General features: G+C 40.7%; 5 protein-coding genes and 1 long non-coding RNA gene across 9 annotated transcripts; 1 reads left to right on the top strand and 5 right to left on the bottom strand.

Moving 5' to 3' along the window:
• Nucleotides 1-50548: 50548 nt before the first annotated feature.
• On the top strand, nt 50549-51241 carry LOC110629234. The gene has a single exon (XM_021776147.1). It carries the CDS (start codon nt 50549-50551, stop codon nt 51239-51241), a length of 693 nt encoding a protein of 230 aa, XP_021631839.1.
• A 25359-nt stretch (nt 51242-76600) lies between these two features.
• LOC110629719 (importin-5-like) lies at nt 76601-90406 on the bottom strand. 3 transcript variants are annotated; one of them, XM_021776812.2, is made up of 20 exons: nt 89684-90405; nt 89205-89408; nt 87647-87751; nt 87460-87525; nt 87206-87379; nt 86573-86647; nt 86333-86475; nt 85633-85753; nt 85469-85538; nt 85247-85374; nt 83725-83781; nt 82688-82819; nt 82498-82590; nt 82250-82335; nt 82114-82180; nt 81957-82023; nt 81747-81877; nt 81442-81533; nt 81290-81356; nt 76601-76887 (listed from the first exon to the last, which is right to left on the bottom strand). In XM_021776812.2, exons 1-20 carry the CDS (start codon nt 90281-90283, stop codon nt 76723-76725), a joined length of 2643 nt encoding a protein of 880 aa, XP_021632504.1. In that variant the 5' UTR covers nt 90284-90405; the 3' UTR covers nt 76601-76722. The 3 variants fall into 3 exon arrangements, with proteins under 3 accessions (XP_021632504.1, XP_021632505.1, XP_043805584.1); XM_021776813.2 differs by having other exon boundaries at nt 87206-87370; XM_043949649.1 differs by lacking the exon at nt 86573-86647 and having other exon boundaries at nt 89684-90406.
• A 3014-nt stretch (nt 90407-93420) lies between these two features.
• LOC110630549 (probable galacturonosyltransferase-like 4) lies at nt 93421-94473 on the bottom strand. The gene has a single exon (XM_021778085.1). The coding sequence runs from the start codon at nt 94471-94473 to the stop codon at nt 93421-93423; it is 1053 nt and encodes a 350-aa protein (XP_021633777.1).
• A 6711-nt stretch (nt 94474-101184) lies between these two features.
• LOC110629394 (pentatricopeptide repeat-containing protein At4g19191, mitochondrial) lies at nt 101185-104154 on the bottom strand. The gene has a single exon (XM_021776345.2). It carries the CDS (start codon nt 103828-103830, stop codon nt 101854-101856), a length of 1977 nt encoding a protein of 658 aa, XP_021632037.1. The 5' UTR covers nt 103831-104154; the 3' UTR covers nt 101185-101853.
• A 5740-nt stretch (nt 104155-109894) lies between these two features.
• Nucleotides 109895-134932, bottom strand: LOC110629235. Its single transcript, XM_043949348.1, has 8 exons — nt 134892-134932; nt 133506-133618; nt 111956-112310; nt 111697-111823; nt 111494-111608; nt 111353-111451; nt 111019-111038; nt 109895-110320 (listed from the first exon to the last, which is right to left on the bottom strand). The coding sequence occupies exons 3-8, from the start codon at nt 112306-112308 to the stop codon at nt 109895-109897; spliced, it is 1140 nt and encodes a 379-aa protein (XP_043805283.1). The 5' UTR covers nt 112309-112310; nt 133506-133618; nt 134892-134932.
• On the bottom strand, nt 127289-128428 carry LOC110629338. Of its 2 annotated transcripts, XR_002490192.2 has the most exons (3): nt 128344-128428; nt 127740-128260; nt 127289-127656 (listed from the first exon to the last, which is right to left on the bottom strand). It is a non-coding gene; the product is annotated as an uncharacterized LOC110629338 (long non-coding RNA). The 2 variants fall into 2 exon arrangements; XR_006348254.1 differs by having other exon boundaries at nt 127740-128418.
• Nucleotides 134933-144179: the final 9247 nt, after the last annotated feature.

Here is a 144179-nt window from a genome sequence, read left to right as displayed (position 1 = left end):
CTTACCCGAAACAAAGGCTTCAGAATCAAAGAATTCAATTTCTTCCAGAACCTATCTTTTATAAAATTAAAAATCAATTTCCAATCATGCCCAAAATGCGACAACAAACCCAAATAAGAACCAAGAGAATTTTTCTGGACCACACCTAAAAAAGAACAAGTTGATACTCGAAAATCAGCAGAAGTATTCTTACTGGAGGAAATAGAGGACTTTGGAAAGCTAATCATTTGACCACTCGCCTTTTTATAAGTGATAAGAATATTTTTTAACAAACTAGATTGAGCCACAATTGGATTAAAGAAAATCAAACTATCATTCCCAAAGAAAAGGTGGAAAAGAGAAGGACCTCTTTTAGAAATCTTACACCCCTGAAGCATACTAGAACTGACAGCCTCCTGACTAAAATAAGAAAGATCATCAGCATATAAAATAAATAGATAGGGGGAAAGAGGATCTCCCTGAAGAAGACCTCGAGTAGGCATGATTGGACCATACTCTTTACCATTCTAGAGAATCCAATACTCAACTATAGTAATACAATGCATAACAAGAGAAACCCAATCTTGATGAAACCCCAATCTGAGTAACACAACCTGCACAAAGCCCCACTACATTCGATTATATGCCTTGCCAATATTAATTTTTAAAGCTGCCAAAAAATCCTTACCCTGAGTCCTATGAAAAGCATGTGTAGCTTCGAAAGCTAAGATACAATTATCTTAAATATGACGACCAAGCACAAAGGCACTCCGATGCTCAGTGACAATGGAAGGCAACAAAATTCGCAGCCGGTTGGCAATCATCTTAGTAACAATTTTGAAGACTACATTGTAAAGAGTAATAGGATGAAGATCACTTATAGATTCAGGCTCAGATTTTATGGGAATCAAAACAAGAGCTATATCATTTAAAGAAGCAGCAAACATACCATAATGAAGCATATCAGTACAAGCATAGGAAATTGAATCACCAACAAGATCCCAATAAGCTTGGTAGAACCTCGGATTGAATCCATCCATACCAGGCGACTTGCCGGCTTTCATGGAAAAAACAGTATGCTTAACTTCATCAAACGAATAAGGTCTCATTAAATCAACATTCATCTCTGCAAAGACAAGATGAGGAAAATTGGAAATTACAAGATCGAGATCACAAACCCCAGCAAAAAAAAGATTTTGGAAGACATCATCACACTATCCAAACCCGAATCCCAAGATTGCCATACTCCATCGTCGTCTTTTAAAGCTTCAATTTTATTCCTCTTATGCTGAATAGTTGTTGCTCGATGAAAGAAGCGAGTATTGCGATCTGCATTAACCAATTAGAACTCCTTAGCACGTTGCTTCCAATAAAGCTCACGAAGCGACAAGAGCTCATGAAAATGGTTTTTTGCAACCAGAAAAGCATCAATATCAGTAGGCACATGATACCCACAAAGAGCAACCATAGTAGCTTGACAACCATCTAACTCAAGCTTATGAAGGTGATGAAGATCCTTCCCCCAAGCAGATAAAATATCACCATAACCAGTCAATCCAGAAACAATATCCAAATCAAAAGAATTAGAACAAAAATCAATGAGAAAATCCCGACAACTAGGCTCCCGAATCCAGACATTTTCAAAACAAAAACGGCGAGCTTGAGCACAAGAACAAGATAACATACTTCACGATAAAGCCAAAGGTGGTCAAATGAAGAAAAATCAAGAACCGATCCACAAGCAAAAGGGAAAAGCATCTGCCAAGAGTTAGAAACAAGGACACGGTCCAATTTTTCTACAATCAGATTACCACAATCCCTACCATGCTCTCAAGTAAACCCATAAATTTCCATCTGAAAATCAAATAGACCCGCATTTACAATGGCATTCTGGAAACCATGTAGAAGATAACTAGGTTGAGGCCAACCCCCACGCTTCTCAAAGAAAGCCAAAATATCATTGAAATCACCAAAAACAAACCCATTGGAGATCACTATGAGAAGAGTTTTTAATAATTGCTAGGAAAAAGCCCGATGAGACCGATTCGACTCACCATAAAACCCAGTAAGTCTCGAAATACCAACAGAATCAACCTTAACTTCAGTATCAATATAGCAGGCCGAAGAACTGATTAAATCAACCCTCTTAGCAGATTTCCATAACGAAGCAAGACCACCTAGGTGGCCCACACAATCAACAGAATAAAATCCATCATAATGCAACAGATTCATTATTTCTTCCATTTTATTTGATAAACAAAAGGTTTCAACTACAAAGACAAATAAAGGCCTCTTAACTCTAACCATTTTCTGGAGGGTCTGAGCTGAATTGGGGTTGCAAAACCCATGACAGTTCCAACTTAAACAACTCATTGTTCTCGGCAGATCTGCTATACCATTTTTTAAAAGTAAAGCAATTGAATTATCATCAATCATAGAAGAAGACTAGAACCAGAACCTCATCATCCATTGACTTACCATCTAGGAGAGAATCAGTTACCATAGGCGCTAGGATACTAATTCCTTGATTCATGCCAACTCCAACTCGACTATTAGTGGGATTAGGCAAATCCACATTCAAATTTGAATTTGCAACGTTCCCTGACGGGCTCAAATTGCTAGCATCCACTAGACCACCATCATTCACCACCGGACCAGCTGGCAACCACTACGCCCCTAACGTCATCTACCCTACGATTTGAAGCCTTTACCTCAAGTCCAAACTTGCGAACAAAATTTTTAGATAATATGTTATTGTTTTAATTATTAATAATATATTTAAATTTCAAAGTGAAAAAATATAAATTATTAAAGTGATAAATCATAATATCAAAAACCAACTTAATTTTAAATGCTAACAATTTTAGCTAAGTACTAATAAAATTGTAATTAAAGTATAATAAAACCCATTTTGTACTCTTATAAAAAATTACTAAAATTCACTATATTAATATTAAAATTTAATTTTTATAATATTACAAAATAAAATAATATAATGTGTATTAGAGATAATTAACAATATATCATTTGATTTATTAAAAGATAATTGATGTAGTTTAATATTAAAATATATTAAATTTGAGTCTTAAATATTCAAATCACGTTAACTATTTAAATATCTTATAACTCTGAATAAGGTGGTAGAATTCTAATTACAATAAAAAATTATTCATATCAAAATATTACTCTTATCTGGTAGGATTTCATATTCTATCTTATTTAGTACTCTGTATCCTATCTTATTTAGGATTGCATATCATATCCAAATTTTATCTTACACACTATACAGGAAGCTCATAACCTCCATAATAAGGTATGTTATTCTCTTCAATAGTCAATTATATAATTTACTTATTACATATACTGACTTAAGTATCAGAAATGATGCCAAAGCAAACCATCTGATATTTTCTTTTATCTTGTAGGTTTATACCCGAAGAATTATGATGTGAACAATATCATTGGCGTCGTCTGTAGGAATCGATATAAAAATTATGCATCTCACACTTTTTTATTATTTAAAGAAGATTGTAATCAAACATGTAGAAATTTGAGCTTCTACGATGGAAATATTTTTGTCGCAAAAGGATTTTATTCCGTCACAAAATCTATCCCTCACACCTTTTTAGAAATTTGAGCTTCTATGATGAAAATATTTTCGTTATTAAAGGAATTTATATCGTCTCAAAATTTGTTACGATAAAATTTGTATATCACTCATAATTTATTATAAATTTGTGTGTCTACGACGAAAGAATTATCGTCGCTAAAGTATTTTATTCTATTCCAAAAGGTTTATACAACAGATTTGCGACGGACTTAATCCTATGTTTGCTACCGTCGTTGCAAACTTTTTGCGACCGACATTTGCAGGTTGCTACTATAGCGATAGACTTTGTGACGATATCTCTGAATCAGCGACAGAATTTTTTCATCGCTAAATAACTTGCATAAATATTTTATTACTTTTATGTATCACTCAAACTCTTATTAAGCATGAAAGTCCATCAGTATTAGTCCTTTATTAAATTTATTTTATAAGATCTACCATTATATTAATAGTTTAAAAAAAGCCCTTTATTGTATATAAAAAAAAGTTACAAATTATTTTATTGCAAGATGGTGATATTTATACACATCAACCAAGTAATAATTACGTTTCACTTTTGTATTTATTTTTCTATTTAGACTATGCATTAACTTTACGATCACATATCACTATGGATCTTCTCATATATATTCAATTTTATACTTTTACATCTTGTATAAGAATTAATTTCGCATATGAGTTTTAATAGGTTATATCACATATAAAAGAGGCACAACTCTAAAGTGATATTACGCTCCACATATTGAAATGCTCTTCCCCAAATTCAAGGGACCTATTGCCCCTTTATGCGACGTAAGATTGCCATTTCAGCACTTAGGCAATATAAGAGCGCTCTTAACTGGCATAAGAGCACCCCCTAGGCAACGTAAGAGTGCCTTTTCAATACTAAAGTGATGTAAGAGTACCCTTAGGCAACATAAGAGCACCCTCAGGTGACGTAAGAGTGTCCTTTCAAGCAATCAATTGCCCACTTAAGGGATGTAAGAGTGGCTCCAAGTGACGTAAAAGTGCCCTTTTAGGCAACCAATTGCCCACTTAGGCAATGTAAGAGCGCCCTTAAGCAACATAAGAGCGTCTTTTTCAGGCAACCAATTGCCTACTTAGGCGATGTAAGATCGCCCTTAGATGACGTAAGAGTGCCCCTAGGCGACGGAAGAGTGCTCCTAGGTGATAGAAGAGCGTGATACAGATCCAATAGGGTAAATTTCTAACAATAGTGAGGAGCAAACTTATATCCTTTAAATTGATCTAAAAGGAGTTCAAAATCATATTCATATGATCCATATACATTTGAGGCGTGTTTCAACTCATATGGAGCAGATTTAGGGCAATACTTGCAATCATAGGCTTAGGGAGCCTAATCAAACCTATGAGCCAAAACTACACAAAGGGAAGCCTAAAGTGAATATCAAGAAAGGCTTTTGTGAAGATTCAGTTTTGTCATAATGGGCTTGCTATATTTTATTATTTAAACACTTGCTTTATTTTGACTTTATTTGGGCTTGTATTCTGGCCATATTTTATCTTTTAAGTTTTAAAGTGTTGGGTCATATCTTGGGTTTATGTTTTAATACTTATGAGTTTGATGTGTTATTTTAGTATATGATTGGGCTTGGGCCTTATGTGTGGTACGGCCAGACCTAAGAAGAGTGTCTTAGGGTTTTATTTGTTTTCTCCTTACTATGTAACGATCCGAAAATCGGACCGCTACCGGCGCTAGAATCCAGATCGACTTAAGGTCGCCGGGACCCGTGGCAAGTCTAACATATATCCTGTATACCTGTTAAATCCCATACATGATCATACATATACATAAACCTGTAAACTTTTTTTTCTTTTCTTTTCTTTCATTTACCAAGCTTAACCTGTGCATATACATACTCATAAATATAAACCTCACTCTGGAGCCCTCATCAAATGCTCCAATGGGGTAACATATCATACATTAAGCTTGGTTCACATAATCATCATAAAAATATTACTTAGATCATGTATAAAGGGGATTAACTAAAAACATTAGGGCCAAGCACAACACTAAACCTCAATATACATCATTTCATATCTTACAATACCATTCATTACATCACATTCTTTTTCATGTCCACTACTAACTATTACATACATAGAACCTCTCTACTCTAGCTGACCTCCCGGACTGTCTCTGGCTTGCAAACCTGGGGGTTAAGGGAAAGGGGGTGAGCTAAACAGCCCAGTGAGCAGAACAAATAAACACATATAAAAATCATGCTTTCATGGAATGCATCACAACACATACAATTCACATCACGGATGAACTTGTCACCAATAACCCTCTACATTTCCAATGTGCCCGGCCCTCGACGGAGCTCCGCAGAACTTCCTCTTAATCATAACATACAATGTCAAGACGCGTGGACATGGGCAGCCCTGGACTTTCATTAATCATCATACATATAAAATGCCAGGACGCGTGGACATGGGCAGCCTTGGACTTTCATAAATCATCATACATATTGAGGGCTAATGGATCATCCAACATTCATCCACATCAACAACATAGAATGCAATGCATCATATTCGTGAGATTCTAATGCAACATCCTAAAATACATCATGGTATTCGTGATGCATGAACATGCTCAAAACTTTGTCATTTTAATACATAGTTCAGTTCTACTCACCTCTAGCTGACTCTAAACAGACTCTAAAGCAGCTATCTCACTGTTGGGGTCCTCGGTTCCTCGGGTCCGATCCTACACAGGTGGACTCATATGAGGTACCAAACATAGACTAACATGACTCTAAACAACTCCACAAAAACCTCCTAAAACTCCTCAAAACATTCATGCAAAACAGGCAAAGGAAGGCTGGACAGGCACCTTCGGCGGCACCTTCGGCGGCCGAACCCTCCTCCAGATCCGAAAGTCATGCACCTTCGGTGACACCTTCGGCGGCCGAAAGTTCTCTCCAAATCCAAAACTCATACATGTTCGGCGGCAGGTTCGACGGTCGAAACTGCCCTCCAAAGCCAAAAGTCCAACTTTCGGGGGCAGGGTTCGGCAGCCAAAACATGCTACCATAGGCAGATTCGGCGGCCAAAAGTGCCTTCGGCTGCCGAACCTGAGTTCTTCCATAATGGCAGAACTCGGGCCTCATGCACATTTTTGCCTCCCATAACCCTCAAATCATGCATTTAGCTATTCTATAACATGCATAAACACATTTTCCAGCATATAGGGGCTTACAACTAACCTATACCCTAACAACACATCATAGCAACACATTATAACATACATTATCCATAAACTCAATAATGACCCTAACCTTTGACAACTACCCTAATCATGCATAAAACCCTTTCAAACTTCTCAAAACTTACTCAAAACATGAAAAGAGGTGAGGATCTACTCTTACCTCTTGAAGATCGAGAGGAGAGGCGATCCAACTCGGAGATGGGAGAGATCGAGCTCCTGGAGTCTCCAAGTTTCCAACTTCACTCTTTTTGCTCAAATATCTTCAGACCAAGATAAAACTTGTTAAAAATCATAAGAGACTTGTAGGAAGAAGACAAGATCGACAAGGGAGGTCGGAGACTCACCTTGGCTGGAAATGGGGAGAGAAAACTAACCCATTTCGGACAGGGGACCCCTTTATAGGTGGCTGGCCAGGCCACTTTCGGGGGCCTAACGTGCCTCAGCATGCATGCCATGTTCGGCGGCCGAACATGAGGTTCGGCGGCCGAACCTGGGCTCTTCCTTCATTCTCTTTCTTTTCTTTTCTTTAAAACTTTCACTCAAAATTAATCATTAAAAACATGAAAAATATTTGTAAAAACATCTTTTCCCTACTAGAGAGTTCCGACATCCGAGATTCCACCGGACGGTAGGAAATTCGATATCGGAGTCTAGCCGAGTATTACATTCTCCCCCCCTTAAGAACATTTGTCCCCGAATGTTCACCAAACAAACACATGCATAGCATAGAACATCAAGAAACACATAAACCTATAACACATACCTTAAAAGAGATGGGGGTATTGCTGGAGCATGGACTCCCGTGTCTCCCAGGTACACTCTTTGATGTTGTGGTGATTCCAAAGGACTTTCACCATTGGGATTTTCTTGTTCCTCAACTTTCTGATCTGTGTGTCTAGGATCTGCACTGGTTGCTCAACATAGGTGAGATCTTCTTGGATCTCCACATCAGGCTCGCTAAGAACCTTGCCCGGATCTGACACGAACTTCCTTAACATGGAAACATGGAAAAGGTAAATCCAGCTTATACGATACATTCCCGATATTTTGCAAGATTTCAAAGGGTCCGATGTACTGCAGAGCTAGCTTACCTTTCTTCCCAAACCGAATCACCCCTTTCATAGGAGACACCTTGAGCAATACCAAATCCCCCTCCTGAGACTCCACCTGCCTCCTGCGGACATCTGCATAACTTTTCTATCGACTGATAGCAGTTCTGATCCTCTCTCTGATAATGGGTACCACTCTGCTGGTGATCTCTACTAACTCTGGGCCTGCCAAGGCCCTCTCTCCTACTTCTTCCCAGCAAACAGGTGACCTGCACTTCCTCCCATACAAAGTGTAACGACCCGAATATCGGACCGCTACCGGCGCTAGGATCCGGGTCGACTTAAGGCCGCCGGGACCCGTAGCAAGCCAAACATACATTCTGTAAACCTGTATAATCCCATACATGATCAACAATATGCATAAAAATTTAAACTTTTCTTTTAACATCCAACTCAACCTGAACATACATGTACATAGTCCTGATCATAGTCATGATCCCTCTGTGGGATCTCATCAATGCCCCAACGGGCGATACTACATGAGATGAGTTGGCTTAAACATAAACATTATAAAACATTTCTATAGATCATGTATCAAAAGGGATTACAATACTCATAGGGTCAAGCACATCTATAACCTCAAAATATATATATATCTCAATACACAACATACTGTAATCTCTTACATTACATCATAATACATTTGTCATGTCCACAATCTAACTATTACATCAACATACTTCCATAAACTCTGGCTAACCTTCTGGTCTACCCGGTACCTGCACATCTGGGGTTAGGGGAGAGGGGTGAGCTACAAAGCCCAGTGAGCAGAATAGTAGAAAATAATATATTAAAATTTCATGCTTTCATGGAATGCAACACAACACAACAAATCACATCACGGATGGTATTGTCACCTATAGTCCTCTACATAGGTCCAACTGTGCCGGGACGTAGAATGGGTCAACCGGTCTTTCCCTTATCATAACATATCATATGGACCAACTGTGCCAGGGACGTAGAATGGGTACAACCTGGACTTTCTCTTACATCGTGCCAGGGACGTAGAATGGGTACAACCTGGACTTCCATACCATATCATGCCATAACATCATCATATCATATGAGGACTAAAGGGTCATCCAATAACCAATCCACATCAACATCAAAATCATAAATGCAATGCAACATATTCGTGAATACTAATGCATCAACCTATTATATCTCATGGCATTCATGATGCATGGATCATGCTCAAAATTCATATTTCATCTAATTTAAAAACTTAAGGTTTATTCCACTCACCTCTGGCTAGCTCTGACAAACTCTGTAGCAGCTGGCTCACTGCTGGGGTCCTCGGTTCCTCGGGTCCGAACCTACACAGGTGGACTCCAATGAGGGACCAAACATACATAAACATAACTCTAATATACTCCCCAAAAACCCCCTAAAACATCATACACAATCACATAAAAACATGCAAGAAAATGGCTGGACGGGGCACTTTCGGCGGCAGGTTCGGCGGCCGAAAGTCCCTCCAGAGCCGAAAGTCAGGCAGGTTCGGCGGCACCTTCGGCGGCCGAAACTCCCAGACAGAGGCAAAACTCATGCATGTTCGGCGGCACCTTCGGCGGCCGAAAGTCCCAGACAGAGACGAAAGTCTCCTTTCGGGGGCAACTTCGGCAGCCGAAAGGCCTGCCTCACCAGCCATGTTCGGCGGCCGAAAGTGCCTTCGGCTGCCGAACCTGGTTTCTGCCAAAGGGCAGAAACTTGGCTCCTTTGTGCATTTTTGCCTCCAAACTCACCAATCATGCATAAACTTGTTCTAAAACATGCATACATATTCCTAGGGGCCTCAACAAGCATATACCCCAACTACAACATTTCAAATACACCCAAACAACACACATTGTTCAAAACATCAAGATTAACCCATAACTCCACATATAACCTAACATGCATTTCTACCCATAGATCTTGCATAAAACTTAATGAAAACACATAAGGAGCTTAAGATCGGCTCTTACCTCTTGAAGATCGAGAGGGAGACGACCTAAACTTGGAGATTTACGGAAATGAGCTCCTGAGTTCCCAAAGCTCCAAAACTTGGTTTAAAAGCTCAAAACTTACAATGTGAGTTTAAAACTCAAGAAAAATGGAAGAGATTTGGAAGAAGAACACAAGAGTTGCAAAGGGAAGGTCGGAAGCTTGCTGTGGCCGAAAATGGGAGAAAGCTCGCCCATTTCGGCTAAGTGACCCTTTTATAGGTGGCTGGCCAGGCCACGTTCGGGGGCCGAATGTGCCTCCGCATCCATGCAATCTTCGGCGGCCGAACTTGACTTTCGGCGGCCGAACCTGGACTGCCCTCACTCATGCTTTTGGGGGCCTAACGTGCCTCCAGAACGCATGCATGTTCGGCGGCCGAACTTGACTTTCGGCGGCCGAACCTGGGTTTTCCTCCAAAGACTTTTCATGCAAAAACTCATTTAATTTTCATATTTAAAACCATGAAATACTTTAAAACATTTTATGAAAACATGTTTCTACCCTACTAGAGGCTTCCGACATCCGATTTTCCACCGGACGGTAGGAATTCCGATACCGGAGTCTAGCCGGGTATTACATTCTCCCCCCCTTAAGAACATTCGCCCCCGAATGTACCTCAACTAGCACACATAGCATGGCATGGAACATAACACATATGCAAAACACATAAACACATAGGGATCTAACCTTAAAAGAGATGAGGGTACTGCTGGAGCATAGACTCCCGTGTCTCCCAAGTGCATTCCTCTAAATTGTGGTGGTTCCATAGGACTTTCACCATCGGGATTTCCTTGTTTCTTAACTTTCTGATCTGGGTATCTATGATCCGCACTGGCTGTTCAACATAGGTGAGATCCTCTTGGACCTCCACATCAGGCTCACTAAGAACCTTGCTCGGATCTGACACAAACTTCCTCAACATTGAAACATGGAAAACCGGATGGATTCTTTCCATCGAAGCAGGTAAATCCAGCTTGTACGACACATTCCCAATCTTTTGCAAGATTTCAAAGGGTCCGATGTATCGTGGGGCTAGTTTACCTTTTTTCCCGAAGCGAACCACTCCCTTCATTGGAGACACCTTGAGTAATACCAAATCCCCCTCCTGAAACTCTAACTGTCTCCTGCGGACGTCTGCATAGCTCTTCTGTCTGCTGGCAGCAGTCTTGATTCTCTCTCTGATTATGGGTACCACCCTGCTGGTGATCTCTACTAGCTCTGGCCCTGCCAAGGCCTTTTCTCCAACTTCCTCCCAGCAAACAGGTGATCTACACTTCCTTCCGTACAAAGCTTCATATGGAGCCATCCCGATGCTAGCATGATGGCTGTTGTTGTAGGCAAACTCCACCGAAGGTAGATGCTGCCTCCAAGAACCGCCAAAGTCCAGCACACACATTCTGAGCATATCCTCGATAGTCTGGATGGTCCTTTCTGACTGTCCATCAGTCTGGGGGTGGAAGGCAGTACTGAAATCCAACCTAGTACCCATGGCGTTCTGCAGACTCCGCCAAAACCTGGAGGTGAACTGGGGCCCTCTATCTGACACTATCGAAACAGGAACCCCGTGCAGCCTGACGATCTCATCAACGTACACCTGCGCCAACTTGTCCACAGAATAGCCACTCCTGACAGGGATGAAGTGAGCAGATTTGGTGAGTCTGTCCACAATCACCCATATGGAGTCCAATCTGTTGGACGTCGCCGGTAACCCCACTACAAAGTCCATAGCTATATTCTCCCATTTCCATTCTGGAATAGGTAGCGGGTTAAGCATTCCAGCCGGCTTCTGATGTTCCAGCTTCACCCTCTGACACACTTCGCAGGCTGACACGAACTGTGCCACTTCTTTCTTCATAGCTGGCCACCAATAAACCTTCTTTAGATCTTGATACATCTTGGTGGCTCCGGGGTGAACGCTGTATTTCGCATTATGAGCCTCCCTCATAATGTCTCCTTTTAGCCCTATGTCATCTGGTACACATAGTCGGCTCCCATAGCGGAGGATCCCCTTGCTGTCGAATCTGAACTCACTATCATTGCCTGACTGAACAGTCCTGGCAATCTTTACTAACTCCGGGTCCTCATGCTGTTTCTGAGCCACCTGCTCCAGAAACACGGGTGCCACTCTCATCTGGGCCACCAAGGCACCTGTACTAGATAACTCCATCTGTAGACCTTCCTCAATAAGCTTGTAGAACTCCTTCACCACTGGCCTCCTCTCTGCCGATATGTGGGATAAACTGCCTAGTGACTTCCGGCTTAGGGCGTCTGCCACGACATTCGCCTTACCCGGATGATACTGAATCTTGCAATCATAGTCACTCAGCGGCTCTACCCATCTCCTCTGTCTCAAATTCAAATCTCTTTGACTCAGGATGTACTGCAGGCTTTTATGATCTGTGAAGATCTCACATTTTACCCCATAGAGGTAGTGCCTCCACATCTTGAGTGCAAAGATTACTGCTGCCATCTCAAGGTCATGTGTGGGGTAATTCAACTCATGCTTCTTCAGCTGCCTAGAAGCATAAGCAATCACCTTCTCATTCTGCATCAGTACACAACCCAGTCCCACACGGGACGCATCACAAAAGACTGTAAAGTCCTCATCACTAGATGGCAGAGCTAAAACTGGTGCTGAAGTCAACCTCTTCTTAAGCTCTTCAAAACTCTCTTCGCACTGGTCGGTCCACACAAACTTCTGATTCTTCCTGGTTAGTCTGGTTAGAGGAGCTGCAATCTTAGAGAAGTCCTGAACGAACCTCCTGTAGTAACCTGCCAAACCCAAGAAACTCCTGATCTCCGTCACTGAAGTGGGTCTAGGCCAATTAGCTACAGTTTCTGTCTTCTTGGGGTCTACCTCAATACCATTTTCTGACACTACATGCCCCAAGAACGAAATGCTCCTCAGCCAGAACTCACATTTAGAGAACTTGGCATACAAGCCATGTTCCCTCAAAGTCTGCAAGACCAACCGCAGATGATGGGCATGCTCCTCTGCATTCCTGGAATACACTAAGATATCATCTATGAAGACAATAACAAAGTGATCCAGGTATTGGCTAAACACTCTGTTCATGAGATCCATGAATGCTGCAGGGGCGTTGGTTAACCCGAACGGCATTACAAGGAACTCAAAATGCCCATATCTGGTCCTGAAGGCTGTCTTCGGCACATCCTCCTCCCTTATCCTTAACTGATGGTACCCCGATCTCAGATCTATTTTGGAGAAACAACCTGCTCCTGCTAGCTGGTCAAATAGATCATCGATCCTTGGCAGAGGGTACCTATTCTTGGTAGTGACTTTGTTCAACTGTCTGTAGTCGATACAAAGTCTAAGGGATCCATCCTTCTTCCTCACAAACAAGACCGGAGCACCCCAAGGTGAGGTACTCTGTCGGATGAAACCCTTTTCTACCAACTCTTGCAACTGTTCTTTCAACTCCTTCAATTCGGCTGGGGCCATCCTGTAGGGAGGGATAGAGATCGGTCTAGCTCCAGGTACCAACTCTATCTCGAACTCTAACTCCCTAGCAGGTGGTAAACCTGGAAGCTCATCAGGAAAGACATCCTGAAACTCTCTGACAACTGGCGCCGAGGCCGGCTCCCTGACCTGACTGTCTAGCTCTCTCACATGAGCTAAGTACCCCTGACATTCCTTCCTAAGCAACCTACGAGCCTGAAGAGCTGATATCAGACCTCTAGGTGTGCCCCTCATGTCTCCTCTGAAGACGACCTCTGACCCGTTCTGATCTCTGAACCTGACTACCTTGTCCCTGCAGTCCAAGGTAGCACCATGGGTAGATAGCCAATCCATCCCTAGAATGACGTCAAAGTCTATCAAATCTAGAACCACAAGGTCGGCGGAGAGGCATCTTCCCTCAACAAAAACTGGACTGTACTGGCAGACTGACACTGCCACTGACGGGTCACACTTGGGTCCACTGACCCATAGGGGACACTCTAACCCAGAGACTATCAGACCCAACCTCTCAACGGCTCTCGGAGCAATAAATGAATGAGATGCACCCGGGTCCATTAATGCATACACATCAGAACACCCAATGACGAGATTACCTGACACCACGGTGTTGGATGTGTTAGCCTCCTGCTGTGTCATGGTGAAGATCCTGGCTGGAGCTGATGGACCTTCACCTCGGGAACCAGAAGAAGAGGCTGCCCCTCTCCCTCTACCTCTGCCACTGCCCTGAGTTGTGGCTGGAACTGCTGGCTGTGCCACACTACCAGAAGCTGTCTGCTGGGGCTGGCCCATAAAAGGCGCTCTAGGACAATCCCGAGCTATGTGTCCTTCCTGTCCACATCTGAAACATGTATTAGTCCCAGCTCGACACACTCCCCGGTGCGGTCTTCCACATCTCTGGCATTCTGTACCATCTGAGCCTGAGCTCGAGCCACCGCCAAATCCCAGACCGGATTTCAACTTGTTCCAAAACTTATTCTTCTTCGACTTCCTGGTGGTGTTATCCCACCTCTTCTTTCCTGAGCTCTGAGAAGAGAAACCTGGTCCTCCTCTGCCTGGGGTCTTAACCCCTGAAGACTGGGTCACTGACTGCTTCACTGACCCCTCAACTATAGCACTTGCTTCCATTCTTCGAGCCATATCCACCACAGTGTGGAAACTTTCTCTCTCAGCTGACTGAACCAACGAGGAGTACCTGGAATGCAGCTTCATAACATATTTCTTGGCTTTCTTCGTATCTGTATCTAGAGCTTGTCCTGAAAAAGGCAATAGCTCCAAGAATTTATCCGTGAACTCCTCTACACCCATGTGCTCTGACTGCCTCAGTTGCTCAAACTCAATCATCTTCAGTTCTCTAGAACTGTCTGGAAAAGCCCATCCAGCGAACTCATTCGCAAATTCTTCCCATGTCATGCCGTCTAGTCTCGGGTCCACATAACACTTGAACCATTCCCGTGCCTTCTTGCACTTTAAAGTGAACCCTGCCATCTGAATGGCCCTGCTGTCACTTGCCCCTAGCTCATCAGTTATTGTCTTCACCACTCTCAGATACTCAAAGGGGTCATCCCCTGACTTGTATTTGGGAGCATCTAGCTTGAGGTAATCTGTCATCTTTACCTTGCTCCCATCAGCTGAGCTAGGTCTAGGAGGTTGAGTAGCTGGGGCTGCTAGTTCTGTAGGTGGTGGAGGTAGAGGTGCAGCATTCCCCGAGGTGGGGTTTGCCGGGTTTGGATAGAAGGGTGAGGGTGGATAAGCTGGGTACTGTGTGTAGGGTGGATAGAAAGGTGGATAAGGCATGTAGGTAGGGTAGGGGTTAAAGCTGGAGTAATCCGATGTACCTCCCATCGGATACCCTGAACCCTGTGGGAAAGGTGGATAATGGGGTGGAAAACCATACCCCGAGGCCTGAACGCCTCCCTGAGATTCCCCTGTCCCTTCTTCCTCCATGCTCACATCCAAGTTTCCATTCCTCCTCTGATCCTCTTCTGTAACCTCCCTCACTCCTGAAGAACTTCCTCCTCTATCTGTCCCCCTTCTGCTAACATCAAAAGACCTTCTAGGGTCCCTTGACACTCTTTCTCTGTTGGCTCTACAAGACATTGCCCTAGGCAATGTAGGAGGACGGGCGCTCGTGCCCTCATCCTCAGGTGGCACTCCAGTCAATCGTGCAGATCGACGAGTTCCTCTCATCCTGTTTTCTGAAAAATAGTACACATCAAGCAAGCATTAGCATCATATGGTTCATGTGGGCACACATGAACCCTCATCACATACATCACATAGCATAGCATATCATTAATGCACATGCACAAAGTCATGGCATTTCACATCGTCATACAAGACAGGACTCAACATCCTATCCTAGTGGACATAACCTTTCCTATTGTGCTTGACCTTCTATAACATCTATGAGCCCGACACTCTAGGTCCGATCCTATGAACCTAGGGCTCTGATACCATTCTGTAACGACCCGAATATCGGACCGCTACCGGCGCTAGGATCCGGGTCGACTTAAGGCCGCCGGGACCCATAGCAAGCCAAACATACATTCTGTAAACCTGTATAATCCCATACATGATCAACAATATGCATAAAAATTTAAACTTTTCTTTTAACATCCAACTCAACCTGAACATACATGTACATAGTCCTGATCATAGTCATGATCCCTCTGTGGGATCTCATCAATGCCCCAACGGGCGATACTACATGAGATGAGTTGGCTTAAACATAAACATTATAAAACATTTCTATAGATCATGTATCAAAAGGGATTACAATACTCATAGGGTCAAGCACATCTATAACCTCAAAATATATATATATCTCAATACACAACATACTGTAATCTCTTACATTACATCATAATACATTTGTCATGTCCACAATCTAACTATTACATCAACATACTTCCATAAACTCTGGCTAACCTTCTGGTCTACCCGGTACCTGCACATCTGGGGTTAGGGGAGAGGGGTGAGCTACAAAGCCCAGTGAGCAGAATAGTAGAAAACAATATATTAAAATTTCATGCTTTCATGGAATGCAACACAACACAACAAATCACATCACGGATGGTATTGTCACCTATAGTCCTCTACATAGGTCCAACTGTGCCGGGACGTAGAATGGGTCAACCGGTCTTTCCCTTATCATAACATATCATATGGACCAACTGTGCCAGGGACGTAGAATGGGTACAACCTGGACTTTCTCTTACATCGTGCCAGGGACGTAGAATGGGTACAACCTGGACTTCCATACCATATCATGCCATAACATCATCATATCATATGAGGACTAAAGGGTCATCCAATAACCAATCCACATCAACATCAAAATCATAAATGCAATGCAACATATTCGTGAATACTAATGCATCAACCTATTATATCTCATGGCATTCATGATGCATGGATCATGCTCAAAATTCATATTTCATCTAATTTAAAAACTTAAGGTTTATTCCACTCACCTCTGGCTAGCTCTGACAAACTCTGTAGCAGCTGGCTCACTGCTGGGGTCCTCGGTTCCTCGGGTCCGAACCTACACAGGTGGACTCCAATGAGGGACCAAACATACATAAACATAACTCTAATATACTCCCCAAAAACCCCCTAAAACATCATACACAATCACATAAAAACATGCAAGAAAATGGCTGGACGGGGCACTTTCGGCGGCAGGTTCGGCGGCCGAAAGTCCCTCCAGAGCCGAAAGTCAGGCAGGTTCGGCGGCACCTTCGGCGGCCGAAACTCCCAGACAGAGGCAAAACTCATGCATGTTCGGCGGCACCTTCGGCGGCCGAAAGTCCCAGACAGAGACGAAAGTCTCCTTTCGGGGGCAACTTCGGCAGCCGAAAGGCCTGCCTCACCAGCCATGTTCGGCGGCCGAAAGTGCCTTCGGCTGCCGAACCTGGTTTCTGCCAAAGGGTAGAAACTTGGCTCCTTTGTGCATTTTTGCCTCCAAACTCACCAATCATGCATAAACTTGTTCTAAAACATGCATACATATTCCTAGGGGCCTCAACAAGCATATACCCCAACTACAACATTTCAAATACACCCAAACAACACACATTGTTCAAAACATCAAGATTAACCCATAACTCCACATATAACCTAACATGCATTTCTACCCATAGATCTTGCATAAAACTTAATGAAAACACATAAGGAGCTTAAGATCGGCTCTTACCTCTTGAAGATCGAGAGGGAGACGACCTAAACTTGGAGATTCACGGAAATGAGCTCCTGAGTTCCCAAAGCTCCAAAACTTGGTTTAAAAGCTCAAAACTTACAATGTGAGTTTAAAACTCAAGAAAAATGGAAGAGATTTGGAAGAAGAACACAAGAGTTGCAAAGGGAAGGTCGGAAGCTTGCTGTGGCCGAAAATGGGAGAAAGCTCGCCCATTTCGGCTAAGTGACCCTTTTATAGGTGGCTGGCCAGGCCACGTTCGGGGGCCGAATGTGCCTCCGCATCCATGCAATGTTCGGCGGCCGAACTTGACTTTCGGCGGCTGAACCTGGACTGCCCTCACTCATGCTTTCGGGGGCCTAACGTGCCTCCAGAACGCATGCATGTTCGGCGCCTGAACTTGACTTTCGGCGGCCGAACCTGGGTTTTCCTCCAAAGACTTTTCATGCAAAAACTCATTTAATTTTCATATTTAAAACCATGAAATACTTTAAAACATTTTATGAAAACATGTTTCTACCCTACTAGAGGCTTCCGACATCCGAGTTTCCACCGGACGGTAGGAATTCCGATACCGGAGTCTAGCCGGGTATTACACAAAGCTTCATAGGGAGCCATCCCTATGCTAGCATGATAGCTGTTATTGTAGGCAAACTCCACCAAAGGTAGATGCTGCCTCCAATAACCGCCAAAATCTAGCACACACATTCTGAGCATATCTTCAATTGTCTGGATGGTCCTCTTCGACTGTCCATCAGTCTGAGGATGGAAACTAGTGCTAAAATCCAACCTGGTACCTATAGCATTCTGCAGACTCCGCCAAAACCTGGAGGTGAACTGGGGTCCTCTATCAGACACTATTGAAACAGGAGCCCCATGCAACCTGACTACTTCATCAACAAATACCTGCGCCAATTTATCCACAGAGTAGCCACTCTTAACAGGGATGAAGTGAGCAGATTTGGTCAGTCTGTCCATGATCACCCATATGGAGTCTAATCTGTTGGGAGTCTAATCTGTTGGATGTTGCCGGTAACCCCACTAGGAAATCCATAGCGATATTCTCCCATTTCCACTCTGGAATCGGCAGTGGGTTAAGCATTCCAGCCGGCTTCTGATGTTCCAGCTTCACCCTCGGACAAACCTCGCAGGCTGACACGAACTGTGCCACTTCTCTTTTCATAGCTGGCCACCAATAAACTCCTTTCAGATCTTGGTACATTTTGGTGGCCCCAGGGTGAACGCTGTATCTAGCATTATGAGCTTCCCTCATAATGTCTCCCTTCAGACTTATGTCATCTGGTACACATAACCTGTTTCCATAGCGGAGGATCCCTTTGTTGTCTGACAGGAGCGGTTGTCGAAGCCGGTCAAAAATAACCTTCTTAGTTACCTACAATTTACAACTGCAGATAGTGGTGAAGGATCGTATCCACAGAGAATTGATTACCTATTTATTTTTCTCAATCAAGACCAAGAGAACTAATTGAAAACACAATTGAAAGCAAGTAATTGAAAGCAAGTAATTGAAAGCAAGTAATTGAAAGTAGAACAAAGGTAAAGTGCAAGAAAGTAAAAAGGGGGGTTTTGAGATGATTTGATTAACAACTATTGGAAACAATTGAAACAGCAAGTAATTAAAATAAAAGAGGGAAATCAATATGAGAAAAGTCTAGTTGAAGATATGGATCCACTTCGGTTGTTTGGGTTGATCATTGAAACATGGTTATCTTGATTGATTCAATAGGTTGGTTATGGGGGTGGAAGACGCTTCTCACCACCATGTCTTTCCTTATGAACAAATTGATTAGGGAACGTCCTCTAACCAATTACTAATCAATAAATTGCCAAGGAACGTCCTTGGGCCTTAGGCATCAAAACAATTGCCAATTGCATAAAGAACAAGAAAGATCCAAACCCTAACTACTCAAACGCATGAGATGATGTTAGATCATACAATTCCTTGGGTTTTTACTCCAAGTGTTCTTAGATCAGAATATTTCCAGCAATTACGGACTAATAAATACCCTAATCCAACAATCAATTAACTTTGCAATCAAGAATCAAGTGGCCAATTTGATCAAAACAACAAAGCAATCTTAGAATTAAGCATCAATTGCATGAATATTGAATAAAATCAAAGACAATAGTTTCTGTTCATATCTCACAACCCATTGAACAACCTTAGTTTCAACCAAACTTCAACTAGAGAAAGGGTTTCAGCCACTCATGGTTGAACCAAAACAGAAAATAAAAGAAAAGAAAGAAAAAGATGAAGAACTAAAATGTGGAGAGAGGCCTTGGAGAGGCTGCCGAATTCTTGGAGAAGTGGTGGATCAAAATCCATCTTCTTGTATTCTTGAAGCCTTTAAATAGATCTTGAGAGGCTCCTTAGGGTTTGGTGGCAGTCCATGAGTCTTTTAGATGCTGTCCAAAGTGCCCTTGGTCCCATATGTGCCTTCTTTGTGCATGGGTGAAGGCAAAAACGAGATGCATGTGATGGGGGGCAAGTGGGGGCTCTTTGGTCTTTTTAATTGCTGCCCAAGGTCTTCAAGATGTTGCCTAAAGAGTTAAGAGGCTGCCCATGCACTAATAAGGAAGGTGAAGCCTCCTTTTGAATTTTAAATGTGCATGATACTAAGTGGAAAACATGTGATCTTCAAGATTTGGCTTCCTTAATAAGCTTGATCTTGAAATCCAATATTTGAATGTGAATCTTGAAGATTTGGATCTCAAAATACTTCCCTTGTTTGGCTCCTCTAATATGGCAACTTGAGATATGGCTTCTTGAATAAGGAAAGTATGTATTGGAGTGCATTTTCGGCTGCCTAAAGTGAGTTTCGGAGGCTGGACTTTCGGCTCTGGACACAAGTTCAGCGGCCGAAGGTGCCGCCGAAGGTGGTCGACTTTCGTCTCTGGAGTCCTCTTTCGGCCGCCGAAGGTGACTGATTTTTGGCTTCCGAAAGTTGCCTCCGAAGGTTGCTTCTCTAGTTTTGGCTTCTTTTGGCATTTTTAAGAACATTTTCTCCAAATTGTTTCTTCACACCTAATACTTGCAAAACATGATTAAAATCACAATATTAGGTAGAATAGGTGCAAATAAACATCAATAAGCTCATGAAAATATGGGCTAAAATATGCTCTATCAAATACCCCCACACTTAAACTTTTGCTTGTCCTCAAGCAAACAAACATATTCAAATAAGTTTTCTTCCTCTAGATCCTTATTACCACTTAAGCTCATACTCTAGACACTTATTTTGAAGCATTGTAGTGAAGAATATATGCATGAAGATTACTCACCTCCTTTCCTTGTTTCCCTTTGTTTACCATGGCTAGGATTTGTTTTCCTCAAGAGAGACATGCACATTAATTTGTTAAGACTTTTTCTAGCTTTTGGATTGACTCGCCCTTACCTTGAAGTACTTTATTCAGGCTTTTGCACTTTAGATCTTGCTTGGAAAGGTCACCAACCTATTTTTGATGTCATGGTTTATATTTTTCAGTTGGTCACCTATCCAAGTGGCTAGTAGCTCTTATTTTTGTGCTTTTGAGGTCTATGCCTTTGCTGAATTTTCTTTCTCTCAATGATTTGGGCAAATCAACACCAATTGCTAAATCAAGTCATGTTAAGTTCATTCACACAACTTTAATTTATTCTCAATCAATTGAGGGTCATCAATACATTTTTCACCATGGCAAACTCAAAGATTCAATTCAAGAGGCAATTTTCAAACATGAATATAACTCACTGCAATTGATTCAACATAAGTTTAAAGAGTTTTCACATCAATGGGGTCATGGAAGAAAAACTCATCTAACATAGTTCATCAGTTTGAGTAGAGCAAAACAAAAAGAAGAAGAAGAAGGTTGTGGTTGTGGTTGTGTGTGTATTATTGAAAGCATAAACAGATTAAAATTCAACTGTGGCTAATTAACTTTGAAAGGAATTTAAAACTGGAAGGAAAAAGAAAAAAATTTTGCAATCTGAAAGCATGAGAAATCGCAGAAGAGAAGAGAAGAGGGAGAAGAAGAAGGGAGGAAGAAGAGGAGAGATATACACCCCCACACTTAAATTATGCATTGTCCTCAATGTAAAAGAAGAGAGAAGAGGAGAAGAGAAGAGAGAAGAGAACAAAAGAAACTGAGTACTTCCCTGGGGTGTGGTGTGCATGTCATGATCCTCTAGGCAGAATGAGTGACGAATAGATGTTCGTCTGGGAACTCTTCTTTGACTGGGCATGGTGCAGAGCTGGAGGGAAGTCGGCTGAGGTGGTCTGCCACAAGGTTTTCTTTGCCCTTCTTGTCTCTTATCTCAAGATCAAATTCTTGTAGAAGTAGAATCCACCTAATGAGCCTTGGTTTTGCTTCTTTTTTCTTGATCAAATATCGCAAGGCTGCATGGTCAGAATAGACAATGACTTTGGTTCCCAAAAGATATGGTCTGAACTTTTCCAAAGCAAATACAACTACCAAGAGTTCTTTTTCAGTTGTTGTGTAGTTGCTTTGTGTAGAATCCAATGTGCGAGAGGCATAGTGAATGACATGGGGGGAGTTTCCCACACGTTGCCCCAAGACTGCTCCTACTGCATAATTGCTTGCATCACACATGATTTCAAATGGCAGGTTCCAATCAGGCCCTTGAATAATTGGGGCAGTCACAAGCAATTCTTTAATTAAATTGAATGCCTTAATGTCACATCCTGTTGGAGCAATTTGCATAATGGCAAAGTGATTTTTGAGAAGTCTTTGATAAATCTTCTATAGAATCCTGCATGGCCAAAGAAGGAGCAGATGTCTCTAATATTTGTGGGGTAAGGCAGATTTTTGATGGTATCCACCTTAGCTTTGTCCACTTCAATACCCTTAGCTGAAACAACATGACCTAAGACCATACCTTGATTAACCATAAAATGACATTTTTCATAATTAAGCACAAGGTTAGTCTCAATGCATCTTTGCAAGATCTTTTCTAAATTGGTAAGGCATTCATCAAAAGAATTTCCATGAACTGTGAAGTCATCCATAAATACCTCAATTGTCTTACCCACATAGTCAGAAAATATGCTCATCATGCACCGTTGAAAAGTGGCAGGTGCATTGCATAGTCCAAACGACATTCTTCTAAAGGCAAAAGTGCCAAAAGGACAAGTGAAGGTAGTCTTTTCTTGATCTTCTGGAGCAACTGGAATTTGGTAAAAGCCTGAATAACCAACAAGACAACAATAGTGAGATTTACCTGCGAGCCTTTCTAGCATCTGATCAATGAAAGGCAGTGGGAAGTGGTCCTTTCTTGTTGCAGCATTGAGCTTTCTATAGTCCATGCATACTCTCCATCCATTTTGAACTCTTATGGGAACAAGTTCTCCTTCAGCATTTGGAACAATGGTGATTCCAGTTTTCTTTGGTACTACATGTACAGGGCTCACCCATTTGCTGTCAGAGATTGGGTATATGATGCCTGCATCAAGGAGTTTGACTATCTCCTTTTTTACTACCTCCATCATAGGTGGGTTCAGTCTTCTTTGAGCATCTCTGACTGGCTTGCACTCATCCTCCATGTGAATTCTATGCATGCAGGTGGAGGGAGAGATACCTTTGATGTCATCAATAGTCCATCCTATGGCTCCTTTGTGTTTCTGTAGTACTTTCAAGAGGCTTGCTTCTTCTTGTTGGCTCAATTCATTGGACACTATTACTGGTAGTGTCTTGTTTGCTCCCAAGTACATGTACTTCAGATGGTCTGGAAGAGGCTTCAGATCAGAAGGTTGTTGCAAAGATGGATTAGAAGAGCTTGCGATGGGGGCTGCTGGGAGAGGTTCGGCGGCCGAAAAGTGTCTGAGTTCGGCGGCCGAATTTCTTCAGTTTGTGGAATGAGCTTTGGCGATGGATTCGGCTTCCGCAAGTCAGTGGGGTTTGGCGGCCGAAAGATGTTTGGTGGCCGAAGGATGTCTTCTTTCTGTGCAATGTTTCCCTGAAGTGGTGCGACAGAATCTGGTTCCTGCAGGGTAGTAGGGTTCGGCGGCCGAAAGTGGGCTATGTTCGGCGGCCGAATGTCTTCTGTCTGTGCTACCTCAACTTGCTGAATGCTGCAGATTGTTTCTTTTAGTTTCAGGTTTTCAATCCTGCAAAGATCATCATCTAAAACAGAATCTTGATTTTCATTAAACACATCTTGGCTTAAACAATCAATAATATCAAGACCATAAACAGGGGACATATCATGAGGATATTTCATGGCATCATAGACATTGTACTTAATTACTTCCCCTTCAAATTCCATGGTAAGAGTACCATCATGTACATCAATTTTAGTTCTAGCAGTACTCAAGAAAGGACGTCCAAGAAGAATGTCAGAACTAGTATTGCAACTATCTTCCTTAGTATCAATCACATAAAAATCAGCAGGAAAGACAAGTTCATCTACTTGGACTAAGACATCTTCAAGAACACCTATGGGGTGTACCACAGATCTATCAGCCAATTGTATCACAACTCTTGTTTCTTTTAGTGCACATGCATTGAGAGATTTATAGATGGAGAGAGGCATGACATTAATAGATGCACCAAGATCACACATGGCTTTCTTGATACCAACATTCCCAATTTTACAAGAGATAGCAAACATACCTTTGTCCTTGCATTTGGTAGGGAGTTCTCTTTTAATAACAGCGATAACTACCTCACCTACACTTAGTTTTTCTCTTTCAGCAAGCTTCCGTCTATTGGTGCAAAGCTCCTTCAGAAATTTGGCATACCTAGGAATCTGCTTGATAGCATCTAGCAGTGGTATGTTGATCTCCACTTTTCTGAAAGTCTCAAGAATCTCCTTTTCCTCTTTTTCTTTTTGCGTTCTTTCAAATCTTTTTGGAAAAGGAGGTGGGATGTGAAAGCTTACCTTTGGATCAATCTTGTGCGCATGAGGTGGCTCAGATTGAGATGGAGAGGCTTCAGGTGGCCTTGGTTCTTGCGCAGGGGGTGTCCTTGGTTCAACTTCCTTCTCTTGCTCATGATTAGCATCTTGAAGCTCTTTGCCACTTCTCAAAGTAATAGCACTAACATTCTGTCTGGGATTGGTTTCAGTTTGAGAAGGGAGCTTACCTTGGGATTCAGCTTTGCCGATGGATGCAGCCAGTTGGCCTATCTCTTGTCGCACGCCTTGCATGGTATTGACCATTGTTTCCATCATTGTTTGCATGATCTTTTCAAGGTTCTGATTTGGATTTGAAGGTGCTGGTTGGACTTGATTTCTTTGGTAATTTTGGTAATTTTGATCATTGTTGCTCTTTCTATAGCTAAAATTGGGGTGGTCTCTCCAACCTGGATTGTATGTATTGGAATATGGATCATATCTGGGTTGGTTGTTGTACCTCACAATTGCATTGACTTGCTGATTGTTTTCTTGAAGGGTAGGACATTGATCAGTGGGGTGTCCTACATATGAGCAGATCCCACATGGCCTAGGAGGCTGGGGTGCTTGAATCTGTTGCATAACTTCTATAGCAATATTTTTCATAACAGATGTTAGTTCAGACATGGTGGGAAAACTTACCTCATTGGCCCTTTGCAGTTGCCTTTCTTCTCCATACTGCCTAGATGAGGCTGCAAGAGTAGATATCAACTCTTTCATCTCTCTTGGTGACTTGTCTAGGATAGATCCTCCACAGGCTATATTTATGAGTTTCCTTTCTGATGGAATCAATCCTCCATAGAAGAACTGAATGAGGGCTTTGTCTGACATATCATGTTGTGGACAACCTGTACATAGTCTTTCAAACCTTTCCCAATAATCATATAAGTCCTCAGTTGGTCTTTGCCTTATGCTAGTGATTTCTCTTATTATGCCAATTGATTTAGATGGTGAAAAGTATTTGTCCAAAAAGGCTTGGACCATATCATTCCAAGAAGTTATAGATCCAAGTGGCAAATAAAATAACCAATCCTTAGCATGGTCATCTAATGAAAAAGGGAAAGCTCTTAGTTTAACATGATCTTCAGAGATCCCTTGAGGTCTCATGGATGAGCAAATAATTTTAAATTCTTTTAAGTGCTTATGTGGATTTTCATTCTCTCTACCTCTAAACTTAGGAAGAATATTTATTAAACCTGTCTTGAGTTCAAAGGGAACTGTAAGAGGTGGATAGGTGATGCAAAGTGGAGCATAATCACCTATAGGAGTTGCTAACTCCCTCATGGTTCTTTCCCTTTGTGCTTGTGGCCTATTTGCTGGATTTTCTTGAACTATTTGGCCTTGGACAGCATGTCCATTATGGGCAGCAGCTGGTGCTTGAGGTTCTGCCATTGGTGCAAGATTTGGTTGCTGGAGTTCAGGACTTTCGGCGGCCGAATGTTGAGATGGTTCGGCGGCCGAAGGTTGGGCAGAATGTCCTTCAGGCGCAGAAACTTGCTTTCCAAGCCTTCTGAGAGTGCGTTCAATTTCTGGATCAAAGGGCAGAGTGTCCCTATGTTCAGACCTGGTCATGAAAGAAAATTAAACAAACAAGTGAAATCAATTCCCCAGCAACGGCGCCAATTTTTGACAGGAGCGGTTGTCGAAGCCGGTCAAAAATAACCTTCTTGGTTACCTACAATTTACAACTGCAGATAGTGGTGAAGGATCGTATCCACAGAGAATTGATTACCTATTTATTTTTCTCAATCAAGACCAAGAGAACTAATTGAAAACACAATTGAAAGCAAGTAATTGAAAGCAAGTAATTGAAAGTAGAACAAAGGTAAAGTGCAAGAAAGTAAAAAGGGGGGTTTTGAGATGATTTGATTAACAACTATTGAAAACAATTGAAACAGCAAGTAATTAAAATAAAAGAGGGAAATCAATATGAGAAAAGTCTAGTTGAAGATATGGATCCACTTCGGTTGTTTGGGTTGATCATTGAAACATGGTTATCTTGATTGATTCAATAGGTTGGTTATGGGGGTGGAAGACGCTTCTCACCACCATGTTTTTCCTTATGAACAAATTGATTAGGGAACGTCCTCTAACCAATTACTAATCAACAAATTGCCAAGGAACGTCCTTGGGCCTTAGGCATCAAAACAATTGCCAATTGCATGAAGAACAAGAAAGATCCAAACCCTAACTACTCAAACGCATGAGATGATGTTAGATCATACAATTCCTTGGGTTTTTACTCCAAGTGTTCTTAGATCAGAATATTTGCAGCAATTACGGACTAACAAATACCCTAATCCAACAATCAATTAACTTTGCAATCAAGAATCAAGTGGCCAATTTGATCAAAACAACAAAACAATCTTAGAATTAAGCATCAATTGCATGAATATTGAATAAAATCAAAGACAATAGTTTTTGTTCATATCTCACAACCCATTGAACAACCTTAGTTTCAACCAAACTTCAACTAGAGAGAGGGTTTCAGCCACTCATGGCTGAACAAAAACAGAAAATAAAAGAAAAGAAAGAAAAAGATGAAGAACTAAAGTGTGGAGGGAGGCCTTGGAGAGGCTGCCGAATTCTTGGAGAAGTGGTGGATCAAAATCCACCTTCTTGTCTTCTTGAAGCCTTTAAATAGATCTTGAGAGGCTCCTTAGGGTTTGGTGGCAGTCCATGAGTCTTTTAGAGGCTGTCCAAAGTGCCCTTGGTCCCATATGTGCCTTCTTTGTGTATGGGTGAAGGCAAAAACGAGATGCATGTGATGGGGGGCAAGTGGCGGCTCTTTGGTCTTTTTAATCGCTGCCCAAGGTCTTCAAGATGTTGCCTAAAGAGTTAAGAGGCTGCCCATGCACTAATAAGGAAGGTGAAGCCTCCTTTTGAATTTTGAATGTGCATGATACTAAGTGGAAAACATGTGATCTTCAAGATTTGGCTTCCTTAATAAGCTTGATCTTGAAATCCAATATTTGAATGTGAATCTTGAAGATTTGGATCTCAAAATACTTCCCTTGTTTGGCTCCTCTAATATGGCAACTTGAGATATGGCTTCTTGAATAAGGAAAGTGTGCATTGGAGTGCATTTTCGGCTGCCTAAAGTGAGTTTCGGAGGCTGGACTTTCGGCTCTGGACACAAGGTTCGGCGGCTGAAGGTGCCACCGAAGGTGGTCGACTTTCATCTCTGGAGTCCTCTTTCGGCCGCCGAAGGTTGCCGCCGAAGGTGACTGATTTTTGGCTTCCGAAAGTTGCCTCCGAAGGTTGCTTCTCTAGTTTTGGCTTCTTTTGGCATTTTTAAGAACATTTTCTCCAAATTGTTTCTTCACACCTAATACTTGCAAAACATGATTAAAACCACAATATTAGGTAGAATAGGTGCAAATAAACATCAATAAGATCATGAAAATATGGCCTAAAATATGCTCTATCATTGTCAAATCTGAACTCTTCATTCTTGCCTGCCTGCACTGCTCTTGCTATCTTCACCAACTCTGGGTCCTCATGCTATTTATGAGCCACCTGCTCTAGAAATACGGGTGTCACTCTCATCTGAGCTATTAAAGCCCCTGTACCAGACAACTCCAGCTGCAGTCCCTCATTCATAAGCTTGTAGAATTCTTTCACCATCGGTCTTCTCTCTGCTGATATATGGGATAAACTGCCAAGTGATTTCCGACTTAGGGCATCTGCCACAACATTTGCCTTACCCGGATGGTACTGGATTTTGCAATTATAGTCACTAAGCAGTTCTACCCATCTTCTCTGTCTCAGGTTCAACTCTCTCTGACTCAGGATGTACTGCAGGCTTTTATGATCTGTGAAGATCTCACATTTAACCCCATAAAGGTAATGCCTCCACATCTTGAGTGCAAAGATTACAGCTGCCATCTCTTGGTCATGTGTAGGGTAATTCAACTCGTGCTTCTTCAGCTGCCTGGAAGCATAAGCAATCACCCTTTCATTCTGCATCAACACACAATCCAGTCTCACACGGGACGCATCACAGAACACTGTGAAGTCTTCATTACTGGTAGGCAGAGCTAACACCGGTGCCGACATCAACCTTTTCTTCATCTCTTCGAAGCTCTCTTCGCACTGATCAGACCACACAAACTTATGATTCTTTTTAGTTAATCTGGTCATAGGAGCAGCAATTTTCGAGAAGTCCTGAACGAACCTCCTGTAGTAACCTGCCAAACCCAAAAAGCTCTTGATCTCTGTCACTGTAGTGGGTCTAGACCAGTTAGCTACAGCTTCTACCTTCTTGGGGTCCATTTCGATTCCCTGTTCTGACACAACATGCCCCAAGAATGAGATGCTCCTTAACCAGAATTCACATTTAGAGAACTTGGCATACAAGCCATGCTCCCTCAGGGTCTGGAAAACTGTCCTCAGATGATGGGCATGCTCCTCTGCGTTTCTGGAATACACTAAGATATCATCGATGAAGACAATAACAAAGTGATCCAGATATTGAATGAAAACTCTGTTCATGAGATCCATGAATGCTGCAGGGGCATTAGTTAGCCCGAACGACATTACAAGGAACTCATAATGCCAATATCTGGTCATAAATGCCGTCTTCGACACATCTTCTTCTCTTATTCTCAACTCATGGTACCCAGATCTCAGATCTATTTTGGAGAAACAACCTGCTCCTGCTAGCTGGTCAAATAGATCATCAATCCTAGGCAACGAATACTTGTTCTTGGTAGTGACTTTGTTCAACTACCTATAGTCGATACAAAGTCTGAGGAATTCATCCTTCTTTTTCACAAACAACACTGAAGCACCTCAAGGTGATGTACTCGGTCGGATGAAACCCTTGTCTACCAACTCTTGCAACTGCTCCTTTAGTTCCTTCAACTCTGCTGGTGCCATCCTGTAGGGAGGGATAAAGATTGGTCTGGTTCTAGGCATCAGTTCTATTTCAAACTCTATCTCCCTAGCAGGTGGTAGTCCTGGAAGCTCGTCTGGAAAGACATATGAAAATTCTCTGACTACTGGCACTGAGGCTGGTTCCCTGACCTGACTATCTAGCTCTCTCACATGAGCCAAATACCTCTGACATCCCCTCCTAAGCAACCTACGAGCCTGTAGAGCTGATATCAGACCTCTAGGTGTACCCCTCCTGTCTCCTCTAAAGACGACCTCTGACCCATCCTGACCTCTGAATCTGACTACCTTGTCCTTGCAGTCCAAGGTAGTATTATGGGTAGATAGCCAATTCATCCCTAGAATGATGTCAAAATCTGTCAAATCTAGAACCACTAGGTCAGCTGGAAGGCATCTATCCTCTACAAATACAGGACTAAATCGGCAGACTGACTCTGCCACTGATGGATCACACTTAGGCCCGCTGACCCAGAGAGGACACTCTAACCTAGAGACCATCAAACCCAACCTCTCAACTGCTCTCGGAGCAACAAAAGAATGAGATGCACCAGGGTCCATTAATGTATACACATCTGAACAACCAATGATGAGATTACCTGACACCACGGGGTTGGATGTGTTCACCTCCTATTGAGTCATGGTGAAAATCCGTGCTGGTGCTGATGGACCTTCACCCCGGGAACCTGCTGAAGAAGAGGCTGCCCCTCTCCCTCTGCCTCTACCACTGCCCTGAGTCGTGGCTGGAGCTACTGGTTGAGCTACACTGCCAGAACTTGTCTGCTGGGACTGTGCCATAAAAGCTGCTCTAGGACACTCCCGAGCCATGTGTCCTTCTTGCCCACATCTGAAACATGCAGTAGTCCCAAATCGGCAGACTCCTTTGTGTGGCTTACCACACTTCATACAAGCATGACCGCCCGAGCCAGAGCTTGAGCCACCTCCCATTCCCAGACCGGATTTAATCCTGTTCCAGAACTTGTTCTTCTTGGACTTGGATCTTTCCATCTTTACACTGCTCGGAGTCTTGGAACCTGAAGGCTGTGCCACTGACTGTTTAACTTTCCCTTTGATGATTGCACTAGCCTCCATTTTCCAGGCCATATCCACAATGGCATGGAAACTCTCCCTTTCTGCTGACTGGATTAAGGAGGAATACCTGGAATGAAGCTTCATGATATACCTCCTAGCCTTTTTTCGGTCTGTGTCATAAGCTTGCCCTTCAAATGGCAACAGCTCCAGAAATCTGTCTGTGTATTCATCTACACTCATCTCTTCCGTCTGCCTAAGCTGCTCGAACTCAATCATCTTCAGCTCCCTGGAGCTATCAGGGAAAGCCCATCCTGTAAATTCATTTGCAAATTCCTCCCAGGATAAGCTATCCACCCTTGGGTCCACATAGTTCTTGAACCAATCCCTGGCTTTCTTACATTTCAGTGTAAAACCTGCCATCTGAATGGCTCTACTCTCACTTGCTCCCAACTCATCAGTTATCATTTTCACCGTCTTGAAGTACTCAAACGGATCATCACCAGTCTCATACTTGGGAGCATCCAGCTTAAGGTAATTAGTCATCTTCACCTTATCCCCCCCAGAAGAGCTAGGTTTGGGAAATTGGACATTTGAGGTAGCTGGCTCTGCTGGTGGAGGAGGAGGTGCAACATTCCCTGGGGTAGGGTTTGCTGGATTTGGATAGAAGGATGGGGGTGGATACATGGGGTACTGAGAGTTTGGTGGGTAAAAGGGAGGGTATGGCATGTAGGAAGGGTATGGGTTAAAACTAGAGTAATCCGATGTACCTCCCATTGGATATCCTGAGCCCTGAGGAAAGGGCGGATATTGGGGTGGATAACCAAACCCCGAGGCCTGAGCGCCTCCTTGTGACTCTCCTGTACCTTCCTCAGACATGCTTACCCCCAAGCTTCCATCTCTTCTCTGATCCACATCCATATCTTCCCTCACATCAGCTGAACTTCCACCCTGATCTGTACCCCTTCTACTAGCATCAAAAGACCCTCTAGGGTCTCTTGACACTCTTTCTCTACCAGATCTGCATGACATTGCCCTTGGCAATGCAGGAGGACGGGCATCCATGCCCTCGTTCTCCGGTGGTACTCCAGTCAATCGTGCAGATCGACGAGTGCCTCTCATTCTGATTCTGAAAGCAACACAACATACACATAAACATTAGCATCAAATGGTTCATATGGAAACACATGAACCCACACATACATATCATATCATTAATGCACATGTATGAAATCATGGCATTTCACATCATCATCAAGACAAGACTCTACATCCTATCCTAGTGGACATGATTTTCTTTCCTATTGTGCTTGCCCTTCTATAACATCTATGAGCCCGACACACTATCTAGGTTCGACCATATGAACCTAGGGCTCTGATACCAATCTGTAACGACCCGAAAATCGGACCGCTACCGGCGCTAGGATCTAGAACGACGTAAGGTCATCGGGACCCGTAGCAAGCCTAACATATATCCTGTATACCTGTTAAATCTCATACATGATCATACATATACATAAAACTGTAAACTTTTTTTTTCTTTTCTTTCATTTACCAAGCTTAACCTGTGCATAAACATACTCATAAACATAAACCTCACACTGGAGCCCTCATCAAATGCTCCAATGGGGTAACATATCATACATTAAGCTTGGTTCACATAATCATCATAAAAACATTACTTAGATCATGTATAAAGGGGATTAACTAAAAAAATTAGGGCCAAGCATAATACTAAACCTCAATATATATCATTTCATATCTTACAATACCATTCATTACATCACATTCTTTCTCATGTCCACTACTAACTATTACATACATAGAACCTCTCTACTCTAGCTGACCTCCCGGACTGTCTCTGGCCTACAAACCTGGGAGTTAAGGGAAAGGGGGTGAGCTAAAAAGCCCAGTGAGCAGAACAAATAAACATATATAAAAATCATGCTTTCATGGAATGCATCACAACACATACAATTCACATCACGGATGAACTTGTCACCAATAACCCTCTACATTTCCAATGTGCCCGGCCCTCGACGGAGCTCCGCAGGACTTCCTCTTAATCATAACATATAATGCCAAGACGCGTGGACATGGGCAGCCCTGGACTTTCATTAATCATCATACATATAAAATGCCAGGACGCGTGGACATGGGCAGCCTTGGACTTTCATAAATCATCATACATATTGAGGGCTAATGGATCATCCAACATTCATCCACATCAACAACATAGAATGCAATGCATCATATTCGTGAGATTCTAATGCAACATCCTAAAATACATCATGGTATTCGTGATGCATGAACATGCTCAAAACTTTGTCATTTTAATACATAGTTCAGTTCTACTCACCTCTGGCTGACTCTGAACAGACTCTGAAGCAGCTATCTCACTGCTGGGGTCCTCGGTTCCTCGGGTCCGATCCTACACAGGTGGACTCATATGAGGTACCAAACATAGACTAACATGACTCTAAACAACTCCCCAAAAACCCCTAAAACTCCTCAAAACATTCATGCAAAACAGGCAAAGGAAGGCTGGACAGGGCACCTTCGGCGGCCGAACCCTCCTCCAGATCCGAAAGTCATGCACCTTCGGCGGCACCTTCGGCGGCCGAAAGTTCTCTCCAGATCTGAAACTCATGCATGTTCGGCGGCAGGTTCGGCGGCCGAAACTGCCCTCCAAAGCTGAAAGTCCAACTTTCGGGGGCAGGGTTCGGCAGCCAAAACATGCCACCATAGGCAGGTTCGGCGGCCGAAAGTGCCTTTGGCTGCCGAACCTGAGTTCTTCCAGAATGGTAAAACTCGGGCCTCATGCACATTTTCGTCTCCCATAACCCTCAAATCATGCATTTAGCTATTCTACAACATACATAAACACATTTTCCAGCATATAGAGGCTTACAACTAACCTATACCCCAACAACACATCATAGCAACAAATTATAACATACATTATCCATAAACTCAACAATGACCCTAACCTTTGACAACTACCCTAATCATGCATAAAACCCCTTCAAACTTCTCAAAACTTACTCAAAACATGAAAAGAGATGAGGATCTACTCTTACCTCTTGAAGATCGAGAGGAGAGGCGATCCAACTCGGAGATGGGAGAGATCGAGCTCCTGGAGTCTCCAAGTTTCCAACTTCACTCTTTTTGCTCAAATATCTTCAGACCAAGATAAAACTTGTTAAAAATCATAAGAGACTTGAAGGAAGAAGACAAGATCGACAAGGGAGGTCGGAGACTTACCTTGGTCGAAAATGGGGAGAGAAAACTAACCCATTTCGGAGAGGGGACCCCTTTATAGGTGGCTGGCCAGGCCACTTTCGGGGGCCTAACGTGCCTCCGCATGCATACCATGTTCGGCAGCCGAACATGAGGTTCGGCGGCCGAACCTGGGCTCTTCCTTCATTCTCTTTCTTTTCTTTTCTTTAAAACTTTCACTCAAAATTAATAATTAAAAACATGAAAAACATTTGTAAAAACGTCTTTTCCCTACTAGAGAGTTCTGACATCCGAGATTCCACCGGACGATAGGAATTGCGATACCAGAGTCTAGCCGGGTATTACATACTATATAAGGATAAGAAACACTTGTAAGAGGCAGCTTTGAATCTAAATTTTTAGAATCCTTTTCATGCCTTTGGCGTGTATTACTTTGAGTGAGAGTGAGGATTTGCTTTCATCAATTGCACCAAGAATCTTGTCTAACTTATTAACTATTCATTGTGGCGTTTGTCGGATTCTCATCTAAATCCTTCGATCATTGGTGTTTCATCTTCTCTAAGTGTGGGGTGCCATAGGAGGTGGGCTTATCAAATCTTTGGATTTCATATCTACTTGTGCGTGTGGGTTTGAGGCTTGTGCCATAGGGTTCCACATTAGTTGGTATCAAAGTCAAAGTGAGGTCAATTCTGATTTATCTTAGGATCTAGGATTTTTGAGTTTTCTTTTTCTTCCTTATTGATTTCGGTGAAAGCTTATGTATCCATGGCTGCACCTTCTTAATTATTAATCATCACATAATCTCATTTGGAAGAAAAATTCAAAATCGATAAAAAAAAAATTTTCCTTTGCCTTATTTATCTTGATCTGACCGAAATTGTGATATGCTTCCTTTTTTATCTATATTGTCTTACCTATCTCAATTGATGACTGTAATTTATGGGAATCAGTTTTGAATTTTGAATTTTGAATTGGGTTGAATCCAAATTAGGAGACAAAAGAAATTCTATCTATTTCCTAAAGTGCACATTTAAGGCAATTGTATTTAAATTGATTTGATGTCAAATCCTTCTTTTAACACCAGAATTTTCATCTATGATACTGAACTGAGTGAAATTAAAATTTTTTTTTCTGATTCTATTTGTGGAGTTTTGATACTTACATTTTTTGGTAGATTTAAATAGACCCATATTTAATTTGCGTTGAAGTGAATTAAATTCAAACTTTTGTCCAGGTTCGTTTTTATTTGAATTCTAAATTTCTTTTTGGTTTAAGCTTATTTTTGCTTCCTTGACATTGCTAGAGTATTATTTGCTTGTGTCTATACTCTAGGTGATAATTTTTTAGTAGCACAACACCTTGTTCGTGTGTTACTTTCCAAATTGTCAGTGTCTTCTTTCTAGTTTTTGTGCGCTTCCTTCCTTCTTTAGGTTTTCTTCTTTGTTTCTTTAAACGCACCTTGTGGTTGGTTGGTTAACCTTAGTTTCTGAAGTGCAATTGAAGAATCAGCAAAAGAATGGTAAGAGTGCAAACACTTGAGTGCTTTTATTTCTAACACCATATTTGCTAGTTCTCTTTGTTCTTTATTGATTTAAGGTTGCATGGGTAAATACAAAAATATGGTGGATTTGGACAACTGGTTGGCAAGACTAATTCAAGGAGGGAAGATGGAGAAAGAAAAGGAGAAAGAAGAGGCTAAAGTTCCAATCTCAACTTCCATAGAGATTGAAATTGAAAAGAAAGTTGTAATGTATGAAGTTAATGTAGTTGTTGCTGAAAATTCCATCAATGAGCTTATAGAAGAGGTTGTGAATGATGGTGGACATGGGGAGCATGTGATTGATGAGGTGGAGGAGGTGAATGAGGTTATTTTGGAAGTTATAGAGGAGAATGGATCACATCCACAGGATCTTTCTATGACTAATATTTTTATGTCTAGTTCATTTCTTATTGATGTGCAGGTTGTTGATGAAAACATCCATGATGAAAGTTTTATGCTATTTCTACCTATTCAAGAGGAGGTATTTGAAGATGCATTAGTTTCTAAAGCTTCCCTTCCTGACATAAATATCAGCAAGATTCGAGGACGAATCTTTTCTAAAGAAGGAGGGAATGATACGGATCCAATAGGGTAAATTTATAACAATAGTGAAGAGCAAACTTATATCCTTCAAATGGATCTAAAAGAAGTTCAAAATTATATTCATATGATCCATATACATTTGGAGCGTGCTTCAACTCATATGGAGCAGATTTGGTGCAACACTTGCAATCATAAGCTCAGGAAGCCTAATCAAACCTATGGGCCAAAACTGCACAAATAGAAGCCTAAAGTGAAGATCAAGAAAGGCTTTTGTAAATATTCAGCTTTGTCATGATGGGCTTGCTATGTTTTATTATTTGAACACTTGCTTTATTTTGACTTTGTTTGACCTTGTATTCTGCCCATATTTTATCTTTTAAGTTTTAGAGTGTTGGGTCATATCTTGGATTTATGTTTTAATACTTGTGAGTTTGATGCGTTATTTTAGTGCGTGATTGGGCTTGGGCCTTATGTGTGGTTCGGCCAGGCCTAAGAAGAGTGTCTTAGGGTTTTATTTGTTTTCTCCTTACTATATAAGGATAAGAAACACTTGTAAGAGGCAGTTTTAAATCTAAATTTTCAGAATTCTTTTCATGCCTTTGGCGTGTATTGCTTTGAGTGAGAGTGAGGATTTGCTTTCATCAATTGCACCAAGAATTTTGGCTAATTTATCAACTATTCGTTGTGGCGTTTTTCGGATTCTCATCTAAATCCTTCGATCATTGGTGTTTCAGCTTCTCTAAGTGCAGGGTGTCATAGGAGGTGGGTTTATCAAATCTTTGGATTCCATATCTACTTGCGCGTGCGGGTTTAAGGCTTGTGCCATAGGGTTCCACGTCAGAGTGCCATTTCAGGCAACCAATCACCCATTTAAGCAATGTAAGAGTGCCTCTAGGCGATGGAAGAGCGCCCTTTCAGACAACTAATCACCATTTAGGCAATGTAATAGTGCCCTAGGTGACATAAGAGCGCTCTTTTAGGAAATCAATTAGCCCCTTAGGCGATCTGCATGCCCTCATCAGCAACTAATGCCCATACAGTTTCTTATGATGACAACATAATACCAAATCTCATTATAACAAGCCATCAAAACAAGATAGGAACAGAAATCAAGTAACATTTATTTAACTATACAAGTCCATCTACTGAAACATTTATATTTTAGTTACATATTGATAACTTTAGTCCTTTCATCTGGATTAAAATGCACCCAAAAAATATTATTACCACAAACATAAGTAGCAAAGAAACTATGACCTCCAAGGTCAAAACACAAGGTGACAAATTCGTCAGGAAAAAAATTAAAACAAATCATTATTAGATTCCCACAAAGCGACAGGTTTGCTAAGGGAAAAGTCAAAGCAATCACTAAAGTGATTTGTCACCAAATTCTCATAAGGCGACAAGTTCGTCAAAGGGAATAATTCAGTATGGAACCTAAAGATTCAACCACTGTAGGGGGAGTACTGATGTAGCTCAATATTAAAATATATTAAATTTGGATCTCAATAACCCAAATCATGTCAACTATTCAAATATCCTATAACTCCGGATAAGGTGATAGAATCCTAATCACAATATAACATTATCTATATCAGAATATTATTCTGATTTGATAGGATTTCATATCATATCTCATTAGGACTCCATATCCTATCTTATCTAGAATTCCATATCATATTCAAACTCTATATTACTCACTATATATAAGGAGCTCACAACCTCCATAATGAAGTACACTATCCTTTGAATTCCATATCATATTCAAACTCTATATTACACACTATATATAAGGAGCTCACAACCTCCATAATGAAGTACACTATCCTCTTCAACAGTCAATTCCATAATTTACCCATCACATATAGTGACTTAAGTATCAAAGAGTTTGCTAAAGCAATCTACCCGGTGTTTTCTTTTATCCTATATGTTTATACCCGAAAATTATGATGTGAACAATATCAATAATAATAAAATATTAAATAATTTAAATAAAAAAATTATTTAATTTATAAAAAAATACATTAAATGTTAGATTATTAAAATAATATTAAGGTATCACATAATAAATTTAAAATTTAAAATTCTTATTATTATTTATACTTAAATTATTATATTTAATTTTTTTGTTATAATGTAAATTTATAGTATATGCATAAATAAATAAAATTTATAAATATTATAACGAGTTTAAAAACATACAAACACATGTTGGATAAAACTAGTTATTATTAAAAGTCAGAAGTTTTAAACTGTAATACCCGGCTAGACTCCGGTATCGAGATTCCTACCGTCCGGTGGAATCTTGGATGTCGGAGGCCTCTAGAAGGGTAAGAACCATATTTTTATAAAATGTTTTAATGTATTTTATGTTTTAAGCATGAAAGAAAATGAGTTTTTGCATGAAAATAGCATTGGAGGAAAACTCAGGTTCGGCCGCCGAACATGCATGCACTTCGGGAGTGCTTTAGACCCCCGAAGGCATAAGTGAGGGAAGTCCAGGTTCGGCCGCTGAACCTCAAGTTCGGCCGCTGAACATGGCATGCATGCGGAGGCACGTTCGGCCCCCGAACGTGGCCTGGCCAGCCACTATAAAAGGGTCCCTTAGCCGAAAACGGGCGAGCTTTTTCCCCATTTTCGGCCAAGGTGAGCTCTCCGCCGTCCCTCACCAATCTTTGATGTTTTTCCTCTAGATCTTTCAAGATTTTTATTTGTTTTAACTTTATTTTGAAGATTTGAGCTTTTGAGCAAAGTTTTGGAGCTTGGAGGTTTAAGAACCCAATCTCTCCCACCTCCGAGTTTTAGGTCGTCTCTCTCTCTCGATCTTCAAGAGGTAAGAGCCGATCTTAAGCTCATTGCATGTTTAAAGTAAGTTTTAAGTAGATCTATGGGTTAGAATGCATGTTTAGGTTATGGTTTTATTTATGGGTATAAATGTATGTTCATGAACAATGTGGATGCTTGATGTGTTGTAGATGGGGTTTATGATGGTTTGAGGCCCCTAGGAACATGTATGCTTATGTATGTGTGTTGTAGAATAGGTTTGAGGCATGTTTGGAAGGTTGGGAGGCGAAATGTGCAAAAGGAGCCAAGTTTCTGCCCTTTGGCAGAAACCAGGTTCGGCAGCCGAAGGACTTTCGACCGCCGAACATGGCTGGGGAGGCAGCCTTTCGGCTGCCGAAGCCTGCCCCGAAAGGAGACTTTCGTCTCTATCTGGCAGTTTCGGCCGTCGAAAGTGCCGCCGAACATGCATGAGTTTCGTCTCTGTCTGGGAGTTTCGGCCGCCGAAGGTGCCGCCGAACCTGCCTGACTTTCGGCTCTGAAGGGACTTTCGGCCGCCGAACCTGCCACCGAAAGTGCCCTATCCAGGCCTTCTTTGCATGTTTTTCTATGATTGTTTCATGATGTTTTAGGGGGTTTTTGGGGAGTAGTTTATAGTTATGTTCCGGTGTGTTTGGTCCCTCATTTGAGTCCACCTGTGTAGGTTCGGACCCGAGGAACCGAGGACCCCAGCAGTGAGTTCAGCTGCTTCAGTGTTATCAGAGTCAGCCAGAGGTGAGTAGAACCAAACTTAATCTTTTAAATTGAGAAATTAAATGTTTTTATCATGTTTCATGCATCATGATTATGCAATAGGATGATTGCATTAGTTTTCACGAATATGCCGCATTGCATTGATTGTTGTTGATGTGGGTGAATATTGGATGACCCAATTAGTCCATGACAGGAAGACCAGGACCCCATTCTACGGCCTGGCACAGAATAAGGAAAGACCAGGACCCCATTCTACGGCCTGGCACGGTTATAGGACTCGAAGACCAGGAGCCCAGAGGAGGCCCTGGGGCAATGGTAAGTAATGTATGTTATGACAGGAAGACCAGGACCCCATGCTACGGCCTGGCACAGAGTTAGCTTGGACTAATTGGTGACAAGTTCACCCAACCCTTATGTGAATTGTCTGTGTTATGATGCATTTCATAGAGCATAGTGTTAATATGTTTTATAGTTCTACTCACTGGGCTTTTAGCTCACCCCTCTCCCTTTACCCCCAGGCTTGCAGGTACAGGATAGAGCAGGAGTCCGGATAGAGTAATGAAGTTTGGGTTATGTATTAGTTAGTGTGGACATGATAAATAATTTTGATGTAATGTAAAAGTACAGTTTAGATATGTAATGAGATGATGTTTATGGATGTTAGAGGTGTGCTTGACCATAGATTGTTGCTATCCCTTTTTATACATGATCTTAGAGATTTTTATGATGTTTATGTAAACCAACTCAGCATATGTTATGTCACCCATTGGGGGCACTGATGAGATCCCACAGAGGGATCAATGTTATGATTATGTTATGTATAGTGCATGCACAGGTTGAGTTGGTGTATGAATGGAAAGAAAAGTTTTAATTTTTATGTATGTTGTTGATCATGTATGGGATTATTTAGGTTTACAGGTTAGATGTCAGGCTTGCTACGGGTCTCGGCGGCTTTAAGCCGATCTGGATCCTAGCGCCGGTAGCGGTCCGATTTTCGGGTCGTTACAGAATGGTATCAGAGCCCTAGGTTCATATGGTCGGACCTAAAGTGTCGGGTTCATAGATGTTATAGAAGGTCAAGCACAATAGGAAAAATCATGTCCACTAGGATAGGATGTGGAGTCCTGTCTTGCATGATGATGTGAAATGCCATGATAATATGCATGTGCATTAATGATATACTATGATATGTGATGTATGTGATGAGGGTTCATGTGTGCCCACATGAACCATATGATGCTAATGTTTATGTGATGTGCACTGTTTTTCAGAAAACAGGATGAGAGAAACTCGTCGATCAGCAAGATTGACTGGAGTACCACCTGAGGATGAGGGCACGAGCGCCCGTCCTCCAGCATTGCCTAGGGCAATGTCTAGTAGGTCTAGCAGAGAAAGAGCAGTAAGAGACCCTAGAAGGTCTCTAGATCTGGGTAGGAGCAGATCAGTCAGAGGAACAGTTCAGGGAGGAGCGTCAGAAGGTATGGGGGATGATATGGATGTAGAGCAGAGGAGGGATGGCAGTCTAGGAGTTAGCATGTCAGAAGAAGGAATGGGAGAATCCCAAGGAGGCATTCAGGCCTCGGGATTTATTCAGCCACCTTACTACCCACCCTTCTCACAAAACCCTGGGTATTCGATGGGAGGCACATCGGATTACCCTAGCTTTACCCCTTATCCCACACAGATGCCATACCCACCTTACTACCCACCATATTCACAATACCCAATGTATCCACCCCCACCTTACTATCCAAATCCAGCAAACCCTACCTCAAAAAATGTTGCACCACCTCCACCACCTACAGAACCAGCAGCCCCAGTTACTCAACCTTCTAGACCTAGCTCAGCCAGTGGGAGCAAGGTCAAGATGACTGAATACATGAAGCTGGATGCTCCCCAATTTGAGTCAGGTGATGACCCATTTGTGTATCTTGAGAGGGTCAAGACTATTACAGAGGAGTTAGGGGCGGATGACAGTAGAGCCATTCAGATGGCTGGGTTCACATTAAAATGCAAGAAAGCCCGAGAGTGGTTTAAGAGTTATGTGAGCCCGAGAGTGGAGAGCTTGTCTTGGGAAGAGTTTGCAAACGAGTTTGCAGGATGGGCTTTTCCCGATAGTTCAAGGGAGCTGAAAATGATAGAGTTTGAGCAGTTGAGGCAGGCAGAGGATATGAGTGTAGAGGAGTACACCGACAGGTTCTTGGAGCTGTTGCCTTTTGCTGGGCAGAGTCTGGATACAGATTCGAAGAAGTCAAGGAGGTATGTCATGAAACTTCATTCCAGGTATTCCTCCTTGATTCAGTCCGTGGACAGGGAGAGCTTCCATGCCATAGTAGATATGGCCAGGAAAATGGAGGCCAGTGCCATCATTCAGGGGACAGTTAAGCAGACAGTGGCACAGCCTTCTGGTTCTAGAACTCCGGGTGAGGGAAGGTTAGATCCCTCTACCCTGAGTGCAGCAGCCTCAGGCAGTAAGAGATGGGGTAAACCCAAGGGTAAGAAGAACAAGTTTTGGAGCAAAGTCAAGTCTAGTTTGGGATTTGGGAGTGGCTCAAGCTCTGGTGCTGATAATGCAGTTTGTGCGAGGTGTGGTAGGCCACACAAGGGAGTATGTCGGTTTGGGACGAACGCCTGCTTCAGATGTGGTCAGGAGGGGCATATGGCTCGAGAATGTCCAAGAGCAGTCCCGATGGCTCAATCCCAGCAGACAGCCTCAGGCAGTGTAGCGCAGCCAGTAGCTCCAGCCATGACTCAGGCCAGTGGCAGAGGCAGAGGGAGAGGGGCAGCCTCTTCTTCAGCGGGTTTCAGAGGTGAAGGTCCATCAGCTCTAGCACGGATCTTCACAATGACACAGCAGGAGGCAGATGCATCTAACACCGTGGTGGCAGGTAACTTAATCATTGGTTGTTCAGATGTGTATGCCTTGATGGACCCTGGTGCATCTCATTCTTTTATCGCTCCGAGAGCCGTGGGGAGGTTGGGTCTGATGACTTCTGGGTTAGAGTGTCCTCTCTGGGTCAGTGGACCCAAGTGTGATCCATCAGTGGCAGAGTCAGTCTGCCAGTGTAGTCCTGTGTTTGTTGAGGGAAGATGCTTGTCCGCCGACCTAGTGGTTCTAGATTTGACAGATTTTGACGTCATTCTAGGGATGGACTGGTTATCTACCCATGGTGCTACCTTGGACTGCAGGGACAAGGTAGTCAGGTTCAGAGGTCAGGATGGGTCTGAGGTTGTCTTCAAGGGAGACAGGAGGGGTACACCTAGAGGTCTGATATCAGCTCTTCAAGCTCGTAGGTTGATTAGGAAGAGATGTCAGGGGTATTTGGCTCATGTGAGAGAGCTTAGCAGTCAGGTCAGAGAGCCCGCCTCAGTGCCAGTGGTTAGAGAGTTCCTAGATGTATTCCCAGATGAGCTGCCAGGTTTACCACCTGCTAGGGAGATAGAGTTCGAGATAGAACTGATGCCTGGAACCCGACCGATCTCTATCCCTCCCTACAGGATGGCGCCAGCAGAATTGAAAGAGTTGAAGGAGCAGTTGCAGGAGCTGGTAGACAAGGGCTTCATCCGACCGAGTACCTCACCCTGGGGTGCTCCAGTTTTGTTTGTGAGAAAGAAGGATGGATCCCTTAGACTTTGTATCGACTACAGGCAGTTGAACAAGGTCACTACCAAGAACAAGTACCCATTGCCAAGGATCGACGATCTATTCGACCAGCTAGCAGGAGCGGGTTGTTTCTCCAAAATAGATCTGAGGTCCGGGTATCATCAGTTGAGGATCAGAGAAGAGGATGTGCCAAAGACAGCTTTCAGGACCAGATATGGGCATTTTGAGTTCCTTGTGATGCCGTTCGGGTTAACCAACGCCCCTGCAGCATTCATGGATCTCATGAACAGAGTGTTTAGCCAGTACCTGGATCACTTTGTTATCGTCTTCATAGATGATATCCTAGTGTATTCCAGGAATGCAGAGGAGCATGCCCATCATCTGAGGTTGGTTCTGCAGACCTTGAGGGAACATGGCTTGTATGCCAAGTTCTCCAAGTGTGAGTTCTGGCTGAGGAGCATTTCATTCTTGGGGCATGTAGTGTCAGAGAACGGGATAGAGGTGGACCCCAAGAAGGTAGAAGCTGTGGCTAACTGGCCTAGACCCACTTCAGTAACGGAGATAAGGAGTTTCTTGGGTTTAGCAGGTTACTACAGGAGGTTCATTCAGGACTTCTCAAAAATTGCAACTCCTCTGACCAGGTTAACCAGGAAGAATTAGAAGTTTGTGTGGACCGACCAGTGCGAAGAGAGTTTTGAAGAGCTTAAGAAAAGGTTGACTTCAGCACCAGTGTTAGCTCTACCATCTAGTGATGCAGACTTTACAGTCTTTTGTGATGTGTCCCGTGTGGGACTGGGTAGTGTACTAATGCAGAATGAGAGGGTGATTGCTTATGCTTTTAGGCAGCTAAAGAAGCATGAGTTGAATTACCCCACACATGACCTTGAGATGGCAGCAGTAATCTTTGCACTCAAGATGTGGAGGCACTACCTCTATGGGGTGAAATGTGAGATCTTCACAGATCATAAAAGCCTGCAGTACATCCTGAATTAAAGAGATTTGAACTTGAGACAGAGGAGATGGGTAGAACTGCTGAGTGACTATGATTGCAAGATTTAATATCATCCGGGTAAGGCGAATGTCGTGGCAGATGCCCTAAGCCGGAAGTCACTAGGCAGTCTATCCCACATCACGGCAGAGAGGAGACCAGTGGTGAAGGAGTTTTACAAGCTCATTGACGAAGGTCTACAGTTGGAGTTGTCTGGTACAGGTGCTTTAGTGGCCCAGATGAGAGTGACACCTGTGTTTCTGGAGCAAGTGGCTCAGAAACAGCATGAGGACCCAGAGTTAGTAAAGATTGCCAGGACTGTTCAGTCGGGCAAAGACAGCGAGTTCAGATTCGACAACAAGGGGATCCTCCGCTATGGGAGTCATTTATGTGTACCAGATGACATAGGGCTAAAAGGAGACATTATGAGAGAGGCTCATAATGCAAGATACAGCGTTCACCCCGGAGCCACCAAGATGTATCAAGATTTGAAAAAGGTTTATTGGTGGCCAGCTATGAAGAGAGAAGTGGCACAGTTTGTGTTAGCCTGCGAAGTGTGTCGAGGGTAAAGCTGGAACATCAGAAGCCGGCTGGAATGCTTAACCCGCTACCTATTCCAGAGTGGAAATGGGAGAATATAGCTATGGACTTCGTAGTGGGGTTACCGGCGACGTCCAACAGATTGGACTCCATATGGGTGATTGTGGACAGACTCACCAAATCTGCTCACTTCATCCCTGTCAGGAGTGGCTATTCTGTGGACAAGTTGGCGCAGGTATATGTTGATGAGATAGTCAGACTGCATGGGGTTCCTGTTTCTATAGTGTCAGATAGAGGGCCCCAGTTCACCTCCAGGTTTTGGCGGAGTCTGCAGAATGCCATGGGTACTAGATTGGATTTCATTACTGCCTTCCATCCACAGACAGACGGACAGTCAGAGAGGACCATCCATACCATAGAAGATATGCTAAGAATGTGTGTGCTGGACTTTGGTGGTTCTTGGAGGCAGCATCTACCTTTGGTGGAGTTTGCCTACAATAACAGCCATCATGCTAGCATCGGGATGGCTCCATATGAAGCTTTATATGGAAGGAAGTCCAGGTCACCTGTTTGCTGGGAGGAAGTTGGAGAAAAGGCCTTGGCAGGGCCTGAGTTAGTAGAGATCACCAGCAGGGTGGTACCCTTAATCAGAGAAAGAATCAAGACGGCTGCAAGCAGACAGAAGAGTTATGCAGACATCCGCAGAAGGCAAGTAGAGTTTCAGGAGGGGGATCTGGTATTGCTCAAGGTGTCTCCAATGAAAGGAGTGGTTCGGTTCGAGAAGAAAGGTAAGCTGGCTCCATGGTACATCGAACCCTTTGAAGTCTTGCAAAAGATTGGGAATGTATCGTACAAGCTGGATTTACCTGCTTCAATGGAGAGAATCCATCCGGTTTTCCATGTTTCTATGTTGAGAAAGTTCGTGTCAGATCCGGGCAAGGTTCTTAGTGAGCCTGATGTGCAGATCCAGGAGGATCTCACCTATGTTGAGCAGCCGGTACGGATTCTGGACACTCAAATCAGGAAGCTGAGAAACAAGGAAATCCCGATGGTGAAAGTCCTGTGGAACCACCACAATATGGAAGAATGCACCTGGGAGACACGGGAGTCCATGCTCCAGCAGTACCCTTATGTTTTCTAAGGTTAGTTTCTTATGAGTTTTATGTGTATGTTATGTTGTATGCCTTGTATGTGCTAGTTGAGGAACATTCGGGGACAAATGTTCTTAAGGGGGGGAGAATGTAATACCCGGCTAGACTTTGGTATCGGGATTCCTACCGTCCGGTGGAATCTTGGATGTCGGAGGCCTCTAGAAGGGTAAGAACCATATTTTTATAAAATGTTTTAGTGTATTTTATGTTTTAAGCATGAAAGAAAATGAGTTTTTGCATGAAAATAGCATTGGAGGAAAATTCAGGTTCGGCAGCCGAACCCCTAGTTCGGCCGCCGAACATGCATGCACTTCGGGAGTGCTTTAGGCCCACGAAGGCATAAGTGAGGGAAGTCCAGGTTCGGCCGCTGAACCTCAAGTTCGGCCGCCGAACATGGCATGCATGCGGAGGCACGTTCGGCCCCCGAACGTGGCCTGGCCAGCCACTATAAAAGGGTCCCTTAGCCGAAAACGGGCGAGCTTTTTCCCCATTTTCGGCCAAGGTGAGCTCTCCGCCATCCCTCACCAATCTTTGATGTTTTTCCTCTAGATCTTTCAAGATTTTCATTTGTTTTAACTTTGTTTTGAAGATTTGAGCTTTTGAGCAAAGTTTTGGAGCTTGGAGGTTCAAGAACCCAATCTCTCCCACCTCCGAGTTTTAGGTCGTCTCTCTCTCTCGATCTTCAAGAGGTAAGAGCTGATCTTAAGCTCATTGCATGTTTAAAGTAAGTTTTAAGTAGATCTATGGGTTAGAATGCATGTTTAGGTTATGGTTTTGTTTATGGGTATAAATGTATGTTCATGAACAATGTGGATGCTTGATGTGTTGTAGATAGGGTTTATGATGGTTTGAGGCCCCTAGGAACATGTATGCTTGTGTATGTGTGTTGTAGAATAGGTTTGAGGCATGTTTGGAAGATTGGGAGGCGAAATGTGTAAAAGGAGCCAAGTTTCTGCCCTTTGGCAGAAACCACTTTCGGCCGCCGAACATGGCTGGGGAGGTAGCCTTTCGGCTGCCGAAGCCTGCCCCCGAAAGGAGACTTTCGTCTCTGTCTGGCAGTTTCGGCTGCCGAAAGTGCCGCCGAACATGCATGAGTTTCGTCTCTATCTGGGAGTTTCGGCCGCCGAAGGTGCCGCCGAACCTGCCTGACTTTCGGCTCTGAAGGGACTTTCGGCCGCCGAACCTGCCGCTGAAAGTGCCCTGTCCAGGCCTTCTTTGCATGTTTTTCTATGATTGTTTCATGATGTTTTAGGGGGTTTTTGGGGAGTAGTTTATAGTTATGTTCCGGTGTGTTTGGTCCCTCATTTGAGTCCACCTGTGTAGGTTCAGACCCGAGGAACCGAGGACCCCAGCAGTGAGTTCAGCTGCTTCGGTGTTGTCAGAGTCAGCCAGAGGTGAGTGGAACCAAACTTAATCTTTTAAATTGAGAAATTAAATGTTTTTATCATGTTTCATGCATTATGATTATGCAATAGGATGATTGCATTAGTTTTCACGAATATGCCGCATTGCATCGATTGTTGTTGATGTGGGTGAATATTGGATGACCCAATTAGTCCATGACAGGAAGACCAGGACCCCATTCTACGGCCTGGCACAGAGTAAGGAAAGACCAGGACCCCATTCTACGGCCTGACACGGTTATAAGACTCGAAGACCAGGAGCCCAGAGGAGGCCCTGGGGCAATGGTAAGTAATGTATGTTATGACAGGAAGACCAGGACCCCATGCTATGGCCTGGCACAGAGTTAGCTTGGACTAATTGGTGACAAGTTCACCCAACCCTTATGTGAATTGTCTGTGTTATGATGCATTTCATAGAGCATAGTGTTAATATGTTTTATAGTTCTACTCACTGGGCTTTTAGCTCACCCCTCTCCCTTTACCCCCAGGCTTGCAGGTACAGGATAGAGCAAGAGTCCGGATAGAGTAATGAAGTTTGGGTTATGTATTAGTTAGTGTGGACATGATAAATGATTTTGATGTAATGTAAAAGTACAGTTTAGATATGTAATGAGATGATGTTTATGGATGTTAGAGGTGTGCTTGACCATAGATTGTTGCTATCCCTTTTTATACATGATCTTAGATATTTTTATGATGTTTATGTAAACCAACTCAGCATATGTTATGTCACCCATTGGGGGCACTGATGAGATCCCACAGAGGGATCAATGTTATGATTATGTTATGTATAGTGCATGCACAGGTTGAGTTGATGTATGAATGAAAAGAAAAGTTTTAATTTTTATGTATGTTGTTGATCATGTATGGGATTATTCAGGTTTACAGGTTAGATGTCAGGCTTGCTACGGGTCTCGGCGGCTTTAAGCCGATCTGGATCCTAGCGCCGGTAGCGGTCCGATTTTCGGGTCGTTACATAAACAATCTTTTAAATTTTTTTTTATCAAAATCCAAATAAATCACAAGAAAACTTTAAACTTTACATTTAAATATATAAGTCTTAACCTAATAATTTTTTAATAATAAAATATTTTATAATTTAAAATATTAAAAATTATTTACTAGTTTAACTGAAACAAAAATTAAAAGAAAAAATAAAGAATGATAACATTCAATAATTTTACATATTGAAGATTTAAAAATTATATTATTAGGCAAGGATTTATTTGGATTTAAATGCAAAGAGTTTAAATTGGAGTTATTGAATTTTTTTAAAAGAAATTAAGAAATTAAAGAAGAGAAACCTAAAAAATTATTGAAAATATTATTTTTTAAGTTATAATAATTAGGTTTGTAATGAGTACAATTCAATTAGGTTTAAATATTAAAAATATTAATCAAATTCTTCTTTAGTATTGATATTTTTACAAGTATCATATCTATTGATTAGCAATAATGGTAATATAATTCCTCGATCACAAAATATATGTATTATATTTAATTTATTATTTATATAAACTAGTTCAATAATGCTACCAACATATAAAATTTAAGGTACTAATTTTTAAACCGATTTTATTTCAAACTGATTATAAACTTTATCTTTTATTAATTCTTACTTTCTTATTTAGTTAAATAATTATGATGGATGACATAGTGATATATTATATATATAGATCTGATTGAAATTTTATTTATATTAAATTTAAAATAATAAAAATTAATAATACAATAAAATTTCAGTGTGTTATATTCTTATTAAATTGGTTATCTTCTTATAATTTTTTTATTTATAATGGAGAATTAAACCGATTGAATACAAAGACAAGTGTAAACAGTATCTATAAATAGTATCAATAAATATTACAATGAATAGTATATGTGAATAGTATCAATGAATAGTAATGATGAACAATGCTCAAACTCAAAAACTGAGCGCTCTAATAGCATGTTAAATTTAAAATAATAAAATAAAATAAAATAAGAAGATTTACGTGATTCAACTATAGAAGTCTATATCAGTGGATACAAAATTTTAAAAGGTTACATCTGTATTGTATTGGATTATCTCCTCATAATATAAAGTACTTCCTATTTATAACGGAGGATCCAAGATATGTATGGTATTATATTATAAATTAAGAGATTTTTCAATTATAATAGAAATATATCACATCTTTATATTTTAAAAATATATAGATATAATATCATTCTATTTATTTAAGAATACAAATCATATATTAAATAAAAATAATTTTTCATAACACTCCCACTTAATAGTAATCAATTCTAACAATATATATTTAACATTTTTTGCATGGTAGCCTAAATTTTTAATGCATGGGATACGTTTTTTTCGTTTATGTGAAAATATGGAAATTGAGTGCCCTTGTTTGTATTAAAAATTGATGAATGAAATTGAATCCAACTGTGACTTGATTCATTTTCTTTCCTTCACTGATTTGATTTTATAAATTTTAGATTTTAATTATTTCAATTCAATTTGAAATTAAATCAAACTAGTTGGATGTACTTACAATAATGGTATTTGGCAGACCCAAAACCCACCAGGTCTTTTTTAAAGTGAATCAGCCCACATTGCGTGTCTCAGCCTAGTCGAGGAATCAGGCCGGACAGATCTCATTCGCAGGCTCTTCTGAAGGAAGTCCAGTCGGGAAATGTGATTAGAGGAAGAAGAGTAGGCCCGGTCACTTCGCAGCCCTGTCTGCATGCACGCCAAGGGGAATTAAATGGTCGCCTGGCTTGGAGAGGGGTTCTGACACATCCGTACGTACAAACCTGAATGACAAAGATAGGTGGTATTATGGTAGAGAGGCAGTTAGACGTTACTAGTGGACAAAAGAAAAAGGGATAAAAAGGGAGGAATGTCTTCCTCTCCATCCAAGCTTACACAACCCCTGTAAATCCTACTTTCTGGATCTCAGAATATCAAGTGGTGCCGTCTATGGGAATGAATGGGACCTTTTCATCACCGGAGTTCCGTTCTCGTAATACCCACTGAGATCCACATAGCAAACCATGACGAAAACTATACTAATAACACCCCAAATGACCTAAGCTCTGCTTAAGAAGGTCAACAGTTCTCTTTTTCCAGTCCTACGACTCCCTCCAACCAACCACCAATACTGTTTAATCCCTCGCCGAGCTCGGTTGGGAATGCACCCAGAACCACCATATCCAACCAAGAACTTCAAACCATGGCACTTCAGCTACAGAAAACTGCCCACTGGCTAGGACAGATACTGTAGCAGAAGGGTCTCAATACCCCATTAAACATACCTCTTGTAGCTGAAGGGGTCCATACTATCGAGCCTCAACCCACTTTCAACTGCCAGATCCCTGAGCAAAGTAGCAAGAGGACTGGAGAAGGGAGCGGAGGAGCCGACAGCCAGAGCTAGAGGAAGAAGGGTGAGAGAACTCATTGAAAATAATGAAGCAGAGAGCTACTCTGTAGGACAGTCAGGACAACCGAGAGTGAAGAGTGGGGAGAAGGATATTGCCTAGAGAAGAGGCCGAGACAGGAGGAGGTGGATGTGGACGTGGACCAGAAGTTACAAAGAATGAAGGAGCAGCTTTTAGCTGATTTGGGGGCAAAAGACAATAGCCAGACCCTCCTATCCATATCCTCACCGTTCTCTGGATGGATCCAACAAGAAACCATCCCCAAGAAGTTTATGATGACACTAATGGCCACATATGACAGATCAGGGAACCCACGAGGGCATATCCTTAACTACAAGACATTCATGGAGTTCCAAACCCTATTGGACGCTCTGATGTGCAAGGTCTTCCCCACGACACTAACAGGACCAGCAAGAGCTTGGTTCAACAGCCTAGAGGTAGGGAGTATTAGAAGCTTTGGGGACCTCGCCAACATTTTCATCAACTGGTTCATAGCTGGGGTTCTGGCTGAGAGGAAAACTAGTTATTTGGAGACCATCTGGCAAAGGAAGAATGAGTCCTTAAGGGGGTACGTGGCCCATTTTAATACAGAAGCCCTGCAGATCTCGGAGCTGGATGAAAGCCGAGCTGTGGAGGCCATGCAGAAAGGGACCACGCTGTGTAGAAAGCCACCCAATACCCTAGCCGAACTGATGAAGAGAGCCAAAAAGTATATAAGGCAAGATGACGCCTTGACAACCAGTAGGTTCACTAGGGAGGCTGCAAATAGAGGGAAGGCGACAGAGGAAAGAAGGTCGAAGAGACCAGAGAGAAGACAAAATAAAGGGCCTGAGGTGTATAGGCAGCCCTAGGACAGGAGGGAGCAAAGAGTGTATCCGCCTCGGGTCCTTGAGGCAATAACTCCCCTCAACGCATCCAGAGCCGAAGTGCTCATGGCTGTGGTAAGTCTTTGAGGGAGTACATGGCTCATTTTAATACAGAAGCCCTGCAGATCTCAGAGCTGGATGAAAGACAGGCTGTGGAGGCCATTCAGAAGGGGACTACATCCCTTGAATTTTTTTGGTTGCAGTGTAAAAAGCCACCTAATACCCTGGCCGAACTAAAGAAGAGAGCCGAGAAGTACATAAGGCAAGATGACACCTTGACAACCAGCAAGTTCGCTAGGGAGGCTGCAGATAAAGGGAAGGTGACAGAGGAAAGAAGGTCGGAGAGACTAGAGAGAAGACAGAATAAAGGGCCTGAGGTGTATAGGCAGCCCTGGGACAGGAGGGAGCAAAGAGCGTATCCGCCTTGGGTCCCTGAGGCAATAACTCCCTTCAACGCATCTAGAGCCGAAGTGCTCATGGCGGTTCAAGATAAGTATTTCCTCCAATGGCCTAAACCCATGAAAGCATACGCAAGTCGGAAGGATCCTGACAAGTACTGTCAGTACCACCGCACCCACGACCATGACACCAACAGCTGCTACCAGCTGATCAGTGAGATTGAGAGGCTGATCAAGAGGGGGCATCTCTGAAACTTTGTGAAGAAACCAAATGGAGAGAGGCCCCAGCAGAACCCCACAGTAGAGAGGCCCCATAGACAGGGGGTAGGGCCTATGAACGATGGCTCCAGCGGAGCCATCAACATGATTGTCAGAGGGATTGGAGGCCGGATGAGCAGGAGAGGGAGGAAGAGAAGCCGAGATGGGGAGGGGAGCAGCAGCGAAGTCCTACAAGTAGTAGAACACTCCCCAGCAATCATCTCCTTCTCCCCTAAGGATGCTCATGGCATTCAAATGCCCCATGATGACGCTCTTGTCATCGAGGCCGTCATTCACAATTATAGGGTATGGAAGATCTTAGTCGATGATGGGAGCAAGGTGAACTTGCTATCCTACAGGGTTTTCTAGCAGATGGGGAAACCAGAGGAGCAGCTGGTAAGGGATCAAGCCCTGGTGAAGGGGATTGGAGGAACCCCGGTGGCCGTAGAGGGGAAAGTGAAGGTAGCCCTGACCTTGGAAGAGCCACCCCTATCTCGTACTCACTATGCAATTTTCTTGGTAGTGAAGCTCCCTTTGAGCTACAATACGATCCTGGGAAGGCCTATGCTGTACGAATTCGAAGTGGTAACCAACATCAGATACCTAACCATGAAGTTCCAACAGAGGTAAGGGTGGGAGTAGTCTGGGGGAGGCAGGAGGAAGCAATAGAAGTATATATGGCCACAATCATAGAATCGAGCACAAAAGCTGAGGGGATAAACCCAGAGATCATGGAGGTCAGGGATGAGAAGAAAGAAGCCAGAACAGAGCTCGTTGGAGAGCTAGAGACCTTCCCACTATCAGAGGAAGAGATAAGATGAATATGATCTTTAAGGGTCAAATAGGGAGGAATGTGGAAGTGTATGTAGATGATATGGTAGTGAAGAGTCAAACCTTCCAGCAGCACTTGGCAAATCTAAAAGAAGTATTTGGAGTACTAGAGCAGTACAGAATGAGGCTAAACCAGGCAAAATGTGCTTTCTTCATCAGAGGAGGAAAATTCCTAGGCTACATGGTCAGTGGAAAGGGCATTGAGCTAAATCCTGAAAAAGTAGAAGCCATACTGAAGATGCCTGAGCCGACCTGCGTGAGATATGTGCAAAGCCTCACAGGAAGGGTGGTAGCACTTAACCGTTTCATGCCAAAGTTTGCAGAAAGGTGCCTATCATTCTTCAAGAAGCTGAGAAAAATTCCAAACTTTGAGTGGACAGAGGATTGCCAGCAAGCCTTCAAAAGCCTCAAGCAATACCTCAGCTCACCATATGTGTAACGACCCGAAAATCGGACCGCTACAGGCGCTAGGATCCAGATCGGCTTAAGGCCACAAGGACCCGTAGCAAGCCAAACATTCATCCTGTGAATCTGTTTAATACCATACATGATCAACAACATACATAAAAATTTTGAACTTTTCTTTCCATTCAATCACCAAACTCATCCTGTGCATGCACTATTCATAAACATAAACATTAACCCCACCTTGGAGTCCTCATCAATGCTCCAATGGGGTGACATAACATAAATTAAGTTTGGTTTACAATAATCATCATTAAACATTAAGATCATGTACTAGAAAGGGATTAACATAATACTATGGTCAAGCACAACTCTAAACTTTCATAAGCATCATTACATAACATTTCTATATCATACTTTTACATTACATCATATCCATGTCCACATCTAGCTATTTCATAACACATGACTCTACTCTAGCTGACCTCCTGGTCTACCCTGTACCTGCAAACCTGGGGGTTAAGAGAGAGGGGTGAGCTGCTAGAGCTCAGTGAGCAGAATAATAAAACATAGTATTTAAAACATATGATAACATGGAATGTGTCACAGCACAAACAAATCACATCAAGGATGAACTTGTCACCATTTAGCCCTCCATACTGTCTAATCATGCCAGGGGCGTAGTGCAGGCACGCCTGGACTTCCATATCATAACATACATATCCAATAGTGTCGGGGGCGTAGTGCAGGCACGCCCGGACTTTCTCTTACATAGTGCCAGGGGTGTAGTGCAGGCACGCCTGGACTTCCATACCATATCATCATGTCATAACATATGAGGGCTAATGGATCATCCAACATTCATCCACATCAACAACATAATATGCAATGCAACATATTCGTGAATTCTAATGCAAGCATCCTAATATATCTCATGGCATTCATGATGCGTGAATCATGCTAAGAACTGATTTATTTACTTTAAAGCATAAAAAGTTATTCCACTCACCTTTGGCTAACTCTGACAGACACTGAAGCAGCTGACTCACTGCTGGGGTCCTCGGTTCCTCGGGTCCGAACCTACACAGGTGGACTCAAAATGAGGGACCTAACGTACATAAACATGACTCTAAAATATTCCCCAAAACCCCCTAAAACACATTAAAACAATCACATAAATCATGCAAAAGAGGGCTGAACAGGGCACTTTCGGTGGCAGGTTCGGCGGCCGAAAGGCCCTCCAGAGCCGAAAGTCATGCACTTTCGGCGGCCGAAGGTTCCCTCTAGAGACGAAACTCATGCATGTTCGGCGGCACCTTCGGCGGCCGAAACTCCCTTCCAGAGCCGAAAGTCCTCTTTTGGGGGCAGGGTTCGGCAGCCGATACATGCTACCAAAGGCAGGTTCGGCGGCCGAAAGAACCTTCGGCTGCCGAACCTGAGTTCTTCCCAAAGGGCAGAAACTCAGCCTCTCCATGCATAAACACCTCCCAACTCACTCAATCATGCATTTTCCTATTCTACAACATGCATACTCAAGCATACAAGCTCCTAGGGGCTTCAAACTATCCTAAACCCCATCTACAACACATCAAACATGCATATCCAACATACATTGCTCATAAACACACATTTAACTATAAACTCAACATAAACCTACACATGCATTTCTACCCCATAAATCTTCATAAAACTTACTTAAAACATGAAATGAACTATGGATCTACTCTTACCTCTTGAAGAACGAGAGGAGAGGCGATCCAACTCGGAGATGGGGAGAAATCCGCTCTTAAGTCTCCAAGTTTCCAAAACTTGCTCTTTTTGTTCAAATATCTTCAAATCAACATAAAGCTTGTTAAAACGTGAAAGATCGGAGGAAAAACATCAAAAACAAACCATGGGAGAGTGAGAACTCACCGTGGCCGAAAATGGGGAGAAAACTCGCCCGTTTCGGCCATAGAGCTCTTATATAGGGGCTGGCAGACCACCTTTCGGCAGCCTAAAGTGCCTCCAAAACTCATGCAAGTTCGGCGGCCGAACATGAGGTTCGGAGGCCGAACCTTTGAAACTTTCGGAAGCCTAACTTGCCCCCTCTAAACCATCCCACGTTCGGCGGCCGAACTTGGGGTTCGGCGGCCGAACTTGGGGTTCGGCGGCCGAACTTGGGGTTCGGCGGCCGAACGTGAAAATGTCTCCTTGGTCTTTTTCATTTAAAGCTCAATTTCCTTTTTACTTAAAACCATAAGATACATTAAAACATTTTATAAAAACATGATTTTACCCTTCTAGAGGTTTTCGACATCCGAGATTCCACCGGACGGTAGGAATTCCGATATCGGAGTCTAGCCGGGTATTACAATATGTGCTCAGCAGTCCATTAGCCAAGGAAGAACTCCTAATCTACCTAGCGGCCTTAGAACAAGCCAAAGTGCCATGCTGGTAAGAGAAGAAGGGGAAGAGTAGAAGCCAGTCTTCTATGTCAGCAAGGTGCTCAAAGACACCGAGGTCAGATACCTGAACATAGAGAAGTTGGTATTCGCCCTGCTGTTAGCAGTGAGGAAGTTCAGAGTCTACCTTGAGAGCCATCAGGGAGTGGTGATGACAGATCAACCCCTAAAGAAAATAATTCACAGACCGGAGACATCAGATCGAATGCTCGCTTGGTCTATTGAAATTGACCCATACTGTCTTGAATACCGACCTCGGACGGCCATCAAAGCTCAAGCCCTTACTGACTTTTATAGCGGAGTGTTCCTTCAATGAAGAGTAGACAGAGCTCAGTAGAGAATCATCAGGTGTGGCAAGAGGAGAAAGTGAAGAACGGCCCTCGCCGGAATTCAACTGGAGATTGTTTGTAGATGGGGCGTCTAGCGTTGAGGGCAGTGGCGCTGGGATACTGTTGAAAAGCCCATAAGGGTTCAAGGTCTGTTACGCCTTGCGATATATGAAGCCTTAATAAACGGGATGCTGATAGCAATGGAAGTTGGGGCAACCGACCTTAAAATAAGCAACGACTCCCAGCTGGTGATCAATCAAATAATGGGGGCATACCAAACAAGAGACCCCACTATGCAGAAGTATTTGGCAAAAGTAAAAGCTGTAGAAGCTGAGCTCGGCGAGTAGGGAATTATTGTACAATATCAGAGAATACCTCTAGAAGAGAACGAAGAAGCAGACCTGCTCAGCCGCTTATCTGAAGAAGAGTTAGAACAACTTCCAGATGAAGTGTATATACAGCACATCAGTATCCCTGCCATTGAGAGGCCTGCTGCAATAATGCAGATTGAAGAAGGGCAGAACTGGATGACCCCATACCTGGAGTAATTAGAAAAAGGGAATGTAATACCCGGCTCGAGTCCGGCATCGGCATTCCTGTCGTCCGGTGGAATCTCGGGTGTCGGAACCCTCGAGAAGGGTAATACATATGTTTTTCAAGGTATTTTCACTTGTTTTCATGTTTTGAAGTGTTAAAAGACTTGAGTTTTGAAAGAAAAGCAACAAGGGAGAAATGCAAAGGTTCGGCCGCCGAAGGTCACTTTCGGCCGCCGAACATTGCATGGTTGCGGCTTCACGTTCGGCTGCCGAAGGTGGTCTGGCCAGCCACCTATAAAAGGGCCAAGGGTCGGTGGAAGGAGGTTATTTCTCCTCCACTTGCAGCCAGAGGTGAGTTTCAGCCTCTCCTACGTTGACTTTCATATTTTCCATGATTTTCATCAAATCTTTCAAGAGTTTTAAGAGTTTTGGTGACTTATGAAGGTTTTGAGCAAAAGAAGCAAGTGTTGAAGCTTGGAGCTTTGGAAGAGCTTTTCTTCATATCTCCACGTTAGGATCCTTCATCCTCAAGTTGTGTAAGAGGTAAGTGAAGATCCTGAGCTTCTTTGATGGTTTTGAAAGGTTTTATGAAGTTTGTATGGGTAGTTTGCATGTTTAGGTTTAGGTGAGGTTTTTGGTGATTTGTAGTGTTCCAGCATGTTTAAGTGTTATGTGCTATGTTTGTTTGGGGTTTTAGGATAGTTTTAGACCCCTTTGTGCATATATATGTGTATATGCTAGTTGGGAGTAGTTGAGATGCATGTTTGTAGGTTTTTGGGCAAAGTTTGCATGAAACAGAGCAGGGTTCTGCCCTTCGGGCAAAACCAGGTTCGGCCGCCGAACCCCTTGTGGAGGCAGTTTCGGCTGCCAAAGGTTGCCCCCGAAAGCTAGGCTTTCGGTTTAGAAAGGGACTTTCGGCCGCCGAAAGAGGGAGTTCGGCCGCCGAAAGTGTGTGAGTTTCGTCTCTGGACGAGACCTTCGGCCGCCGAAGGTGCCGCCGAACATGCATGAGTTTCGTCTCTGGAGTGGGGTTTCGGCCGCCGAACCTGCCGCCGAAAGTGCCCTGTCCAGCTTTCCTTTGCATGTTTTATGTGATGGTTTGAGGATTGTTTAGAGGGGTTTTGGGGAGTTTCGTAGAGATGTTCTTGAGTGAGTTTAGTCCCTCATTTGAGTCCACCTGTGTAGGTACGGACCAGAGGAATCAGGGAAGTCAGCAGTGAGTCCAGTGTCAGAACCTGCAGAGTCAGTTCAGAGATAACTAAAGGTGAGTGGAATTTAACTTAATGTTTTAATATGAAAACTGATATTTTATCATGCTTCATGCATCATGAATATGCTTTAGGGTGAGTGCATTAGTGTACACAAAGATGATGCATTGCATTTATCCTTGTACTTGGCACTGCTCCTTGTACATTGCTTATGTGAGACGGCACGGACTTCGTGAGGATTCATTAGCCCTCAGAGGAAAGACCTGGAACAGCCCTACGGGGACTAGGCACATACACAAAGACCTGGAACAGCCCTACGGGGACCAGGCACATGGTACTTAGGTGCCCCAGATGAGATAGAGGGAGTTTTGATCCGTCCGGCCAAGGTGATGTGCTTATGTGTTGCATTCCATGAGAGCATGTTTTATCACCTGTATTTGCCTATTCTACTCACTGGGCTATTGTAGCTCATCCCTCTCCCCTAACTCCAGTTGTGCAGGTTCAGAGATCAGAGAGAACTCAGCAGGGTACAGGAAGAGTACAGAGTCTTGTAATAGCTAGTGTGGACATGTACATGTAAATGTAAAGAGATAAGGTTTATGTATAGTGTATAGAATGGTGCTTGACTATAAGAATTGTAATCCCTTTGTGGAGTCACATGATCAGTTTATGTATGTTTCTTTATTGTTGTATGTTTATGAGCAAAACCAGGCTTAACATTATGAGATTGATCCGCCTAGAGCCATGAGGAGCTCTAGTAGGGATTGGTAGAGCACAGAGAGAGTGCATGCACAGGTTAAGCCTTGGAATAAAGAAAAGTTTTATGTTTTTACAGAAAATGTATGATCATGTATGGGATTTCACAGGTATACAGACAGGATAGCAGGCTTACTACGGGTCCCGGCGACCTTAAGTCGATCTGGATCCTAGTGCCGGTGGCAGTTCGGTTTCCGGGCTGTTACAGATTGGTATCAGAGCCCTAGGTTCACATGGTCGGACCTATAGAGAGAGAGTTGGGCTCATAGAGAGGTTTAGCAGGTCAAGCACCATAGGAAAAACATGTCCACGAGGATAGGATGTTATGCTGACGTGCTATGCCCTGAGTTATGCATGTGCATGTTTTTGATGTGTTGCTTATGTATTATGTGATTTGTTGTTTTCCAGAGAGTGAAGATGCGAGGAACTCGTCGATCCGCGAGATTGACTGGAGTCCCACCTGTAAGTGAGGGTACAGCTGTTCGTCCACCTGCTTTGCCAAGGGCAAGATCTCACAGGTCAAGCAGGGAAGGAACGTCACGAGACCCTAGAAGGTCTTCTGACGAGAGCAGGAGAGGAGTAAGCAGAGGGGGAAGGTCAGTAGAAGAAAGAGGTGTGATGGAAGAAGATCAGAGTAGAGATGTAAGCATGGGTGTAGGAAGGTCAGAAGAAGGTATGGGGGAGTCCCAGGGAGGCGTTCAGGCCTCGGGGTTTGGCTATCCACCCTTTCCACAGGGCCCAGAGTATCCGATGGGAGGCACGTCGGATTACTCCAGTTTTGCCCCATATCCACCCTACATGCCATATATGCCCTATCCTTCCTTTTATCCACCATATCACATGTATCCACCCCCACCTGTTCATCCAAGTCCAGTACAGCCTGAAGTGAGGGAACCAGTTCCTCCACCACCACCTCCTGAACCAGTAGCCCCTGTTGTGGAAGCACAGCAACCCAGTTCTTCAGGGGGAAGTAAGGTGAAGATGACCGAGTACTTAAAGTTGGATGCTCCGAAATTCAATACAGGAGATAATCCCTTTGAGTATCTCAGTGCAGTCAGAATGATAACAAGTGAGTTGGGAGCTGATGACGGTAGAGCCATTGAGATGGCAGGGTTCACGTTAAAGTGTAAGAAAGCTAGAGAATGGTTCAAGAACTATGTGGACCCGAGACTTGAGAGTATGTCATGGGAAGAGTTCGCCAACGAATTTGCTGGATGGGCTTTTCCTGACAGTTCCAGGGAACTAAAAATTGTGGAGTTTGAGCAGTTGCGACAGACGGAGGAGATGAGCGTTGATGACTATACAGATAAGTTCCTGGAATTGTTGCCATATGTCGGTCAGGCATATGATACAGATCAGAATAAGGCAAAGAGATATGCCACAAGGCTTCATCCCAGGTATTTCTCTTTGATTCTTCATGCGGAGAAGGAAAGTTTCCACTCTATTGTGGATGCTGCTAGAAAGATGGAGGCCAGTGCTATAAGTCAAGGTGTAGTCAAGGCACAGTCTTCTGGTGTTAAACCAGGTTCCTCCTCACAGGGTACAGTAAGTGCAAGTAAGAAGAGATGGGAGAAATTCAGAGGAAAGAGAGGCAAGTTCTGGAACAGGCTTAAGTCAGGTCTGGGAATGAGTAGTGGCTCCAGTTCTGGTGCAGATTTTCCAGTGTGCAAGAGGTGTGGCAAACAGCATAGAGGAGCTTGTCAGTTGGGATCCACAGCCTGCTATAGATGTGGGCAGGAGGGACATTATGCACGGGAATGTCCTCAGGCGACTTTGGTTGCACCATCCCAGCAGATGAGTACGGGCAGTGTAGTACAGCCAGTAGCTTCAACCGTACCACCAAGCAGTGGCAGAGGAAGAGGAAGAGGGGCAGCCTCTTCATCAGGGATGGGTTCCCGAGGTGCAGGTCCGTCAGCCCCAGCACGGATTTTCACCCTGACTCAGCAGGAGGCAGACACGTCGAACACGGTGGTGTCAGGTAATCTCATCATTGGGTGTTCAGAGGTGTATGCTTTAATGGACCCCGGTGCTTCTCACTCTTTCATTTCTTCTAGAGCTGCAGAGAGGTTGGGTCTGATGGTGTCTGAGTTAGAGTGTCCTTTATGGGTCAGTGGACCCAAATGTGATCCATCTTTGGCAGAGTCAGTCTGTCGGTTCAGTCCAGTGTGCATAGAGGGTAGATACCTTCCAGCTGACCTGGTGGTTCTAGAGTTGACAGATTTTGATGTCATTCTAGGGATGGATTGGTTATCTACGTATGATGCTACCCTGAACTGTAGAGACAAAGTAGTCAGTGTCAGAGATCAGGATGGGTCAGAGTGTGTCTTCAGAGGAGACAGGAGAGGGACACCTAGGGGTTTGATATCAGCCCTCCAGGCTCGTAGAATGTTAAGGAAGGGGTGTCAGGGGTTCCTAGCTTATGTGAGAAAGCTAGACAGTCAGGTTAGGGAACCATCCTTAGTACCAGTTGTTCGAGACTTCCTCGATTTGTTTCCTGAAGAGCTTCCAGGGCTACCACCAGATAGGGAAATAGAGTTCGAGATTGAGTTGATGCCCAATGCTAGACCGATCTCTATTCCTCCCTACAGGATGGCACCAGCAGAGCTGCGAGAGTTGAAAGAGCAGTTACAGGATTTGGTAGCTAAGGGTTTCATCCGCCCGAGTACCTCACCCTGGGGTGCTCCAGTATTATTTGTCAGAAAGAAGGATGGACCTCTTAGACTTTGTGTCGACTATAGACAGTTGAACAAAGTCACTATCAAAAACAAGTATCCGTTACCCAGGATCGATGATCTCTTCGACCAGCTGGCAGGAGCGGGTTGTTTTTCTAAAATAGATCTGAGATCCGGATACCACCAGTTGAAGATTAGGGAAGGAGATGTATCCAAGACTGCTTTCCGAACCAGGTATGGGCATTATGAGTTCCTTGTGATGCCGTTCGGGTTGACTAACGCCCCTGCAGCATTCATGGATCTCATGAACAGGGTTTTCAGGGAGTACTTGGATCGTTTTGTGATCGTCTTTATTGATGATATCTTGGTGTACTCCAGGAATGCAGAGGAGCATGCCCATCATCTGCGGATAGTGTTGCAAACCTTGAGAGAGCATGGCTTGTATGCCAAGTTCTCCAAGTGCGAGTTCTGGCTAAGGAGCATTTCCTTTTTGGGACATGTTATATCAGAGGACGGTATAGCAGTAGATCCCAAAAAGGTAGAGGCAGTAGCCAACTGGCCTACACCCACTACGGTGACCGAGATCAAGAGTTTTCTGGGTTTGGCAGGTTACTATCGGAGGTTCGTTCAGGACTTCTCGAAGATAGCTGCTCCTATGACCAGACTGACCAGAAAGAATCAGAAGTTTGTGTGGTCAGAGGAATGTGAGGAAAGTTTTGCAGAGTTAAAGAGACGATTAACTTCAGCACCGGTGTTAGCTCTGCCGATTAGTGATAAAGATTTCACAGTGTTCTGTGATGCATCCCGAGTGGGATTAGGTTGTGTGTTGATGCAGAATGATAGAGTGATAGCTTATGCTTCTAGACAGCTGAAGAAGCACGAGCTGAATTACCCGACACACGATCTGGAGATGGCAGCTGTTATCTTTGCACTTAAGATGTGGAGGCATTACCTCTATGGGGTAAAATGTGAGATCTATACGGATCATAAGAGCCTGCAGCACATCTTAAGTCAAAGAGAGTTAAACTTGAGGCAGAGACGGTGGGTAGAATTGCTCAGTGATTATGATTGTAAGATCCAGTATCATCCGGGCAAGGCTAATGTTGTAGCTGATGCCTTAAGCCGAAAGTCACTTGGCAGTTTATCCCACATTGCAGTGGAGAGAAGACCGGTGGTGAAGGAGTTCTACAAGCTCGTGGAAGAAGGGTTACAATTGCAGTTATCTGGTACAGGTGCTTTGCTCGCACAGATGAGAGTGACACCAGTGTTTCTAGAGCAAGTGGCTCTGAAACAGCACGAAGACCCCGAGTTAGTGAAGATTGCCAGGACTGTTCAGTCGGGCAACAGTGCAGAGTTCAGATTTGACGATGAGGGGATTCTTCGGCACGGTAAGAGGTTATGTGTACCAGATGATAGCAGTTTGAAGGCAGACATTATGAGGGAAGCTCATAATGCGAGGTATAGTATTCACCCGGGAGCCACCAAGATGTACCAAGATCTGAGAAGGGTGTATTGGTGGCCAGCAATGAAGAGAGAAGTGGCACAGTTCGTGTCAGCCTGCGAGACATGTCAAAGGGTGAAGCTAGAGCACCAGAAGCCGGCTGGAATGCTTAACCCACTGCCGATTCCAGAATGGAAATGGGAGAACATAGCGATGGATTTTGTAGTGGGGTTACCGGCGACGTCTAACAGACTAGACTCCATCTGGGTGATTGTGGATAGACTCACTAAATCTGCTCACTTCATTCCAGTCAGAAGTAACTACTCTGTGGACAAGTTGGCGCAGGTGTATGTAGACGAGATAGTAAGGTTGCATGGAGTTCCAGTGTCGATAGTATCAGATCGAGGACCTCAGTTCACCTCCAGGTTTTGGCGGAGTCTGCAAAATGAAATGGGCACAAGGTTGGATTTCAGCACTGCTTTCCATCCACAGACAGACGGTCAGTCAGAGAGGACCATCCAGACCATTGAAGATATGCTGAGAATGTGTGTGTTAGACTTTGGCGGTTCTTGGAGGCAGCATCTACCTCTGGTGGAGTTTGCCTACAACAACAGCCATCATGCTAGCATAGGGATGGCCCCTTATGAAGCTTTGTATGGGAGGAAGTGCCGAACACCTGTTTGCTGGGAAGAGGTAGGAGAGAAAACTCTTGCAGGGCCAGAGTTAGTTGAGATAACCAGCAAGTTAGTGCCTATCATCAGAGAGAAGATCAGAACAGCTGTAAGCAGACAGAAAAGCTATGCAGACATCCGTAGGAAGCAGATAGAGTTCCAGGAGGGGGATATGGTATTGCTTAAGGTGTCTCCGATGAAGGGAGTGGTTCGGTTTGGGAAGAAGGGTAAACTAGCCCCACGGTACATTGGTCCCTTTGAGATCTTGCAGAAGATCGGGCCTGTGTCGTATAAGCTAGATTTACCAGCTTCTATGGAACGAATTCACCCGGTATTCCATGTTTCTATGTTGAGAAAATTTGTGTCAGATCCAGAGAAGGTTCTTAGTGAACCTGAGGTGGAAATCTTAAGTGATCTCACCTATGTAGAGCAGCCAGTGCGGATCCTTGACACCCAGATCAGAAAGCTGAGAAACAAGGAGATACCAATGGTGAAAGTTTTGTGGAACCACCACAACCTAGAAGAGTGCACGTGGGAGACTCGGGAGTCCATGCTCCAGCAATACCCATATCTGTTTTAAGGTTAGTTTTCCCCTTTTCTCTGTGTTTATGTTGTGTTAGGAACATTCGGGGACGAATGTTCTTAAGGGGGGGAGAATGTAATACCCGGCTCGAGTCCGGCATCGGCATTCCTGTCGTCCGGTGGAATCTCGGGTGTCGGAACCCTCGAGAAGGGTAATACATATGTTTTTCAAGGTATTTTCACTTGTTTTCATGTTTTGAAGTGTTAAAAGACTTGAGTTTTGAAAGAAAAGCAACAAGGGAGAAATGCAAAGGTTCGGCCGCCGAAGGTCACTTTCGGCCGCCGAACATTGCATGGTTGCGGCTTCACGTTCGGCTGCCGAAGGTGGTCTGGCCAGCCACCTATAAAAGGGCCAAGGGTCGGTGGAAGGAGGTTATTTCTCCTCCACTTGCAGCCAGAGGTGAGTTTCAGCCTCTCCTACGTTGACTTTCATATTTTCCATGATTTTCATCAAATCTTTCAAGAGTTTTAAGAGTTTTGGTGACTTATGAAGGTTTTGAGCAAAAGAAGCAAGTGTTGAAGCTTGGAGCTTTGGAAGAGCTTTTCTTCATATCTCCACGTTAGGATCCTTCATCCTCAAGTTGTGTAAGAGGTAAGTGAAGATCCTGAGCTTCTTTGATGGTTTTGAAAGGTTTTATGAAGTTTGTATGGGTAGTTTGCATGTTTAGGTTTAGGTGAGGTTTTTGGTGATTTGTAGTGTTCCAGCATGTTTAAGTGTTATGTGCTATGTTTGTTTGGGGTTTTAGGATAGTTTTAGACCCCTTTGTGCATATATATGTGTATATGCTAGTTGGGAGTAGTTGAGATGCATGTTTGTAGGTTTTTGGGCAAAGTTTGCATGAAACAGAGCAGGGTTCTGCCCTTCGGGCAAAACCAGGTTCGGCCGCCGAAGGAAGGTTCGGCCGCCGAAAGAGGGAGTTCGGCCGCCGAAAGTGTGTGAGTTTCATCTCTGGACGAGACCTTCGGCCGCCGAAGGTGCCGCCGAACATGCATGAGTTTCGTCTCTGGAGTGGGGTTTCGGCCGCCGAACCTGCCGCCGAAAGTGCCCTGTCCAGCTTTCCTTTGCATGTTTTATGTGATGGTTTGAGGATTGTTTAGAGGGGTTTTGGGGAGTTTCGTAGAGATGTTCTTGAGTGAGTTTAGTCCCTCATTTGAGTCCACCTGTGTAGGTACGGACCAGAGGAATCAGGGAAGTCAGCAGTGAGTCCAGTGTCAGAACCTGCAGAGTCAGTTCAGAGATAACTAAAGGTGAGTGGAATTTAACTTAATGTTTTAATATGAAAACTGATATTTTATCATGCTTCATGCATCATGAATATGCTTTAGGGTGAGTGCATTAGTGTACACAAAGATGATGCATTGCATTTATCCTTGTACTTGGCACTGCTCCTTGTACATTGCTTATGTGAGACGGCACGGACTTCGTGAGGATTCATTAGCCCTCAGAGGAAAGACCTGGAACAGCCCTACGGGGACTAGGCACATACACAAAGACCTGGAACAGCCCTACGGGGACCAGGCACATGGTACTTAGGTGCCCCAGATGAGATAGAGGGAGTTTTGATCCGTCCGGCCGAGGTGATGTGCTTATGTGTTGCATTCCATGAGAGCATGTTTTATCACCTGTATTTGCCTATTCTACTCACTGGGCTATTGTAGCTCATCCCTCTCCCCTAACTCCAGTTGTGCAGGTTCAGAGATCAGAGAGAACTCAGCAGGGTACAGGAAGAGTACAGAGTCTTGTAATAGCTAGTGTGGACATGTACATGTAAATGTAAAGAGATAAGGTTTATGTATAGTGTATAGAATGGTGCTTGACTATAAGAATTGTAATCCCTTTGTGGAGTCACATGATCAGTTTATGTATGTTTCTTTATTGTTGTATGTTTATGAGCAAAACCAGGCTTAACATTATGAGATTGATCCGCCTAGAGCCATGAGGAGCTCTAGTAGGGATTGGTAGAGCACAGAGAGAGTGCATGCACAGGTTAAGCCTTGGAATAAAGAAAAGTTTTATGTTTTTACAGAAAATGTATGATCATGTATGGGATTTCACAGGTATACAGACAGGATAGCAGACTTACTACGGGTCCCGGCGACCTTAAGTCGATCTGGATCCTAGTGCCGGTGGCAGTTCGGTTTCCAGGCTGTTACAGGGAAGCTCCCTGAAGATAAAGCTGAAGCAAAGAAAATTGCAGCTCGAGCTGCCAATTATCAAGCAGTAAGGGGGACCCTATACTGAGGAGGGAAATCCAGTCTGTGGCTTCAATGTGTAAGCCCTGAAGAAGTAACTAGGGTGATGGAGGAGATACATCAGGGAATCTGCAGAGCACATGAAGGAGGAGGAATGTTGGTAAACAAAATTTTCAGGCAGGGCTACTATTGGTCCATAGTTAAGGAGGCAGAAGAATTCATTAGAAGGTGCGACATATGCCAAAGGTTTGCCAACGCCATCAACATTCCAGCCACTCCTCAGTCTACTATATCCAGCCCATGGCCGTTCTCACAGTGGGGCATAGACATCTTGGGTCCTTTTCCTAAGACTACAGGGCAAAAAAAGTTTATGGTAGTAGCTATGGAGTACTTCTCAAAGTGGCCTAAAGCCGAGGCTGTCCCCACCATCATGGAACGAAAAATGATAGACTTTTTCTGGGGCAACATAATTTGCAGATTTGGGATACCGAGGGTACTTATATCAAACAATGGCAAGCAGTTCGACTGCAAGACCTTCAAAGACTTCACAAGGAACATGGGCATCTAGCACAAGTTCTCCTCGGTAGCCCACCCTCAAACCAATGGCCAGATATAGGTCACAAACCGAGCTATCCTTCAAGGGTTAAAGAAGCGATTGGATGGGGCAAAGAAGAATTGGGCGGCCGAACTCAATAGCATCCTCTGGGCATTCAGGATTACCCCTCGGCCGCTAACGAAAGAAACACCATTTGCATTAGCATTTGGCGCAGAGGCAGTATCCCCATCGAGCTACAAATCCCTTCTCACCGTGTCCAGTTCAACAATGAAGACACCAACAGTGACAAGCTGAGAAGCGATTTGGATGCCCTAGAGGAAATCAGAGAAGAGGCCTAAGTCCACACAGCTGCTTACCAATAAAAAGCAACTTGCTATTATAATTAGAAGGTCAGGGAAAGAAGCCTGAAGGTGGGAGATCTAGCTCTGAGAAAATTAGAAGCCACAGGAAAAAGAGCAGCAGTGGGGAAGCTGGCATCAACCTGAGAGGGTTCCTTCAGAATAACGAAAGTTGTCAAGCCTGGAGTGTACTGGATTGAAGACCTAAAAGGAAACCCGGAGCCCCATGCTTGGAATATCCAACACTTGAAGAGATACTTTCCTTTAAAAAAAAGTTGTATAATACCTTGTACCCTGAGAAAATTTGTACTGTACAAAACATGAATGAAATAAGAAATACTATTCTACCACTATATGTCTTAATTTTTGCCTTAAAAAGAAAAACAGGCACTTAAAGCCCTTGGTGAGGTGGGTGACTAGCCTCGAAAAATGACCCCTAGCACCACAAAATCGAGCTGAGAGGATGAAGCGATAGTAAGGCCAAAGAGATTGAATCCCGTGCAAGCCCTCAGTGAGGTGGATGACTGGCCTCGGAAAATGACCCTCAGCACCACAAAACTGAGCTGAGAGGATGAAGCGACAGTAAGGCCAAAGAGCTTAAATCCCGTGCAAGCCCTTAGTGAGGCGGGTGACTGGCCTCGAAAAATGACCCTCAGCACCACAAAATCAAGCTGAGAGGATGAAGCGACAGTAAGGGCAAAGAGCCTGAATCCCGTGCAAGCCCTTAGTAAGGTGGGTGACTGGCCTCGAAAAATGGTCTCCAGCACCATAAAACCGAGCTAAGAGGATGAAGCGACAGTAAGGCCAAAGAGCCTGAATCATGTGCAAGCCCTCAGTGAGGTGGGTGACTGGTCTCGAAAAATGACCCCAGCACCACAAAATTGAGCTAAGAGGATGAAGCGATAGTAAGGCCAAAGAGCATGAATCCTGTGCAAGCCCTCAGTGAGGTGGGTGACTAGCCTAAGAAAATGACCCCCAGCACCACAAAATCGAGCTGAGAGGATGAAGCCACAATAAGGGCAAAGAGCCTGAATCTCGTGCAAGCCCTCAGTGAGGTGGGTGACTGGCCTCGAAAAATGACCCCTAGCACCACAAAACCGAGTTGAGAGGATGAAGCGACAGTAAGGCCAAAGAGCCTGAATCTCGTGGAAGCCCTCAGTGAGGTAGGCGACTAACCTCGGAAAATAACCCCCAGCGCCACAAAACCAAGCTAAGAGGACGAAGCGACAGTAAGGCCAAAGAGCCTGAATCTCGAACAAGGAAAAAAAGAGTCTCGAAGCGACAATAAGGCCAAAGAGCTTGAATCCGAAACAAGGCCAAAGAGCCTCGAAGGGACAGTAAGGCCAAAGAGCTTGAATCCGAAACAAGGCCAAAGAGCCTCGAAGGGACAGTAAGGCCAAAGAGCTTGAATCCCGAACAAGGCCTAAAGAGCCTCGAAGTGACAGTAAGGCCAAAGAGCTTGAATCCCGAATAAGGTCAAAGAGCCTTGAAGCGACAGTATGGCCAAAGAGCCTGAATCCCGAGCAAGACCAAAGAGCCTAGTAGTGACAGTAAAGCCAAAAAGCTTGAATCCCAAGCTGAGCTACGCAAGACCGAGCTCAGAAGGTAATAAAATCCCAGGGAAGAAGGTGATTGAACTTAGGCAATGACCCCCAGCACTGCCTGACCGAGCTAGAAAGAGAAGGCTCAACAAAGAAAAATAACGGCACTAAGCCTCCCCTTGAAAGAAAAACTAAGGCAGAACGAAAACATGAACAAAACGCAAAAGTGCAACCTGTATTTGGCTCAGCATAGGGAGCAACAAAGCAAGTCCGACCTCATTGAAAAGTTGGAAACACTTAAAGACCGAAAACAAAAATCTGAGCTCACGAACTCATTAAACAGACAAGCTCATTAGCCAAATGGGCTTATTAACCAGATGGGCTCACGACATAAGGACGACCAAGCTGAATAAAGCCAGAATGTGAAGGAAATAGTAAAGAGCCGAACTCCCTATATGAAGGGGCCCACAAACACAGAACGCATAAAGAATGAATAGGAACAAAGAGCTGTGCTCCCAGCCCGGATCAGTTCACGATAAACAAATACTTAGCAAAAATGAGCCAAGAAAAGAAAAACACCAAAAGACTGAGCTCCCCATCCCAGCAAGGTGCACAGCCTAGACTGCAATGACTGTCAAAGGGTTACATAAAAAAGGATAAGGCGCCCGAGCTTGTGATAAGAACGAGACTTAAAATTGTTTAAGGTGGGGCACTTATGCAAACAAATTATCTATCTGAGTATTATATGTCTGAGCTCGCAATACTAAAGGAGTCGTAAGCCAAAAGATGGAAATGCCCTCATCAAAATAAGAAAAACTTGCGAATGAAAAGTCCAGCCCGAGGCCGAGCTCTTAGCTCGGGTTAGCTCGATTGGCAAAGTCCCAGAAGAGACAGCCTAGTTCATTGATTATGTAAAGTTAAGTGAGTTGAAATATTGGTAAGGGCACATGTTGTTTAAGGCCTTTATTATTAAGTTAAGTTAGAAGAAATTCATAAGTCAGATAGAGAAGATGGTTCAAGCCTTAAAAAATTTTGAGCAGATCGACAAAGCCAGTGAGGCAGTCTAAGCAAAAAATAATGTAAGTATAAATGACGCAAAAGCCGAGGTGAAATCTCATTCATCATCAAACATATATCTCCAAATCAACATACATTCAAGCACCAAAGTAAAGAGACAAAGAAATAAAAAGGTAGAAAATACAACATAAGTACAAAGAAGAAAAATAATATCTTTATTTATTTATTTGTCCAAAGGTACAGAGGATGATCCCCAACTGACAAGGTCGTTCAAAGGCTTATTTACACTATCTTCTCCTTGAAGTCCTGCATTGTCTCCTTGGAGTCCAGTACCTTCTTCTTAGGGTCCAGTCGGCGGGGGAAGAGCCCCTTTGGGTAATGAGTTATCATCCTCCCCATAGCGTACCTCCTTGCCATCAGAATCGACCTCAGGAGCTCGAAGGTGGGCTAACGGGGTGGAGAGGGTGCTGCCTTCAGGCCTTGATTGAACCCAGAAGCGAACATGCAGAAGGCTGAGGTGTATAATTTTTCTTTCATTGCATCAGAAGCCTGGTACTCTACAAGTCGCGCCTCACAAGCCTGCTTGACCTTGGCCTTCAACTCAGAGGAGTCTTTGTACTCTTGTAAGCGCTTCTCACAAGCCTGATCAATCTCGGCCTTCAATTCAACAGAGTCCCTATGCTCCTGTAGGTGCTCCTTACATGCCAACTGGACCCTGTCCTCTGCAAGCTTGGCGTTCTTGAGCAGGGTAGAACACCTCTCCTTTAAGACAGTAACCTCTTGACGGAGTTGTTATTGTTGAAGTTGTGACTCCTCCGTTGCCGAAGCCATGCCTTTCAGGTCCTCAGTGCACTTGCTGAGCTCCTGCTCAAGAATGACAACTCGAGCAAGAGCCTCCTCCCTTTGGGCTGTCATCACCTCACACCGAGCTTGGGCTTCATCGCGTTCCACCTTAGCTGCCTCGCACTGGGCCCAGGCCTCATTGCGCTGAGCTATGGCCTCGTCCCACTCTTGACAGGCATCTTCTAGAGAAGACAACTGTGCTAAAGCCTCATCACACCAAGACTCGGCTATAGAAGCCCGCTCAGAAGCCCTATCGGCCTCATCTCGCGTCCTAGCCAAGTGGAGTGTGAGGTCGTCAAGCTGGCCCTTGAGGGCAACTATGTGCCCACGAGCATCACTGGTCACCATAAGATTCTCCTCACGGTGGGCCTCCTCAATCCGCCGATCCATCGAGCTCTTAAGGCACTGATCCCAAGCATCGATCTCCATGTAAATACCCAACACCTAGCAGAAGGAAACAGTAAGCAAAGTTAGAAGACAACAAAAATACAGCGAGCTCAAAATATAAAGTGACTCATCATGAGGAGCATATCTCGGAAGCTATCCCCCAGGACCGCGAACGAAAAGCCACCTACTGTAGGGTAGAGTAGGTCAGATGGCTGGCGAGAGCGAGGAAGCGCAGATCCGAGGCATCAGCGATCCCGCCGAACATCTTCTCCCACAAAAGCTCGGCAATAGAGGTCGTTGCAGATCCGAAAGTGATCTCTACATCATTAAGGAGCTCGTTGTCAAGAGCAAAGGACAACAGCTCCACAGACTGCTTCCTTTTCTCAGTAGGAGGGAGAGTGGCCTCGGGTGATCTAGCAACACGGGCCCTTTTGGAGGCCTGGCCCTCAGGAGGGACCCTTGTAGGTGGAGCTCACTTACCAGCAGCTTCTCTGATGGTGATACCACCACTGGCAGTGGCCTTCTTAGCACGGGGAGTAGGAGGGATGACCTCAGCCCTTCCTTTGGAAGCATCCTCAGTGGCCGGAGCAAACTCAGCCCCTCCTCTAGAGCCATCCTTAGCAGCAGGAGCAACCTCAGCCCCTCCTCTAGAGCCATCCTCAGTAGCAGAAGCGACCTCAGCCCCTCCTCTGGAACCGTCCTTAGCCCCTCCTTTAGAGCCGCCCTCTATAGATTCTTCAATGACAATAGGCTCTTAGGAATCTAGGAGGGAGGCTAACTTGGGCTTATGGGCAGCAAGAGATTTGGAGGCACTGGGAGTCCTACCGCGACTGGATGCCTTAGAAGCACCAAAGCGGGAGTCCCTGGAAGTTGGCACCAAAGCCTGAGATGAAGCAGGGGCAAGAGTAACAGTTCGGCCAGCCGCCTGGGGAGAAATGGCATGAGCGACCTCCCGAGTCACCTCCGTCACGGATCGACCAGCCCAAAAAGCCTCCAGGGAAGCTCTCATGTTCTCCCTGGACAATGTAAAATTCCTCAAGGGTTGATTTGCTCCATGGAAGGTCGGAAGCTGCAAAAAATGAAAATGCCCAAACAATCAGAGACAAATATAAGAAAATAAAAATAGAAGAAAGACGGAACATTAGTAAGTAAATACCAGCTTCCCGGCTGTCCTAAAGACTGAACACGAACATGCACTTCTCGACATCATACTTCCAGGAAATAGAGGTCAGTCTGAGAAGGCAAATCTGTTCTCAGCCTGGGGGCACATCCCTCCATGAGAGGTCTACCTCCCATGATATCCCAGAGCCTTCCTTCAGCTCCACCACTACAAAACCTTCGACCCAGCCCCTGATAGAATCCTTATACCCCGAGAATATAGATAATCCTCATCGGAGAGCAAAATAATAGAAACCCTGACTAGCCCTGACCAGACGGAAGAAAGTGGAGAATAAGGCAGCGGAGGGAGTGAAGCCCCAACATAGACTGACAGACTCAAAGGAGCACATGAAAAGAATGGAGTTGGGTGAGAGCATTTGGAGAGTAACCTCAAAATACCGAAAAACCTCAATAAAGAAGGGGAAAAAGGGAAAAGTCGAGCCAAAATCACGTTGTTTGACGAAGAAGACTAAGCTACAGTCTCGCTGGGGATCGATCAGACCCGGTGGAGGGGGAATAGGGAGAACCATTCGCTCATTACGAAGGGGAGCCCTAATGTGATAAATGAAGGTATCCAAATAGTCCTAAGAAAAGAAATTAGTGAGGGAAGAAGGGGTGATACAAGACTTCAAATTTACGACAGCAGGAATCCTAGGGGCAGCCATTAGAGAGCAAGAGACGTACCTCAGAGAGATTTTTGCAGAGGATGGAAGAGATGAAGCATAGAGAGCAAAGTGAAAAGAAGAGTCTGAAGAAAATTTGGGGTTTTAAATTTGAAAAGAGTAAAGGTAAGGAAAGGACGTTTTGAGGGAAGCCGTTCTTGGGCCGCGTGGTCATACTGGGTTCTAGGGATTTACTCCCTCATCAATCATGTTGTAACGACCCGAAAATCGGACCGCTACCGGTGCTAGGGTTCAGATCGACTTAAGGTCGCCGGAACCCGTAGCAAGCCTAACATATATCCTGTACATCTGGTAAAATCCCATACATGATCATATATTTCCATAAAAACTTTAAATTTTTCATATACTAAGCTTGACCTATGCATGCACTAAAACTGTAAACATAAAACCCCTTACTGGAGCCCTCATCAAATGCTCCAGTTGGGTCAACATCTCATATGTCAAGCCTGGTTCATCATATGTCATCAATAAAACATTTCATAAGGATCATGTACAACAGGGATTTACAACCAACATTGGGGCCAAGCACAATACTAATCCATAAAACATCACTCTAATTTACATTACGTTACATTATTTTACATTACATGTCCACTACTAATCTATTACATATACATAGCCTTTACCCTTACTGACTTCCTGAGCTATCTCTGGCCCTGCAATCTGGGGGTTAGGGGAAAGGAGTGAGCTACTAAAACCCAGTGAGCAGAACAATAAAAACAGTTTATTAAACATATATGCTTTCATGAAATGCATCACATCACAAACAAATCACATCAAGCATGGACTTGTCACCAATGGCCCTCTACATAATCCAATGTGCCCAGCCCACAACGAGAGCTCCTCAGGACTTTCGCTTAACATATCATAACATAACTTATCCATATGTGCCAGGGGCACAGAATGGGCCTTGACCTGGACTTTCTCTTACTCTATGCCAGGGGCGTAGAATGGGCCTCGACTTGGACTTCCATACCATACCATATCATATCATATCATATCAAGGGCCAATAAGTCATTCAACATCCATCCACATCAACATCATATTATGCAATACGTCATATTCGTGAATTCTAATGCAATACAACCTATTACATACATGGCATTCATGATGCATGAACATGCTTAAAAGTTTAATTGCTTTGAAATAAAAAGAGTTGTGTTCTACTCACCTCTGGCTGACTCTGAACTCACTCTGAAGCAGCTATCTCACTGCTGATCACCTCGGTTCCTCAGGTCCGATCCTACACAGGTGGACTTAAATGAGGGACCAAACATACTCTATAAGGACTCTAAACATTTCTCCAAAAACCCCCCCTAAAACATCATAAAATATGCATAAGAAACAAGTAAAAGAAGGCTGGGCAGGGGACTTTCGGCGGCAGGTTCGGCGGCCGAAGGTCCCTCCAGATCCGAAAGTCAGGCACTTTCGGGGGCAGGTTCGGCGGCTGAAACTCCCTCCGGATCCGAAAGTCCAAACTTTCGGGGGCGAGCTTAGGCGGCCAAAACTGCCTCCTCTGGCAGGTTCGGCGGCCGAAACTGGCTTCGACGGCCGAACCTAAATCCTCCTGGGTGGCAGAACCCGATTCTGCCATCCCACACTCAGCCATCCCAACTTCCCAACATGCATTCAACTATTCTAAAACATGCATAAACACTTATTCAAGCATATAGGGGCATAAAACTAGCCTAAACCCCAACAAATATCAACATAGCATCACATTAAGCATAAAGGGTATATAAACCCTAACATTTTACATCTACTCTAAACATGCATCAAAACCCTTAACCCCTTCTTAAAACTTACTTAAAACATCATAAAAGTGGTGGATCTACACTTACCTCTTGAAGATCGAGGGTAGGCGTGACCCAAACTTGGAGAGGAGGAGAAAACGAGCTCCGGGGGTCTCCAAGCTTCAAAACTTTGATCTTAGCTCAAAAATCTTCAAAATAGAGTAAAAACTCATCAAAACTCGAAGGGATTGAAGGAAAACACAAAATGAACCAAAGGAGGGCGAAATCTCACCTATGTCTGAAAATAGAGAGAGAAAACTCGCCCATTTTCGGACAAGGGGCCTTTTATAGGTGGCTGGCCAGACCACCTTCGGGGGCCAAAAGAGCTTCCGCAAGCTCCCAATGTTCGGTGGCTGAACCTGGGTTTTTTCTCCATGACTTTTTCTTTCAAAACTCAATTTTCTTTCTTCATTAAAACCATAAAAGCATTAAAAACATTTTATGAAAATCTTATTTTACCCTTCTAGAAGGCTCCGACATCCGAAAAATTCTGGATTCCAACGGAGATTCTGTCGGAAGGTAGGAATTCCGATGCCGGGGTCTAGCCGGGTATTACACATGTAATAACTGCTGAGGAGGTAAAGGGGCATTTGATGACCATCGGGCCTTCTATACCTGGGATCAAGGCCAGACCCTAATGAGGAGGGCAGGTCCAAATCCCACCAGGTCTTTCTTGAAGTGAATCAGCTTACATTGCGCGTCTCAGCTCAATCGGAGAATCAGACCGGACAGACCTCACACGCGGACCCTTCCGAAAGAAGCGCAACCGGATAATGTGACCAAAGGAAGAAAAGCAGACCCGGTCACTTTGCAGCCCTGCCCGCATGCGTGCCGAAGGGAATTAAATGGTCGTCTGGCGTGGAGAGGGGCTCTGAAACATCCGTACATACGGATCTGAATGACAGAGACAGGTGGCACTGTAGCAGAGAGGTGGTTAGACGTCACTAGCGGACAAAAGCAAAAGGGATAAAAAGGGAGAAACCTCTCCATCCAACCTTACACAACCACTGTAAACCCTACTTTTTGGATCTCAGAATATCAATTTCTAAAAAAAATTCAAATTTGACATATACTTTCCATCAATAAATTTTAAAAATTATTTAGGATTTTATAAAAAAAGTAAAAAATCTAATAACACATTATCTCAGTCTCATTAAGAGGCTAATTGACTTTCTTTTTGTAAAGGGTAACTCCAAGCCATCCATACTCCAACTTTTAAGCCATCAAGCCTTAACCTTTAGCTTCGCTATGAGCTTTTTTTTTTTTTTTTTAATCTATAAGGGTACATTAGTCAAGAAATATTTTGTCATTAAGTGTATAATTAATACTCAAATTGGAGCTGGATTTTTATTGTAAAAAAATTTGACTTTTTAAATTTGACAAAAAAAATATTTAGTAAATAGAGTTTGATTATCTACATGTGGCGGTCAAATTTCACATATAATGTCTGTATGACACAACCTACCGTGCGTAGGGTGTTAAAAAGGCCTGTCACAATTAGCCCGTCACGTGATTGGCTTTTTCATTTGATATATATATATATATATATATTAACTTTTAAAATTTTAAATCTATAAATAAAAATATATTATTATAATATAATTAAATATTTTTATAATAAATAGGTCGCTACTTTTCTAGTTTACGGGCTAGCAAAGCTGAGGTCCCATTAGGTGATTTATGTGGGGTTGTTTCTTGTAGACGTTGAGCCTGCGTGCCTTTTATTTTATTTAAAATTTTTCTTTTTGTAATGGTTGGCTCTGCTCCTTTCCCAAGGTTGTCGTCGACTGCGAAGTTAGGGGAGACAACCCCTATATTTTGCTTAGTGCTAGATTTAAGTTAGTGGGCCTTTAAGCTTTGCTTTTTTTCTTTTTTTTTTTCTTTTTCTTTTTGTTTTGCAGTTGAAACGGATTGTAACGTCTAAAACTTGTTACCATTGTAACGGATGCCAAAATTGGCATTAGGACGTTTAAATGAACAATGTAGGATTCTAGCAGAAATTGTTGGCATGGCAGTGTTACTGACACGGCAACCTCAAGTAGCTCGGCATTGTCAGGTGATATGGAAGTTGACATGGTTCGCTGCTGACGAGTAACCCATTAGCCAAACGATGAAAAATGACGAGAACATCAACATCGGAGTGGATCGCTGGAGGCATGCACCTAAGTTTTAGATAGTTCATCTTTGATTAATTTCATTCATATATTTTCACTGTTTTTTTACATTGACGAATTATAATTGTTGATCTTCATTTCTTTCACCTGCAATGCAGAGTCTCAATTTTGTCACTTCACATAAAATTCTAACCAGAAAGAATTTTATAGACATTCACAGATCCTAATGGTTTATAGACATCCAATGGGCCTACTGTTTAGACAAGAAGATTCAGAAGAGGATCAATGTCATGCTAACTAGAAAGAACAGGCTAAGCTGACAATTTCAACTGCAAAAGTTTTGCACGAGAGTGTACCAAGGAGGAGAGGATGGATACCCATGTATTGGGTGGTAAATTTCTCTGTAAGTGCTTTAACTGTTCAATTACTCTGTTGACAGTTTCCGTTGAGGCCAAAGTATCACCAGCCCATAATATCTGCATCAAAACAAAGTTTCACACAATTAAAGCAAACGGGTAAATGGGATGAGCAGAGCCTATGCTAATATTCAGGAACCACCCCTCAAATAACACTAAAAAAGGGGAAATTATTACTTAATATTGATTTGAAATTTTCTAAAAATCGAACAATCATATCATCTAAAAAAGTGGTTCACCAATTTGGCTGCGTCGACGACAGTTAGAATTTTCTTTTTTATGTGTGTGAGTTTTCAAATCAGAATATACTAGAATAATATTATATATTTATATATTCAGAGAAAATATAAAAAAATAAAATATATTATTAGACTTCATATCTCAATAAATCTCCTACTTAGAGACGAATCCATTCATCTTAACCATTTTCATTCTCCATGCCAATGTATCCAACAAAAATACTAACCGCAAACATTTTCTATACTACTGAGACCTTGCACAATTCGAACTTCCCAGCATCAACACCTTTAGTCAATATGTCTGTTGGATTCTTAATACCTTCAATTGTTTTTAAGCACATCTCACCTTCTTCCACCAAACTAGAGTGAAGTGGTACCTACGCCGGATGTGCTTTGTTTTGAAGTGATACACTGGGTTCTTCACCAATTGTATGACACTCTGACTACCAGTAAAAAGAATCTTGTCAAGTTGCTTCTTGCCCAACTCTTCCAGTGATCAATCAACTATATCATCTCCTTACTAGTTTCAACAATTGCAATATATTCAACTTCTCTAAATGATATAGAGGCACACTTCTGAAATTTAGACATCCAGTTCACTGCTTTTCCATCTATAGTGTAGACATACCCGGATGTGCTCTTACTTGTATCCACATCTCCACTAAAATCAGCATCAACAGAACCCTCTAATACTACCTTGCCATTCTCATAAAAAAGTAATATACTAGTTGTTCCTTTCAAGTATCTCAGTTCACAGCTTCTCAATGCTTTCCCTGAATCTAACATATATCTGCTCACAGCTCCTATTTCATGTGCTATATTAGGTCTAGTGCAGATCATAGCATACATTAAGCTCCCAATTGTAGAAACATAAGAAACTTTTGCCATGTGATCACACTCCATAACTGTCTTGGGTGATTGCTCCTTTGACAATTTATGATGGTTAGTCAAAGGCGTGCTTGTGGGCTTAGCATCATCAACTTTGAACCTGAACAACACCTTCTTAATGTATTGCTCCTGGAACAAATTTAGAATTCTAGCAGATCTATCTATCCTAGAACATCCTCATTTCTAGAATCTGCTTTACTGCACCCAAATCTTTCATTTTAAACTCTAATGACAGTCTCCCCTTAAGATTATTAATCTCCTTCATGCTTGACCCTGCAATCAATATATCACCCACATACAAGACTAAAATAATAAAGAAGTTGATAAACTTCTTGATATAATAACACTGATCCTTTTCACTTTTGTGAAAACCGTTTCTGCACATGAAAGAGTCAAACTTCTTATACCACTGTCTTGGAGCCTGCTTCAATACATACAAACTCCTCTTGAACTTGCACACCATGTGTTCCTTACCAGGAACCTCATATCTTTGTGGTTGCTGCATGTAAATCTCTTCCTCTGGATCCTTATATAAAAATATTGTTTTTACATTCATCTACTCAAGGTACAACTCCTTTGCTGCAACAATACTCAGCAAAATTCTGATTGTGGTTAGCTTCACAACAAGAAATAATATTTCAGTGTAGTCGATACCTTTTCTTTGTGAATACCCCTTAACTACCAATTGAGTCTTGAACCTAACTTTACCATCAGTTTCATTTTTGATCCTGTAAACCCACTTGTTCAGCAAAATTTTTTTTTCCTGCAGGCAACTCAGTTAATTCCCAAGTGTCATTTTTCTCAAGTGACCATATCTTATCATCCATGACTTGTTCCCACTTGATTGAATCCTTTATCTGCAAAGCCTCGTTAAAAGGATTAAAATTCCCCTCTATCAGTCAACAAATAATACAAGGAAGGTGAATACCTTTCCGGTAACTTGGTAGCCCTGGTAGATCTCCTCAACACTGGCTTAGGTGTGACTGACTATTATTCTGGTTCTGTAACAATGTTTTCTGGATTTTCCTATAGTCTTACTGCAATATCACTAGATGAAATTTCCTGCAACTCAATCTTAGCTCCTACTTGTGCATCTTCATATTGCACACCAGACTTGTCCTTATAGAGTACATTCTCATTAAATGTCACATCACAGTGTTTAAAGCCTTTGCATCAAGCTTGTCTCTCTTCTCTTGATCAATGTGAACATAGGCAGTGCATCCAAAAGTCCGCAAGTGAGTAACTTTGACCTCTTTATCTGATAAAACTTCTTCTGAAATCTTGAAATCCAAAGAAACTGAAGGTCCTCTATTTATCAAATATGTTGTTGTGCTCACTGCATCTGTCCAAAATATTTTTGGCAACCCAGCATCTGCTGTGCTCATGCTTCTTGTTCACTCATTCAATATTCTGTTCATCCTTTCAGTAATCTCATTCTATCTTGCCTTGCAAGAACTGTCTTAGTGCACCTGATTCCCACATCAGTACAAAACTTCTTGAATTCTGCAGAATCACACTCTCTTCTGTTATCAGACCTTAGACATTTGATCTTCAAACCAACATAATTTTCAATTTCATCCTTTCACCTCTTAAAAGTGACAAACACATCTTATTTATATTTCAGAAAGTAAATTCATACCTTCCTACTGAAGTCATCAATAAAGATAACATAGTATAACTCTCACATAGACCCATATCAACATATTTTAACTCTTGCAGATACCCCTTCAAAGCTAACATCTTCATCCTCTTCTCACTCATGTGTCTAAGCCTGTTGTGCCACAAACTTGAGCTTGATGTACTGTCAACTGTAGCAACCATGTCCGAACACCCTGCAGTAGTGTATAAAGTTTTAGATTTTGTGCCCCGTACTATCATCATAGCTCCTTTCACAATTTTATAGGAACTCTCCCCGAACACTGTTTTGTAACTCGTACTGTTCAGGTAGCCAATAGAGATTGGATTCTTCTTCAAGTCAGGAATATACCTGACATCCTACAGCTTCCACTTACCCCCCCACCTGAGGTCTGGATATACACATCCCCGTTTCCACCAATCTCCAAGGCTTTGTTATCAGCAAGATACACCTTTCCATAATTTTTATACTTGAAATTATAGAATAATTGTATGTTCAGATAAGAATGGAATGATGCACTCGAATCAAGTATCCATGAGTTAACTGGATTGTCTACAATAAAAATTAAAGTATCACCAATATCATCTGCAAAATATACAGAATCATCATCTTCATGGACTTGTTCTTTTGGCCTTTATTCTTCTTAGGTTTAAGGCAGTCCTTCTTAAAGTGTCTCTTTTCACCACATCCCCAGCAAATAACCTCGTTTCTACCTTGAGATTTTTTCCGTCCCTTTTACTTCGATCGACCATATTTGCTATAGCCTCCCTTCGACTTACTCCAACCCCTATCCTTAACACTGAGTGCATTACCAGACAAATCCTCGATTTTCCTTTCGCGAATGCTCTCGCTCATGACAACATCTCAGACTTCATCAAACTTTAACTTTTCAGACCCATGTGAACTGTTAATTGCGGCAATAACAGTATTCCACGACTCAAGTAGAGAAGACAACAAAATTAGAGCTCTAATCTTATCATCAAAATTAATATTGACAGAGTTTAATTGACTAATGATCATATTAAATTTGTTAATATGATCCGTGACAGATCAACTTTCAGACATCTCTAAATTAAATAAACAACGCATCAGATATACCTTGTTAACAGCCGACGGTTTCTCATACATGTTTTGCCAAAGCCATCAGACATCCTGTAGTCGTTGTCTCCTTAACAATATTGAAGGCAATGTTTCTTGCCAACGTCAAACGGATCAACCTAGTGCCTTTCGATTCTTCAGATCCCAAATCTATTATTTCATAGTTTCTGACTTCTCTCCTAACAGGGATTCATGGAGATTATTCTGATACAAATAATTTTCAATTTGCATCTTCCAGAAACCAAAATCGGTTTCATCGAACTTCTCAATTCGAACCTTCGGCTTTCTATCATCTTTTCAGATTGTTGTGATACAAACTAAAAGCTCTTATACCGGTTGTTGAGAATTAGACAATCACACAATCCAAAAAAATCAGCACGAAAAGAAACCAATACACAAATTTAATGTGGTTCACCAATTTGGCTACGTCTACGGCGGCTAGGATTTTCTTATTTCTCTTTGAGTTTTTAAAATATGATACACTATGAGAATATTACATATTTATATGCTCAGGAAAAATACAAAGAAGACAATATATTATTAGAGATATCTCAACATTGAAATGCACATCAAATCATTTTGGATAATTGACAAAATATACCTCTGCGAAGACTGAAATGATTTTGGATAGATGAGTATTTTCATTATGAATAAGTTCTTCACTGAACCTGAAATGATAAACAAAGTGTACAAGTTACTAGACAACTAGTGTCCTGGTTGCACAGGTGGAAGTATGGTAAAATAATGACTTACTTATTAACCATCAAACAAAGCTGATTATGGACAACTCTGGCCTGATATAGATCATTCATTATTGGCAAATGGCTTATCCATATGCCAAATTCCTGTTCAATAATTACAAGTAATATCAGCAAATTGCTCCAAAAACTACTAGTCTTGGGAGGTCAATGGATTGCCATCAGAAATCCACAATTACTCTTTTGGCTGTTCTCTTTGGTTGGCATTAATGAATGGAACTTACATGACTTCCAGGATTTGATATTAAAAAAAGTTTGATTCCATCATAAATGTAAAATACAAGAAGTATGTGTACTAACTTCATTGAGTTCCTCGTGATGGTAAAGGCATATTTTCCCGAGAGCTGAAACAGCTGCAGCATGGGCTGGTAAGTAATCTGGATGCAGTGTCTCTGGATTCTGCATGATGGAATTCAGACCGCCAAGAGCCTCTGCTAAAAGGTATTTGAATTTAATGGATAAACAGTAGGAAAAAGAGATAATGTGACAAGAGTAGTGTAGGAATGCTACCTTTCATGTGAGATTTAAATATTGCTCCACCAAATGATGCACTAACACCAATACACTGTGCGACTATCTGCAATAATGATTGTTTCGGATCAGAGTTGCACCAGTTACCAGCTGTAGAATTACCAATAGTAAACAATAGACTGAGGTAGAGAGACACCTTTTGAATTTCTGGGTTCATCTCATAGCAGGCATCAATTAGGAATCTAAGACTACCTTCACAGTACCTATGTTGTACGATGAGTTAAAGTGAATCCAAACTATCATGATTAATCAAATTAGTGAAGTTTGCTCACTTCAATGCTTCTTCTTGGCATTTCTCTACAACATCACTGAAGATACGAAAGGCAGTTCTTCTCTCTTTTGGTTTTCTATCATTCTCCTGAAGCCAAAGAACATGTTTTTTACATCATTAAACCAATCAATCAACAACAGTATCTGTTTCAGTGGATCCTACAATTGATCAAATTCAAGGTTTAAGCTACTGCTGGCGAATACATCAAAAGTAAATAAACTGGTTGTAGAAAGGGTGGAAGAAACTTACCCACATATATGGCATGCATGATAAGATCTGGTCAAAGAATTGGGATAAGGAAGCCTTATATATTTCAGTGAAAGTAATTAAACAATCACCAGCCTGTATCAAGAAGGAAGCAAAGTTCACTGTCCTCACATAAATGAGTAGCCAACAGTATCAAAGCCAAATGTTCAATGAGGGGTTATAAAATACTGACCTTGCTATGAATTTTTTCTATTTGCTCATTTTCTACTCCACTCCTTGAAGTGGTAGAACTGGATATGAGAATCTTCAATATTATATACAAGAAACGTTTGATCTGTTCTTTCTTGAGGGTAGGTTCGGACATCTAAAGGGCAAAAAAATATCTTTTCTTCAGATTAGGGTATTGTTTCTTCATGAGAGAAGTAATATATCCTGGAAAAGAAAACGGCTAGGCTTTTGCTAATACAAAATTCACAATAAACAGAAAATGGCGTATATCTGTCAGATAACAGTTTTTACATGTCATAAGGTGTCGACAGATGAGACTTTTCATAGATACGTAGTTGCTTGGTTCTTGGATGATATTTTGTTTTTAAAATGTTTTTTTTGCTGATGTAATATTCTAGTGGTAGGTGATTGTTTTAAGTATATTTCCATCATACTTAACCATGTTTACTTTAGTTGTTAGAGTGGTTAGGCCCTCTTGTAATCAGTGTAATCAGATCTCTTTGAGCTATATTATGAAATGAAAATCCTCATTTCTCACGTTAGAGAGTAAGAGAAGTTCTGCTGAGATTCTCGATCTGTTTCTCAGCTCTGTTCTGATTTTAGATATCTGGTTTCAAGCTTTCAGTTCTAAATGTCTAATTTCATTTTTTAGATATCTATTCTCTGTTCTAACTTTAACATAGGACACACAGAGTAACCAATTCACAAGAGAGGCTTGCTTATGTAATCCATCAAGGGGGAGGACATTAAAATTTATTAGTTTCTTTTCTTATAGTGCAGGAATTTTGAATAAATAAATTTGATACCTCATACGCTTGAAGCAATAAAGTTTAAAAATTGAGTTGGTAAATCAGATAAAAAAACAGCTTTATTTTTTTTTCCCTGAAATGTAAATACACAACTTGCGAGGAAAAAAGTGAAAGAAAAAGAAAAGATTAAACAGGCTTCAAAACCTTGTGGTGTAAGCAAAATAATACATGAAATTAAGTTTCATTAATAATAGACCAAAGGAAAAGGAAAAGGAAAAAAAATGATACACACCTCCATGCATTCTTCTAGTGACTCTAAAGTTGTTAATTGAATTTCCATCAGTTGCTCCTACAACAAAAATCATTATCTAGACAATAGGCTTGAAAACAAAGTGTAGAAATATAATATTTTGTTGTTGTATTTCATAATAAATATTACAACCTATTTATATATAAAAGACGGTATCTAAACAGGAAGGAAAATCAAGTCTATAATTATACAATCCCTAAGATTAAGCAACTAACCCATCTATCAATATTTATTTCCTATATTAATATATTTACTTCCTATAATCTATAACATCCCCCTCAAGTTGGAGCATAAATGTTAATCATGCCCAACTTGTTACATATATAATCAACTCGTCCCATACAACTTAGCAGACACCGAATTTGTGAACCCAACTTCTTTCAATAATTGACGTACCCACAAAACTTCACAAACGGTTTTTGCCATGACTCGACATTCAGGTTCAGCACTACAACGGGAGACCACATTTTCTCAGCTTGGTAAAACGTCTTACACATCATAAATACGAGAAATATTCCCTTTGCCAGAATATAAAAATTTCAAATATTCCATTAATTCTTTAACAAATTCAAAATGATTAATAAGACTAATCACCTTACTGTGAATAGAATTTCGGATCCGTGAACAGTACTTCGATGAACAGTACTCGTGACTCATGAACAGTACTCGTGAACAGTACCCAACGAACAGTGCTCGTAAACAGTACCCAATGAACGGTACTCGTGAATAGTGCCCGATGAACAGTACCCGTGAACAATACCTGATGAACAGAACCCTAAGTCTCCAAATGTTACCCTTTATGGATAACCTAAATGAACAGAGCCCTAAATCTCCAAATGTTACCCTTTGTGAGTAAGCCAAATAAACAGAGCCCTAAGTCTCCAAATGTTACCCTTTCTGAGTAACCCAAATAAACAGAGCCCTAAGTCTCCAAATGTTACCTTTTATGAGTAACCCAAATGAACAGAGCCCTAGCTTTCCAAATGTTACCCTTTATGAGTAACGAAATGAACAGAGTCCTAGGACTCCAAATGTTACCCTTTTATGGGTAACCCAAATGAACAGTATCAAAAAAAGCCTCCACCCAACACCCAAACGAACTGCAAATCTGACAAGGGAGCTGCAAGGCAACTTTGGCATCCTCTTTAGGTAAATGGTGAGAGACAAATATTATCCTAGATGGATAACACAAAAGAAGAGGAGTCCTGAGTCTCCAAAAATTTAAGACTTGACGAGAGAGAAAAAATAAATAAATCTCTACGAACCTGGCTCTAATATCATGTAGAAATATAATATTTTTTTGTTGTATTTCATAATAAATATTACAACCTATTTATATATAAAAGACGGTATCTAAACAGAAAGGAAAATCAAATCTATGATTATACAATCCCTGAGATTAAGCAACTAACCCATCTGTCAATATTTATTTCCTATATTAATATATTTACTTCCTATAATCTATAACACAAAAAAATGGGCTATTCAATATCCACATATTTACCTTGTCAAGAGCTTCCGTTAAAGCTGATATAATGTAGGAACATAAATTCTCAAAAGGCAATTCCTGATATCCCTGAACATAACCTTTCTCAATTGCTGCTTTAGATGATCTCAATATTTTTGGCATGGCTGATAGTAACAAAAGCTCACATTTGTGATGGCTAGGGAATGGATGGATTGGCAATATAAGAAAAGGACAGTAAACTAGAAAGCAAGAGCATACCCATAACAGAAACCTTTCTGACTTCTTCATGGAGATCAAAATTTATAAGTGGGACTAAAGTTTGAGCAACCTACATAGAATTATCAATAACTTTATAATCACTTCTATATTTGTTCAGAGGCCTAAAAATACATCCACATGACAATATAATATTATAAACAAACCTCATCAATCCATAAATGAAAGTGTTCCACCAACTCAGTAGCAGAGGTACATAGCAATTTACAACCTTTGGCTTTCTCCTTGAGGACCTCTCCTTTGATATCAGTCCTTTCATCTCCAAGACTTGCGGATATGACACTAGATTAGTTAGATGCCCCAGCATAAAGCTAAAAATTTAGTAAAAGCAGTATCATATTTATGCAGAAATTCCTTGCTTTCATGAGATTGCCGTACTATTCGATCACTTGCATTAGATGAAGGAAACAAGGAATCATGGATCCATCAATTTAAAATTTCTCCAATTATTATAAGAACCTCTGAGAAGAGCTTGAAATTCATAAACAAACCATGAACGGATAGATAATTGATTTTGGCAAACACTCTACCATCATTATATATGATAAATAGAATTTTTCAACTTTTTCCTAAAAATAATAGAGACGTAATTTATTGTTTGCTTTTTTGAGATATTGAACTTACATATTATATGTATAGCACACAAACTTCTGCATTCTGATGGATGATAACCATGTTTGCACCAAAATCGTTGAAGAAGATAACATATATATATATATAGGAGTATTTGGTTTGAAAAACTTGATAAGGCTTAATTTTGATTATATACATAGATATATATTACCTGAAGTATTTAAACAACAAAAAGAGAATAGTAGTAGAACATTTCTTGACATGTAGACACACCTTTGCAATGATTTTTTACTTTCAGAATACTGAGGTGAAGTGACATGGCACTGAAGTTGAGCAGATTGAATAGAACGAGGAACAATGACACACAAGTAAGGTTGAAACTCTTGGCCTAAGCATTTACATAGTCTGCCCCATGCCTGTAACATGGATTCAAGATTTACAGAAAAATAAGGGTACTAATGAAGAATGAAAATTCAGTTTTCAAAAGAAATTGAAGAAACACTGTTAACATACTAGTAACACTTGACTTCTCAATGGATCTTCTCTCTCTATTTTAGATTCATGCAAGGAGATAAGTGTTTGCACAACCTTCCATGAGAAAAGGAATAGTTAATAAGGTTCATATCCCAATAATAACAAAAATGGAATTTCTAAAACATAAATGGACCTAATACATCTTTAGACCTGTACTGTGAATCCAACTACATCTACACTATAGTATGTTGTGGACTAGGCAAAAAATTTGGCATTTCTAAATTTTCAAGGAGCTAGTACGTAAGATTGGAGTATTGAATATATTCTTAATCACCAAGAATCAAAGAAAACACGGAGCATAGGAAATAGAATAAGATGAAAGTCCACAGGACTTGTGACTGATGCAGAAATAGAACAAAATTCTTACTATTCACTGGAAGAAGTTAGGACAAGGCATTATCCAACTAACATGCATTCTCCATGAAATCTTCTAAATTTTAATAATTTCTCATCCAGACTAGTTAAACAAATTATGCTTGTATTGAGTTTGTGGTAAAGAACTGCCAAGTCTGTCAGAAAAGATATCGAATAAATAACTAGAGACTTTGAGAATCTTAATTTGTAACTTCTGATTAGCAAGTTGCATCTTCAAGTGCCAGTTCTAATAATTACCATTGGAATATCATCACTGAAATCCTTCTTCCCAGCAGCCAGTCCAACCGTAGTAATGCATTCAATAGATTTAAGAAGAAGCATGCCGTTGGACCCAGTGGCTGCTTTCATCATTATAACTTTCAAATGAGGCATGACAGTTTTGTAATGTGGTTGAAAAAGATCCTGAAAAAACTAAATGCTAAATAAAAATTGAGAAAAGAAATCAACTAAGAACCTCAGAATAAAAAATCAGAGCAAGTCTTAAGTAGTACCTCTAATGACAAGGCAAGTGATGCTATTGCTGTTAAAGCCTCCTCTTTCAACTGTTGCTTCCCTCTCTTAATTGAGCAGTGTAGACATCAGTTATGCCAAATGAGGTACAGACATATAAGAATTTTGTGGTATAAGATGAACAAAAAAGATAAAAAAATAGGATCAGTTAAATTGAATACATTCTACCTGTAGGCATCTAAGAAGTTTACTGACAATTTCATCCATGTAAGGTGTCAACAGATCTGAAGTGCAATACTTACCAAAGTGAAACAGCGTGCTAGCAGCTTGTACCTGCAAAGCCATATGCAAAACTAAAACATGAACACATTTCGTGCCAAAATGCTAGGTGCATATGCAACATGTGCAAAATATAAAATAGGACCACCGGCAATGAATTAAATACATCAAGTTAGTCAAGACTTAAATGTCACTAAGCATGTTTGGCTACAGAATTAAAAAATATTAGGGTGACAAAATTGTGCAAAAAGGGGGGGGAGGGGGGGGCGCAGATTACTATGATTTCAATTTCTCAGCAGCCCATAAAGTTTCTGACTATGTAAGTTTAGCAAGAAGCTTGAATTGAATTTAGGTGGTGCAGGGGATCATACAAGTTGTGGATACAGCATTAGTGAATCTAGTTTTCTATTCCATTCCTGCAGTCCTAAGAACTATATGTCCAGGCTCTTTATAAGCAAGGCTGAGATGTGGTAGGCTTATGATGTTGCAAGGGCAAAAGATGTGACCAAGCTGTTAATCCATTCCATTACTTAACAACCTAGACCTTTGAAAGTGACACAGAGGCAAGACTTGTGTGAATGGTATTTGATTGGGCAATGTCTATTCTGTCTAAAGTTTCCATGTAGCTCATGATATTCCCAAAACTATTGCTTCTTTAATTAGGAGTCCTGTCTAAATATAAGCAGAAGAAAAGATGCTCAAGGGTTCAAAATTCAAGTCTTCATTAGACTGTATTTTGTGCAACACTGGGTAAACTGTGGCATCTAGCTAAAATTTACACTCTGAAAAAATTCATCTTAAAAAAAAAAAATTCACTAGCTATTTCCATTTACTGTGACAACATTTTTCTGATAGGTATGCCTGAAATTGAAAATAATCTCAACAGAGTGAAACAACCACAAGCTACACTAAATACTACTGTCAGTGTACAATATCAAAAGCTATCTAAATGTCTTAAATAGGCTCATTGGTCCAAAAATTTAGGAACGATTATGGTTGTGGTTATGGAAGCTATCAAATGAATGTAGAAAAAGTGAAAAGGATATTCAGGATTGTGCATTCCCTTCCATTCAAGTCATGTTGTTATGCCACATACTGAAACATGTATAGGGAGGCTCATACATTTGAAAATTCTTATATTCAAGGCTTCATTTGATTTATAGAAAATATTCCCCAGAAAATTATTTTCTACATTTTTTGATGTTTGGAGCACTTAGAGAAATTGGTCAATGGGACATATTTTCTTAGTTAAAGTGAAATTAAGCCAATTTAAAAGGAAAAAGTCATTTTACGGACTTTGAGCATCTTATTAACACCATTATACTTTTATGAATAAATTTATTAATATTCTTTATTTTTTAAAATTGCAACCAATCAATGGAAAATAAGTTGGAAAACATTCCATGAAAAAATATTTTATACTAAATATATTTGCCATTGAAATTACCACATAAGTTATTTTTTGTAAGCAAACAGAGATAAGTTAAGGGTGTGGCAGATCATATACCTGAATACTGGGATGCGAGGAAAAATTCAAAGCTTTTGTCAAAGCAGGCAGCACTTTTTCATAATACTGAAACTGAAATTCAGGGTTCAAATTCTTGGAGAACACCTCAATTGCGTTAATAGCCGCCCAACACACTCGATAGTGGGTGTCATTAATGGCTTCTATGGGTCTTTCTACCAACAGATCCAACTTATTTATTGATTCCTGCAATACTAAAGAGTGAGAAAATGATTTCTGCATATGGTGGAAGGCAGTATTTGATGGAACGCGCACATATTTTTTCTTTTTGCAGAAAAAAACAAAGAAATCAAATGATGAACACATACGTAATTTTACAAAATTATAGAATCGGAAAAGAGAGTTCATTCAAGAATGGGAAAGAAATTCCTTGGTACTCTGTCAGATGAACATAAAGAAAAGGTTTTAAACTCAGAATATAAACATGAAATTGGAAGAGAAATTAGACCGAACACAGATACCTTTGGGCAATTTCTTGCAATGATGGAGTGTGATACAACAGCAGCATGCCGGTTTTGCCATTCCTCAGAAAAGAAGTGCCATTCAAACAGTAAACTGTATTTCTCCAAAATAAATTGGCCACCAATAGCAGGTGCAAATCGAGCCAATTTTTCTACTCCTTCAACAAATACCCTCGAATCATCTTCAAAATTGTCGTTCCCATCCCAAGAAGGGTCATCATCAATATTCTCAAGCATAGAAACTATTCCAGAAATAAAAATCCCAGTTTGGATAAGCACTGGCTCCTCATCTCTATAATGCATAACAAGTAGCCCCATAAGTTCCTGAGCAAGAAACCTTGTTTTCCTTTCAAATTCAGATTTTCCCAAGATTTGATAAACAAATTGAAATAATTCATTAATATGGGGCAACATCAAATGTGGACTTTCCTTGGTTATCTCAATCAAATCCTCAAATGCCATCTGTGCATACTTTTCGTCACTCTTATCGAAGGCCAATTCGTCCTCTAAGATGAGGGTTTCCATTACTCTTGTCATCAGGTCTTGCATGGCATCTTCGCGTTCTTTTTCTTCACTCATCGTGATGTCAGATGGAATCATTGGCGGGTTTAGTAAGAAATGATAGAGAAATTGAGGGTTTCTTGCAAGTGAAAAAGGGGGTTTTGAAATGGTAGTTGGTGAAGGTTTGACGAAGGTGAGAGACACTTAATTGGTTTTATTCTATCTTTGGCATTTGGCGCCAATTTTGCAATTTAAAAAAAAAAAAAAGAATAGGAGAACTTGTGAAATAATAACTGCAATTCAAATCCGCCTCCTCAACTATACGTCGGGCCAAATAAATCAATTTTAAAAATATTAGTTAAATTAATCATAAACTTTTTGAAGTGCATGATTAAACGAGTTTAAAATAAAATATCACCGAAGAGAGTCATAAAATTTTTAAAGAAATATTTTTTTTTCTTTATTTAACTAGAAATGTCATATTCACTTGACAGTCGATTTAAGTATGATATTGCATATTATGTCATTTGATTTTTTTTTCTTATTCTTCTTCCTTCAAAATTTTTTATTATTTTTCTTTGATTTTTAGGTCTCTGTCCAATGAGAGAAAACTGGGTTAATTTTGTTGGTCTTTATTTTGTAGGTGAATGGTGGTGACTTATGTGTTTAAATTTTGAGCAGTCTCATACCTTTCATTCATCACCATCGGCGCTACTGGACTCGCAGATGAAGAGCTCTTCTCTCCACATATAGATCTGCAACTCTATTGCTAGTGCTGGTGCTACTTGCTCTGAATTTTTTCTATCCAAAGGTTTACCCTGTGTCTTTTATGGTCCTAACATTCAAGGTTTAATGATTGATCTTTTTTTACTTTTAAATCTTGTGGTCACTACTACTACAACTTAAAAGAGATCAAGTCCTCCTTAATTAACTGTCCAAGAGAATGGATAAATTCATACCTTACATGTTTATCGCTAGCAAAGAAGCCTTGGCTGATGGGGGCAACATGGAGCTGTGATTGGCTCTGCAATGAGTGGCATGAAAGTAACACTAAGCTCCCGACACATTAATCTGTGAATTAAATAATAGTCCTTTAAAAACTCAACTAAACTTGTTTCATTAAATTTTAAGGTTGAAGTCTTGTCAAGTGGGGTATTAGTGAATGTATGTACTAGTTCTGCAGGTATTTTCAATGCAACCTAGAAATACCACCAACAATATGCATGCTTTAAAAAAAGGAAACTCTGTCTGTTTTCAATTTATAAATAACAACAACATTATTATAATTTGGATCTCATACAAAAAGATGAAGTATTTCTGTCTACTTTTTACAACAGAGTTCTACAATGATGAGATTTTTTAAGGAAATAAAATCAAGAAAAACAAGAGAAAATCTTTGAATTCTTTTTCTTATTTGACTTATTGGTTTTGAGTGTAAACTAAATGCTTGAATGGGGCCTTCTTGAAAGGGATGCAAAAAACAGGATCTTGTTGGCGCAAGAGGAGAATAAAAAGATTGAGAAGAAGCCATAATCTAGAAACTCAAGCCCATGGAGATGGAGATGATTGATGAGGTTGTTTAATGATCTTCTCAAAAGTACCTATAGATTGAAAGGGTACTCAACCTATTTTTTTTTTAAATAATACTATAAGTAAAAAATAATTTTTTAAATTTAAAAAATAACTATATATTTTTTCATTCTATAATTTTTATTTATTTTATAATTTTTATTCATAATTTTTTCACATATATTAAAAAATATAATTATTTTAATTAAAAATAATTTTTTATTAATTTTTTAATTATATTTATTTTTAATATGAAATAAAAATATAAATTTTATTAAATATTAAGAGATATTTTAAATTTTTATTTATAAAAATAAATAATTAATGATAAATTGCGTTGAAATAAAAAAAATTTTGAATAGAGTTTAAATATTTAATTTATATGTTAATTATGAAAAAAGAAAATTTAGAATAACTAAAATAGAAAATTGGATAAAAATTTATAGGGATGAAAGAGTATAATTTTATATTTATTTACATGTAATTATTTTTCAATTTTATATAAATAGAATAATAGATTTACAATATAATCTTTCAAGCACATCTATTTTTCAATTAATTTTGAATAAATCTTGAAATTCTCACAAATCTAAAGCATAAAATATACTCTATTCATCTCGTCGAAAGAATTTTATTTTTATTCTTATTTAGACTAAAAATATAGTTAATATACTTATGACAACTAAAGAGATAAATTTTCTTTATTTTTTTTTCTAATATATTCTTTATTATTATTTTATTAAATTTAAATAATGTACATTATTAAATTACTAATAAGTTCTATTTTTGAAACTATAGACGTTTAGAAAATTACTAGACAATTATCCAAATCACACTCTTAAATGGTAAATATGAATTTATCTACTTCCTCATTCAATTCTTATTCCTTTTATTCATTATTTAAAATTTATAACCAATAATTGGGAAAATTTTTATTTGTGTCGTTCACTTGTTTTATTTTTACGATCTAGTTTTAATTTATTTCAATAAAATAATTTAAATTTATTATTATTTTTAAAAAATTCGCTCTAACATGTTATAACTAATTTTTATATTATTAAAATAAAAAATAATTAATTTTAACCCCTCTCTATTATCTATTTTACTTGTTTTTTTTTCTTTAGGCTTTCTCTTATATTTGATGGTCAAATTGATTTGCAACTAAATTTACTAACAAGATTATGGTAGTTGGTAATTATTAACATATTAGTAATGGATAATTTAGAAATTTTGCACCTCAGATATATATGACTGATAAATAAATATAATACCTCAAATTGGAATTAATAATTTTGTAAAATTTTAATTTAATTGATTTATTTTTTAATAATTGTATTTAGTTGGGTGCTAGTTTTCTAGTAGTTTATCTAATATTAACAAGGGTGATATTTTATAAATTTGAGTGAGTATGAGCTGGAATTAGAGTAACTTGTTTCATTGATTCTAATTCTGCAATAAATTTACGTAGTGGAGCATGCATGTATTAAGAAATAATAATTTAAAAAATTCTACTTTTCATCTGTTTCTCTCTTTCCCTATCCTCTCTCTCTCTCTCTCTCTCTCTCTCTCTCTCTCTTTCTTCCTTTTTCTTCTCTTCTTCCTTCCCTTTCTTCTTTTTTCATCTCTTTAAATTCCTTTCTTCTTGCATTGTGTTGTGTCTCCTGGGATTATTCTTCTAAATAATGTTTTGATGAACGGTAGAGATCATATGGAGCCCATAAATGATCAACGATGCATGGCTTCCTAGAATCTAACCTTAGCCATGGCTTACCCTTACCACTCCAATGAAGAAGGCTAATTGGACCCGGATGAAGACTCCTGCATTTCCCTTGAAAGTTATCACCACCTAGCCCATGTTGGTTCCATCTATGGTCCACTGGCTCGATATTTCCAGCCAGAACAAGCAAAAATGGTGGCAAAGACCCTAGCTGATATATCCTCTTTTGCTTTTGCACTGCCATCCACTTCTCAACTCTTTGTGTATACTCACCTTTTCTCCATTTATCTACATCTACCACCATCACTCCTGTGTTGAAATAACAAGGAATCCTTCCTTCAAATGTTTTTGACAGTGCTGGGTCTGCCCAAAATGTTCCAGTGAAGTACTGAGTAAAATTTGCATGGCAATATTCTGGTGCAGCCACTACCTTACCTTTCATATCCACGTCCCATAATTTTCCGACGTCATCCACTACGATAATATCTGAATCCAAGTAAATAACTCGTTTCACATGTATTGGTATGATATCAGAAAGATAATTTCTTGCATAATTCAATGGCTGGTCCAAAGCTTGTCGAATGGACCTGGATATCTTTCCCTGAACCCGCTTAGAATCGAACCGGTAGATAGTAAAGTTCAAGAACGGGAAGGTTGAGTTTATGCTTGAAGATAGCTCAAGTTCATAATGCACAGAGAGGAAGTGGAATGAGAGATTTTCAGGACACGTGGAATGTTGTAGCATTGAGAGCACGGCAGCCATTGTACCTCTAAGGTAATTAACATCAAGGGTCATGGCAATATGGATGATGTCGATCTCCTGTGACCCACAAGCATTGCCATTGCGAAAAGAGGGAGCTTCCAGAAAAGTGGGAAGCTCCGGCGAGGGTTTCCGAATAACTGTTCCGACACGAATGCAGCCTACCATGGTGGTGAAAGGGTGGAAGAGAGACAGGAGGCCAAGGAGGAGAAGAAGAGAGGAGGAGCTCCAAATCAAGGCCATCCTGCCTAGTTAAGGTTTGTGGAGAGCTTTGGAAATGCTAAAGATTCATGATAAGGGAGAGAGAGGTAAAACAAAATAAAATTAGTATTGTTATTTAATATTAAGAGACAAAAAAGAATAGCTTGAAAAAGAAATAGAGAATGAATTTAAGGTTAAGTTTGGTAGAAATTGTGAGGAAGTGAAAAAAGGACGGATTATCAGTAGACTTTGAGAGGTACAAACAAACAAGATTAATTAAAAACTCATCTATGTTTTAAGCCTTTGATTGCATTGCATGGAGAATTGAGTGTTAGAGAGAAAATTTTTATAAGCACAGTGTACAAGTCAATTTCAATATTCAAGCAATAGACCGTAATGAAATTATCTCTAAAATTAGACTATTTAAAACGTCACTAAATATATCTTTTTGTAAATAATAATAAATTCATCTCAAAAAAGTTTTATTTTGCAATGAAATAATATATTTCAATTAATCACGTCATCAACTTTAGTAGCACATTAGACTACAAAAATATAGTGCTTTTCCAATGAAAGAGATGTTTTTGTAGCAAAATTTAATATTTATTGCTAAATGTATTAATTTATTTTTAAATATCTTTTCTTATTATTTTTTTAATTTCAAAATAAACTTAAAGAACTATAATATATCATTTATAATAATATTGATAGGAAAAATAAATTACATCTATTTTTAAAATCGAAAGATTCAAATATAATCTTAATTAAAATAATAAATTAAAAGTATACACAGAATTTACAAATTTACCAACGGAAATTTCCGTTGGTAAACGCTGATTTTCCGTTAGTGGAGTTTTTCACTAATGGATCTGTGACGGATTCATTTTATTGAGAAAATCCTCGTTGGTAAATTATTCACTAACTGAATTTGTATCCGTGAGTGACATTAACGGACCACCAACGGAAATTTCCGTTGGTGACACTAACGGACCACCAACATAAATTTCCATTGGTGACACTAACGGATTTCTTGTTTAGTAATCCGTTAGTGAATAGAAATGGACACCAACGGAAATTCCGTTGGTAATCCGTTGGTGATCCATAAAATTGCAAACTCACCCGTTTATTTTCATACATTATGCATTATGTAACTGTTATGCATATGTACCCTGTATATTCATATACATCCATTATCATCCTTCATCATACTGGATAATAATAATAATACTATATACATAATAAACAAAAGTACTCATTAAAATATATTTAAAACTAAAAGAATTTGTACTACATTTATAATTTGAAATTAAAATTAGCAACTGGTCATAACAAAAGATACATACTAAACTAAACTAGCTAGCTCATCATTTGTATCATCATCATTATCTGTATGATGATCGCCAATGACAGGGACATCATCACGCCGCTGCTGTGGAGACGGAGCTGGAGGTGCCGTAAGAGCAGATGTCTGAGTGGATGTCCCAATACCCTGTTGTGCCATCATCCTATGCATAATCGTCTGCAACTCGTCCAGCCTTGTAGTAATTCGACTATTCTCTGTCTCTAGCCGATCAATTTTATTCTGCATCCTGTTCATTATTTCAATTGTAGGAGGATCCACTGGGGGTGCAGACATGTATGATGCAGAACAATGAGATGGCTCATGAAAATATGCTGAAGCCTGGGACCCTAACCATAAACTCGACTCTTTTTCTGTCCGCCAACCACTTCGTAGTACAGTTGGGTCTCATTTATGGGCGTCGGCTCATTGCTTCCCTCCTGTTAATGTGTTGCAGCCTCCTTCAGTTGTACGTATTTATCCTGCATTATAAATTTAAAGTAACGTATAAGTAAAACAATTTAAGTCAATCAAAATTGTTAATAACTACATTTAAGATTAACTTACATAAATAGCTTTTGACCTCGCATCAACAAACTCCTTCGTCCCCTTTCTCTTATATGTGGCCTCAAAAAGCTCATGAGGATGTGGTTCTCTGCCTAGTCTTTCCCTCTGTTACCAATTATAAGAATTGTAGCATTTATCATCGAACCAAAATATTTATAAGAAGATAATTATAAAATAAAAATTTTAACAAATACCATCCTCCGCTGGTGGGTATACTGTGAAACAGAACTGCATGCGTGCCTGGAAATGTCAAATCCTGACCCTCCAGCCTCACTGCGCCTATTGGCAAAAAACTTCTCACACTTCTCTTTGTATTCAGAAGTGTTCCAAGTTTCCTGCCACTTCCTCAAAACAGAATCAAGGGTTGCAAGATTCTTCATCTTCCCTTTCCTGATTTCCCACATTAAGCCCCTGTATCGCTCAGTTGCCTTTTTCTGCCATGCAATTTTACCAAGCTGTCAATTGCTTGGTCCCATATGAAGTATTTCTGCAAAAAGATTACATTTTATGAGTAGTTAGTAATTAAACATTTCATAAATATATGACAAACTGCTAAAATAATTATGCTTCACCTTGAATTCCTGCCAATAAAACTCCTTAGTTTCATTGGGCACAGTCTTTCAACAGTGGCCTTCCTCGACCAATCTTTCTTTCACTATCAGAGTTATCCTGCGGCTACACATCTCCGACGGATGTAAACTACATGAACAATGGTGAGTAAGTAAATGGTAACATTTAAATTAATCTTAATTAATAAACAATTAACTATTACTTGTTGTTAATGAGTGAAATAGTATGTCGGAATGACTGTGTTCCGCCTACAGCAGTGGTCGATGCAGCTGATGCTGGAGCAGATGCAGGAGCAGATGATGGAGTACATGCTGATGCAGATCCTGTCCCTCTAGCCGATGCAGTACCAGAAGGGGATGCAGGATGAGGTGAATGTGTATGTGATACCGCTGGTCGTGGAGCTGCAGTAGGGTGGTGAGGATGTAAACTGTGACGGTGAGGAGGTTGAAGAGGACGGGGAAGCTGTGCATCGGCACATGGTGGAACTGGTGTATATGATCGATCTGTATGAGATGGTTGTACACCGAATGCAAGTGGTACCCATATCTGAAGTTCCGTATCCCCAAGTCCCGTCGGTGCCAGTGGTAAGTGCGGCTCATGCTCTTATCCGTCATCTGTATTCGCGTCCTCTTGACTTGCACTAGCAGGAAGTTGAACCGGTTCTCTGGGCTTCTTAACCCTTCCACGTCCCCTCATCTGTGAACAAACAAAAATTGTCATTGCCAAAAATAATATAAAGTTCATCCATATCAAAAGTGCATCATGTTTGGAATATCTACCTATCCAACCACACTTAGTGTAAACTCAAACACATGTACAAAAAAAATTTCACAATGCAATTAGAATTCAATTCTAGAGTAACTTTGAAAACTTTAAAATGGGACATTCCATGTGAATATTCAACATCAATTCAAATCCATTAAATATCATGAAAATTTTCTCTTTTTTTGACACAACTTTGAGGCCGAATTTATTTACAAATTTGCTGGAAATTGCACCTGCTGGTGCACTTGGCAAGTGCACCAGCAGGTGCAATTTCAAGTGTGCACCTTAAACATGCACGAACTTGTCAAGGAACTCATTCACAGCCCAAAGCAGTGATGCACCAAGCCTTGAACTTATATGCAATCAGTTATACACTGAATATGAAATTGCAAGGACAGAAAATTCACAAATGCTGGAAGAAATTTATTCCCCAGCAATGATTTAGATAGCAAAGTGCTATTACATTCCAAAGAAATCTTAGTTTCTGGTTTCAAATAGCGAAACACGGCTACCTGTCTATAACAGCAATGAGGATACATAGCTCCATTATTTCTAATTCAGAAGAGCAATAATATTGCAGAGCAATATTACATAACATCCAGTACAGTCTCTTATCCTCAGTGTCACGAGATTTTGGGTGATATAAGTTTTACATTTAGTTTATCTAAATGAATGCCTGGATAATTTGATGATTTAGTGCAGACAATGGGCCTTAAAATTTTCAAGGGGAAGGTACTTGTAACTACTGATTTAAGATCCAAGATTCTATCTATTAAATTGGAACCAAAAAGATGACCCAACAGGCAAATATCCCAGGATAACATTTCCAAACAAAGATTGGACCATACTTGGACTTATACTCGAATTCTATTATTTTTCAAGAAGCTGAGCATTCAATGATTACTTAAAAATCAAAAGTAAAGAGTAGTTCTTAGATTCATGGGGCTAAGTCACATGCAATATCTTTAGCTTTGGCAAACAACCCAAAAGTCAAACTCAATGCAAGCGCCCTAACAGTTGACGGAGTTCATGAAGCAGCATAGACAATACTCGTACCAAACAAATGGTGTTGAAAATTACTTCTTCTCTCACTCAACATGCTAATAACATCTTCCAAAAGCAAGTACTTGTAGTCATCTGAATCTAGCAAGACAACTAAGAAATTAAAGCTATTGTGAACCCATACGTTATCCATGAAGTAGAAATAGATCAACTAAGAAAAAAAGAAGAAGAAGAAGAAGAAGAAGAAGAGGAAGAGCAGTACCAAGTGAGAGCTGAACCGCAGGATTTCTCGTTAAAACCAAAGAGCAGTCTAGTAAATTAGACAGCTTGTACTCTAGATGAAAATTACAAGGAAACTAACACACTTAAAAAATGGAAGAAGAATGACATCAAATAAATTTATATCGTGTTAAAAATGGTTAATGAAGAGATGGATAGGGTACCCGTGGACACTGTCCGTGGAGAAGGGAAAGACTGGTGAGAGAGACGGGCTCACTCGTGGACAGTGATGCCGAGAAGGGGCGCACTTGTCGGCGGTGGACGGCGGCGAACCGTTGATCGCGGCGGACGAAGGATGCCGGCGGCAGTGAACGAACGGGAGGTTGGACGCAAGCTCAGATTTCAGAGTGATTTTGATTTGGCAAACACACGATTTAGGGATTTCATTTAGGATTGTGTATTTGGCTCCACAATTCACTAACGGAATGATTAGTCCGTTAGTGAAAAAACATTTACATAAGAGACGCTTTACTCTTCTATTATTAATAGTGATTTTGATTGGCCGAATTAAGTTTATTGTAAAATTATTTTCCTGAACGCATTCACAATATATATAAGAGACGCTTTACTCTTCTATTATTAATAATAATTGAAATTGCATCTTTTTAGCCCACTATTTATATTCTTTGCCATGTAATGTAAGAAAGTAAGTAAATTGAGTTACCAATTAAAAAAAAAATAGTAAATTTTAAATAATAAAATCAAGAAAAAATAGTTTATATCATGATTTTACTTGTATTTATTTATTAATAAATTTACTAATAATTGCTTCTATTTAAGATGCTATAATTTATATATTCAATGCATTTCAATTAAGTGAATTCAGAAATTATTGTTTATATTGTAAATATCAATTGCTTGAAGAACTACAACAGATATTTTAATTTTTTTTGAATAATGATAATAAATTTAAATATCTAAAAAATCACAAGTATCTGAGCTGCCATTATAGTCATCAAATACTCTTAAAACTTTCGGCCCAAAGCCATTCTAGAGGACAACTATATTTTTCAGGGACCTTTTAGAGGAGTCTCACAAATAATTATTATTTAGGAATGTTCTAACCATATTAAATATTTTATAAAAAAATAAAAATGTTTCTATAATTCTTGATGTCGACACAAAATTAAATTGATAAAGAGAAAATTAAGTATTTTTCAAAGACATTTTATAGCAATGTCACAAATAAGATATAATTTAGAAATGTTAGGATGCTATTTTTAAATGTTCTAGAGGAATGTCACAAATAAAATACTATTACAAACAAGATAAAAAAATCACTATTTCAGAGACGTTTTAGAAGAATGTCATAAATAAAATACTATTAAGACAAAATAAAAAAAAAGTCTCTATAATGCTTGAAACTAATATTAAATTAGCAAAAAAAAAAACCTTTTATAAAAATATCACAAATAAATAACTATTTAAGAATGTTTGAATTTAATCTCTAAATTATTTAAAGATTTTGGTAGAATATTATAAATAAATTACTATTTAAAAATATTTTTATGACGTCACTATTATTAAATATTTTATAGACCAAATAAAATTATCTCCATAACACTTGATGCCAAAATTAAATTAATAGAGGAAAAATTAATTATTTTTTAGAAACCTCTAGTTAAATGTCACAAATCAATCATATCATTAAAAAAATCTCTCAATTTTTTTTTGAAACACTCACAAAAGCATTTTCGCATCCTTAATTTTATGAAATTGTGCTTTAAACAAAAAAGGAATTATAAAAAAATAACCCTCTAGTTTTTCTAAGTGGACTTAACATGAGGAAATTACCTAAGTTAACCTGGCGGAAAAACTGTGGGTTAACTTCCATAGAAGTTAAGGGGGAAAAAAACTTCTATGGTAAGTCAACTTTTTTTAGTATGTCAAACAAATTGAGATAAAACATCTTAGTAAACATTTTAAATAATTTATATCAAAATATTAACATCAAAACAAATGGAAGGATTTAAGTGTAATGGAAATAAAATTAAGAGATTAAATAATTCAATTTTCAAAAAATACAGGTATGTAAGTGTTAATAATAAAAAATACAAATACTAAATTGTAACTTATCCCTCAAAGTGCTGTCACTTTCCAATTCATTTTCCTCCATGGAAATTTAACATACTAAAACTTTTTATACAGAGGTAACAACCGACTACCACTCCTCCCTTTTGTCCTTGAAGAGAGAACATTATTTTTGGGAAAGTAAAAAATAAATAAATAAATAAATAAAAATGTAGTTTATTGATTTTTTATTTCAGCTTCATTATATTTATTTCTAAAAATTCTTGAATGCCTAACATCAACCTCCTAGCTGTCTTTATACAGCTCAGTCTACTGTTATAGTGTGCTCCAAATATTCCCGCCAATTATAACTTCTTTAACCAACTCCAGCTATACTACTAACTACTATTACACACCTATAACTGCTTTTGTTACAAATATTCAGACATCCCAAGCTGCTTCCTGCACCCAGTCCTCTTGTATGCAACAATAGCAACCCCATGAACACATTATTGTCCCAAGAAAGAAGGACATGGAAAAGAGAATTTGAGGAATAACCAAGAAAGAAAGATAGAAGAAACACCTGCATATCCATCACCACTGACATATCAGTTCTTCAATCAGCACTGATCCATTCAACAATTTCTCTGGTATACACCAAAAAAAACAATCAGTTATTCTACAATCCCAATACCCTTAGATTCATCAAACAACTGAATGAAGAAGATTCTCATTAATCCAATTATAACTTAAATCCAAAACCTCCAAATTCCTTACTAATCCAATCGCCTCTGCTTCAAAAACTCACTGTTTAATTTGTTTACGATAAACAAAATGCACAATGCAAGCCCAACCCAATATATTGCTTTCACTAATGCCATCAAACCACATCATTCTATATTACTAATTTCCAAGTCAAATTTTTGAGTTCCATCTGAATGTTGTGAGGAACCTTCTTCCTTTGACTGCAAAATCAAACCATCCAAAACAGCATATATTAGATCCCTGTCAAAATGACCTCTGTCTTCAACAGTGAAAGCACAAGTTTTCCCATTTACTTCAACAAAGCTCTGTCCTGGTGACTTCTTAATCCTGTTACTTCTCATCATATATCTCATCCTTGCAACTCCATCCCACCTTCCTGCTGATGCATATATGTTAGCCATCTCAACATATGGAAAGGAAACATAGGGCTCCATCTCAAAGAGGCGCTGAGAAGCATATTCACCAATCTCGATGTTGTGGTGTATCTTGCAAGCACTAAGTAATCCACTCCATATGGCTGCATCAGGTTCAACAGGCATATCTTGAATAAATTTCAATGCTTCTTTTAGCTTTCCTTTACGACCAAGGAGATCTGCCATGCAGGAATAATGATCTAATCCAGGACTTATCTTATAAACTTTGGTCATCATATTGAAGCATTCCCAACCTTTCTCAAGAAAACCACCATGAGTGCATGCTTGAAGTATGGCTAGAAATGTTATGTGATTTGGCTTCATCTCCAACTCAATCATCCTATTGAAAAGGTTCAAAGCTTCTTCAAATGATCCATTCAAAGCCAAACCTGCAATCATGGTTGTCCAGGAGACAACAGTTTTACTGGGCATGGTATTAAAGACATCCCTGGAATCAGATATACTTCCACATTTTGCATACATGTCTATCAATGCATTGCAAACCACAACATTGTGCTTTAAACAGTTCATAGTGGCATAAGCATCAATCCACTTTCCGAGTCCAAGAGCACCGGTTTGGCCACAACCCGAAATCATAGAAAGTACAGTAACCAAATCAGGTGTCTCACCAGCTGCTTCCATTGCATTGAACAAATTCAAGGCCTCATCCATACCCTGTTTCTTTGCATAACCACTTATCATGGCAGTCCAAGTAACACAACTTCTTTTGCATATGCTGTCAAATAAAAATCTTGCAGAGTGAACATCTCCACACTTGGAATACATAGATATAAGAGTATTAACCACGTGAATATCTGAATCACAACCTAATCTAATTACATGGGAATGAATCTGCATACCTTGAAAAACTCTCTCTGGCAGTACACATGAAGAAAGCAAGCTAATACTCGTACTAATATCAGGCCTCAATCCATCACACAGCATCCATTTGTAAGAATTAAAAGCCTCTAAAAATTTCTCCAGATAAGCATACCCTGCAATCATAGAATTCCATGAGACTATACTCCTTAAACCTACTTCAATTCCATCAAAAACTGACTTGGCCATCTCCAAATCACTACATTTAGCATATAATGATATCCAAGTGTTAGCAACAGAAACATCATTATCTGTCCCAATTCGAATTCCAAATGAGTGAACACCCTTTGCTAATTTCAAATCCTTCACACATGATATGGCCTGACTCATTCCCTTAACTGTGATTGAATCAGGAAAATTGCCTGCATACCTCATCTCCCGAAATATATGAACAACTTTATCAAAGAAACCCAGTTGTGCGAAACCCACAAGCATCACATTCCAAGAAGCAACATCCCTTTTTGGCATTTCCACAAACAGCTTATATGCCATGTTTAGTTCATGGCATTTTACATACATATCAAGCATCGCTGTTTGTACAAACACATTTGAGTAAAATGGGGACTTTAAGATGTGGGTGTGGATGATTTGGGAATATTCAAAATTGCAAACCTTGCCACAGGCTTTGGATATGAAAGGGAAGGTCAAATTGTTGGGTTGCAGGCCATTTTGTTTCATTTGGCGGAAGAGAAAAAGGGCTTTGTGGGCATTGTTCTGACTTACAGCTTCTCGTATTTTAGAGTTCCAGAGATCAACGACCATGGAGAGATTAGGAAAAAGGTTTAGGCACAGAGGAACTGGAGATTTCATATTGAATTGGCGAAAACAGCAATTAAATCAACTAAATTGAAGCAGCTTTCGTTCTCTTCATTGCAGCATATATAAGTCTCAAGCAAAATGATCCATAAAGATACCAATGGAGGTCTGAAGTCTGAACAGATATGAAGGCATTGTCTCAAAACTAATAAGGACTTACTTCAACACCTTCAGGGGAATTCAACTAAGCAAAATAATTATCCCACGTCGAACACCTAGAGAGGAACTCCCTCAAAAGTTTTTCTTTTCTTCTAAGGTCAAGCCTCTTTGTCTGCTAGGTTCTTTGGCCTCCCCTGCCCCTTCCGGATAAGGGTGACTCGTTTTATCGGGCTTTTTGCAAAATTAGGGTAGGGGAAAATTTTATTTGTGGATTTGGGATCGGCTAAAATTAATTTATCGATTAAAATTAATTTATTAATTTGGGTTTCAAAGAGGAGCTAGGTCATGCTTGGCGCCTCTTTGAAAGGCGCCAAGCGTGGGCTGGCGCCTCTCAAAGAGGCATCAAGGTCAGGCTGACGCCTCTCAAAAAGGCGTTAAACATGGCTTGACGGCTTTAGCGCCTCTCAAAAAAGCGTCGGCCCTTTTACGCCTTTTTAAAATATATTATTAATAATATATTTAAAAATTAAATATATTATATATTATTATTTGAATATATTATAATTAAGAAATTAATATTATGGTATTTGTATATATTTAAACTAAAATTATAATAAATGTACAAACTTGTTATTATGTTTAAATAAAATTAATAATTTATAATGAAAAATAAAAGTGATTTAGTAGTAATGATGTAACTAAATATAATTTAAGAAATAAGAATGATATTAATAATGATTAAATTTAATTATACAAAAATTTACAGTAATATTCTCAATTATGTCTAACGATGACCATGTAAATGACCGCTCATGCCACAATGTCGTGGTCTCCTCTCATTAGAGCGTCTTGTGTTGTATCGACGCCCGTCAAATGATGGCTCCTGTTGAGCTTTTTCAGAATTTCCAACATCATCGTCAGCCATAGATATATTTAAATCAGGAGGTTGAGATCGAGGTCTTGAACTCTCCCCAACAACTGGATCCTGAGTTGGAAAGCCGAAATCCCTTGCATAAGGGATTGCAGAAAATAACTCAGGAAAATCCGAAGAAAACAAGCTAAGTCGGCTTGAGGGATCATCCAGTGATTGTCGAGGGAATGCCGGAAAAACAGACTCTGATGGAGTATGTGGTTGCGTAGGGGAGAAGAAGTCGAACGACGAGCTAGCCATACCTTCCCCTCTAGTCTGATCGTAATTGGGAGGAGTTGGAGTAAATGACTGAAAAGGCATAGAAGAAGGCCTCGGTGTCCATCCTGTATACTGACTCTGAAAATCGTCTCCATAAGTGGGCATTTGTGAAGATTGGCCCAATTCTGTATATGAGCCGTATGGATGGAATGCAACCGGTGATGGTATCTGCATTACACCAGGGTTTGGCATAGGCCGTGGAATCTCCGTCTCCCTTGATGGCCTGGTAGTGTGGCGACGATGTCGTGGAGGATTCCTGGAGGAGGAGGATGCATCGTCGTGTACATCATCTGGAAGCGGTTGGGAAGGTGGCGCCGGCTGTGGAGGTGGTATTTGGGAAACGCGATCGAACAAACGAAGTGCATGAAACATTGAATTGACCGCATTTTCAATCTTGTCTACTGTTGGGTGACGAACTTGACTTGCCCATAAGCGGCAGTTCTCCAGACCATCCTCCTGTAAAATGTATTTATTAAGATTTCTATCCCCAAAGTTAAGTAATGTAAATATTTATATAATTAATACATAAATCATAGTGACTCACCCATTACCACAATGCCGATTGATGCACCCCTTTGAGACACCCACCGACGTGCAATCATTCTGTACCATTCCATGTACTGTGAATGGTAATGTAATGGCTGGGTCAGAGTATTGCTGGCGACAATCTATCGGTGCCTTGATTCCTAGAGCGTAATCCAATGTTGGTTCTCGGTCATCCAGTTGAAGAAGTTAATTTTATTGAATGCATATCAGCTGTTTGACGGGGTGGTTGTGGAATGGGCTAAGAAAATCCAAACTGCCTCAGCACCCTGTCAGGTTGATGCCACTCAACAATATGAAAACAAATCAGTGGAACAACCGATCTCCATATTTGTCTACCCTGTAGACAGTAAACTGGCATACCGTCCACCACAACATCAGAGAAAACTGTGTAGATAAGATAATGTAAAAGGTTAAAATTGTATAATTTGAATTGACATGTAATTTAAAGGTATAGAATGATGACCTCTTCGGCTTCCATGCGATCAAGTTGGTACCGAAGTTGCATAAGCACATGTGTTGTAACTTTAGTAATACTTCTAGTATTACTCCACCTATACAATTTATAGTTTGGAATTAGTAACAAGATGTTGGACTTGATAGTATAGTAGTACACAATTTATAGCACATACCGACTGCCAATCAGTGTATCTGAAAGGGGATTTATCTGGGAGATGGTAGGGGCAATTGTTTTTATTTTGTCCCATGCCCAAATCTGTAAAATATGCAATGGCCCGCCAATTTGCTGCACTTGTGGTGATGTTGCCCTGCAAAGCTCTTTATAAAGCCAAGCAATCGGTGCCTTGATTCCTAGAGCGTAATCCAATGTTGGTTCTCGGTCATCCAGTTGAAGAAGTTAATTTTATTGAATGCATATCAGCTGTTTGACGGGGTGGTTGTGGAATGGGCTAAGAAAATCCAAACTGCCTCAGCACCCTGTCAGGTTGATGCCACTCAACAATATGAAAACAAATCAGTGGAACAACCGATCTCCATATTTGTCTACCCTGTAGACAGTAAACTGGCATACCGTCCACCACAACATCAGAGAAAATTGTGTAGATAAGATAATGTAAAAGGTTAAAATTGTATAATTTGAATTGACATGTAATTTAAAGGTATAGAATGATGACCTCTTCGGCTTCCATGCGATCAAGTTGGTACCGAAGTTGCATAAGCACATGTGTTGTAACTTTAGTAATACTTCTAGCATTACTCCACCTATACAATTTATAGTTTGGAATTAGTAACAAGATGTTGGACTTGATAGTATAGTAGTACACAATTTATAGCACATACCGACTGCCAATCAGTGTATCTGAAAGGGGATTTATCTGGGAGATGGTAGGGGCAATTGTTTTTATTTTGTCCCATGCCCAAATCTGTAAAATATGCAATGGCCCGCCAATTTGCTGCACTTGTGGTGATGTTGCCCTGCAAAGCTCTTTATAAAGCCAAGCAAGGCAGGCTGCATCCCAGCTATATTGACCACAGGTGTTGAAATTAGCGAGTAGTGGCAAAAACATTAGATTGACCCTATGAGCAGACCGATCAACAAATGGGGATCCACCTATTAGCCGTAAAAGGAAAGGCTGAGCATGCCTCTGAATAGTAACATCATCAGCGTACTCTGGAATTTGGTCAAAGTTATCTCTCAACCAGGTGAGTGCAACAGTATTTTCTTTCATAACTTCACGATCCGGGACTAACCCAAGCAAATCTTGACATATTAATTGCCAAGGCTATCCCATAGTCCCAGTAACAGCACTAACATCAACAGGCAATCCAGATATCAGTCCCATATCTTGAAGTGTAACAGTAGACTCTCCATGGGGTAACATAAAAGTATGTGTTTCTGGTCTCCATCTCTCAACCAAAGCCGTTATGAGGTGGTGATCTAAGTGGAAGAAGCCTAATCGAACAGCTCCGTAAAATCCACTAGCTCGGAGATAAGGAATAAGCCTATCATCAATATTATGACCGTGTAATACGGTAGAGGATCGTCGTCATGTGATTACACCAGCCTCTTGTGGCTCATCCCACACGACTTGGGACCTATGAGATGCTTGGGAATATAGCAATGAAGTATCACGTGGTCCTGGGTTGATGAATAATCTACTGTCATTTGAGCCCTCCATTCCTGCAAAGGGTTATTACAACTATCAATTCCCTAGGTCAATAATTTTAATTGGTAGACATGACGATAATATAACGGAAATAAAAGAATAATGTTTTTTTTTTAGGTAATTCTTTGTTTTGGTACACGTGATGAAAACAGAGAACGTGAGACATTACTTTTAGTTCATATGACAATGAGAGTGTAATACCCGGCGAGATGTCGGCATCGGAATTCTTACTTTCCGGCTGGTTTCCGTTGGAATCTGGAATTCGAGGATGTTGGAGGTTCTTTGAAGGGTTAGAGAAAAGTTTTCAAAATGGTTTTACGTGTTTTATGGTTTGGAATGCAAAGGATTTGGGTTTTGAAAGAGAAAAAGACCAAGGGGACAAATTGCAGGTTCGGCCGCCGAAGGATAAGTGCGGCCGCCGAACATTGCATGGTTTCGCCCGCCGAAGGAGAAGTTCAGCTGCCGAACGTTGCATGGTTTTGCATGCCGCTTAGGCCGCCGAAGGAGAGGCGGTTTGGCCACCTATAAAAGCCCCGTTGACCGGAAATGGAGTGTGTTTCACTCTCTTTTCGTGCAAGGGTAGGTTCATGCTCTCCTTGGGTTGTTTCATGGTTTTTCTTCAAATCTTTTAAGGTTTTCATGAGTTTTCTCCTTGTTTTGAAGAGTTGTGAGCTTTGAACAAGATTTTGAAGTTTGGAGACTTGTGGAGCTTGGATCTCCATATCTTCACGTTTGAGGTCGCACCAACTCTTGTTCTTCAAGAGGTAAGTGTAGATCCTTAGCTTTTATGAAGTTTTAAGTGAGTTTTATGGAGGTTTATGGGTAGAGATGCATGTTTAGGGTAAAGTGAGTATTTGGGTGATTTGTGGTCAAAGCATGCTTATGTGTGTAGATGTGTTGTTTGTTGGGGTTGGAAGTTAGTTTTGGACCCCTTTGTGCCTATACTTGAGTATATGCAGGTTGTGGAGTTGTGGTTTGCTTGTGTTGGGTGGTGGAAGGTTTGGGAGGTTTGGTTGTGCATGAAGCTGAGTTCTGAAGGAACTCAGGTTCGGCCGCCGAAGCAAGGTTCGGCCGCCGAAGCAAGCACTACAAAAAAACAGTGATTTAGCGACCAAAATTTTGGTCGCTAAAAAGACAGATTTGGTTGCTATTACGAAATAGCAACCATTTAGCGACCAAAAAAATTAGTCGGTGTTTGGCCAGTCACTAATTATTTTGTAACAATCTGAAAATTGGTCGCTAAAATAGCGACCATTCAGCGACCATTTTTTGGTCGCTAATTTGGTGTCATGGTTGAAAATTAGTCGTTAAAATTTGGTCGCTACATGGTCGTTGATTTGGTCGCTAAATGGTAGCTGATTTGGTCGCTATAAGTTGGTCTCTAAATGGTCGCTAAATGGTCGCTGTTTCGGTCGCTAATTTGGTCGCTATTTCGTTGTTATTTGATCGCCTCAAGGAAGAGTATTTAGTCGTTGTATGGAAGTAAATTGGTCGTTAATTTTTGGTCGCGAAATGGTCGCTATTTTGGTCGCTAATTTGGTCGCTATTTCGTTATTATTTGATCGCCTCAAGGAAGAATATTTAGTCGCTGAGTGGAAGTAAATTGGTCGTTAATTTTTTGTCGCGAAATGATCGCTGTTTTGGTCGCTAATTTGGTCGCTATTTCTTGAGAATTTAGTCGCTGTATGGAAGTAAATTGGTCGTTAATTTTTAGTCGCAAAATGGTCGCTGTTTTGGTTGCTAATTTGGTCGCTATTTCGTCGCAAATTAATAGTAAAATCAAATATATATTTATTATTTAATTTGCTTTTGTGGCTGATTAGTCACTAATAAATGCTTTTAAATCTGATTCATATCATTTTTCCAATAAATTCATAAACCTGCTAAATATCAATATGTACACACATTCCAATACATAAAACATCAAAGATAATATATAAACATCAACTTCATTTCATAATTCTGCAATCTAAAAATCCAAAACATTACTATAGTTCAAGACTATGAAACTTAAAATATCTCAAAATACATAATTAATCCAAATAGTATCAAATTCATATCATAAAATATATTATTAAAGTCAGTGAGAAATGATATCATGCTAATTTATATGTGAATCACCAGGGGATCTTTGAGCTGGAGGCATATCAGATGTTGATGGCATCAATGAGGAAGACTGTTGTCCCATCCTCGTTGCCTGTAGTTCATCACGCATTTGAGCTATTATCTGATTTTGGTCTTCTATAAGTTTATGCAAACTATTATACTTCTCTTCAAACTTTGCTTCAATTTCCTTCTTCCATTCTGGTGATTGGGATGATGGAACATTTGTTGTTTTTCCCACAGTTCCTGTTTGAGAGAAGGCAGAAGAGGCAGCACTACCTAAACCATAAACTCGACTTCCTTGCCATCCTCCTGCTGCAGTAATGAACAATTGATCCTCATTAATAGTTCCTCCATCTCCTTCCACATGATCTGATCCCACATTTTGGCTTGAATGTTGTTCTTTTAGCTTCAAATAATTTTCCTAGAAAATCACAGAATAACAGTTCAATTTGAATACTAAAGTAAGGAAAAATGCTAATACCTACAAGATATGACAATTATAATACCTGCAAGATATCACATTTACAATACTTACAAGATATGATAATAGAAAAATGAATCACACAACTTAGAATCACCTAGATATCATAATCATACTTGCAACTGAAAATCAATAAAACAACTCAAAATCAATCACACAACTGAGAATCATAAACAAATTCCTTGTGAGAATCACCTAGATATCAGAATCATACTTGCAACTGAAAATCAATCACACAACTCAAAATCAATCAACAACTCAAAAAAATCACACAACTGAGAATCATAAACAATTTTCTTGGGATAATCACCTAAATATCAGAATTATACTTGCAACTGAAAATCAATCACACAACTCAAAATCAATCACACAACTCAAAATCAATCAACAACTCAAAATCAATCACGCAACTGAGAATCATAAACAATTTCCAAGTGATAATCACCTAGATTTCAGAATCATACTTGCAACTGAAAATCAATCACACAACTCAAAATCAATCAACAACTCAAAATCAATCACACAATTGAGAATCATAAACAATTTCTTTGTGAGAATCACCTACATATCAAAATCATAATTGCAATTGAAAATCAATCACACAACTGAAAATCAATCAACAACTGAGAATCATATACAATTTCCTTGTGAGAATCACCTACATATCATAATCATACTTGCAATTGAAAATCAATAACACAATTCAATATCAATCAAAAACTCAAAATCAATCACACAACTAAAAATAAATCACATAGACATCAAAATCATACTTGCAAGATATTACTTAGAAAGTCAACTTGTTTATATAGAAACTTACATAAACAATTTCAGCTCATTTATCAACAAATTTATTGCGATCACTCTTCTTTGTATGGGTGTGGAGAAACAACTCAGCTGCTGTTGGAGGAACTTTGTCTGTGTTAGCATTTTGTATACGTCTAGCATGCTCCTCATGTGTTATGGACCCACCTGTATGTGTAGAAGGACCAGCTCCTTCACCTCCCTTCTCTGTTAGGCGGTTCTTTGAGTACTTCATTGACTTTGCTACATACTCTGGAGTACTCCAATCTAAATTCCATTTATCCTAAACTTCAATTGATATATAAGCACTCTTCTTTTGTTTCTTCTTTTCATTTTTCAGAAAGTCTTTGTATCGGGTAGCTACTTTTTTATTCCATGCCTTCCTCACTATTGCAGCACTTCCTTCATCCCAGTGAAATTCTTTCTGTAAATTAATTTAAAAGACACATATATAATACAACATATATTATAAGACATTTTATCTTTGTTAGAATGCATAATATATTGCGTACCTCAAACTCTCTGAAATAAAAATCTTTTGTGGATTGTTGGATATTCTTCCAGGAAGAACCCTCCTCGACATTGTAATTTTGAAAAATCTTTATGCAGGCACCAGATGTCTTCTCAGAAGGCATAAGACTGTAATAGTTTAATAATACGAGCATAATTTATAAATATTCAATATAATTATTTGTAAATAATTAAACAAAATGAAAACTGATAATAAATATATCAAATACAATGATAAGTAATGTTATACATTATACTTACTTTCCGCTTGCATGCACATAACAGTAGGTCCTAGTAGCATATGATGAGGACGTATACGAGTGATCTCCCATTCCCGATGCAGATCGACTAGCACTCGATTCAGGAACAGAACCTGAAGAATTTGGTGCAGTGGGGGCAACTGGAGCAAGTGGAGGGGCTGTAGGGGCTGAGTATGATACAGGGGTTGTTGGAGTTAGTGCAGGGGCTCTAAAGTCAACTGAAGAAGGTGCAGTGGCTATAGTGCCGCGACCACGAACAATTTCTGGATCACCTCGGCCTCGGCCTCTACCTGTACCCGTCAAAACACCACGATCAGCATTACGTGCATCTTCTTTACCTCTACCCCTGGCCATATCTGCACAAAAAAACACCACGATCACTCTATCTGCACAAAAGGAGATTAGTATGTTGTAAAATTAAAAATAATTAACAATAATAAAAAAGATAAATAGAGCAAAAAAGTTTACTATTGACTCGCAGTTGTCGAAGCTGATCAAAAATAACCTTTCTGGTTATCAACAATTTACAACTGCAGATAGTGGTGAAAGGATCGAATCCACATGGAATTGAAGACTTACCTATTTTCCTTATCAAGACCAATAAAATAAACTGCAAAAGAAGAAAACTGAAAACGAGATAAACTGAAACGAGATAAAACTGAAACGAGATAAAACTGAAAACGAGATAAACTGAAACGAGATAAAACTGAAAGAGAAATAAACGGAAAGCAAAATAAACTAAAACGAGATAAAACTAAAACCAACTAAACTGTAAGTAAAATGGGAGGGTTTTGAGATTGATTTAATTAATCTAAAACTGAAAGCAATAAAAATAAGGCAAATAATAAAAATAAAGAGAAATAAATAATAAGAAAGATCTAGTTGAAGAATTGGATCCACTTTAGTTGTTGGGATTGATCATTGACACTTAGTTTCCTTTGAGTTGATTCAATAGATTAGTTATGGAGATGGAAGACGCTTCTCACCACCATTATCTCTCCTTATGATTAAACCAATTAGGGAACGTCCTCTAATTAATTACTAATTAACAAATTGCCAAGGAACGTCCTTGGGCCTTAGGCATCAAAACAATTGTCAATTGCATTAAGAAATAGAGAGATCCAATCCTAGCTACCCAAACGTATGGAGATAACGCTAGATCGTACAATTTCCTTGGGTTTTATCCCAAGTGTTCTTATGTAAGAATAATCTAAGCAATTACGGACTTAAATCATCCAAACTAACATATTATTACTTTGCAATCAAGAATCAACGTAGATCTAAACAACAAAGCAATATTGAAATCAAGCATGAAATTGCATAAATATTGAACAACCAAAAGTTAAACAATGTTTGATCAAGTCTCCCAATCCATAAAACAACCAAAGTATCACCTAATCTTCAACTAGAATAAAAGGTTTCAGCCTCTCATGGCTGAAACAAAAATAAAAATAAAAGAAAAGAAGAAAGGTAGAAGAAGAGATGTAAATTCGTAGGTGCCTCCCAAGGGGAGCTTAAGGGCCATGTAGAGGCTTCTTATGTGGCTTTTTATAGTTGAAAAGTGTTGCCCTAGGTCATACTTACTGCTCAAGAGGTATTTTCTGCCCAAGATGTGTCTGAAAAGGAAAGAATCGCGCTTTTCGGCTTCAGAAGGAAGGCTGCGCGAAAATGCACTGCGAAAGGAAGTTGGTGCGCGCGGTTTGGTCTCAAAAAGGGAAGGAGGCGCAGATTATGCTTCCTAAATAAGTTTAGATGCTGACCTTGCTTCCTAATTAGTGTAGAGGCTGCCTAAGGTGCTGCCCATGTGCAACTTGCTGCCCAAGTTGTTGCAGAAAAGGAAGGTGGCGCGCAGATGGCTCTCAGAAGAGGAAAGCGCGCAGATTGTTTCTGAATAGGAAGGATGCACGAATTTTGATCTTCAAAGGGGAAGATATGCTTGTCCATACATTCCTTTTTAGGTGGAGCCTCTTTTGAAATTTGAATATTGAATGCAGAAGAGGAAGAGCATCTCTTTGAGATCTTGCTGCCTAAATAGGAAGACATGACTGCTGCAGTGTGTGCACATCTTTGAATAAGGAAAGAAAGATCTGCGATTTGAATTTCAAATAATCTTCTGACTGAGCTTTCCTTGTTTGCTTTTGCTTCTGCACTTTCTTCATTTGAAAACTTTCCTTTTCTGAAAACTTTCCTTATTTGGAAACTTTCCTTTTTTGGCACTTTCCATATTTGGCACTTTTTAGCAGTTTTAAGAGCAGTTTTAAGAGCATTTTCTCCAGATTGTCTCTTTACACCTAATATATGCAAAACATAATTAAAACCACAAAATTAAGTAGAAAAGATGTAAATAAACATTAAGAACATAATGATAAAATGGACTAAAATATGCTCTATCAAATACCCCCACACCTAGCTTTTTGCTTGTCCTCAAGCAAATAAACATAGTCAAACAAGCTTTCTTTGCTACTTGATCCTTATTTCCACTTAAGCTCTTACTCTAGACACCTATTTTGAATCATTGCAGTGAAGAATATATGCATGCAGATTACTCACCTTCTTTCCTTGTTTCCCTTTACTTACCATGGTTAGGATTTATTTTCCTCGAGAGAGACCATACATGCACATTTATTTGTTCAGATAAGACTTTTTCTAGCTTTCAGAGTGACTTGCCCTTACCTTGAAGTACTTTATTCAGGTTTTTTGCACTTTAGATCTTGCTTGAAGAAGTCACCAACCTTTTAACGTGAAGGTACATATTTGTGATACCCACCCCCAGTTACTCAGTTGGTCACCTTTCCAAGTGGCTACTAGCTCTGTTCTTAGTCTTTTGACCATTGGAACAGTTTTTGATTTGTGCTTTTGAGGTCTTTGCCTTTGCTGAATTTTCTTTCTCTCAATGATTTGGGCAAATCAACACCAATTGCTAAATCAAGTTCATTCACACAACTTTTAATTTTTTTTTCTCATCAATTGAGGGTCATCAATATATTTTTCACCATTAGCAAGCTCAAAGATTCAATTCAAAAGGCAATTCTCAAACATGAACACAACTCACTGCAATTGATTCAACATAAGTTTAAAGAGTCATAACATCAATGGGGTCATGGAAAGAAAAGCTCATCCAACATAGTTCACATGATGAGTAAAGCATCTCAAAAACGGAAACAAAATAAAAAATAAACAAAAAACTGTGGCTATCTGTGTGTGTTATTGAAAGCAAAACGAAAAATTGAAAATCACACTGAAAAATGAAAATAAAAATTCAAACTGAAAATCAAAGCAAAAATTTAAAAATTCAGAAATATGCACCCCCACACCTAAATCATGCATTGTCCTCAATGTGTAAAAAACATAAAAGAACAAAGGAAACTGAGTACTCCCCTGGGTGTAGTGTGCATGGTGTGATCCTCTTGATCAAGGCTCAAGTAATTGGAGAGGGGAAGAGAGTCCCAACTGCATTGAGTAGAAAGTGTAGCACTCCTTTTGATTTAGTCATAGCCCATCCTATTTTTTCCATGTACTCATGAAGTAACATGATTAGCTTCTCCTCTTTCAGATGAGGTGTGCCTCTAGCCCTTATGTGTGCATTTTTGAGATGATTGGGAAGAACTTTGAACTCCAATTCATGTTTCTCTATAGCTAGCTGCAATTTAATACTGAATTCAGGCAAAACAAACTCTACCTTATCCGGTGGTTTGGGCAGGCATTGATCTGCATGCTCCTTTGGTTTGGGCCATTGGACTACCATTTGTTCCTCCTGGGCATGGTGTAACGACCCGAAAATCGGACCGCTACCGGCGCTAGGATCCAGATCGGCTTAAGGCCGCCGGGACCCGTAGCAAGCCTGACATATAACCTGTAAACCTGTATAATCCTATACATGATCAACAACATACATAAAAATTTAAAACTTTTCCTTCAAATATCCAACTCAACCTGAACATACATGTACATAGTCATAATCATAATCGTGATCTCTCTGTGGGATCTCATCAATGCCCCAGCGGGCGATACAACATGAGATGAGTTGGTTTTCATGAACATTATAAAACATTTTTGATCATGTAATAAAAGGGATACCTCATACACAATGTCAAGCACAATATCTAATCCTCAATATCATTACATGACTGAAACTGTACTTTTACATAACATTAATACATTTATCATTACGAAATGCTCCTCAGCCAGAACTCACACTTAGAGAACTTGGCATACAAGCCATGTTCCCTCAAAGTCTGCAAGACCAACCGCAGATGATGGGCATGCTCCTCTGCATTCCTGGAATACACCAAGATATCATCTATGAAGACAATAACAAAGTGATCCAGGTATTGGCTAAACACTCTGTTCATGAGATCCATGAATACTGCAGGGGCGTTGGTTAACCCGAACGGCATCACAAGGAACTCAAAATGCCCATATCTAGTCCTGAAAGCTGTCTTTGGCACATCTCCATCCCTTATTCTTAGCTGATGGTACCCCGATCTTAGATCTATTTTGGAGAAACAACCCGCTCCTGCTAGCTGGTCGAATAGATCATCGATCCTTGGCAGAGGGTACCTATTCTTGGTAGTGACTTTGTTCAACTGCCTGTAGTCGATACAAAGTCTGAGGGACCCATCCTTCTTTTTCACAAATAAGACCGGAGCACCCCAAGGTGAGGTACTCTGTCGGATGAAGCCCTTTTCTACCAGCTCTTGCAACTGCTCTTTCAATTCCTTCAACTCGGCTGGGGCCATCCTGTAGGGAGGGATAGAGATCGGCCTAGTTCCAGGCACCAACTCTATCTCGAACTCTATCTCCCTAGCAGGTGGTAAACCTGGAAGCTCATCAAGAAAGACATCCTGAAACTCTCTGACAACTGGCACTGAGGCTGGCTCCCTGACCTGACTGACTAGCTCTCTCACATGAGCCAAATACCCCTGACATCCCCTCCTAAGCAACCTACGAGCCTGAAGGGCTGATATCAGACCTCTAGGTGTACCCCTCTTGTCTCCTCTGAAGACGACCTCTGACCCATCCTGATCTCTGAACTTGACTACCTTGTCTCTGCAGTCCAAGGTAGCACCATGGGTAGATAGCCAATCCATCCCTAGAATGACGTCAAAGTCTGTCAAATCTAGAACCACAAGGTCGGCGGAGAGGCATCTTCCCTCAACAAAAACTGGACTGTACTGGCAGACTGACACTGCCACTGACGGGTCACACTTGGGTCCACTGACCCATAGGGGACACTCTAACCCAGGGACTATCAGACCCAACCTCTCAACGGCTCTCGGAGCAATAAATGAATGAGATGCACCCGGGTCCATTAATGCATACACATCAGAACACCCAATGACGAGATTACCTGACACCACGGTGTTGGATGTGTTAGCCTCCTGCTGAGTCATGGTGAAGATCCTGGCTAGAGCTGATGGACCTTCACCTCGGGAACCAGAAGAAGAGGCTGCCCCTCTCCCTCTACCTCTGCCACTGCCCTGAGTTGTGGCTGGAGCTGCTGGCTGTGCCACACTACCAGAAGCTGTCTGCTGGGGCTGGCCCATAAAAGGCGCTCTAGGACACTCCCGAGCTATGTGTCCCTCCTGTCCACATCTGAAACATGTATTAGTCCCAGTTCGACACACTCCCCTGTGTGGTCTTCCACATCTCTGGCATTCTGTACCATCTGAGCCTGAGCTCGAGCCACTGCCAAATCCCAGACCGGATTTCAACTTGTTCCAAAACTTATTCTTCTTCGGCTTCTTGGTGGTGTTATCCCAGCTCTTCTTACTTGAGCTCTGAGAAGAGAAACCTGGTCCTCCTCTGCCTGGGGTCTTAACCCCTGAAGACTGGGTCACTGACTGCTTCACTGACCCCTCAACTATAGCACTCGCCTCCATCCTTCGAGCCATATCCACCACAGTGTGGAAACTTTCTCTCTCAGCTGACTGAATCAACGAGGAGTACCTAGAATGCAGCTTCATAACATATCTCTTGGCTTTCTTCGTATCTGTATCTAGAGCTTGCCCTGAAAAAGGCAATAGCTCCAAGAATTTATCCGTGAACTCCTCTACACCCATGTGCTCTGACTGCCTCAGTTGCTCAAACTCAATCATCTTCAGTTCTCTGGAACTGTCTGGAAAAGCCCATCCAGCGAACTCATTCGCAAATTCCTCCCATGTCATGCCGTCTAGTCTCGGGTCCACATAACACTTGAACCATTCCCGTGCCTTCTTGCACTTTAAAGTGAACCCTGCCATCTGAATGGCCCTGCTGTCATCCGCCCCTAGCTCATCAGTTATTGTCTTCACTACTCTCAGATACTCAAAGGGGTCATCCCCTGACTTGTATTTGGGAGCATCCAGCTTAAGGTAATCTGTCATCTTTACTTTGCTCCCACCAGCTGAGCTAGGTCTAGGAGGTTGAGTAACTGGGCTGCTGGTTCTGTAGGTGGTGGAGGTGCAGCATTCCCCGAGGTGGGGTTTGCCGGGTTTGGATAGAAGGGTGAGGGTGGATAAGCTGGGTACTGTGTATAAGGTGGATAGAAAGGTGGATAAGGCATGTAGGTAGGGTAGGAGTTAAAGCTGGAGTAATCCGATGTACCTCCCATCGGATACCCTGAACCCTGTGGGAAGGGTGGATAATGGGGTGGAAAACCATACCCCGAGGCTTGAACGCCTCCCTGTGACTCCCCTGTCCCTTCTTCCTCCATGCTCACATCCAGGTTCCCATCCCTCCTCTGCTCCTCTTCCATAACCTCCCTCACATCTGCCGAACTTCCTCCTCTATCAGTCCCCCTTCTACTAGCATCAAAAGACCTTCTAGGGTCCCTTGACACTCTTTCTCTGTTGGCTCTACAAGACATTGCCCTAGGCAATGTAGGAGGACGGGCGCTCGTGCCCTCATCCTCAGGTGGCACTCCAGTCAATCGTGCAGATCGACGAGTTCCTCTCATCCTGTTTTCTGAAAAACAGTACACATCATACAAACATTAGCATCATATGGTTCATGTGGGCACACATGAACCCTCATCACATATACATCATTCATATCATAGCATCAATGCACATGTATATAATCATGGCATTTCACATCATCATACAAGACAGGACTCCACATCCTATCCTAGTGGACATGATCTTCCTATTGTGCTTGACCTTCTAGAACATCTATGAGCCCGACACTCTAGGTCCGATCCTATGAACCTAGGGCTCTGATACCATTCTGTAACGACCTGAAAATCGGACCGCTACCGGCGCTAGGATCCAGATCGGCTTAAGGCCGCCGGGACCCGTAGCAAGCCTGACATATAACCTGTAAACCTGTATAATCCCATACATGATCAACAACATACATAAAAATTTAAAACTTTTCCTTCAAACATCCAACTCAACCTGAACATACATGTACATAGTCATAATCATAATCGTGATCCCTCTGTGGGATCTCATCAATGCCCCAGCGGGTCATGAACATTATAAAACATTTTTGATCATGTAATAAAAGGGATACCTCATACACAATGTCAAGCACAATATCTAATCCTCAATATCATTACATGACTGAAACTGTACTTTTACATAACATTAATACATTTATCATGTCCACACTATCTATTACATAAATCAGACTTCATTACTCTTGTAAACCTCTTGGTCTACCATGTACCTGCAATCCTGGGGAAATGGGAGAGGGGTGAGCTACTAGAGCCCAGTGAGCAGAATAATAAAAACATTTAAATCACATGGATCATGGAATGCATCACATCACAGCTAATCACATCAAGGATGAATTTGTCACCAATAGCCCTCTACATGGTCCAACTGTGCCAGAACGTAGAATGGGTCCTGGTCTTTCCCTTACATATCATAACATAACAGTGTCCAACTGTGCCAGAATGTAGAATGGGTCCTGGTCTTTCTCTTACATATCATAACATAACATTGTCCAACTGTGCCAGAACGTAGAATGGGTCCTGGTCTTTCCCTTACATAGTGCCAGCGAACGTAGAATGGGTCCCACTGGTCTTACATTCCATACCGTACATATCACATCGTCATATCATAGATCGAGGGCTATGGATCATCCAACATTCATCCACATCAACATTTAACATATGCAATGCAACATATTCGTGAATTCTAATGCAAGCAACCTAATTCATCACATGGCATTCATGATGCATGAAGCATGCTAAAAAGTACATTATTAGCTTTAAAACATAATAGGTTATTCCACTCACCTCTGGGTAGCTCTGACCAGACACTGGGGCAACAGACTCACAGCTGGGGTCCTCGGTTCCTCGGGTCCGAACCTACACAGGTGGACTCAAATGAGGGACCAAACATACATGAACATAACTCTAAACTATTCCCCAAAAACCCCCTAAAACATCATGGAATAATCATAGAAAAACATGCAAGAAAGGGCTGGACAGGGCACTTTCGGCGGCAGGTTCGGCGGCCGAAAGTCCCTCCAGAGCCGAAAGTCAGGCAGGTTCGGCGACACCTTCGGTGGCCGAAACTCCCAGACAGAGGCGAAACTCATGCATGTTCGGCGGCACCTTCGGCGGCCGAAAGTCCCAGACAGAGACGAAAGTCTCCTTTCGGGGGCAACTTCGGCAGCCGAAAGGCCTGCCTCCCCAGCCATGTTCGGCGGCCGAAAGTTCCTTCGGCTGCCGAACCTGGTTTCTGCCAAAGGGCAGAAACTTGGCTCCTTGAAGCACATTTGCCTCCAATCTCATCCAAACATGCATAAACCTATTCTACAACATTCCCAAACATACACAAGCAAACATACAAGTTCCTAGGGGCATCAAACCATCAAAAACCCCCAACTACAACACACAAACAACTCACATTGTTCAAAATCACACCAAAAACCCATAAACATAACTATGACCTAAACATGCATTCTACCCTCATGAACTTCATAAAACTTACTTAAAACATACTATAAGCTAGAGATCGACTCTTACCTCTTGAAGATCGAGAGTAGAGGCGACCAAACTTGGAGTTGGAAGAGATTCGAGTTCTTGAACCTCAAAGCTCCAAAACTTTGCTCAAAAGCTCAAATCTTCAAAACGAAGTTAAAACAAGTGAAAAACTTGAAAGATCTAGAGGAAAAACATCAAAGATCGGTGAGGGGCGGCGGAAAGCTCACCTTGGCCGAAAATGGGGAAAAGCTCGCCCGTTTTCGGCTAAGGGACCCTTTTATAGTGGCTGGCCAGGCCACGTTCGGGGGCCGAATGTGCCTCCGCATGCATGCCATGTTCGGCGGCCGAACTTGAGGTTCGGCGGCCGAACCTGGACTTCCCTCACTTATGCTTTCGGGGGCCTAAAGGCGCTCCCGAAGGCATGCATGTTCGGCGGCCGAACCTGAGTTTTCCTCAAAGGTTGTTTTAATGCAAAAACTCATTTCCATTTTACTTAAAACCGTGAAATACCTTAAAACATTTTATGAAAACATGTTTCTACCCTACTAGAGGCTTCCGACATCCGAGATTCCACCGGACGATAGGAATTCCGATACCGGAGTCTAGCTGGGTATTACACATGGACTGTTTGCATTGGAAGGATGAAAGGAGTTTCAGTTTCCTCCTTCTGCATAGGACCTAACTGAGGTGGAAGACTGATTTGTGTTGGAAGCTGAAAGGACGCGCCTGAGAGGATTTCAGGTACTCCTTCTTGTGCAAGATTGATCTGCAATGGAAGAATGAAAGGAGTTTCATGCGATGGAAGCTGAAGAGGTGCAACTAGAAGAGTTGCAGGACTGTCCTGCGGTCCAAGCTGAGGTGGTTCAGTTGGAGTTCCTTCTGACTGCGCAAGATTGATCTGAAGAGGTGTGATTGGCTCTCCTTTGTTCTGTGCGTGTTCGCAGTCCACCTGTTGGATGTAACAGTTAGTTTCTTTCAGTTCTGGCTCTTTTTGGCTCTCTTCCCTGCAAGAATCATTGTTTAGTATATCATCTTGATTTGTATAAAAAATATCTTTGCTCAAATAATCAATTATATCTAAATCAACAACAGGTTCTGTTTGATCAGTTTATTTGGACAAACAGTATTCTGGTTGTGTTTCTTCAGCAGCTTGTTCTTGAACTTGTGAACTTTCATCATCATCCCATACATCTTGACGCTCTTCCTCTCTTCTTAACATGATCGCATTTAATGAGGTGGCCATTTGATCCATCTGCTGTTGCATCATTTGCAAAGTCTTTGCCAACTCACTAATGGCGGGGTCTGAACTTGGAGGTGCTGGTTGGGCTTGGTATCCTTGATAGTCCTGGTAGTCATTAGCCTCAGCGTAGCCATAGTTCGGTTGGCCTCCCCAATATGGATTGTATGTGTCATGGTAGGGGTCATGTCTTGGCTGTTCATAGTATCCTCCATATGCATGAACTGGTTGGTCATTGAATCCTCCAAATGTATGCATTGGTTGGTCATCCTCATAAAGTGTAGGACATCGGGAAGTTAGGTGTCCCACATATCCACAGATCATACAGGGCTTTGGTGGCTGGGGCGCTTGAATCTGTTGCACTATGTCTATGGCAAGATCTTTTATAACAGATGTGAGTTGAGAATAGAGAATAGATGTACTTACCTCATCCATGATTTAGATCTGCGATGGTGACTTCTTCAGAGGCTGATTCGGTGGTGCTATCTCTCTTTTTTTTTTTTTTTTTTTTTGGTCCTGAAAGAAAAACAAATGAGTTAAATCAATTTCCCGGCAACGGCGCCAATTTTTGACTCGCGGTTGTTGAAGCCGGTCAAAAATAACCTTTCTGGTTATCAACAATTTACAACTGCAGATAGTGGTGAAAGGATCGACTCCATAGGGAATTGAAGACTTACCTATTTTCCTTATCAAGACCAATAAAATAAACTGCAAAAGAAGAAAACTGAAAACGAGATAAATTGAAATGAGATAAAACTGAAACGAGATAAAACTGAAAACGAGATAAACTGAAACGAGATAAAACTGAAATGAGATAAAACTGAAAGAGAAATAAACGGAAAGCAAAATAAACTAAAACGAGATAAAACTAAAACCAACTAAACTGTAAGTAAAATGGGGGGGTTTTGAGATTGATTTAATTAATCTAAAACTGAAAGCAATAAAAATAAGGCAAATAATAAAAATAAAGAGAAATAAATAATAAGAAAGATCTAGTTGAAGAATTGGATCCACTTTAGTTGTTGGGATTGATCATTGACACTTAGTTTCCTTTGAGTTGATTCAATAGATTAGTTATGGAGATGGAAGACGCTTCTCACCACCATTATCTCTCCTTATGATTAAACCAATTAGGGAACGTCCTCTAATTAATTACTAATTAACAAATTGCCAAGGAACGTCCTTGGGCCTTAGGCATCAAAACAATTGTCAATTGCATTAAGAAATAGAGAGATCCTATCCTAGCTACCCAAACGTATGGAGATAACGCTAGATCGTACAATTTCCTTGGGTTTTATCCCAAGTGTTCTTATGTAAGAATAATCTAAGCAATTACGGACTTAAATCATCCAAACTAACATATTATTACTTTGCAATCAAGAATCAACGTAGATCTAAACAACAAAGCAATATTGAAATCAAGCATGAAATTGCATAAATATTGAACAACCAAAAGTTAAACAATGTTTGATCAAGTCTCCCAATCCATAAAACAACCAAAGTATCACCTAATCTTCAACTAGAATAAAAGGTTTCAGCCTCTCATGGCTGAAACAAAAATAAAAATAAAAGAAAAGAAGAAAGGTAGAAGAAGAGATATAAATTCGTAGGTGCCTCCCAAGGGGAGCTTAAGGGCCATGTAGAGGCTTCTTATGTGGCTTTTTATAGTTGAAAAGTGTTGCCCTAGGTCATACTTACTGCCCAAGAGGTATTTTCTGCCCAAGATGTGTCTGAAAAGGAAAGAATCGCGCTTTTCGGCTTCAGAAGGAAGGCTGCGCGAAAATGCACTGCGAAAGGAAGTTGGTGCGCGCGGTTTGGTCTCAAAAAGGGAAGGAGGGGCAGATTATGCTTCCTAAATAAGTTTAGATGCTGACCTTGCTTCCTAATTAGTGTAGAGGCTGCCCAAGGTGCTGCCCATGTGCAACTTGCTGCCCAAGTTGTTGCAGAAAAGGAAGGTGGCGCGCAGATGGCTCTCAGAAGAGGAAAGCGCGCAGATTGTTTCTGAATAGGAAGGATGCACGAATTTTGATCTTCAAAGGGGAAGATATGCTTGTCCATACATTCCTTTTTAGGTGGAGCCTCTTTTGAAATTTGAATATTGAATGCAGAAGAGGAAGAGCATCTCTTTGAGATCTTGCTGCCTAAATAGGAAGACATGACTGCTGCAGTGTGTGCTCATCTTTGAACAAGGAAAGAAAGATCTGCGATTTGAATTTGAAATAATCTTCTGACTGAGCTTTCCTTGTTTGCTTTTGCTTCTGCACTTTCCTCATTTGAAAACTTTCCTTTTCTGAAAACTTTCCTTATTTGGAAACTTTCCTTTTTTGGCACTTTCCATATTTGGCACTTTTTAGCAGTTTTAAGAGCATTTTCTCCAGATTTTCTCTTTACACCTAATATCTGCAAAACATAATTAAAACCACAAAATTAAGTAGAAAAGATGTAAATAAACATCAAGAACATAATGATAAAACGGACTAAAATATGCTCTATCAACTGTACAGCTTAGAGTTGACTAATCTAAGTAATATTCGTCATTGTCTGAAGTTGAATAATGATATGTCTCTTCATCTTCTTCTTCTTCTTCAACTAATTCTGAAATAAACACTTCACCACCCGCTGGATCATTTAATGTCTCAGGTAATCCTTCCTCATTTAAGACTAAAGGCTGCAAAGTTACAGTATCTTCTTGAAATGCATCTATTGTGGACGCTGTCGCTGGTACAACAACATTTGGTAATTCAATCACTGCCCTGGCTTTAATTTTTATCACAGATTGCCAATCAGACCTTGCTCGTCTTAAAGAAGGATAAGGAATGTAATAAGCTTGTTGTGCCTGGCTAGCCAAAACAAATTGTAATACCCGGCTAGACTCCGGTATTGGAATTCCTACTGTCCGGTGGAATCTCGGATGTCGAAAGCCTCTAGTAGGGTAGAAACATGTTTTCATAAAATGTTTCAATGTATTTCATGGTTTTGAGTAAAAAGGAAATGAGTTTTTGTATGAAAATAATCTTGGAGGAAGACCCAAGTTCGGCCGCCGAACATGCATGCACTTTGGGAGTGCTTTAGGCCCCCGAAAGCATAAGTGAGGGAAGCCCAGGTTCGGCCGCCGAACCTTATGTTCGGCCGCCGAACATGGCATGCATGCGGAGGCACGTTCGGCTCCCGAATGTGGCTTGGCCAGCCACCTATAAAGGGGTCCCTTAGCCGAAAACGGGCGAGTTTTTCTCCCCACTTTCGGCCAAGGTGAGCTCTCCGCCGTCCCTCACCGATCTTGAGTTTCTTCCTTCAAATCTTTCACGATTTTCACTAGTTTTCACTTTGTTTTGAAGATTTTCAAGTATAAAGCAAGTTTTGGAGCTTTGAGGTTCAAGAAACTCAAATCTCTCCCATCTCCGAGCTAGGGTCGTTTTCCTCTCGATCTTCAAGAGGTAAGGGCCAATCTTGAGCTCACTTTATGTTTTAAACAAGTTATAAGTTGTTTCATGAAGTAGAAATGCATGTTTAGGTTGTTTTGAGTTTATGGGTTTAATGTGTGTTTTTGAGCAATGTGGGTATGTTTGTTGTGTTGTAGTTGGGGTTTAGGCTAGTTTGAGATCCCTATGAGCTTGCATGCTTGATTGTGTATGTTTGGGAGTGTTGTAGAATAGGTTTATGCATGTTTGAAAGGTTTGGGAGGCGTTTGTGCATGTTGGAGCTGAGTTTCTGCCACTTTAGAGAAACTCAGGTTCGGTCGCCGAAGGAACTTTCGGCCGCCGAACCCGCTTGTGAAAGCAGCCTTCGGCTGCCAAAGCCTGCCCCCGAAAGAGGACTTTCATCTCTGGAGGGCAGTTTTGGCCGCCGAAAGTGCCGCCGAACATGCATGAGTTTCGTCTCTGTCTGGGAGTTTTGGCCGCCGAAGGTGCTGCCGAACTTGCCTGACTTTCGGCTCTAGAGGGACTTTCGGCCACCGAACCTGCCGCCGAAAGTGCCCTGTGTAGCCTTCCTTTGCATGTATTCCATGAATGTTTTGAGGTGTTTTTAGGGGGTTTTTGGGGAGTATCCCAGAGTCATGTTCATGTATATTTTGGTCCCTCATTTGAGTCCACCTATGTAGGTTCGGACCCGAGGAACCGAGGACCTCAGCAGTGAGATCAGCTGTTTCCGTGTCTGTCAGAGCTAGCCAGAGGTGAGTGGAATAACTCTTATGCTTTAAAATAAATAAACCAGTTTTAGCATGATTCACGCATCATGAATGCCATGAGATATAATAGGGTGCTTGCATTAGAACTCACGAATATGTTGCATTGCATAATATGTTGATGATGCGGATGAGTGTTGAATGATCCTTTAGTCCTTATATGTCACGATATGATGATGATACGGTACGGAAGACCAGTGAGGCCCATTCTACGCCTCTGGCACCATGTAAGAGAAAGACCAGTGAGGCCCATTCTACGTCCCTGGCACAGTTGGAATGTTATGTTATGTTATGTTATGTAAGAGAAAGACCAGTGAGGCCCATTCTACGCCCCTGGCACAGTTGGACCATGTAAAGGACTATTGGTGACAACTTCATCCTTGATGTGATATGATTGTGATGTGATGTATTCCATATTACCATATGTTTTAAATGTTTTATTATTCTGCTCACTGGGCTTTATAGCTCACCCCTCTCCCTTAACCCCCAGGTTTGCAGGTACAGGGTAGACCAGGAGGTCAGCAAGAGTAATGAAGTCTTGGTTATGTAATAGATAGTGTGGACATGAATAATGTTGAGATGTTATGTTTAGTACAGTATAGAAATGTAATGTAATGATGTTCATGGATGATAGAGGTGTGCTTGACCATAGAATGTTGTTATCCCTTTTAATACATGATCTCAGATGTTTTATGATGTATATGTAAACCAACTCAACGCATGTTATGTCACCCATTGGGGCACTGATGAGATCCCAAAGAGGGGTCAATGTTTATAGTTATGTTTATGTTCAGTGCATGCACAGGTTGGGTTTGGTGTATAAGAGAATGTATGAAAGAAAAGTTTTAATTTTTATGTATTTTCTTGATCATGTATGGGATTAAACAGGTTTAACAGGTTTTATGTCAGGCTTGCTACGGGTTCTGGCGGCCTTAAGCCGACCTGGATCCTAGCGCCGGTAGCGGTCCGATTTTCGGGACGTTACACAAATGGCTCATACTTATGAAATCTCCTTCTTTGATTTACATCCACAATATTATACATTAAATGAATTTTCACTCCAACATTTGGGGTAGGATCAAACCATTCACAGTGGAATAGAACTGTCCGCTTCATAGGTAAAGCCGGGTATTCTACTTCAAGAACCTCTATCAACTTACCATAGTAATCACTTGATTGATCACTATAGTTCGTTCCTTTAATGCATACACCACAATTCACCATCATTCGATTAGCACTTCGTCCCTCAGTGTGAAATTTGTATCCATTTACATAGTATCCTGTGTAAACATTCACTGTATTTAGAGGTCCTTTGGCTAAATCTTGGATTAGAGGATTGTTCACTGTATTGGTTGGTTCATGTACCTATTACAAAAAGTGAACATATAAAATTACTTTTGATTCATTCACCAAATTCAGCGTATTATTGCAAGTATTATAAAGCTTACGTATGCTCTGAACCATGTGGGAAAGTTATTCTCCAATGTGATGTCTACCTCTCCATCGGTAATGTTAGGTGATATCCTCTGTAGTTCCTCAATATATAATCTTGCATTAGGAGAAATTATACAACTTTGGTTATTTTCATGAATATATATGCATTTTAGAAGACTATTAAATTTATAATTTGGCGGTGAATTTCACTTACTTGATAAATGGCGAAACTTCTTCACAATTTAGGAGGATATATAAATGAGCTGCATTTCTTTCATCCTTTGTCAATAACCTTTTCTTTGATTGACCTATGGGTCTACCCGGATATTTGAATATTGATAAATTTCCTTCAATCTCCTGATCTTCCACTACACCACCATCATCATTACGTGGAACCCGTCGATGTCTTGTAGAAACATGTGACTCAAAATAGTAAGCACAAAAAGAAGATGCCTCCTCTACCAAGTATGCATTAGCAATTGATCCTTCAACTTTGGCTTTATTTTTAATATTCTTCTTTAAAATTCCATTGTACCTGTATTACATAATTAATTATCATACAAATTAAGAATATTAAATAATTGATATTTTGATGAAGCAGCAGTGATTAATTATTACCGCTCATAAGGATACATCCAACGATATTGCACTGGACCCCCAATGCGAGCTTCATATGCAAGATGAACCGGAAGATGTTCCATCAAGTCGAAGAAACCCGGAGGAAATATTCGCTCCAATTTGCATAGTATAACCGGAATGTCCTCTTCAAGCTTTTGCATATCTTCCTCCCGTAAGATCGTACTCGTTAGTTGCTTAAAGAAAATACTTAGCTCGGTAATTGCTTCCCACACTCTCATTGGTAATAATTCACGAAAAGCAATAGGCAACAACCTTTGCATGAAAATATGACAATCATGACTTTTCATTCCAAATAATCTGTACTTGTTCATGTCGACACATCGAGCCATGTTAGACACATAACCATCAGGAAATCTGAGTCCCTTCATCCATTCACAAATAACTTGTTTTGCCGGTTTGTCCAATGCATATATTGCTTTTGGATACCTGCCAGTTTCTGCATTAACCTCCAACTCAGGCCGCCGACATATTTCCCTCATATCTTCTCTTGCTTTTGCATTATCTTTTGTTTTACCCTCTATATTCATAATGGTATTGAACAAGTTATTAAAAAAATTCTTTTCAATATGCATTACATCAAGGTTGTGTCTAATAAGCAAGGAACTCCAATAAGGTAAATCCCAGAATATGCTGCGTTTCCTCCATCCACATGTCTTACTAATAACAGCATTAACAACATCTGAACCTGGATCTGTCACTCTCATTAATCCCAGACTTTCTATCTCATGCAAAATTTCCTCTCCAGTCCTTACTAGAGGTGCATGTTCAGTTACAACTTTATTTTTTCTAAACCATGATTTATTCTTCCGCCATGGATGGTTATGGTTCAAAAATTTGCGATGATTGTCAAACCAACATTGTTTGCCACCTCTTGACAAAGTAAATGCATCAGTGTTATCCATACAATATGGGCATGCAAGCCTTCCTGCAGTGCTCCAACCAGAAAGCATGGCATAAGCAGGAAAGTCACTAATGGTCCATAGCAAAGCAACCCGCATGAGAAAATTTTGCTTCTTATCCACATCATATGTCTCAACCCCCATGTTCCATAATTGTTTTAGTTTTTCGATTAAGGGTTATAAGAATATATCAATTTTAAATTTAGGATTATTTGGGCCCGAAACTATAACAGTGAGAAACATATATTCTGACTTCATACACAGCCATGGCGGAAGATTATATGGTGTCAGAATGATGGGCCAAGATGAGTACTGTTGGCCAGATTGTCCAAATGGTTGGAATCCGTCAGTAGACAATCCAAGCATCACATTCCTTATCTCTGATCCAAATGATGGATAACATGCATTGAAGTGTTTCCATGCGGGAGAATCAGATGGATGATGCATGACCCCTTCCTCATATTCATGTTCAGCATGCCATCTCATATGGGGTGCTGTTGCGTCTGATGCATAAAGCCGTTGTAACCTTGGAGTGAGAGGAAAGTAATACATCTTCTTATATGGCTTATGAACAACTTGCTTTGTCAAGCTGTTTACCGTGCGTTTATATTTAGGAAGCTGGCAAAACTTGCATTCTTGTAACTCAGCGTCACCAGACCAATATATCATGCAATTATTTCAGCAACAATCAATCTTTTCCACTGGTAGACCCAAACCCTCAATTAACTTTTTCGTTTTGTAAAAATTATCAGGAAGCACATTATCTTCGGGTAGAACTTCTTTTAAAAACTCGACAATCTGATCAAAACATTTTACAGAGAAATGATGCTCCGATTTCATGTTCATCAAACGTGCCACAACAGACAGTTTTGTGTGCTTATTGCATCCTGGCCATAACACTTCACTTGCTGCTTGTAACATTTCATACAACCTTTGTGCCTCGGCATTAGGTGCCTCTTCCATGAATTCAATTTGAGGCGGTAAACCAAACCCTTCAAGTACCATTTCATGGTATCGGCCATTAGCCCTAGTTTGAAAATCGTTTTGCATGATAGTTTCAGACAATAGAACACTAGAGGTTCCTTGATCATCCCAACATTCACCATGTGCTATCCACCTGTAGTAATTAGGGACGAAACCATTTTTCATCAGATGATAACGTACATCGTCCACATAGAGGAACCTCCGATTCGAACACCTTCTCATACTACAAGGACATCTTATATTCATACCATCCATACATTCAGGATGAGTTGAAGCAAATTGTATGAACTCTTCTAAACCGTTTAAAAAATCAGTATTCAACAACCCATCCTTGAGCCTATTATACATCCATTGTCGATTGGCATTCATTTTCCTACACAAGATATATGTAGTAAAAATATATAAATTAAATTCATACAAATGGGAGGAGGAATTAAAGTAAATTGAGATCATTTTGATTATGATTTTAATTACAGTCAACCAGTCAAGTGTTGTTGTGCAAAATAGTAGCTCAGACTGCACTTGCAGCACGTGCTATTGTGCATAGTCCATTGGCTGCAAGTGCATTGCTGGGCAGCATGTGCACCTTGCTGCTAGGGAAAGGCTGAAAACCTTCAAAAAAATCTAGAGCCCAATGCATCCCATAAAACCAAAGAATATTTTACCAAAAGTTTTGTAAGTCCAATTAATATTAAATATTAAATAAGTCTAAGTTAATAATTTGCAAATATTATATTTAAGTCCAATAAATAAGTTTTTTTTTCTCTAATCATTTACTATACAAATGCTATTAATCAAATTAATCTGAATTTGTGTTTTTATATAAGTTAATAAAAAGGGTAACTTTTAAAAATATAATTTTAGACTTATTTGTGTTTTTATTTTATTTTTAGAGTAAATTAATTTTGAAAAAAATATATAATTTTTGTTTCATTAGATAAATCAAAGAGAAAAATGTTACACATTAATTTTTGCTTGTCTCTAGTGTAGTCTATCCGGATCAACTTCTGTAATATGTCTGGGCTTTTAGTGATTCATTATATATTCAATTTTTCATCTCCTTTTAACAAATGGCTAGTTGTTCGTCTTTTAACAAGTATTTCTTTCAAAGTTTTGACAAATTATCCGAATAGTAACACTTGTTAAAGTTCACTTGAATATGCCTGAAGATTACGGATACTTGGATTGTAATCTTTGCCTTTAGGTTTTACTTATCTATGTTCTATTGAGTAAACTAAATTGTTTATGAATGATTATCCTACTTGGAAAAGTGGATTGTTTGTTATTAGTGACAAGGGTTGCTGAACTAATGCAGTGTGGCTGTGAACTTGTGGAATTTTAAGCTGTGTATGCTTTCGGTATTTCTAATGTTATGAACATATGTATAGATCATTTCCCTTTCCAGTATTCTGTTGCTGCAGTTTGAGGGATGTGTTCTGGGATATGTTTGTGGGGTTTGAATCAGTCAATAATTAGTACAGAAAATTAATAAATGCATTACTATCTGGGTAAAGATGTATGAATTGTATAAAATATTGAAACCTATGAAAATTTATGTTATTTTTGGTGGAGGCATCACAAATTACTGTTCACATTACATTGTGGTAAACTGGTAATTCTGGTTCCAGGATTGGATAGTCTTCATCTCAAACTGCAGCAACAGAATATGCAACTTGTGATACATGATTATCTTCAAATGTCATTTCTATATTCTTTTTTTTTTGGGGGGGGGGGGTATCTAGGTTTATTTTATCCGCAAGTATGTGTTATTTGTTTCATTCAGGCAGCTTTGCTGTTGGTTTTTTTTTATTTCCTCTTTCCAGGAAGGGTAAAAGAGCACACAACTAGTTCAATGAAGCTTTAATAAATAATACTTGTTATCTTCAAAATGTAAACTTATTTGCTGTAGAATGTGTAAAGAATCCTAGTGACAGTTCAAAATGTAAACTTATTTAGAATTTCTTTTTGGAACCTGATCTTTGGCATTTGAGAATTTCTTTTTGGTACCTGTTTCAGGACTTGTTTGGGCTGGTTTGCTACTGAGCCTGAATGGTATGACATGAACAATGTGAATTTTGCACAAAGTGAGGCTTAGTCTGTCTCTCTATTTGTTCACTAACACTCACAATGTGAAGTAGACACGTACTTGATCAAAAGTACCAATCACAGAAAAGAAGCAAGCAATGTTTTTTAAGGTTGCAAGAGAATCTAACCGCTCACTTAGTTTAGCTACGAAAAAGCAAAGACAAGTTTCACAGATCTATATAGGACTAGTCACTTAAACCTCCTTCACCCGAAAATTTCCAAAATTGCATCCTAAGCTAAAACCCCACCGAACAAATAAAGAGGAGAAAATAAGAAATGAATCACACAATTAAAAAAGCTTGAGTTTAATTATTGACTAATTATTGACTTAAACTAATTATTGACTTAAACCAATCACCAGAACCCATTCCTGATATCAGCTGAGTTTAACCAATTTATCATGAACCTGATAGCATTATCAATACAACCAACATTAGCATTCTGCATAAGTTCCCAAAGCTAAAATGTTTTTACAGACTAATAAGCGCATAAATTATATTGTTAAGCAATTTTTCTTTCCTTTTCTGATCTATCAAACAGATGCTGAGCAATAAAATTTTTAACCAAATGAACCACAAATCATAAATAATAAAATAATTGGAAAGAGATTACAATTTCTATCAGAAGCAACTCAATTGCAGAGCTGAAAATTTTAATATCAGCATATAATTAGACTTCAACCAATTGAAAATGGAAACTAACTACCGATTTGTGAAATATAGCCATCTTTGACTATTCCATTCTCTTACACCAATCCCAATTCTACCTTTTTCCCTCAAACAACAAAAGAGAAATTCTCTCTCTCTCAAAAAACAAAACAAAACAAAACAAAAGGGTACTCCAGAAGAAATTCGCTCTATCAAATAATGAAATATAGAACACATCAAGAGCAATTGAACTGCAATACCCAGAAGAAAAATTTTGCATATCAAACAAGAAACTGTATTTCAATACTAAATTCCTTATATTGCAGACCAATCAGATAGATTGAAACTACTTCACTAATCATTACAGCACCCAGATCTTCTCAATATCTCTTACTAAAATCAGACTACTGAGTCCAACAATGAAGTGAAGAACACGTAAAATTTAGAAATCCACTCAATTATATCAAGGGGACCAAAAAACAAAACTAAAGAAGAAGAAAAGAAAATCTGGGTAAGTAAGACATACCAGAGAAAGAGTAGCAAAAGGTCGAGTAAGATCTTTTCAAGAAATGGACACTCAAAATCGTGGAAAAACAAAAGGTGTCGACAACAGTAGTTGAAGTGAAGGAAAAGAAAAGCCTGAAAAAAACAAATAAACAAAAAGAATAAAAGGTGGGTGTGGAAATATGGATTGCCATGGCCCCATCACCAACCTTCTACCCTTCCAAATACACTACACAACAAATATCAAAGGTATAAAATTATTAAATATGTATCATAAAAATTAATCAAAGAATTTTCTTTCTTTTTTTTATTTTTTCCCTTCAATCAAGACCTCAGCCACCAGGAAAGCCAGCAAAGGGATTGTGATATAAATGATAAATTAGAAAATCAAACCCACAACCAAGAAATTAAAAAGCTGAACCTCATTAAAAAAAATTTAAGGTTCATCGATTGTAGGCAAAAAAGAGACAGATAGGGTAACCAGACTCTCCTCTCACACAGGCTACCTTTCCTTCTTCACTTATTTTTCCTTTGAATTAGTTCTAAGTTCTAACAATGGTCTAATTTTTGCAAGCCAAAAAATAAAAAAGCAAGGAATTTGCTGATATAGATGCTAAAAAAATTATTTTATTTAAAAAAAAAGTATAAACGCTAAGGAAGTAAAATATAAAAAGCAAAATTTCCTCTCAAAACAGAAAGAAAAACACAGATACACGTAATGAACAATCACCCAGAAAAGGGAAGGGAAAATAAAATTTACTGTACCAGTAACACCCAATAATTTTAACAATAATTAGAATAAAACTCAGAAAAATAAATAAACAAAAACAAGATAACCAGATCAACGAGTAGTAAAAGATCTGGGTTGGAGGCAAAATCCTCATTGATTTTTACTCCCAAAAAGAGGGGGAGGGGGGGATAACAAACCAACCCAAAAAGAAACAAACCCGTGACAAAGATCTTCCTCCATGTGATCAAACACGCTCATTATATCCAAACAAAAGAAGTTTATGCATAAAAAAAAGTTAATATATAGAGCAAGAACACTAACACAGAGAAGCAGACACGTACTTGATCAAAAGTACCAGTCACAGAAAAGAAGCAAGCAATGTTTTTTAAGGTTGCAAGAGAATCTAACCGCTCACTTAGTTCAACTACAAAAAAGCAAAGACAAGTTTCACAGATCTATATAGGACTAGTCACTTAAACCTCCTTCACCCGAAAATTCCCAAAATTGCATCCTAAGCTAAAACCCCACCGAACAAACAAAGAGGGGGAAAATAAGAAATGAATCACACAATTAAAAAAGCTTGAAATAAATAAACAAATGAAAATTGAGGAGAAGCCATAAACAGATAATAGAGGAGAAACTGAAAAAAGCGAAGACAGAGACAAAAACTGAGCAAACCTGAAGAGAGTTCCAATCAAAGGAAATGTCGTCGACGCCAACTGGGGAGAGAGAAGGAGATGTCGCCGATGCCAACCGGGGAAAGGGAAGAGTTGTCTCCGACTGGGAAGTGGGAGATGTCACCACTGGAGAGAGAGAAGGAGATATCGGGAGAGAGAAGATTTATCATCGACTGGGTAGAGATAGGAGATGTCGCCGGTGCCGACTGGGCTGCCGGCACTCTTCAGTGAAGTGGGGGGAGAGAGGCGTTGACTGGGAATTATGGGAAGGGAATCGGGGGAGAGAGGTGCCGACGGAGAGAGGAAAGTGTGACTCTAGCAAAATGGAAAAATAAATGAGGGGATTAGGGTTAGTTTTGTTAGTATAGCTAATTAGGGATTAGGGATTAGGAATTAGGGATTAGGGATTAGGGATTAGGAATTAGAGATTAGGGTTAATTTTATTATGAATTAGGGATTAATTAGGAATTAGGGTTAGAGATTACAAATTAGGGATTAGGAATTAGGGTTAATTTTATTAGGGATTAGGGATTAATTAGATATTAGGGATTAGAGATTAGGATTAGGAATTAGGTTAGAGTATCCCTTAAATTGTCAAAACGACGTCGTTTTATATACTGAATTGAAATTACTTAATTTAAAATTTTAAATAAAATAAAATTTAATTAAAAATAAAATGGTCGCTGATTGGTCGCTATTTAGCGACTAATTATTTTAGTCGCTAAATATCCCCGCCCAAAAAGTTGTCGCAATTTCGTCGCAAATATGGTCGCTAATAACTCGCGCCATTAATTCCCGCTAAATTTAGCGACCATTTCATATTTGGTCGCTAAATAGCGACCAATTAACGACCAAAAATTGGTCGTTAAGCTTTTTGTTAAATAAAAATATTATTTCATTCATTTAGTCGCAGAATGGTCGCTGATTGGTAGCTATATAGCGACCAAAAAATTTGGTCGCTAATTTTGGTCGCAATTTCACAGTTTTTTTATAGTGAAGGTTCGGCTGCCGAACCCCGTAGGAAGGCTGTTTTGGCAGCTGATAGGCGGTTGTCGAAGCCGTAAAAAATAAACCTATTAAACAATCAACAATAAACTTGTAGATAGTGGCAATAGGGTCGAACCACAGGGAGTTGACACTAAAGATCTTCCTAATAATAACCAAGTTAAGTAAATAACAAATAATTAAAAGAGGGGGGTTTTGAGTTGGAGGATTAACACTAAATAACAAAAGAAAGCAATAATTTAAAGATGAGTAAATCAATAAGAGAAAAGCTTCTAGTTGAAGTATGGTTCTATTTCAGATTGTTTAGAATTGATCATTGATTCTTTAATACTCCTATTTATCTCAATAAATTAGTTTTGGATGTGGAAGACGCTTCTCACAATCTAAATTCCTCCTTAGTTCTAGTTTGATTAGGAAACGTTCGCTAATCAAACACTAGTTAACAAGTTGCCAAGGAACGTCCTTGGGGCATTATAGCATCGAACAACTGTTAACTGCATTAAGACTTAGAGAAACCTAATTCTAACCTTGCCAACCGCGTGGTCAAGTTTAGATTATGCAATTTGATTAAATGTGTATTTGAACAACCTAAGCAATTACGGACCTAAATCATTCAAACAATATTACTTAAGCAATTTAAAAGCAATGGGCCCTTATTGATTCTAAAAGCAAAGTAATATTTATGGAAAGCTCAAATTGCATAAATATTGAAAATAAATAGAAGTTTAACAATGGAGATTTAAATCTCCCAATTCATCACAAAATCTGAAATTCACCAACTTCAACTAGAAAACAAAAGAGTTTAGCTACTCATGGTGGACTAAATACACAAAAAAGATGAAAGGAAAAGAAAAAGGAAGATGCTGGAGAGTTTCTGGCGAGTTCAATTCCTCAGCAGAAGATGCCTTTGCTGGTTTGGAGGTTGCCCTTTTATAGTTGAAGAGTTCCATCCTTCTAGGGTTTTGAAATCCCTTTTTAATTTGGCTTGTGACTCCTCTTTTGATGTTGAATTTAATTGCAACTGGAATTCCTTAGGTGAGAAACTCTTTCGTGGCTCTTGGAATTGTTTTGGTAGTGATTGAGTTGGATTTGGACTTCTGAAAACTTGAAATTCGGTTTTCTGAACAATTTCCCGCTCTGCTGTATTTTCTACTGTCGAAGTGATTTGCCCGACGATTTGACCAGTTTCTTCAAGGGATTGGGCAAATCACAGACCTGATCACGTTTCTGCCAGTCAGTTCTCTCTGTCTTCTGCGAGTGATTTGGCCAGTGTCCTCGAGTGTCCTGGGCAAATCACTGCCCATATCACTTCTGCCTGTTGCCTCCAGATTTCTGCTTCAGCTTGAACTGGGCAGATCACTGGGCAAATCACTGACCCAATCACTTTTCTGTCAATTTTCTGCACTTTTTCTCCAATTTTCCAATTCTTTCCTTTTCTGTAAAAACAAGATAGAAACCATAAATTAAACTAAAAAATGTGTAAATAAACAATAAAAAAGATAATAAAAATGTGGCTAATTTATGCTTGATCAAATACCCCCACACCTAGCTTGTTGCTTGTCCTCAAGCAACAAATAACTTAGCCAATCAAGTCCCCTTTTTCCTTAGAGCCTAAGTACCACTTAATCAGCCCCCCCTAGACTCCTAATCTGAATTATCACAGTATAGAGTACATGCACTAAGGTCATCCTCTCCTTTCCTTGTTTCCTTTCACCTACCATGGTCAAGAGAAAGGTTTTTGAATCAATTATGCTTAATCCTTTATGTTAGTTTTAATGCAACCCCTAGGAGTGACTTGCCCCTTTTCTCTTCTCTATTTTTTTTTTATTTTTGTTTTTATTTTCAGCAGCACTTATTCTTATCCTTGCCTGAAAAAATCACTAACCTTTTTACGCGATTGTGTACATGGGTGATACACCCCCGGTTACTCAGTTAGTCACTTGTTCAAGTGGCTACTAGCTCTGTTCATAGTCTAGACCATCGAAACTTATTTGCTTGAAAAAGTTACTGACCTTTTTACGCGATTGTGTACATGGGTGATACACCCTCGGTTAATTAGTCAGTTACTTCTCCAAGTGGCTATTAGACTCAGTTCATAGTCTTAGACCATTGGAACAAGTTTGTGATTTGTGCTTTGTGCTGGTTTTTCATGATAATTTGGGCAAATCAGCTCATAGGGAGTTACACTAACTTTGTGTTTGCATGTATTTGTATTTTTATTTCCCTTGACCTTAGCAAATTTAAGGATTCAATTCAAGAGAAAAACTCCCTAAGTGAAGGTAACATACTGTGAATGATTCAATTTAGGCTTAAAGGGGTGGCAAATCAATGGGGTCATGAGATAAGGGCACTCTTTCAACCTTGTTAACTATGTTGAGTAAAGCAATTAGCTACAAAATTCTGTGTGTGTGTGCTAGGAGTGTGAAAAAAAAAATTCTGGTGTGTGCAAAAAAGGGTAGGAATAATGAAAAAAAGAAAAAAGAAACAAAAAGAAACAAGAAGAAACAAAAGATGGTGTGATCAGTGAATAAATACTCTCCAGTACCCCCACACCTATCCCACATATTGTCCTCAATGTGTGAATAAACATATAGAAAAAATGAAGGAGAAAAGGGAAAGGGACTCCCTGGCCTGTGAGTGATTTGACCAGTGACTTGGGCAATCACTGGGCAAATCGCTATCTGTCACGGTGCTGGGGCAGAAAATGGTCCACCAGCAGGTCCAACAAGTGCTCCATCCTTTGCATTCGATCTTCAATCCTTCTGAGACGAGCCTCTACTGTCTGGTTGGGAGCTTCGTCTTCAGGTGGCCGAGGAGCATCCTGCTGGGGGGCTGCTGGAGGTGGCTCATTTGCTGGTTCCTGCCCTATTGCTTGTTGTAATACCCGGCTCGAGTCCGGCATCGGAATTCCTGTAGTCCGGTGGAATCTCGGGTGTCGGAACCCTCGAGAAGGGTAATGCATATGTTTTCCAAGGTATTTTCACTTGTTTTCATGTTTTGAAGTGTAAGAAGCATTGAGTTTTGAAAGAAAAGCAACAAGGGAGAAATGCAAAGGTTCGGCCGCCGAAGGTCACTTTCGGCCGCCGAACATTGCATGGTTGCGGCTTCACGTTCGGCTGCCGAAGGTGGTCTGGCCAGCCACCTATAAAAGGGCCAAGGGTCGGTGGAAGGAGGTTATTTCTCCTCCACTTGCAGCCAGAGGTGAGTTTCAGCCTCTCCTACGTTGACTTTCATGTTTTCCATGATTTTCATCAAATCTTTCAAGAGTTTTAAGAGTTTTGGTGACTTATGAAGGTTTTGAGCAAAAGAACCAAGGTTTGAAGCTTGGAGCTTTGGAAGAGTTTTTCTTCATATCTCCACGTTAGGATCCTTCATCCTCAAGTTGTGTAAGAGGTAAGTGAAGATCCTGAGCTTCTTTGATGATTTTGAAAGGTTTTATGAAGTTTGTATGGGTAGTTTGCATGTTTAGGTTTAGGTGTGGTTTTTGGTGATTTGTGGTGTTCCAGCATGTTTAAGTGTTATGTGCTATGTTTGTTTGGGGTTTTAGGATAGTTTTAGACCCCTTTGTGCATATATAGGTGTATATGCTAGTTGGGAGTAGTTGCTATGCATGTTTGTAGGTTTTTGGACAAAGTTTGCATGAAACAGAGCAGGGTTCTGCCCTTCGGGCAAAACCAGGTTCGGCCGCCGAACCCTTTGTGGAGGCAGTTCGGCTGCCAAAGGTTGCCCCCGAAAGCTAGGCTTTCGGTTTAGAAAGGGACTTTCGGCCGCCGAAAGAGGGAGTTCGGCCGCCGAAAGTGTGTGAGTTTCGTCTCTGGACGAGACCTTCGGCCGCCGAATGTGCCGCCGAACATGCATGAGTTTCGTCTCTGGAGTAGGGTTTCGGCCGCCGAACCTGCCGCCGAAAGTGCCCTGTCCAGCTTTCCTTTGCATGTTTTGTGTGATGGTTTTAGGATTGTTTAGAGGGGTTTTGGGGAGTTTCGTAGAGATGTTCTTGAGTGAGTTTAGTCCCTCATTTGAGTCCACCTGTGTAGGTACGGACCAGAGGAATCAGGGAGGTCAGCAGTGAGTTCAGTGTCAGAACCTGCAGAGTCAGTGCAGAGATAACCAGGTGAGTGGAATTTAACTTAATGTTTTAATCTGACAACTGAATATTTTATCATGCTTCATGCATCATGAATATGCTCTAGGGTGAGTGCATTAGTGTACACAAAGATGATGCATTGCATTTATCCTTGTACTTGGCACTGCTCCTTGTACATTGCTTATGTGAGACGGCACGGACTTCGTGAGGATTCATTAGCCCTCAGAGGAAAGACCTGGAACAGCCTTACGAGGACCAGGCATAAAGACCTGGAACAGCCCTACGGGGACCAGGCACATGGTACTTAGGTACCCCAGATGAGATAGAGGGAGTTTTGATCCGTCCGGCCGAGGTGATGTGATTCTGTGTTGCATTCCATGAGAGCATGTTTTATCACCTGTATTTGCCTATTCTACTCACTGGGCTATCGTAGCTCATCCCTCTCCCCTAACTTCAGTTGTGCAGGTTCAGAGATCAGAGAGAACTCAGCAGGGTACAGGAAGAGTACAGAGTATTGTAATAGCTAGTGTGGACATGTATATGTATAGAGATAATGTATATGTACAGTGTATAGAATGGTGCTTGACTATAAGAGTTGTAATCCCTTGTTCTTTGCACATGATCAGTTTATGTTTACATATATTGTTGTATGTTTATGAGCAAAACCAGGCTTAATATTATGAGATTGATCCGCCTAGAGCCATGAGGAGCTCTAGTAGGGATTGGTAGAGCACAGAGAGAGTGCATGCACAGGTTAAGCCTTGGAATAAAGAAAAGTTTTATGTTTTTACAGAAAATGTATGATCATGTATGGGATTTCACAGGTATACAGACAGGATAGCAGGCTTACTACGGGTCCCGGCGACCTTAAGTCGATCTGGATCCTAGTGCCGGTGGCAGTTCGGTTTCCGGGCTGTTACAGATTGGTATCAGAGCCCTAGGTTCATATGGTCGGACCTATAGAGAGAGTTGGGCTCATAGAGAGGTTTAGCAGGTCAAGCACCATAGGAAAAACATGTCCACGAGGATAGGATGTTATGCTGATGTGCAATGCCCTGAGTTATGCATGTGCATGTTTTTGATGTGTTGCTGATGTGTTATGTGATTTGTTGTTTTCCAGAGAGTGAAGATGCGAGGAACTCGTCGATCCGCGAGATTGACTGGAGTCCCACTTGTAAGTGAGGGTACAGCTGCTCGTCCACCTGCCTTGCCAAGGGCAAGATCTCATAGGTCAAGCAGGGAAGGAACGACACGAGACCCGAGAAGGTCTTCTGACGAGAGCAGGAGAGGAGTAAGCAGAGGGGGAAGGTCAGTAGAAGAAAGAGGTGTGAGGGAAGAGGATCAGAGTAGAGATGCAAGCATGGGTGTAGGAAGGTCAGAAGAAGGTATGGGGGAGTCCCAGAGAGGCGTTCAGGCCTCTGGGTTTGGCTATCCACCCTTTCCACAGGGCCCAGAGTATCCGATGGGAGGCACGTCGGATTACTCCAGTTTTGCCCCATATCCACCCTACATGCCATATATGCCCTATCCTTCCTTTTATCCACCATATCACATGTATCCACCCCCACCTGTTCATCCAAGTCCAGTACAGCCTGAAGTGAGGGAATCAGTTCCTCCACCACCACCTCCTGAACCAGTAGCCCCTGTTGTGGAAGTACAGCAACCCAGTTCTTCAGGGGGAAGTAAGGTGAAGATGACCGAGTACTTAAAGTTGGATGCTCCGAAATTCAATATAGGAGATGATCCCTTTGAGTATCTCAGTGCAGTTAGAATGATAACAAGTGAGTTGGGAGCAGATGATGGTAGAGCTATTGAGATGGCAGGGTTCACTTTAAAGTGTAAGAAAGCTAGAGAATGGTTCAAGAACTATGTGGACCCGAGACTTGAGAGTATGACATGGGAAGAGTTCGCCAATGAATTTGCTGGATGGGCTTTTCCTGACAGTTCCAGGGAACTAAAAGTTGTGGAGTTTGAGCAGTTGCGACAGACGGAGGAGATGAGCGTTGATGACTATACAGATAAGTTCCTGGAATTGTTGCCATATGTCGGTCAGGCATATGATACAGATCAGAAGAAGGCAAAGAGATATGCCATAAGGCTTCATCCCAGGTATTTCTCTTTGATTCTTCATGCGGAGAAGGAAAGTTTCCACTCTATTGTGGATGCTGCTAGAAAGATGGAGGCCAGTGCTATAAGTCAAGGTGTAGTCAAGGCACAGTCTTCTGGTGTTAAACCAGGTTCCTCCTTACAGGGTACAGTAAGTGCAAGTAAGAAGAGATGGGAGAAATTCAGAGGAAAGAGAGGCAAATTCTGGAATAGGCTTAAGTCGGGTCTGGGAATGAGTAGTGGCTCCAGTTCTGGCGCAGATTTTCCAGTGTGCAAGAGGTGTGGCAAACAGCATAGAGGAGCTTGTCAGTTGGGATCCACAGCCTGCTATAGATGTGGGCAGGAGGGACATTATGCACGGGAATGTCCTCAGGCGACTTTGGTTGCACCATCCCAGCAGATGAGTGCGGGCAGTGTAGTTCAGCCCGTAGCTTCAGCCGTACCACCAAGCAGTGGCAGAGGAAGAGGAAGAGGGGTAGCCTCTTCATCAGGGATGGGTTCCCGAGGTGCAGGGCCGTCAGCCCCAGCACGGATTTTCACCCTGACTCAGCAGGAGGCAGACACGTCGAACACGGTGGTGTCAGGTAATCTCATCATTGGGTGTTCAGAGGTGTATGCTTTAATGGACCCCGGTGCTTCTCACTCTTTCATTTCTTCTAGAGCTGCAGAGAGGTTGGGTTTGATAGTGTCTGAGTTAGAGTGTCCTCTATGGGTCAGTGGACCCAAATGTGATCCATCTTTGGCAGAGTCAGTCTGTCGGTTCAGTCCAGTGTGCATAGAGGGTAGATACCTTCCAGCTGACCTGGTGGTTCTAGAGTTGACAGATTTTGATGTCATTCTAGGGATGGATTGGTTATCTACGTATGATGCTACCTTGAACTGTAGAGACAAGGTAGTCTGTGTCAGAGACCAGGATGGGTCAGAGTGTGTCTTCAGAGGAGACAGGAGAGGGACACCTAGGGGTTTGATATCAGCCCTCCAGGCTCGTAGAATGTTAAGGAAGGGGTGTCAGGGGTTCCTAGCTTATGTGAGAGAGCTAGACAGTCAGGTTAGGGAACCATCCTCAGTACCAGTTGTTAGAGACTTCCCAGATTTGTTTCCTGAAGAGCTTCCAGGACTACCACCGGATAGGGAAATAGAGTTCGAGATTGAGTTGATGCCCAATGCCAGACCGATCTCTATTCCTCCCTACAGGATGGCACCAGCAGAGTTGCGAGAGTTGAAAGAGCAGTTACAGGATTTGGTAGCTAAGGGTTTCATCCGCCCGAGTACCTCACCCTGGGGTGCTCCAGTGTTGTTTGTCAGAAAGAAGGATGGACCTCTTAGACTTTGTGTCGACTACAGACAGTTGAACAAAGTCACTATCAAAAACAAGTATCCTTTACCCAGGATCGATGATCTATTCGACCAGCTGGCAGGAGCAGGTTGTTTTTCTAAAATAGATCTGAGATCCGGATACCACCAGTTGAAGATCAGGGAAGGAGATGTATCCAAGACTGCTTTCCGAACCAGATATGGGCATTATGAGTTCCTTGTGATGCCGTTCGGGTTGACTAACGCCCCTGCAGCATTCATGGATCTCATGAACAGGGTTTTCAGGGAGTACTTGGATCGTTTTGTGATCGTCTTTATTGATGATATCTTGGTGTACTCCAGGAATGCAGAGGACTATGCCCAGCATCTTCGAATAGTGCTGCAAACCTTGAGAGAGCATGGCTTGTATGCCAAGTTCTCCAAGTGCAAGTTCTGGCTAAGGAGCATTTCCTTTTTGGGACATGTTATATCAGAGGACGGTATAGCAGTAGATCCCAAAAAGGTAGAGGCAGTAGCCAACTGGCCTACACCCACTACAGTGACCGAGATCAAGAGTTTTCTGAGTTTGGCAGGCTACTATCGGAGGTTTGTTCAAGACTTCTCGAAGATAGCTGCTCCTATGACCAGACTGACCAGAAAGAATCAGAAGTTTGTGTGGTCAGAGGAATGTGAGGAAAGTTTTGCAGAGTTGAAGAGACGGTTAACTTCAGCACCGGTGTTAGCGCTGCCGATCAGTGATAAAGATTTCACAGTGTTCTGTGATGCATCCCGAGTGGGATT

Source organism: Manihot esculenta, chromosome 13, assembly GCF_001659605.2.
Source record: "Manihot esculenta cultivar AM560-2 chromosome 13, M.esculenta_v8, whole genome shotgun sequence".
Lineage (NCBI taxonomy): Eukaryota > Viridiplantae > Streptophyta > Magnoliopsida > Malpighiales > Euphorbiaceae > Manihot > Manihot esculenta.
The sequence above is the reverse complement of the archived record's forward strand: the minus strand, read 5'-3'. Positions and strand labels throughout refer to the sequence as shown.

Bases quoted from the DNA above. Each gene is read 5' to 3' on its own strand.
- LOC110629234 (XM_021776147.1), top strand. From the start codon at position 50,549: ATGAAGGAGCAGCTTTTAGCTGATTTGGGGGCAAAAGACAATAGCCAG.
- LOC110629719 (XM_021776812.2), bottom strand. From the start codon at position 90,283: ATGATTCCATCTGACATCACGATGAGTGAAGAAAAAGAACGCGAAGAT. The intron at 81,878-81,956 runs GTAGCATTCCTA...ACCTTTTAGCAG, and splicing joins ATTTAAATCTCACATGAAAG to AGGCTCTTGGCGGTCTGAAT. The intron at 81,357-81,441 runs GTAAGTCATTAT...TTATCATTTCAG, and splicing joins CTTTGTTTGATGGTTAATAA to GTTCAGTGAAGAACTTATTC.
- LOC110630549 (XM_021778085.1), bottom strand. From the start codon at position 94,473: ATGGCCTTGATTTGGAGCTCCTCCTCTCTTCTTCTCCTCCTTGGCCTC.
- LOC110629394 (XM_021776345.2), bottom strand. From the start codon at position 103,830: ATGAAATCTCCAGTTCCTCTGTGCCTAAACCTTTTTCCTAATCTCTCC.
- LOC110629235 (XM_043949348.1), bottom strand. From the start codon at position 112,308: ATGGCCAGGGGTAGAGGTAAAGAAGATGCACGTAATGCTGATCGTGGT. The intron at 111,824-111,955 runs GTAAGTATAATG...AAACTATTACAG, and splicing joins TATGTGCATGCAAGCGGAAA to TCTTATGCCTTCTGAGAAGA. The intron at 111,452-111,493 runs GTGCTTATATAT...AATGGAATTTAG, and splicing joins AAAGAAGAAACAAAAGAAGA to ATTGGAGTACTCCAGAGTAT.